Source organism: Brachycentrus maculatus, unplaced genomic scaffold, assembly GCF_059751285.1.
Source record: "Brachycentrus maculatus isolate JH-2025_06_01 unplaced genomic scaffold, ASM5975128v1 h1tg000272l, whole genome shotgun sequence".
Lineage (NCBI taxonomy): Eukaryota > Metazoa > Arthropoda > Insecta > Trichoptera > Brachycentridae > Brachycentrus > Brachycentrus maculatus.
This window is the reverse complement of record NW_028281023.1, coordinates 2501-116927: the sequence shown is the minus strand read 5'-3', so window position 1 is coordinate 116927 and position 114427 is coordinate 2501. Positions and strand designations below refer to the sequence as shown.

General features: G+C 33.1%; 5 protein-coding genes, 2 long non-coding RNA genes and 1 pseudogene across 12 annotated transcripts; 4 read left to right on the top strand and 4 right to left on the bottom strand.

The window, feature by feature from the left end:
• The first annotated feature begins 10098 nt into the window (after window positions 1–10098).
• On the top strand, window positions 10099–27062 carry LOC148305479 (uncharacterized). Of its 3 annotated transcripts, none has more exons than XM_088266629.1 (9): window positions 10099–10646; window positions 20619–20649; window positions 21073–21311; window positions 21736–21839; window positions 23570–23699; window positions 24403–24548; window positions 24817–25025; window positions 25314–25594; window positions 25852–27062. In XM_088266629.1, exons 1-9 carry the CDS (start codon window positions 10605–10607, stop codon window positions 26002–26004), a joined length of 1335 nt encoding a protein of 444 aa, XP_088122755.1. In that variant the 5' UTR covers window positions 10099–10604; the 3' UTR covers window positions 26005–27062. The 3 variants fall into 3 exon arrangements, with proteins under 3 accessions (XP_088122755.1, XP_088122754.1, XP_088122753.1); XM_088266628.1 differs by having other exon boundaries at window positions 21703–21839; window positions 25326–25594; window positions 25852–27061; XM_088266627.1 differs by having other exon boundaries at window positions 21703–21839; window positions 25852–27060.
• Window positions 27063–28354: 1292 nt separating this feature from the next.
• On the bottom strand, window positions 28355–51011 carry Pect (phosphoethanolamine cytidylyltransferase). Its single transcript, XM_088266603.1, has 7 exons — window positions 50597–51011; window positions 49025–49275; window positions 47288–47354; window positions 43245–43322; window positions 39149–39308; window positions 34660–34848; window positions 28355–33998 (listed from the first exon to the last, which is right to left on the bottom strand). The coding sequence occupies exons 1-7, from the start codon at window positions 50647–50649 to the stop codon at window positions 33663–33665; spliced, it is 1134 nt and encodes a 377-aa protein (XP_088122729.1). The 5' UTR covers window positions 50650–51011; the 3' UTR covers window positions 28355–33662.
• On the top strand, window positions 43263–43986 carry LOC148305478 (uncharacterized). Its single transcript, XR_015838148.1, has 2 exons — window positions 43263–43347; window positions 43686–43986. It is a non-coding gene; the product is annotated as an uncharacterized LOC148305478 (long non-coding RNA).
• A 98-nt stretch (window positions 51012–51109) lies between the features above and the next one.
• On the top strand, window positions 51110–66154 carry mars (guanylate kinase-associated family member mars). Its single transcript, XM_088266602.1, has 10 exons — window positions 51110–51265; window positions 54999–56017; window positions 56836–56978; window positions 58984–59148; window positions 59692–59854; window positions 61569–61798; window positions 62776–62856; window positions 62936–63440; window positions 63655–63780; window positions 65386–66154. Exons 2-10 carry the CDS (start codon window positions 55021–55023, stop codon window positions 65451–65453), a joined length of 2478 nt encoding a protein of 825 aa, XP_088122728.1. The 5' UTR covers window positions 51110–51265; window positions 54999–55020; the 3' UTR covers window positions 65454–66154.
• On the bottom strand, window positions 51272–55023 carry LOC148305476 (meiotic recombination protein DMC1 homolog). Its single transcript, XM_088266604.1, has 5 exons — window positions 54308–55023; window positions 54069–54236; window positions 53828–53930; window positions 52561–52728; window positions 51272–51633 (listed from the first exon to the last, which is right to left on the bottom strand). The coding sequence occupies exons 1-5, from the start codon at window positions 54628–54630 to the stop codon at window positions 51376–51378; spliced, it is 1020 nt and encodes a 339-aa protein (XP_088122730.1). The 5' UTR covers window positions 54631–55023; the 3' UTR covers window positions 51272–51375.
• A 699-nt stretch (window positions 66155–66853) lies between the features above and the next one.
• On the bottom strand, window positions 66854–85183 carry Rev1 (Rev1 DNA directed polymerase). 4 transcript variants are annotated; one of them, XM_088266622.1, is made up of 14 exons: window positions 85048–85141; window positions 84778–84884; window positions 83664–83903; window positions 80479–80770; window positions 79343–79596; window positions 79049–79258; window positions 78681–78949; window positions 78418–78589; window positions 78000–78102; window positions 77755–77924; window positions 75661–76446; window positions 73453–73596; window positions 72956–73332; window positions 66854–67064 (listed from the first exon to the last, which is right to left on the bottom strand). In XM_088266622.1, the coding sequence occupies exons 2-14, from the start codon at window positions 84826–84828 to the stop codon at window positions 66929–66931; spliced, it is 3204 nt and encodes a 1067-aa protein (XP_088122748.1). In that variant the 5' UTR covers window positions 84829–84884; window positions 85048–85141; the 3' UTR covers window positions 66854–66928. The 4 variants fall into 4 exon arrangements, 2 of the variants coding, with proteins under 2 accessions (XP_088122748.1, XP_088122750.1); XR_015838150.1 differs by lacking the exon at window positions 78681–78949; XM_088266624.1 differs by lacking the exon at window positions 84778–84884 and having other exon boundaries at window positions 85048–85183.
• On the bottom strand, window positions 67477–68361 carry LOC148305474 (protein GVQW3-like; annotated as a pseudogene).
• Window positions 85184–86448: 1265 nt separating the features above from the next.
• On the top strand, window positions 86449–88947 carry LOC148305472 (uncharacterized). Its single transcript, XR_015838149.1, has 3 exons — window positions 86449–86474; window positions 88714–88791; window positions 88902–88947. It is a non-coding gene; the product is annotated as an uncharacterized LOC148305472 (long non-coding RNA).
• The last annotated feature ends 25480 nt before the right edge of the window (window positions 88948–114427 follow it).

Below are 114427 nucleotides of genomic sequence, written 5' to 3'. Positions count from 1 at the left end.
CATAATGCGTAAAGCATTTTCACTTGCTAGTAAACGAACAAGTTAATTTGAATAATTTCATCTCTGTTTAATATTTTTTAGACTTGTTGCATGCAACAGAATATTAACTGTTTAACCATTATATTCATATAATTGGATGATCGGTTCGTTGGCATAAGCGAAGTAAGGTCTGTTTGAAGGTAAAAAGATACAATATTTGAATGAATTTAATACAATATATGGTAATAACAATATAATCGGTAATTCCGGCAATACTGTTACAGATAATCTTTAATATCGGTTATAATAATAGTTAATGAGTGGCAGAGTACAAATTGAAATACTAGTAAGCATATGAATAAAATTATGTGTATATTAATGTGTGTCTTTTAAAAAATATATATCTGCTTGAAAATTGTATTATAATTTATATTATTAAAATGTTACCATAATTGTGAAGCTCTAAACCGGGACAAGTAGAGAAAAAAGACAAATACAGTGGAACTTCTTATAACGAGCATAATTCCTTCCAGCATCTTATTTGGTTAAGCGAAATACTCGTTGAGTGATACATTTTTTCCCATTGAAATCAATGTAAAATACGATAATGCGTTCCATGCCGAAAGAGGACTAATATTTTATCTATTTTTTACTGACGTTTATTTATATAAAATTACTTAAAAATTGTTAAGGAGTGTAACAACTTCGAATAATATTTAATGTAAAAAAAAAACTGAATAAACAATTAATTTGTGACATCTTATAGTAAATTTGTATTTTGCCGACGCTTCAAAATTTGGCGTAAATGTGTCACAACATAATCATTGAATAAATTTGTAGCCCGAATAGCCACCCATAATTCTATGTAAGAAATGCACCATCTGAATAGATAAATAGACAGTGCTCGCGCAAACCGAGACAATATCTAAGCCGGCCGGGACACCGGGACCCGTGTCTGAAACCGGGACAATCCCAGTCAAACCGGGACGTATGGTAAGCCTAACCATAGGCATTTTTTTCAGCATTTTAAAAAATAAATTACGACAAAAAATAGGACTTACAGCGTAGGTACGGATTTAAAAGCCACGCATATACGAATTGATACATTATGTCGACAGCTTATTAAAATACCGTCATTCCGTAATCGAAATTTACTAATGAAATTTATAAATAAAATTACTGATATTATATCTTAGTTGGCAGTTGAATAATTAGTAAAGGTAGTTTAAAAAACACTTATATCAGACAAAGCATTAGTATTATGCAGATTAAAGATCACTTATTTTTTATGTAACATTTTAATTATATAACACATATAATTAAAATGACCGGAAGACGAATATGCCTTATTAAATCAATTTCATGTGAAGTGATTTCTGAAAGTTCCTGTTTTTTTCTTCTTTAATTTAAGGAATGTGTAAATATTACCAGTTCTAACCTTACACAAGCTTACACGAGTACGGGTTGTAACCCCGACTGCAGTAGTCATTTCTAGTATTCTCATTTTCCTTAATATTAATTTCTCGTTTCCTCTTTCGTACAACTCTAATGTTTAGTCATGAATCTGGAGAACCTGATTTCATATAATTACTAACGATCAAGTTAATACAGTGTCTCTCCGGTGCAGTGCTCTATGTACCAATAAGCGCGGATAGTGGTAGTACAGATTTTTTGCTTGGACTTGATTCGTCAATTGATCAGTTCATTTTATCGTCGATCCGAAATGAGGAGAAACCCGTTGCGTTTGGATGGACAGTAATTTAGAACGATCGTAAATTTAGCTTTTTACATCCTGAAATGCGTGCTCTCTATTTACAGTAAACTTGTAAAATTTGCTTAATTAACTTTATAAACTTGATAAACCGTTCTTGAAATTAACTGTTTTCTAATATATTGACATTTTATAACTCACAAATTTTATTTTATGGCATTTTCGTGTTCTTATTTCAGCTAATATTATATACAAGTTCATCAGAAGTATGCGTGGATCGGAGCCAGAATCGTCTAACCTCAAAAATTTAAGAATATCTTTTATCATCCCAAATGGTACAAGTACGCAGAGTATTCTATAACTATCAATCGAAAAAACATCATGAAATTAATCACCGGTGACACTTTATTAAATTACATAGAATCTTTATATTAAACTTATAAATTACATATTAATTTATGTGACAAAAAATACAAATTTTAAAATAAATTTATAAATATCTACCATAATTGCCTAACTCGCATCTCACCTTCGAGGTTTAGTTTTTCGTTGTTATTTTTTTTCGAGGCATACATGTATAACTTTTTTCTAAGATATCAATTTTATTGTAAGCACATAAATATTTAAATATTCTTATAATGTATGGTATTCTAATTTGTAAATAAGTAAATCATAGCAAAATAATGCGTAACATGGAAAATTTCGTGATATACTTGTAGAATTATTTTAGTATTAATAATAATTATACTAAATATCTGATTATATATTTATTTATTTTACTAAATTTATTTATTTAACTTAAACTTCTTGTTCAGAATACACGTACATTGAGCGGGCTTATTGCTAAGAATCAATATCTTACAACCAACAAATATCTTGAGAAAACATCCAAAGATATTCATTGTGTCGACTGCGCGCTCAAGTTTAATCTGTTTTTTTTCTGAAAAAAAGCTGCTTGTAAGTTTTCTGATAAATAAAACGGTTATTTATTATTTGGCCCGAGAGTGACATCATCGGGTCGGGCTACCACAGTCAAAATACAATATCATATACATATTTTATAACTTTTGAAATAAGTACTTAATAATAATATTAATAATATACATTTATATGTACATCATATAATATTTTAATTCATGATGCAGTAGACGCACATATTTCTTAAATATGGGAGATTGATATCCAATTACAAAAATGCATTATAAAGATCCAAAACACTGTTATAATGACTATGTATTTGTTAAACGGCTTTTACATTTTATTGAAAATAAATTTACATGATATAACACTTTAAAAATTTACGTCTTTACTCCAACGAAAAGACGGGTGAGTAACTAAATTATATTGATCTGTGAAAAAGTTACTTTATCATTATCTTTACAGTTTTATAGCTTGAACATCGATAGGTATTAAAACTCAAAATGGTTCTACATTCAAATAAAAACTATTTCAAACAAATACTGATCGCGTGGAACCAATTATTTATTATTTTGCGGTTTATATCCCATTAATTCTCGTCAAAAAAATTGTTGGTTGTACCTAAATTTTAGAGTAACGGATTTAAATATTTGTAAGAAAAGGAGAAAGGTACCCGACTACTTTGCAACACTTAATACTTATTTAGTCCACTTACCGCGCCCTCGTATTGTATGTATATAGGGCACTGCATCGGATCGACGCGGTGTCCTGCGCTTCAAAAGTTTCAATGAATAATTAAAATTAAAATTTTCAGTGTTACCTTAATAACACAAATATACTATATATATATATATATATATATATATATATATATATATATATATATATATAGGGTCCGCCAAATAACATTTTTTTTTTGAAAATGGGGCGCAAAACATCGAGTGTAGCTTCGGCTGTGTGGCACATAGCGCCGTCCTGTTGAAATCAAATGTTGCCAATATCTTCTTCTTCAATTTTTGTGAACAAAAATCCGTTCAACATGGCCCGATAACGATCGCCATTGACTAACGGCCACTCCTTGCTCATTTTCAAAGAAAAATGGCCCAATTATGCCTCTGGACCAAAATCCGCACCAAACAGTGACTCGTTTTGGGTGTACCGGCTTTTCAATGTATGCGTGCGGGTTTTCTGTGCCCCAAATACGACAATTTTGCTTGTTTACATACCCGCCAAGATCAAAATGAGCTTCATCCGAAAAGATGATTTTTTTGGCAAAATCGGCATCTTCTGTAAGTCGAATGTCGCAATATTTCCCAGCGTTGTTCAAGCGTATACACAACCATATTCGCTCAGCGGAAGGATAAAACTAATTATTTGTCAAATCAGACATGAGCTAAGTGTTACCATTCACGAAATAAGCACTAGTTAAAAAAAAAAACTTTAGATGGCGGACCCTATATATATGTGTGTGTGTGTGTGTGTGTATGAGGGGTGTGCATGTATAATTAACATAAAAAAAATATCTAACTAACTAACCATCACGCCTACCCCAACGGGGAAGAAAAGTATATTATTATTTATAAAATGATTCTAAAACATCGCTGGTTTTAGTTAAATAAACATTAATTATGGATGGCAAATACCTCTTTAACCGCTAACCGATTATATACGTATTTTGTTCCAGTGTTTTACCAGTTGAGTTTAACTGCCGGAACGTGAGAGAAGAAACATCTGCTTCGGCAACTTCCTTACGACGGAATATAACTTGAACCCACTTGACACTACACGGGAGGTCGGAAAACTATTACACGAAGAAAATATCAAATAGATACTATTCCTTGCTGTTCTGAAACGGTCATTTTATTATTTCTATAATTGAGATAATCAAACATTGATTTTAAAAATACGTTAATATTTTGATAATATTACTGGTTATGGTACTTTTCATGACCTTATTGCGGGAGTGTTTAATACTGCAGGTCTCACTATATTGCAGGTGGCTGACATAAACATTCAGTGTTGATCACTTTCAATTTAATTCAGGAATTTTACTTATGACGAATGACTTATCCTATTTTTTAACCGTTTGTCAATTCATATGGCGGGAAGTTTTTTAAAACATCCTTTTGTTAATTCATGTGTTTTTTTTGTTGTTGGGCCTAATATTGGTAATAATATATTTTTTTTAAATTGAATCGCTAAATGGAGATAGATTTATAAATACTTACCCAATTACATGCTCCCATTTTTATGTATATATATATATATATATATATATATATATATATATATATATATATATATATATATATATATATATATATATATATATATATATATATATATATATATATATATATATATATATATTTATATTATGTATAGATGAAACAATATACCAGCCAGGTCGATTGAAACTTCAACGCGTGGTTACTAGGGAAAACCGATATTTATAACCAGTAAATAATAATACTTATATACACATATATATATATATATATATATATATATATATATATATATATATATATATATATATATATATATATATATATATATATATGTATTTATATATATATATATATATATATATATATATATATATATATATATATGTATATATATATATATATATATATATATATATATATATATATATATATATATATATATATATATATATATATATACATGTATGAGTAAAGAAAGAACGGTTAAACAAATTTATGGAGCGAATGTAGTTGGAAAAAGAAGCAGAGTACGACCGAGGAAAACTTGGCACAATCAGGTATGTCAAATTCTTGAAAGCGGCCGGGTCAGGAGTCGTAATAATCGTCGGGTATGTATGAGGAGATGCATGAATGTAGAAGAGGCAAAGAATGTTTGCAAAGACAGAGTGGTATGGCGTTCGATTCTCTCTGCCTACCCCTGCGGGGAAGCGGCGTGATGGTTAGTTAGTTAGTTAGTTAGTTTAAATATATATATATATATATATATATATATATATATATATATATATATATATATATATATATATATATATATATATATATATATTATTTACTGTTTATAAAGATCGTCGTATAACCAGAAGTTATAATAAAAGCTCCTCTTCCTACTCACTTCTCAAGTCGTAACCGCTTTTCCAGTTCAAAAAACAGTTGCTAAACCATTATCCGCTGAACACGTTAATCCACAAGATAATAATATAGGTATTCATCTTAAGAAAAGCTGTATCTTAACTAAAGCATGTTAAGAGAGCACGGAGCCTGATCAGCCCACTACTTCCTGACTTCCTCCACCTGATCATGTTCCGTTCGCACCTACTATCACTCTGCATCTTCCGATCATTGTTGAACAGAAAAGAAGACAACCATTTTATGTTCATTTGGCACCAATTATTTCATTACTATAATAAATTTATCGGAATCGTATTAGGAAATATTTAACATGTTTGTATCTTGCATTGATTCATTCGTGCGGAATATTAGAAAATACGATTTTTTTAAACTGAATTAGTGGATATACTCGTTAATATGTATTTGATTTCCTTTTGTATCTTTTAGATATGTACACTCTAAATCTGCCATTTAAACTCAATGATAATAGCGGCTAATGAATATTTGGGAGACACCGAAAGAGCTCTACAAATTAGAACTTAGAGGTTGATAAAATATTTTTTTAGGTTTCGAAAGATTGTTTAGAGTGCACACTGTTGGTTGAATTCAAATCCCAACAGACAATTTCAATAGCATCTCTATGTATTCGTCTGTATCGTCTACCTGTTAGTGGCTTTAGTGGTTGTCAGACTGTATAAGATTATAATATTAACAAGATTCTTCAAAATGTGGACAAAATATAGACATATGTACATGCATAAATTTGTAAGTCAATTGGTTGATTATTCAAATATTGATTAATATTAAATTTAAAACAGCATTTACTGCATATTATTTTTAAACAAGAGCCGTATGTTAATACGTCAAAACGATTCAATAAAATATTTATTTGTTGGTTATGTATTTCCACAAATTTTTAAAAAAACAATATTCAAGAAATTGGAAGAAACTGTTCAGAGGTAATTTTAAACTTTAAATATTTTCATTTTAAAGTGTTTTGAACATACTTCGCGAGAAGTGATAATTAATAAAATAGTAGGTAAGTAATTAGCTTCGTATCGATTAAAATAATGATTAACATTGGTGCGTTTCGCCGCCAGTTCTTCGGTACTACCGATAACGTACTCTAAATATAACTGCACTTGTCGCAATACGGGCGGGACGCTATGTGTAGTATGTAGTATGCAACATAAGTAAGCTTTTACCTGTCAGAGGTACAGTGTTAACATTTGTTGGTAACAGATACACGCTTCAATAAAATTGAGAATATGTACTTGAATGGACATGCGGTGTATCTTGACTTCGGACAGCACGCCACTCCAGACGTGCAGAGCAGAATATGTACATCAAACCGGTTTCATTAAAATACTCGGCATATAATTTCCTTTTAGAATGATAAAAGTTTTTACCTCATGAATGTAAAAATTAAGAACAAATATTATTATTTCTATTCATACTACATGGATGGTATTGAAGCTGTCAAATGACAAACAGCGATCAATGGTTGAATGGTCAATAATCGATGGTTCGGTTTCAGTGCATTAGTGCGACTCTAAAGAACTTATAAAGCGCCATTTTCGTACATGAATACCTTAAGTGCACTTAAACCTTAAACTCTGGCGCTCTAGCGCTCCATATAAAATAATTGGATTTGAAAATCTAACTTTATAAAACACACAAAGTTTTAACTATTTCAATGACGTTACGACGAAATTACTTTTTATTGTATTTGAATTTATGTCATGTTTGTATATTAGAAAAGAATTTAAAATAAGGAAAGAAGAAAAAAGTTACAATATACTCACGATATGACAATATAAAAGCACCATCTTCGTTCATGAGGAATTCGCCTTCTTCTTCTTACCTCTACTCTCACTCATTTGTGCATAGGATGGCGAATCTAATCAGCGCGGTGATAATACGATCGTTAGTTAAATATATGAAGAAAAAGTGATTAGTATACTTCGAGAACTCAGGGTGAAGGATATTACGAGTATTTCTATATGGGAAATGAAAAATAAGAAAATGAAAATTTGCTAGTTCTCTCGGGTTGCATACTCGTACTCGTACAAGTTACTGCTAATGTGTGCGAGTCACTTGAGATAGAATCACGAGTACGATTCGAACAAAAAGACAGCACGTACCAAATTACGCTCTGTAACGGAGTATCGCAAACTCTTCGCTATTATATAAGGCTTACATGTTTAAACTAATAAAACGTTAATATTCTAAACTGAATATCATCATAACTCCAGCATCTTTTGGGCAAGCATACTCGTAGCATATATGGTATGAGACGTTTGTTTCCGTTATAATATTAACTCAAGGGGCGTCGCAACATGACGTTTTCAAAACAAAAAAATACCTTAAGCTCTTCATTCAACAAAGGAATATATTTATAAAATCAGTTTAAAAAAAAACAACAAGAAATAAATTGATGTCACTTATATTTCATCAACGTGCTATTATTAAAACCCCACCATTTCACATTTTCAAAGTTTGTTATACTGTAACTTTTTAGTAATAGTGCCGGTTAATGAAATTTAATTCGTGGTATTTTTTTTTAATTTCGATATTTGATATAAATGTTCTGTGTGTATGTTAAGAGCTTATGGTTACGAAAATACGTATGAAAATACTCCGTTGCTATGGCCTGACAACAAACATAATAATAACAGGCGAATTAAAATGATAATGTTTCTTGTATATCTACGTAGAAGGTTCGGTGTAAAAGTGCTAACTGTACAGTTTCTAGAAGGGAAAATCCTAATCCATTGTAAGAACATCTTACATTTATTTAACATAATATTACATAGTACTTTATAAGTGTAATTGTTATGTTGCTACAAAAAGTAACATCCAATTATTTAAGACGCTAAAAGTTTATGACTCCTATCCGCATTTCGTTAGAAATTTTTACAATGAACCGTAATATTATAATTATTTATAATTTTCTTGTACCTAAACAACTATTATTATCATAAAAAATATATGCACACTCAAATATATAAAAATCCACGATCGCAAGGTTAGTATTTTTTATAAAGAAACAAAAAAAGACTTTCGACTATTGAATTAGCGTTTACTATTCATTTACCATATAACACTATTTATAATTCAACTGACTTTTTTTTAAACTTTGACGAAGCCTAGGTGAAATAGCTGTTACAAAAATCATTAAAAAAACATTTATTCGCCGTGTTTTGATGTATATTAACAATAATACATAATGCAAAAGAGGATATAGACACCAGTGTATATCTATTGCTAAAAGTGCACATATCGTATGCATCTCTTTTTAGGGAAGTACTCGTAACGCCACTGAAGAAATTACAAAAATAATTACATATATGTTTTCAATATTTCTTATGGATTTATAACCATATCTCTGTTGTATAAAATGTAACCGTTATTATGTAAAACAACGTACAATTTCATGGTTTTTATTTTTTTAATTGTGTTTAGATTATACGCATTAATCCCTAATATTGAGAGAGTATGGTTTGACGAAATAAATACATAGTTCATAGTCATCGATATTGCTTTTTTCAAGCCTATTTAATGTTGCCTCAATCATTAAATCAATTGCCGACAAGAGAGAATCAATGTGATATAACTGTCTCGCAGTAGTCACTTCGTGAACCAAATCAAAGCGTTTCTCAAACCGCAAAGCTTCTTTTATTTTAATATAAACTCAGCGATAAAATGCGCAAAGAAATGAATATGCAACTTGAAATGACACTTGTTTTTCTAAAGCTTCATGTATTTTTTCAACGGTTTTACAACTATGTATATATCAGTAAATAAGTATTTTCATGACATTATCTTTAAACATGAACGCTTTAATTGGGAATTCGCAAAAATACCTCCATCCTGTGGGAACTCCGTATTACAGAAAGATTTTCATTTGTCGTAATCTTTAAAATCCTACTTTAAAATGAACATGTAATTGGAGTAAAAGAATCCAGAGCATATTAACATATTCTGAATAACATATTCAGGGCAGAGTTGCTGGCTCCAGGTCACGTGGTCGCTCCCCCATTTGCCGCACGGGCCAGATAAAAGACTGACAGGTTCTGCTCCGAATGAATGGGCTAGACAGTTTCGCAACATGACAGATATTTCACGTGAAGCCAAAACAAATGACCACAACTACACTGTCAAATAGGAACGATTTTTAATCAATGAAATTGGTAATGTGTTAGGTACATGTTTAGGATATTTACTTCACTATAGTACAACATTGAAAAAAACATTCTAAAGAATGTTTTTATCGCGAACCACAGGTTTACAATAGGAAGGTAGTTGACAGAAAGAAGGCACCATTTCTCGCTATCTCCCGCCATGCGCCAGTCAATGTGAGCGCGCGAACACAACGGTCGCTGGTCGCTGGTCGCTGGTCGCTAATACGCAACTCAGTCAAACAAAATAAAGGAAATTCTAATTTCTTTTATAAATCACTAAAGAGTTGTGTGTATTACCACCGAATGAAAAAATAACAATAAAAAACTTACTTGAAATTAAAAAATCGCGTGTGAAACAATAAAATAAAATAAAACATCGACGACATAACCACATTTTGTGATCTAAAATATCCATTTGTTTTGTTTGATTTGTTATAATTTTCCTGAAGTAAGATACAACGTTAATCAGTTTCTCACGTGTGTGATTATTCTTTGTATCCTTTTCAATGAGTCTGGAAATGTGCAGCGTACCGCAATCTTTACCGTAACCGCAACTGATGCGTGCACAGACCATTCATTCAAACCCCTGGATATAAAGAAAAATATAATAGGACAAATTAAAAGGAAAAACATCAAAGGCAATATTCACAGTACGAATATTCCAAATTGTTAATGTTTTAAAAGATATTTAAGATGGCGCTTAGGGGTCTTGTGATTATATTTTCGACACTGTTGGTAAGTAACAAATAAATAATTTGTATTTAAATTAAATAAAATATATATATTATTAATTCCACAAGCTTCATAAATATCAACATCGTTTTTATGGTATATGTAAATCAGCCTAATCCTCTATTCCTAAGATAAATAAATTACAAAATTCGGTAAATACGTCATTTATCGTCTAAATGTTGGTCGCGTGAAAAATGGTGATGTTAAACATGGTGATGTTTTATAATATAAAATTAACGAGAATATAATATTTCACCTTCAAATCTAAACGATTTACAATAATAATATAATTCTGTATTGCCACAGATTTGTAGATTTTGTGGAACCATGTTATGAAAAACTCCCGATATCTCTTTTTTTAATTGTAATACTCTAAAAATAGGGTGCAATATAAAATTGTATATTCTATTATAAGCATATAAACTTATAAGCGTATCAAATGTACGCTTTAATATTGTGTGAAAATGGTAAAATTAAACGTGAGAAATTATTTTTATTTTAAAGTCTGTCTTCACTCTTAATCTCCACAAAACTAATGCGAATTTCTTTAAATTTGACCGAAAAAAGTCGTGCTAACCAGTCCGTGACTATGGATGGAAAAAACATTTGCACAATTAGCAACAATAGCGTGCCAAATTATAGCTAATAATTAGAGGTAGGTTCCTACTCCTACCTACAATCAAATGTTCATACTTGCTGCGCTTCTCACACTCGGCATAAAAAGATTAACTATTTCATGAAGCTGCTTATTTTTAAACAAATGTATCTTTTTTCATATTGTAATCTTTATTTATTTTATACTTACCCGTATTTCCATTTGAAGAAATAAATATTTACTATGTTAAATTCAGAGGAAACCATTACAATTATGAATATTAATACATACACCAAGAATATAATCTCCTTACATCTGAACTAGAATCTAGGTCCTTCTGCTATATAGGTACTCTGATCTATCCACTGGGCGACTGGACGAAACCGTCTTTTATTTACATATTATGTATTTACAAATGTACATACATACATACATACATTAATGCATCCACATTTAAATCGGGCTGCGGTCCCGTGTTTGTGTTTGAGTCCACTCTACCACAACTTGATTTATATTTTTAATAAAGGTCTACTTAGGCCTACAAAAATAGTATGAAATTGAAATATTTGTGTACATATATAATTACGAGTAAGAACACAAATATTAATTTTATGACCAACAAATAAATGCTCTATAGAAATTTTAATTATTTTTTTAAAGACATGCCATTAAATTCATTGCGGGTGGATTTGAGAAACATAAAAAGATTTCGATTACAATTATGTGCACTGATTTCACTTTTATTATTAGCCCTTAATTTCAAATATTACATGGCATTTTGTAAATTTCTCAATATAAATATTTTATCCTATTTTTTTTACTTTTCACCGCTAATAAATGTGATTTAAATCTACTTTTAGGTAATTTATGCATATGTTTACTAAGTATGTATATGTATGCACTATATTTATGTATATTACAATACATATATGCAAAAAATATTAGTATGTAGGTAAGTACAGTACATTGAATGAATATTCCATAATAAATTTCTTCGTGACCGAGGAAAATATACATCTAAGTTGGTGTCCATACGTTTATTTTGTAATTAATGCAATACGACTAGTTCATAGCTATTTTATTTATTTACAAATTATGTCTCTTTTTTAATAAAAATCTGCAGCAAATAACATAACAGATCAGGGATGTACTAATAATCAAATTAATATATCAGTAGGATAATATATGATGTGCCACTTTTTAATAATTCCGTGACATTATTTACTTACCAACGACGTGTTTTTTTAAAGAAAGATAGATATATAATCTAGCGATTTTTTAGAAAAAAAAATATAAAAATTAAAAAGTTTATTAGAAAAAATCTAAATCTCCCTAAGAGGCAAATAAATATCAGTTAAGCAAATAAATATCAACTTATTATATTTTCATAATTTTTTTTAGGATTCAATTTTAGTAAAAAGCGCACATTTGTTTACCTTTAATGGCGACAGATATTTTTATTGGCAATATTAAGACTATAAATTGATTGAAAGGTATTATTTTTTATTTCAATGGGATAAAAGCCAGTATAGTGCCTATTTAAATATTGTTTTACCGTAATTCAAGAAATGTATTTATGGATAAATGGCTTTTATACCCAATTATTATTATTCAATTCAGTGAACTAGAATTTTTTGCTGTCATTAATTGAATACCGGTATGGCAAAAAACAGTTGATATTTTTATAATTCCTAGAAAATACTCAAACGTTGAATTTAATATGTTTCAAAATGAATCAAGATTAAGGAAAGCATTCCTCTCTGAGGTCAACATGTCATTTGTTTGTCTTTATATAAATACACAATAAAAATCTTTTTTTATATTTTGACATCTCATATATAAAAAATAATCCATATTCTTTTACTATAAGTCTGTGTATTTACAGAGCTTATGACATATCTTTAGACTAGTTATGTGGTCACTTTACACACATGTAACATTCACCATTCAACTCATTGACAACTACATGTGGTTGGCCACACGTAATTTTGGCAAATGAATAGAGATTTTATTATTTAAATTAATGAGGCTTTAATTGATTTATAAAACCTTAACTGTCAGGGAGCATATTGCCCTTAGGAAAGAAACATTTACCCCAATGAGATATGTATATTCATGCAGAAGTATTCTAGACTCTAGACACTAGACACTAGACACGCGTGAGCAGTTATGTTTTTATCTCATTATTATTAAGTGTCTCGAGTTGACTTATCGTAGTATCAAATTACTATGATTATCTTCCGTTTACTTAAACTTTTCAGTAAATTGCCCCGACAACTGTAATACTAACTTACCTTACAATAAAACTAACCAAATGTAACGGAAATGATGCTCGATCGAATTGTTGGGTATGCCGCATGTCGTAAACTGGGTTATTTGTAAGTGCATTTCTGCAAATGTACTCGTAATATGTATGTAAACTGGTGTTCCCCGGCCCCCGGCGCTCCAAATCCTATTGGGACACATTTCAGTGTTTATTCTACTCTTCAGAGTCATCAAGTTGTAGTACCAGCATCTCGGTCCAATGCCAGATGAAACAGATCTGGAACTCTAAACTAATGTTTATTTTTCGCCTTGGATACTGTCTTGATAGTCGCTTCCTTCTAACTCCCTTTTGTCATGAATGTTTCTTATCGGCATTTTTTCGAATCTAGAATATCTAATGTCTTTTAGATATAAAGTATAATATACATATACATATGTGTGTGTGTATATATATATATATATATATATATATATATATATATATATATATATATATATATATATATATATATATATATATATATATATATATATATATATATATATATATATGTGTGTGTGTTTATTCATACAACTTGACTTAGTTTATGATTACGATATGAAAAATTGTCCCATGTAATACAGTTGCTAAATAATTAGAACAGAGGAATTTCAGAAGACATTACGTGGTTTCTTAAACCGTTAGTTCGAGCGCACAATAGCGCATCAAGTAGGCAGAAAGAAAGCAATGAAAATAAAAGGACGGATATCCGTCAGTGTATTTTTCTATTCTTTATTAAAAGATGAAAAATTTATTGAGATGGTGATATATAGTAGAAGGCTTAGTATTTACTAGACCTAAGACCTTTTATCGTCTGGTTAAATCGGGGTAGTCAAATAAAACTTTTGTAAGGACTCCTACATAATAAAATTTACCATTTGTGAATACACACTTATGTGTTTTCCTTTCTTATGAAGGGAATTTAAGACTGTGCTAAGTTTACTGGAGTAAAATATAATCAAATAATAATATAATTAAAATGTAATAAAATAAAATATCATTTCTTTATTATAAAAACTTTTCTTAGATGGTTTGGGCAAGTAGAGCGAATGGATAATATAATAATTACCAAGCACATATACATGTTGGAATGTTGTCAATGGAAGAGAGTGAGAATGTCCAAGAAAGGACCGAATCGATCAATATCTGAAATCTCCAAAGGTAAGTTTCCAATGCCAACTGCTGGCCAAGTGTTACACTTCTGCGGTTATACCGCGACACAGTAATAAAGAAGTTTAAACTTTTTAATTCATTTTTTACTATGGAAATTCAGATCCATATGACAATAATGAATCTATAAATCGTTTTTTGTATCACATAATTGTCAATGGGTTTACCAAACTTTCGTTCTATGTGGAAATCACTGTTTTGTCTCTGAGATCAGAACATCTGGAGTGTAACTTTCTGCTTACTGATTTACTTCTGGTCAGTTATAATAATCAGAACACGAGGATTTATCTGATTTTGTTACGCATAACTTTAAATAATAAGAATCTCATTCACTGGGCTAATGAAATTATATTATATTACAGTAAGCTAGCGCCTAAAGACCTACATACTTTGGAACAGTGAATAGTAAAAATAAAATTAGAGCATTCAAACAACAAATTTTGCACTGTTTAAAAAATAGAACAATAATTAGTTTATCGGAAAAAATTCAATAGCAGGAAGTTTCCTTAATTAAATTTGTGGGTCACTATGGCATGAAACTGCAAACAAAATTGTAGCCTATCTTTTTACTTGGGTACCTACTACCTACTACCTACTACCTATTACCTACAATCCATAAAACTAACATGTTGTGATGAATACATTAATATAGGCCCAAAAAATTATATTGTTTTATAATAAAAAAAGTACATACACATATCCAATCAAAGTTACCCAAATGAGTAATCACAAAGTATTGCAAATGTGTGCCTATAAATATATATATATATATATATATATATATATATATATATATATATATATATATATATATATATATATATATATATATATATATATATATATATATATATATATATATATATATATATATATATATATATATATATATATATATATATTTTTTTTTTTTCTCTATCCTCACTAGGTATTTGGAGATACCTGTTCTGAGGTAGGCAGGGTATTCTTATTCCTTTTATAATATAATACAGCTTTATATATATTTTTAAAATCTAAAGGAGTAACATTACAGAATTAGAAAATAGGATTAGAAAATAGGACTATACAATTATAAAACACTGACACTGACACATAGATCAATCACACACAAACTCTCATTTGCTGCTCCAACTGTGATCTTCCAATTTTTAGGAGCCATTCCTTTGTGTGCATCTTGAATCCATTTCCAACTGAGCACAATACTTCTTGTGGGAGCATATTATAAATTTTAGGGCCTATAAAATTTGAATGTCTTTGGGCAAACGAAGATCGCACACGAGGAACACTTATTTTGCCTTCAGTTCTTGATCTTGTGTCTTTAGAGTGGTTAATGACGTATGGCTCTCTGTTTTTGTGCAAGTCCTCTAAAGTTGACTTAATGAAAATCTGTCTTACATTCAAAATATTTGCCCTACGAAACAAGGGTTCAGACTCACAACGGAAAGGCTTCCTGAACATAACTCTAACTATAGCTTTTTGCACTTATTACTATTTAATAACGTAATTTTGCATAGTTCTAGCTAACTAAGTTAACTATGTTAATCTAATATAAATATATATATATATATATATATATATATATATATATATATATATATATATATATATATATATATATATATATATATAATATATATATATATAAATATATATAAATATATATATTTAATGCAAAAATGTTATTAAATGCTTTCACAAAAAGCACTTAATCAAAAATAAATTCCAAACACAGGTATGATCGTAGGTAGGAATATCACAGGGAATCAGAAGCAGTATAACAGTTACCCCCATAACTTAAAAGAGATAACAGTGTCAGCATAATTTGCATTTGCGATTTTGAATATGAATGTGGCACAAACTCTTACAGCCATCGTGTTCAAAAGATTTTTGATAGCGGTATTACTAAGTCGTTCAACAGAGCTGAATCAGTATTTTTTGCAGAATTTACACACGTGTTCTACAATACGTAAAATAATGTAATTATGTTCATATACTTAAAAGAAGTATATATATGTATATTAATGGTCCAGTACAATAATGCAGAATTTCTTGATTATTTTTAAGTATTTTTTGTCTTTAAGCCTAAATATTATTTATATAAAATATTTTATATAAATAATATTTATAAGAATTATCATTATTTTCGTGATATTTATTGTGATGTTATAAAGTGTGCAGGCCTTTAAAGTTCATTTGGCGCGTCCAATATAAGAATAAGTCCTGGAGAAAATGGAAAATAATATGTCAAAGTAATTTTTTGTTTACTTAATCAGCGGTCACAAAAATGAAATAGAGCGGAATCATAAATAGTATTTTGATATATGTACATTCATATTAATAGATTGTGCACAGAATTCCAATTCCATAAATTTAATTAATTACATATGTGGTGGTCCTATATTGCCTAAAACTATTTTATAATAATAATAATAATCATTTGGATAATTTTTAAAGCGCCATTTTCGTAAAATACTACCTCAAGGGCGCTTATAAAGACATGGATAATAATAATAATGCAATTTTGTCCTGTTTACTGTATTCTATCAAAATCTTAATTTAAATTGCGATAAAACGTTGCCAATTCTATGTTAAACCAATATGAAATCATTAAATCGCACCAAAACGTAACAATTTTACAAGAATTCCTGATTACTTAAAATTATTTATAATGGAGACGTTTTGGTGAGGACCTCCACATATAATCATCAATCACAAAAGTCATGTTGTACACTTGCGAAGTTCACTAACTTCACCTTCAAATCAAAAATTCTAAAATGATAATTATTTATTTTTATAAACTCGGGGAGCCCTGATTCGTCCCTGGTGCAAGTGGGTTACCAAATCCTGAGCGAGTGGCCTTACTCATTTTATTGTCTATTGCCCCTTTCTTGCATTGTTACCATTGACTATTGCCATTAAGCTTCATTGCTCTTCCCGCCGAGCGAGTTGAACTCGAATGGCAGTGCTTCTTCCTTCTACCTGAAGTCGGTAATAGCGCAACTTAGCATCGTAATGTACATAATACAGGAACCCAGTTCGGTCCACTGGCACTGACCACTGACCGAATATTCACGGGTCGACTGCCACGCGCGCGCGCGCACGTGTGCCTCGTTTTTCTATTCGACCATTTTCTTATTTTATTAACTCGTATTGTCTAACAGTTAGACAATAGGAAGTTGATGAAATAAGAAGTTAGACTCTAACCGAATGTACCGGGTGGTACATTCAGTTAGCACACTTCTTAAAACTCAAACCCCCTAAATTATTGTTGTTAACAACTTGTAAATCAGCGTTAAATAATTTTGCCAAATAATATTTATGGCATTTATAAAATGAGAAAAAATTAGAACTTTTAGAATGTCTCAAAAGAGACGAAGTAAAAAAGAAATGGCAATCTGGAAATCCAGTCATTTACAAAGCTTATGACCTTATATATATATATATATATATATATATATATATATATATATATATATATATATATATATATATATACATATATATATATTTCACATTTTAAAAACATATTAAAATCGCACTATATTAATTACTAGCCAATAGAAAAAAGTGCTACGGTATGTCCTTAATTATTATAGTGATTGCTACTGTATAATATTAATACTGTAGTGACTTTTTTGTTATCATCATTTATCAGAAACGGAGTTTCGTCGTGCTGATTTCGTTAGAACAAACTGTTTATTTTTATTAAAAAATAGTATTTTATTTTAATGTGATAAAATGCAGTTTTCCAAGAAATTCTAGCAGAAAATCTTAATATTTTATTTTAAGTATCTAGTAATATATTTTGACGATAGGTTACGAAACAAAAATGAAAACATAAATTTAAATTTAATCTTATTTTGAAAACCTATTTTAAGAAACGGGAAATCGGAGTGAGGTTTTATATTCTTAAATAAGTTGTTTTCATTGTTCTCACTTGTTGATGGGTAACGCGAGGTCACGACCATGACAACGTTGACCTCCGAATGGGGTAAATTAATGTACCAAGAAATTAAATATGGCATTGTTCTCAGTACTAATTTACACACAGAAATACAAACATTCATCTTTATGGAAATTCACTTGCATAGGAAATGTTAGCTTAGTGCAAAATGGAGAGGGTCTACAAAATGTACGAGTACATATGTTACGACTAATTTTAATTCGTTTTGTAGTATTTTTAGGTGCCATCAGATCATCCCTGTGATGGAAATTTGTTGTTTGTTATAAAATATAATCAATTCAATGGTTTTTACATATAAAAATACAACTTTCATTTCTCGGTTACCTGTATTTAAGAGTTAAATTTTAGATTTTAAAATACAATAATTGCATTATTGTTTACTTGTGTACATTGTCAAAACGTATTTAATAAATATTAGAGTGAAAAATCTTTTACGAAACTCTCCCTTAATCATACTATTGAGGATTTTTCAGTATGCCATATATTTACATTTTAGTATGTTAAATGATTTTTTTTAATACGTCTGTCAGTTTAAAAAAAACAATAGTTAATTTTAAACAATAAGAAGGTGTTTCCAAATATAATTGTTTGTGTGATAAAATTTAAAAATAAAATACTATATTTTTTTTCAAATGATTTTCAAAAAAAAAACTTAGAGAAAGAAATTCTTTTTTTCTACATGCTTTAATAAAAACAAAAAGTATTGTACTTATTGTATCATAAAAACCATTATCTAAATAGGAATTTCAATGAACTCATAGAGAGGAATTTTTTTCTATCAATAAACTGACAGGCTTGTATTTCAACCGCAATACCACAAATCAGCGTCTATAAATTTATTACAGTACCTATAATTTCCTTTGAACGGTTATTCAATTAAGTACATATCATTTCCGACAAAGCTGCCTCACTTTAACAGTTATTTACACACGGCTGATTGAATTTTCGCTTTAAAGAAAGGTAAGCAGTACTTACCTTTTTGTGTCAATTTTCTGAAAATAAAGGTCTACCTTTACACGGTTCAGAAATATTAGCCACATTTACGCAACATGAATTTGTTGTTGAAATAAAATTTAATTTATAAAAATAAGTAGAATCACGTTCCGTAAACTATCCACAGTATAGTCGTGAGCTTTGGTAGGTAGGTACATAAGTGCTACCGGTAGTGTCGACAGGGATGTGGGTTATTTCAGTACAAATGTATTTTAGTATCAATCTTATTTTGGTAGAGGAGTATATTTTTTTTAATGATGTTACAAATAATTTAATGAATTAATATAAATCAATACACATTAATAAAAAAAACAATGCAAGCGAGTTAATAAACTGCATAAAAAAATTACCATACATGTTTTTTGAAACGAATATTGGTGTTCTTGTAAAACACCCAACTATTTTTTATTTAATAAATTATATATTTAAACTTAAAAACAGGCCGGATGTGTTTGAAAATAGGAATCAAATTGTGGCAGAGTGGTGACGAATCTTGTAACTCTTACTCCAGTCCACAACTCATATGGAACCACAATCCAACTGATTAACATTATTTACTACTACATATTCTCGTAATTTATTGAAATAAATACCTTGTTACTAAAATATAATAAGAAATGAAATTAGATTTTTTGTACCTCTTCTTTATGTGCCATGATAGGCCCCCCCGACGTCGACTTACACTTGAGAGTAATCCTGTCTCGGGCAGCTCCAAACAACACCTCAACGGTTCTGATCTCCGTCCAATCTCGTCTCGTATATTCTTGGACATATACCATATATTTCCTCTATGAGGAAAAAATTATCTCTTAAAATTTTATCTAAATATTAGGACTAAAAACCGTATAAATATTTTACTAAAATTGTAAATTGATGACAATTGACCTATTTCTTGATAGATTCGAATGAGATTATACCATATTTATGTATTTAAATTTAATTTTTCAGGTTCATTCTACATTTTCGCAAGACTATGATGGTAAATATTATCTTTTGTTAAACATAATTTTGTCAAAATATCACATGATATATTTTTTTTTACCTTTACTGAATGGTGTGCCGGGTACTGCATCACTCCTACGCTCTACATGGTATTTAATAAATATTAAAATAGAAAAATCTTTTATATTTATTAAGATCCCCTGGGATTCAAATTCGTAACATTCTGTATGCACAGAATGTTACGAATTTGAATCCCAAAAAGAAAAATTAAAAAAACTATTTCTAATCTGGTTCTCAATTCTGACCCTTGTGTGAACTTAATCATTGCACATTGAACAGCTCAGCGCACCATTTTCATTATAATGAGATACCTACCAATGACTTAAGTGAAGAATACTAAATTGTACTTAGGATAGTTTCAGATTATGTCATTGTTTTAAGTAAAATCTGTTTATTTCAGTGACAGACATTCAGTGCACATTCAGTAGTCCCGGGGCCGGCGGATCCCGAGACTCCATAGCAGCCCTCCTCCGCAAGCCCGAGGGGTTTAGGGGAGCCCCGCTGTTCGCGGACGACCGCTCGGTGGACGCGAGAACCGACCCCTCGTGTCAGATCAGACCGGAACCGAGTGACTCGCAGGGCCTGCTCTATAGACTGAAAATAACAGACTTCTCCAGGTGTGGAGTGCTCAAGAGAAATGTGGGTGCACAAACTTTATTATTTCAACATAAACCTACTGAAAATCAGCAACCTTTAATAAATGAGATACCTAGTGCATTGAAAGGACTTTGTGGATAGTGTATTTAAAGTGCCGTTGTGGTAGTATGTATGTGTAAAATGGCGCTATATAAATTTTCCACGATTATTATTAAGTATAATAATAAACATATATCTCGCTTATTAATTAGAACTTTCACCCCTTTTTAATATATTTTAGAAAGAAAAAAATCTGAAATGATAAGTAATTTATTAAATTTAAAGTACATTCTCAGTTTATATTTATTGTTTTGCACGTTCCATTTACTGAGTATTCAATGTTTTATAATAATCTTACTTTTTCACTAGATAAATACATTTTTTTTTAATTTAGGGGTTTGTCCATGTACGCGTCTGGTTTCCCCAGTTCCCAGGCGTTGTGATGCAGTCCGATCAAGAGCTGATCATCATGTGCAAACCTCCAGAACCAACAGTAATAGAAAACAAGGCAGCCGGATTTGCAGGCAGTTTGTAAGCAATGGAAAAATTACTGATAATTTTTTTAGACTTATGTCTCTACGATTTTTTTTTAGATGCTTAATATAATCAACATTGAAATCTTTGAACCAGTTCTTCGGTAATGTTAGAGTACAGCTATCCTTAGAGAAGAGTGATGTGAGAATGTCGTTGAAGATGAGATAGCAATATACAGTTACAGCCATTGAAGTCCTTGAACTAGTTCATCTGTAATGTTAGAGTACAGCTATCCTTAGTGAAGAGCGATGTGAGAACGTCGTTGAAGATGAGGTAGCAATATATAGTTACAGCTATTGAAGTCCTTGAACTAGTTCTTCTGTAATGTTAGAGTACAGCTATCCTTAGAGAAGAGCGATGTGAGAACGTCGTTGAAGATGAGGTAGCAATATATAGTTACAGCTATTGAAGTCCTTGAACTAGTTCTTCTGTAATGTTAGAGTACAGCTATCCTTAGAGAAGAGCGATGTGAGAACGTCGTTGAAGATGAGGTAGCAATATATAGTTACGGCTATTGAAGTCCTTGAACTAGTTCATCTGTAATGTTAGAGTACAGCTATCCTTAGTGAAGAGCGATGTGAGAACGTCGTTGAAGATGAGGTAGCAATATATATAGTTACAGCCATTATTTTAGTTTTAGCCATTATAAGATCGAAAAAATGTGATTATTTTCAAAGAAATTGTGATATGTACCTACTTATTTTAAATTTAATTCAATTTCATTTTGTAATTGGAGGATAGGTAGATATTAGTCTTATTTTACTGACTTATATACTAATTCTCTAAACAGCATTACTAATGACCCTTATCCGCACCCAGTGATGCATAGGGTACTGTATAAAATTGATGTAATATAAATACAACACTGACTAGTCTAGAATAGTATAAAATAAATATGAAGATGAAATATCACTTTTATTTATTTTGACCCACCTGGAAATCAAACCCGGGACCCCAGCATGGTATGCTAACCGCTACGCTATATGGAGGTGGATGCAAAAGACTGATTTCGAACATAACTTACTTCTACTTTACCAAGTAGAACAGCGCTTCTCTGCAGAGAGGATGGAATGCCAAAATTATTCGTCAGGTTTTGGCACTTGGATGTCGAGTGCCACTGATTAACAAGAGAATATAATGATTATTAACTGGTTCAGAGCGGCGGTGGGCTGCAGGGGCTCGGAGGGGCTCGGAGGGGCTCGCCCGAGCCCCTTGTTATATTAAGAGAAAAAAATCAGTACAAAAATGCAATTTCAGTGGTTGGTTTGAATGTATTATGAAACAAAACTTCATTGCCTTTTGAAATTTCTCGAGAAATATATTTAACAGGGGTGCGCAATAAAAGAGACTTATCCGTTTTTTTCATTGTTGAATAAAATTATTTTACATCATAAAAAAATAAGTCATTTCTATATTTTTTTGTTTGATGTGCATGTAATTATTTTTAATTATTATGTATTTTGGATAATTAAAACAAAATTAAACACCTCCCACCACCCCCTTCCCCCTCCACCCTTCCCCCTTCCCCCTTCCCCCTTCCCCCTTCCCCCTCCACCGCTCCTTGTTAAAAATTTGGCAGCCCACCCCTGATTGAGAGTAGGATACAGGGATTAGGCACCAGACTTGTGTCCTCTTCTTTCCTTTCTTGCATTTGAGCATTTCTTTCAATTCAAAAGGTTTTGCAAATACCCCGTGACAATGTTTCAAAAATTTTTTTTGTTACTCAGTCCTCATGGCGCACGGGTATCAGGAGTAGTTGAAGAGACACCGGGACGGCTGGAGTATGAAGTCGCACTGTATAAGGAAGCTCCAGCTGCAAGATTGTCTAATTCTTCCAATGAACTTCCAGTTGACCAGGTAAAACGAATTCATCTTCAATTCCATTGTTGGAGATGTAAATTTATGTATCACAAATCTTTTATTTTTTTTTACCCATAGAACGCTTTTTATTCCTAACCAGTGATGTCATCAATCAATTCCATAACAGCCAATATTATAGAATTGATTATAAAGGCTCTTGTTGCTGTTGCTGGAGTGTGTTTTCAGCACTAATTTTCTTTTCTATCATAGCTGTAAAGCTGTTTTTATATTCATAATATATCAGAGCATTACTTCTCAAAAAATATCAGTAAAGTTTCAAATATTTTAACAAATATTTTAATAACAAGGTTAAAAAAATAACTAACCATCACGCCGCTTCCCCGCAGGGATAGGCAGAGAGAATAGAACGCCACACCACTCTGTCTTTGCAAACATTCTTCGCCTCTTCCACGTTCATGCATTTCCTCATACATACCCGCCGATTGTTACGACTCCTAACCTGACCACTTTCAAGTATGTATTTGGCATACCTGATCGTGCCATGTTTTAACAAGGTTGCTATACATATATTATACTGTACCCTTAAAGGGATTTTTCACAAAAATGAAAACGGGAAAAAAATATCCTATTAATGAATAAATAAATTTTGTAATTGATTCTTCACTCTAATATTTATCAACTTTGCCTTCACATAATACGAAGAATAAAAAAATTAATATTAAAATCATTTATTTTGCAGGCCGTTCCTATCGGCACCAAGTTGCAGCTTCGAGCTAGGATCAACCCAGATTCGGCATGGAAGTATGTGAAGCTGATGGAAGTCACCGTATCTCCTGACCCCGATGATCCCCATACTCCTGGAAGTGTGACTCTTATTAAAGACGGGTATGATTTCTCACTAACTACTGATAATAAAAAAAAACTATTTTCGATATTCCCTGAAAGTTTTATTGTGATATCATTTTCTCCTATTCTTGGGTACCATTCCAAGAGGGGTTTAGGTTTAATCCCTACTCTGCCATAACTTGATTCCTATTTTGAAATACAAGCCAAGCAGTTTAACCTGAAAATATGGTTGGATTGAAATATTTGTATTTATCATACAATACATCTACGTGTTTGGTGTAATAGTTATTTGAATGAATGTTTTCAGTTGTCGGAACCGTGATTTCTCATCCATCATACCCCACCAGCCAGCGCGGTACCGAGACAAGCACAATGAAGTATTTCTGGACTTTGAAGCCTTCTTACTGAGTACTATGAAGGAACGCAGTACTCTGTGGATACACTCACAAATAAAAGCCTGCATGGACACTGCAGACTGCCAACCTGATTTCTGCTTAGATCTGTATGAACCATCAGGTAAGTTTTACACATTTAAAAACATACATATGTATATTCAGTATACATACATATATAGAGTAGGTCCACCAGTTATCAAAATCAAATCACCATGTTGTTAAGTAAATTATTGATTACATAGTAGGGTGTATGAGAAAAGAATAATAGAAAGATAAAAGGAGAATAGCAACAATGACTCGGGTGGTCAGGGTTGAATATCCGTAATCGATCTACGTTATGGCAACTAAAAAAATATTAATTTATTCAATTCTTGTATACTTGTAAAATTGTATACTTACTCTGAATTAGTGTCTCAACCAGGTCATGGCAGAAGAAAACGACAAATGAAGTTCATACTATATGAGAACTCCACAAACCCTCAGAAGTCTTCACACGGAATGCATGCCGAAGCTCTTACACAGAAGTATAATGACACTACGCAGTTTACTAAGTTCAAAGAGAATATTGAATACACTGTTGTGATGCCGGGGGAACTATTTCACAAGACCAATGCCATGGAGGCATCTTGCAACTCCTCTCTCGTCATAGCCGGTGCTCTGGGATGTCTTCTCTTCATATCAGCAATAATTGTAAGCAACTTTAGCTTTACTATTTTATTAATATACATATACATACTATGTTCTCTACAAATGAACCTTCAACAAACTAATGTTGATGTCTGATTAACCAAAACATTAGGAGTATGTATGTATAACATTAGAATATAAGTTCTTATTTCTTCCAATGAATGACTAATACAATCTGTTGTAACATTGTTATTTTCCTTTTTTATGATTGGCGTTTTAACCAGTGTTTTTTTTCCTTTCTGATTTAAAAAAAATTTCAGATGTGTTACCTAGCCAGCAGACTTCGCGCTACAGTTTTAAGAAACAATATGTCGCATCTCTCAAGTAAGTCAATTGATCAAATAGTTAGAGAAGTCCATGCTTCATCATATGGAGACTCTATTGGCTATACTGGGCGCCCTACACTGCAGTAATGCATATGATATACAACAGGAAAAAATAACTACCCTGCTCTTGGATTCGAGGCTGGATCTTTGATTGCTGGTCAGATGTGTTATACAACTAAACTAAGCAGGCACATCTCAACTGTGAAATTCACCCTTATTCACCCACATTGTTGACCATACGAATTGGTGCTTCTTTATAAAGAAATACTTTTATTGCACAACAGCTAAATTACAGTGATTAGATATTTGTCTTTATTCATGTCTGCTTCAAATATGGAGCCTGTTATATGAACATTAAAATCTTGATGTATAATTTGTATTAAAAAATAGTATGGCAATTTATATTCACTGTAAAATAATCAGAATTTGTCACATAATACCAAAATAATTTTTATCTTTAAATATTTATTATTATTTTTAAGGTAGGTAATGTTTAAAAAAATGTTATTTAATTTTATTCAAAGAAGATTATATACAGATGTCTGTTATAATATTAAATATTATTGTTTAACTTGTGACTGAGAAATAATACTGATGTAAAAGTGCTCTCGCTTTAATGTACCTATTTTTCAATCATGACGAATAACATTAACAGGTAAAATTTAAAGTTGTTTGATATTTATACTATGTGCTACCATAATTACCTGAAAATGGGAATATATTGACCATTTTAAGCTTAAAATGGAGTGCGACTGAATATTCACATTTGTATCGAGTTATAACTATATTATTCAATAACAAAAAATTAATCTTTATAAAAATAAAATATTAAAAACAATAATTTAATTTATTTATACAACTAAATTTTTACTTTACTTTTTTGTTACTTTGTATAACAAATAAAAAAAATAGTTATCCAAACCATTGGTTTTCTTATTTTCATCATCACATACACGTTTACCTTTTTTTACTTGGAGCACATGTACCGTACCGTAGAGTAAGTGTAACAACTGCTATCGACCCTTTTCTTACTTGCAAAAGTATGTTTGAAAGCGCTGGCATCTAGGATTTGCGTAGTCTCTGTGAAGATTATCATATCAAAAGTGTAAAAGCAGAACCATTCCTGAATAATATTTGCGAAGTGGTGATTTTCGGGAAAAACTTAAATAATGCACAGAAACGGATATACAAAATGAAGTATTTTTTTTAAATTTAAAAAAAACACTGGAATTTGATATATTAAAAAAAATGTTTTTGCTTTTATAATGTTGACTTCAGTAAAGTGTTTGGTACTTTTTTATACCTCAAATCTGGTGTTTTTCAAATGGTTTTTCCTTTGTGGTGGTGTGTTATGGGATGAAGCATGTAATTGAAGGTATTTATTCTGATTAATTCCAGCATAAAAATAGCTGTCTGTCTCACCTGTATAAATAGTAAGTGTACATAAAATATTACACATTACTTTTCTATGTACAAAATAATATTTGAATTTGTCGGCAGATAAATGCGGCAAATCCAAGTCATTGAAAATTATAATTGATTATAATTCTACTGATAAACTTATGCTCTTAGGGTGAAGACTGACCGGAGCATTTCGTCGTAACGTAACGTCGTAACATCGCTCGCGGCGAGTATGTTACGTTATGACGTTACGGCATTGCTGACTGACCGCGATCAGTGCTCGTTTGTGGCCTTGTGCTCAATGTTGCCATATGACACATCAAAAAATCTGAATTACAGTCTAGAAATCTGTATTAAATTTGTATAGGATCAATAACCCAAAATCTGTATGAATCTTTGCAATTTTGCACTCGTAGTTAAAATGTCAGATGACGAAGACGTGATTAACTAAGGACCAAGGTCCTGTGATTTTAATAAATTACAGCTTACTCCAGACGAAGAAAAAAAAGATTCCCTGCAGTTTGGGGAATTTCCCACAGATTGGCAATCCTGGTACTGACCTAAAATTGCATCCGACTTGGGATGGAGCATTCGGAAGGAGCGGCGAGCAGCTCGGCTCGGTGTACTGACTGCCTGAATGCTCGCATCATAACATGTTACGTTATGACGAAATGCTCCAGTCAGTCTTCACCCTTATAGGTTATCTTGATGGTTGATTATATACAAATGTAATAAATTCTCTTTGATTCAGCTTCGGGTAACTATCATCCTTACAAATAATATAGTAAGCCACAAATCATCAATGATTAGTTTTTAATGTTTTTCATTATATTTGAAATAAATACATAAGAATTTATTATGCTATTTTCTAGTACATATATAAAACTCTGGCAACCAAGTATGTACCAGACAAAATATGTTTGAATTATTTTCCTGTAAAACCGCATGGCTGCATGGCTTACGATAGTACATGTAAAGGGGGTCGACTTGAATTCCTTCAAATAGACTGGATATCAGGTTTTAAAAAAAAAACAAGTAAGCCGTAAAGCCATTTATAATTGGAAAAAAAACAAGTATTTCAAGTACAGAAAATGATTTCATAATTACAATTGCACATTTTTTTATGTTGCACAATTGCATATTGGGAAATATAATTAAAATGTGAAAAAATAATATTTATTTAAAATTTTCACAAATGAAAATATAAATTTTGTGCTGTTAAATTATTGCATATATGTATAAGAATGTGTATACAGCTTACAAATAAATGAGTAATTAACTGCCCTATTTTTTATGTTAAAAAAATATATAATCCCTTTTAGTTTTTCATTAAAATTAAAGGAATTCTGAAAATAATTTTAAAAATTCATAGTTTTATTTGATTTTTTACTAAACTAATGTGATTGACTAGTGTAAAATTGATTGTAAATATTAGTTATCTCACCGTTCCCAGCCAAAAGGGTTCGGTTACAAATCATTACATTTCTAGAGATGCATTTGAAGCGCTATGATCATGTTGTAACAATAAGAAAGAATTAAGTGTTGGCAATATGTAAATGTACATGATATGACAGTTCACTTCAAATATCTCTTTTTAAAAAAAGCGGCAATTTATAAATCACGAGTTTTCAGCTGGCAACAGTCAATATTTTGGTTTATGTAGCATATAAAATGGACACACTAATTTAATAAACTTACATTGCTTTTGTATTAAACGTATATTGGTAATGTAAAAATTTTAAGCAATGACAAAGTATACACGCCACTATATATATTTTTTTAAAGTACTTAATAAAAAACAATTTTGGTATAGGGATGAACATTATTTTTCTCCAGTAAATATTTTGTAAGTCAATATAAAACTAAAATTCTCCTACAATTCTCTCCCGGTATGCATTTCTTTCTTTTAGAAATTTTGAAAAATCAATATCCTTTTTCTTAATCACCTTTCACTAAATCGCATTTCTAAACTTAAATTTTTACCTATAAAGCTAAGAAGTACTAGATATTTATTCGGTCAATAAGTATTTTACGTTTATAATAGTAAAAATTCTTTTTAAAAGCCATTTTGTAAATTTAACTAAGTGGTTTATTAGACAAACAAGTGCAATGGGTATAAAAAAAACAAAGGAACAAATATATGTGAAATTTTGAAAGTTACAAATTAAAATATAAATTAAGTATGATAATTAATAAAATAAAAAGAGAACCATTTTATATAATTCATTTACCAATTCGCATCATACTATATAATTATTAAACCCTAATATTGCATCAATCCCAAAATAGTTTTATTTTATTGTAGTTATAACTATAGGATTCAAAATTGAGTAATTTCCAGCAAAACATTATTTATTTATTTATTTATTTTTAAACTTCATGTACAGAAAATAAAAAGTACATTGGCGGGCTTATTGCTAAAAAGCAATATCTTCCAACCGACCAAAGACGGACTAGTGATATTGATCAAAACGTTTGATACCATATATAGCCATTTGCAATCAGTGGGCAGATAGTACTTGAACAATTAAAAAAAACATAAATTACAAATTGACATTTAAAAAGAAACATAAATTAACAAAAGACGATAATAAGGAGGGCAAAGGAAGAAGGAATTTAGGGAAGGAGGTAGAGGGAGGAGGTTTGATCGACAGTTAGGATTCTAATGACAGATAGTAATGTCTCAGACGTTTTTAAAAGTTAATACATATTATTGTCTGATGTAATAGATTTTATCAAAAAACTAAAAAACAATTAATTAACAATTAGACAAAAAAGTATTCTAGGATTCTAATGATAAATAGGTAGAATTCGGTAGCAAGTTTAAGAAAGAGAGGAGGGGTCAGGGGAGGAGGAGATGGACAGTTAGGGTTCTAAGGTAAGATAATGATGTTTCAGGCGTTTTTTGAAGGTTAAGATAGAAGGTGCATTTTTTACATGTAGAGGTAGTTCATTCCAGAGTCTAGCCGCTTGGACAGTAAAGGAATTACTGAGGAATGCTGTGTTGTGGCAAGGAATGGAGAGTGTTCTCTCTTGGGAAGAGCGAAGCGATAGACCATGATCAGAAAGGTAAACGAAGTTTTCTACAAGATAAATTGGTGCACTGGGGTCGTGAAGAATGTTGTATAATAGGGCAAGAGATTGTGAATTTATGCGTTGTTTAAAATGAAGCCATTTTAATTCAGTGCGACAGGGTGAAACATGGTCATATTTCCTTAAGTTAAAAATAAAGCGAATACTATGATTCTGAAGACGCTCCAGACGATTGATAAGTTCCGTGCTAGCGTTAAGGTAACATATATTAGCATAACACAGAGAAGATAGGAGGACAGATTGTGACAGATTTATTTTAGCAGTGGGCGGAAGAAAATTTTGTAACCTTTTTAATGAGTGGAGAGTGCGGTAAAATTTTTTACTAACTTCAGTTATCTGTTCATTCCAGCTTAAGTGTTGGTCCATTAAGATACCAAGGTTTTTTACAGTTTTCGTAAAAGGAATTGGAGATTTGTTAATTACTAAAGGTGATAAAGTAGTTAAGTTTAGAAGGGAAATTTGTCTACGACTACCTATAACAATGGCTTGAGATTTTTTTGGGTTGATCAGTAAACCATTATCTTTGGACCAACAAGAGATTGAATAGAGATTAGAGTTTAACGTTTTTATAGCATTGTCAACATTTTTGGCATCAGTGTGAAGATAAAATGTGTGAAGATAAAAGATATTATGTATTTTCTATAGCGTAAAATCATTCTCAAGTCTTATATCCAAGGTGAGAAAAAAGTTCAGTGTCAGAAAAGTTAACTTTCAGTCATATCCGGTGAAATGTTGTAAATGCCAATTCAAATGTAAAATTAAAAGGTAAAAATCCTTTTGTTTTCGTAAATCTATCCAAAATAAATATAAAGAATTATATAAATATAAAGAATATTATCTTCTCCTAACTGGGGTTAACAATATTTTACCGAGAAAAGGTCGTCATATTGACAATAGTGTAGAAAATTTAATGATATTACAGCAAGATTGCTGAAATATTTCTTTTGTTGATATAATTTATGTACTTGGAAATTTCTCACAGTGCTTATTTATGTAGATCAACTCGTTTATATTACATTTAGTTATGTTTTACTTTTTAAAATTCTAAATGAATGTCTCGTAACATATGTACGTCAGCATAAGGCATTAATGCCGCGGTAGCGATGTTATTAACTTGTACCCGCTAATCCAGGTATCTGAACATAAATCCATACAAATATTAAGGAATTTTAATGCGACATTTTTATGTAAAAGAGAGGCTTTTAAATGTGCATTGATCTAGAAATGATCAACTGGCAAATTCAAAAAAATAAATTATCAATATGGTGTTCGAGTCTTACCGAGTTTTTACCGAGAATATATACACAAAGTTACAGGGTTATACAGCAGAGTTAAAAAATAAGAAAATGTATCTTATACGGCTATAATCACTTAAAAACCATAGCTGTACATTGATTTTTATGTTTATATTACAATGTCTTGCTGGAAGTGACTCTAAATATTATAATTAAAGGAATAGTTGCTTATTTATTTACAATTTTGGTTTCTACTCTAATATTTCATCACGATAACTACAATTTTAGTATCCATTAGCCATATAAGCATCCAGTGATCTCTATCCAGCTTGAACCGTGAGAAATATAAATCCAAAAAGCAGCTCATTACTAATAAAGAAATATACCTAAATACATAAAAATAAAATAACACAAAGGCATAGAGGTAACTCTTTCACTAGAGATATGTGGTTAACATTCTTCCCTCCCTAAAAAATTTCATAAAAAATTAATGTTTCACAATACATCAATAATATGAAGTAAATAATTATTATGAAAGAGATTATATTGTTATGTAAAAAAAATAACAAGACAAATCATATATTTCTGAATTAATTTAAAACATACAAATGTTTACATTGTATGCAAGTCTATAAAGTCAAACAAAATATGGATAAAAAAATATGAATAAAAAATAATAATACACATACACACAAGTTTAAAAGATTAAATATAAAATAAATGAATTCTAAACTACTCAGACATGCAATGTGAAAGGCATTTGGGCAAAGCATTGGCACCTATGCTAAACTATTGTTTTCTTGAAAAAAATGCAACATTTCAAATAAAAAAACGGATCATTCCAAAAAGACAGATATTATTAACCTCTCAAAGAGATGGACAAACTTCATTGTCCAGAACTTACGACTTCAATATTTGGTCAAACTTTTTACAATTCTTTTCATAGTAAACTATAAATCAAACATAAATTTTATCTACAATCCTAGTGTTTTTTATTTAACCGTATATAATAATAATAATAATAACATAGGTATAGCTACATATAATTTTGAGAATTGGCACAAAATCCTTACATTCGCATACACTTCCATTATTTTGTTACTTTAACATATTCCAAAAAAGTAATAATTTTCTATAAACAATATGTATTATTTTATAAAACACCTTTGTATATTATGGATAGATGTAGCAATACATACATTTGTATGTATTTATTTAAATAATATCAATATTTGAATAATAAATGTATTTTTCACTATAAGATTAAATAAATGCTTTGTGACAGTTTGAATAAACAATATGACTTGTAAAGAAATTCTATTATATTAATGTCCAATTTGTACTCTTCCACTGTAATAATCAATTTTACACATAATATTTTCCTAGTGGTTTTAACATTTTACTACAATACGTATGATATTACATTATAAATACTTAGTGACAAATACAAGAGATTCCAACACCCTAATCCAAACAAAGTTATAATTTACGAAAAACAAGTTATGACATTTTATTTTTAGATCTCTCGTTATTTCTATGCAGGGGTCACTCGAGCGTTACAGCAAAAAATATGTACACCTTGGAAAATAAAAAGCATTTTCTAAGTATCCCAGATGTACAATATATTGCAATAGCATTTGTCATTTGACATACAATGCTACAAAAATGCAACAACAAAAAAGGGGAATAGTAAATAAATGAATAAAGAAATTACCATTTTCTTCCTTTACAATGCATCTGAATTTTATAAAATTGGATTCTGCTGTTTGTGGGTTTGGGCGATAAATAACAATATATATATATATATATATATTCATATTAGAAAAGACACGGTAAAAAAATACTATTCAGCTTGGATTAGGTTTTTTTTCATGTAGAGAGTGATGTGTATATTTAAAAGCCTATAGAGATTTGTGAAATTTTTGTGCACAGAGAAATAAAAATATTGTAAGACATTGAATAATTAAAATACATAAATAAATGACTTATCACATCTGGAGACTACATCGAGAGTGATTAATGATGGACAGATTGTTTGCACTCTCCATTGTGGATCCTGCCATTGGCGAGTGCTTTCATCAGCTCTATTTCGCTCTTTTCCTTTTTTTGATTTCTCATTTCGAATTCGAGGCGGTGCTTGATGATCCTCTGTACGATGTGTTCCGTTGTCATGGTGTTGCGGGAATCTACGACCGAGAAGATGCCCCTCCTCTTGGGGGCGAGGTAAGGGTCGGAGCCGTCGTGGTCGGGAGCGATGTCCGTCACCCCGTGGCAAACCACGCTCACTCGGAAATGGTTCATCAGATCATCCGTTACACTATACGGCGCGCCGATAACTACTTCGTGCACATACTAAAACAAAAACTTACAAGTTTCAAAATTTTACCGTAATAATGCAAAATATACTTACACACCAGGTAGGAAATAGTTTAGTAATAATTAAAGGTAGGCAGAGAAGATGGAATCCCACATTCGTCTATCCTGACATTGCCTTCTAGCTTTCTCTACATCTATACATCTAGTCATACCTGCCGTCAAATAACATACATTTTTTAACACGACTGAATTTCAAGTTCTAATTAATTTGGTCATGCTAAGCCCTTTTTAGTCATCCTCGCTCTGTTCTCCAATTCACATTTGACAAATATACTATGTAGTAAAGTGTTCGTTCCACGTAACCAAACCACTTGGAAGAACCTTTCTTAATATTTTTACTATCCCTAGCTTAGCTTTGCATTCATTTGTAATATCTTCATTTTAAATTATGTCATAAATCAATGTCCCGTACATTCATCTTGGGATCACAATTCAACATGTTCACTCTGCTTTTATCCTTCTTTAACTAAAAATCACGTTTCGCACTTCCATGTTCCGTACATCAATGTTGGCACTAGTATTCTGTCATGTATGCCAGTTTATTATTCATGGATATATAGGTTCAGGTGTTGGTACCTGTTTGAGGATGCGGTATTTCTTTCAACTCGGCGGCATGAATGTAAAAAGTGTCACTCACCTTGCACGCCAGCACACTGAGTACGCGCTCGTGCAGATTCATGATGGGGCAGTTGGAGCCCTTGTAGCGGTTGACTTCGGGATCCGTGTGGAGCCCCACAATGAGGAAGTCCCCCATCGCTCGGGCCCCCTGCAGGAAGTCCAGGTGTCCTACGTGAAACAGGTCAAACGCCCCGGCCACATACACTACCTGCCAGATAGGAAATTCTCATTAATTGAGAAAAATTATGAAAAGTAGAAAAAAGAATACATAAATGGAGAATTAAGCCAAACTAACAAACAAATAGAGAAGTCTTAGTAAGAAAAGTAATTGAGATTTTTGATTAATTCATTAGCGCAGATCATCACAAAAATCTATAGTGACATGTGTTTCAATGCATTCCGCGTCATTTTCAAACAGCGTATTGATGCGGAATGCATCGAAACGCGTGTCACAATAGATTTTAGGAAATAGTGGTATTTACTAAGTTAAGCTAAATTAAAAATGGATAGATTTTACAACAAAGGGAGTGCCAAATCAATAAATGAAATGAGACAAGTTTGTTCTAAGCATTCTTACACACTAAACCTTTATTTAAACTTTAGTACTTATGAATTGTAAAGAATGTAGGTATTATGTATTACAAATATGTGTGTACTCATGCCCTCTATATGTAAAACGGTTGAAAAAAACTGGATTTGACGGTGATCATGCGTCAGATAATTATTAATTTGTGATATTTATTCATTCGCTTGTGGACCCATGGTCTGAGACATTTACAGACATTTACAGCTAGGCTAAGAAACTTATCTAAGAGGTAATGTTATAATATGATGCACTATTATTTAATAAAATAACAACTATGTGGCTTTTTCCTTATTTTGTTCGAGTGACCGAGTTTCGTCATCACCTATAACATCAGACTGGTGATGCCCCATCTGATGATGTCGGTAATGATGAAATCTGGTCACTATGCAAATAAATTAAAAGTGGAAAAAGCGATACAGTTTTAGTTTTATCATAAAAAAGCAGTTCCATTAAGAAATGTAAGAAAAAACACTATTCATAATATTTTTGGGTGTGTCTAAATCCTTGTTTGCATATCTGGGTTCCTCCACTTACATAGATGCAGATGAATATGGAAGTCTGGGCTTATGTCCTGTCACAGGCTGGTTAAGTGATCACTTTACACTCGTGTAACATACACCATTCTACCCATGATTGACAACTACATTACTCAATTTTTTCGGAACTCGTATATTTATCAAAAATCTCCTGACACTGACGCTTAAGGCTTTAAAAAAAAACAAAAATTAGAATTTAAAAAAAAAAATCAATACGTTATGCACATTTGTGCCAAAAATTATTCAATAATTTACATTTCTTTAAATAATTATTCAAAATTTATTATTTATGAAAGAGATAAATGTAGATTTGGGTGTGAAATATAAATCAACAGGTCGATGATTTTGTATATTCAGGAAGTGTGTTTTTTAGAGATGGAATAATTGATTATAATATAGAAAGGAGAGTGAATGTTGGGAACAGAGTGAATTATGGAAGTTAAGCATGGAGTTGGCTTAAAAAAGGATGAAAGTAAGTCGAAATGCTATGCCTCAGGCGAGAGCAAAATGATGTATGATGTTCAAGCGGTGATATAAAGAAGGAATGCAACGCCGAGATAAGCATTATTGATCAAATTAACCCTTTCGTGGGCGGTGGGAAGATGTATTCTCACCTAAGTAAATGGCAAAAAAAAAAGTCATTGGGAAGCGGTGTTTTCACTTGGATTATACTAATGTCAACTGCTGACATATTCTGGAATCTCTTCCAGTCAAATATTTTACAACTAACGGTCAGTTTTCGACAGTACATCGTTGGAGTGGACATGGTCGAGATTTTTTGTGTCAGATTGACGAAAATTCCGAGTTTTTTCCCAAAAAATCATTTTATTCACTGTTAAGTGCTTTCTAAGCTATAACTAACTAACCATCACGCCGCTTCCCCGCAGGGGTAGGCAGAGAGAAAAGAGCGCCACACCACTCTGTCCTTGCAAACATTCTTCGCCTCTTCCAAGTTCATGCATCTCCTCATACATACCCGCCGATTGTTACGACTCCTAACCTGACCACTTTCAAGTATTTGGCATACCTGATCGTGCCATGTTTTTCTCGGTCTTCCTCTGCTGCTTTCCCGCTAACATTCGCCTCATAAATTTATTTTACCGTTCTTTCCTCACTCATTCGTTCTACATGTCCAAACCATCTCAACACACCTTTCTTAATTTTATCAATAATGCTTATCTCAGCTTTGCATTTCTTCCTTATTTCACTATTCGTACATCTATCATACATCGTTTTGTCGCACATTCTTCTGAGAGATCGCATTTCGACTGCATTCAGTCTACTTTTATCCTTCTTTTGCCAACTCCATGTTTCACTTCCATACATTAGAGTTGGAACCAGGACTCCGTTGTGCACTGCCAGTTTAGCTTCCGCTGATAGGTTTTTATTTGCTATAACTGATTTCAGTGCACCATTAACTTTGTTCCCGGCATTCACTCTCCTTTCTATGTCTTTATCAATCTTTCCATCCCTAGAAAACATACTACCCAAATACACGAAATCATCTACCTGTTCCAAAATCTCTCCGTTTACCAATATTTCACATTCAGATCTGCATTTTTCTCTTTCAAAAACCTAAAAATTCATTCCTAAAAAACCTGCATTCTTCTCTTTCAAAAATCAAAAACCTTTCTAAGCTTAGAATATATATATATATATATATATATATATATATATATATATATAGCTAAATACTATAATATTTCTATCACGGAATGTATTCATGTTTACATTGATTAATAAATACCTGAAAACACGCACGTCGTTCATTTATAATCAAGTGTCAAATTGGTGGGAAATTTATATCCCACGGAACTAAATGTGACCAAAATTATTAGTATATATAGTTTTTGAAATTATGTTTTATTTGTACTGTTTACTTTCATTATTATATTTACATGGCTAAAAAATGGTATGGAAAAATGTGGCACTTATAGACGGTGCAGGGCTGCAGTACCAAAGCAATCAAAAATACTCGTATATTTGCAGCGGATGCGAGGTGCCGCTTTGCGTGGACCCATGTTTCAAAAATTTCCATGGACAAAATATTAAAATATTCTTTCCTTTTTGTTTATTTAATGTTTACCTACTACTATAATTGTTTATTTTCTATATTTTTTACGCATAATTAATATTTAAAAAAATATGATGATTTTTCCGTGGGATATATCGCTCACTCCTTTCAAGAACGTCATAAATCAAAAATCGTCAATTTTCAGTTGTGCATGTTTTCGGAATGCCCAGAAAATGTACTATATCCCAGCAAAATCGGTACATTTTTAACTAAATATTTACCCGCTACAGGGCAAAAAGTGTTGTTTTTGAATTTTGAAGGAAAGGTATGGTTTAATTTATTTTTTTTAATGAACTAAATATTTTTCAAATGGAGAAAAAACCTTCAGGTTTTATCTAAAAAGATCTGTTGCACAGTAAAAAGTTCAATAAGTGGCTTGATATTTATTTTTAATACATTGTAATATATTTTTAAACTTTAAAAACGTTCTCCTGAAAAATCAAGTTTTTTGATTTATGACGTTCTTGAAAGGAGTGAGCGATATGCTTCCCACCACGATTATCTTTTTACCACGAGTATTTTTTTACATTTATATTATAAAATGGCTTGTTAATAATTACACGTAAGTTATTTGAAGTAATTATGAGGAATAAAATTTGCCCACCAAAGGGTTAAGAAAGGTGTGTTGAGATGGTTTGGACATGTGGAACGAATGAGTGGGGAAAGAACGGTAAAATAAATTTATGAAGCAAATTTAGTTGAAAATAAGGAAAACTTGGCACGATCGGGTATGTCGAATACTTGAAAGCGGTCAGGTCAGGAGTCAAAATACTCGGTGGGTATGTATGAGGAGGTACATGAATGTGAAAGGAGGCGAAGAATGTTTCCGAAGACAGAGTGGTGTGATGTTCCATTTCTCTCTGCCTACCCCTGCGGTAAAGCGGTGTGAGGGTTACTAGTTATTAAAATAATTTAAATAAATGATAATATTACAACATACTTAATATGCCATAAAAATCTATAGCTGAAATGCTGCCATTAGTCATCAAACATACTAAAAATATACTTATAAGTGATTGTAAAGGTAACAAAATTAAAAAGATTTCATAAAAAACAATATGGCAAAAAGCTTTATCTTTATAGAAAGCCAAATATGAATAAGATTGTTTCATAAATGAACAAAAGTCACGTGTAAGTTTTGTAGAGATGTGTGTGTGTGTGTGTGTGTGTGTGTGTGTGTGTGTGTGTATCTATGTGAGTATTTTTGAAGTCAAAACAATAGCTAAAAGTCGTTAAATCATGCTAAAAATAAAAGATTTCTAAAATTGAAAAAAAATTAATTGCTTCTTTTGTCAGATGCGGGTGGACATACTCTGTCTGAGGGTTTGGGAGAGACTCCATTACTGAACTGGATAATCTTCTGAGTTGTTGGCAGGAACTGAGAACATCCGGTGTAAGGACTTCTTGCCGCCGAGTCTTGGCCCATATTAGATGAAGAGTCTAGAGCTACCGCGTACTCTAAATCTCCCCGTCTGCAATGCAGAGACCACTATTTAATATATCAATTCAATAATACTTAACATTTATAACAAACAATTTCAAGTATTTCAATAGACTAGATTATAAATAACGAATGCATTTAGTAAAGTAGAGTATAAATAATGCTAAGTGCAATGCACATTTTAGCAATTAAACACAATCTAAATAAAACTGTCGGACACGAATAATAAATATATACTAGTATTTTCCAATATGCCACTAGAAAGTAAATATTACGAGTTATTTATGAATTTCCGGGTGAGGGGGACTAAAACATCCCTTTATGACCCCTTTCCACACACAACGGTACACGCGGCCTGCATCGGTTTACAGCTATTTCCTGAGTCAGTTATTACGCGAGCGCAAGGTGATCTGTGCTGCGCTCCAGTTTAAGATACATTTTACGGTATACAGATTACATGATGAAGGAAAGACGTTAGTGCTATATGGATAAGAAAATGGAAGAGTGATAATATGTAGGAAAAGAAGAATAGCAGGGAACTCAGGATTGCACACCCATCCTCATAGAAGCTAGTGTAAGCTGGGTAAAGTGTCCATTGAGATTAAATTGATTATATTAACAATACTGATTAGCTGTTCCATCTTTCAGCTTACAGAAACAATGAATTCACAATTGATGAGATGAGCAAAATAAAGTGAGACTTGAAAAAAAAAAAAACCTTTAATTCTCTCAAATAATTATATAGCCTAAATATGGCAAAACTACTACATTCATACTGTTGACGACATCATTATATTGGAAATAATTATGAATGCTGTAGCGGGCCTGCCAATGAGTCCATTCGCCAGGACCTACACTCGGATGGCTCGACTCTGGCCAATGTTTGGCAACGGGGATAGCCTGGAACGACTAGTTGTGATCGGTGGCCTGGAGGGGAAGAGAGGGAGAGGAAGATCCCCCACACAATGGACTGATCAAATTAAGGCAGCAGCAGGCACCTCGATGGTTGGAGCGCTACGTGCAGTGCAGTCAAGGGATAACTGGAGAAGAGTCATTGCCTCCACGAGGGTAACAACCCTCAGTAATTAGGAATAAGACGGAGCAGAAGAAGTGGGACCTGAAGTGAGATTTGAGAAGTGAGATTTAAAATGGAAAACGGAAAAAAGGGATGCTGGAGGCAGGGGTCAAGTAGGCCTTAGGATTGAATTGAAACTCTATGACAACTTTAACAATTTAGTTTTATTTGAACTTAACCTCCCCGGTTTAAAACCGGGGAGCTCACGAGGCAACACGTCCAGCCGCAAGGGGCTAAGGACGCCGACTTTTTTGCAATCAGGCCCGAGGATCGTCTCCGGGCTGAGGGCCATAAAAACGTCTAGAGGAAGGGGAAGATAGAGTTGCTAGGTCGACCCCAGGCATGGAAATTTCCATACGTCTGGCTCGACCCCGTGGGTCCTTCCAGACAATGGCCCGATACCTGAGCTGACCGTGACTTCAAGCTTCAGGTATATTTGTTGCATTTTGTTTAACAATATTTATTTTTAACAAAATAATTTACTTTTATCTTTATCGCAACTGAATTTTCGGCCAGACTAAAAATGCCACATATCAAGTTTTTACATTTTTTTTCAATAAAAAATAAAATTTAAAACTTTTTTTTTAATACCCCCCGTTTACATTTTCCCTCCATTTAAGTTTTTTTTTCGGTCCCTTGAAAAATGTAAAATAGGGGTTTCACTGTACATTCAATAAAAAATATATTTCTAATAATATAAATTAGAATATTATTATAAAAATTATCCAGCAACATCTTATTCTGAGAAACTCTGACTTGCAAAGGATATAGAAAGTGTCATAAATAAGTCTATTGTTTAAAAAATTTATCTGGTACATTGTTGATAAGTATTGTTATTGAGAAATCTTGGCAGGACATTTTTACCTACTTTTTTAATAACAAAGGTAGGGCAGTTAAACTTATTTGACATAATGAACATGCGAATGTAGTTATATTATTCGCTTCCACAATGTTACACTAATATATGTACTTTAAATGACTGATTACACCATAAAAATTAGGTTTGTATCATAAAACCTACATTAAAAATTATTGATGTAAATGTGACCTACTTTAAACTGTTGACACAGATGTGCTCCAAAAATCAATATTTATGTATCAGCAGTTACGAAACATTGTGGATCAATATATACTGCAGGTGAATACATTCATGTTTAATACCATAAGGTATATCGAGACAACCTTCGAAATTCCTTAGTTTCTTTATTTCTTATTTTATTTTCACGTTTATTTTTACAAAAGATTTTTGGTTTACAAATAACTTAAGATTTACAGGTTTTACTGTACTAAAATATTATAAAAATGTTACAAATTGTTGTCACGACGAGGTAAATGGGCAACTGAAGGTAGGTCAGGTCGCTCCAGTGGCTTGGGGATGAAAGAGAATCTACTTTTAACGACGTGGTGACGTCATGTTGTTGCACGGCCGTCTATGGTTTGACCGACCGAGGCACCATATGATCAATTCTTAATAACAAGCTCAAAAAAATATTAAACACACTGTCATTTCTAAACTAAGCAGGTGCATTTGTTTTATTAGAAATGAAATGAAGTACGCACACAGTATTAAAACTGTTAGTGAAACATTAACCAATCATAAGCGCAGAACTAAGGCCAATTGTCTCAAAAATGAAGGTAATGACAAATAAGGTTTGGCATTACAATGCGGTAGACATTTTGCTATCTTTGTTCTATAACTATTATTAAAATAAAAGATAAGTAAAGTACTTTCATGTTCATTCAAAAGCGATCTTTTGGTCCAGACACTTACACAGTATTTTCTGCTTATTTACATTTTATAAATGCAAGACCGCATTCTATCCTGCTTATTTTCTCATAAATGCATAAATGAGAGACTATCGCTGCGTAAAGTCATTCAGTCTGTATTTGATAGTGCGGCCAGACACTCTCGACAGCACATTGCATTCAAATACTGAGAAAAACCTGGCAACAGCACATGAATACTGAGAAATCACAGAATGAATCATACTGTGTGAAACCAGGTTAGCTGATAAGCCATCACCCGACTGCAGGGCCCTTCAGAAAGAGTGATTGATGGTGTATTAGATAAGTAAAACATTATTTTGTATCTCATTATTTTTATAAATATACAGTCTGGTATGATAGCACTATATAGGCTATTGAAAAAATATATCAAACACAAATTGTAGTTGAAAAATTATTATATTTAAATACTTAAACAGTAAGACAAAGTAATGAAATATAGTGATAATTTATTTTTAAAGCAAGGAGAGCAAAGGAGAGATTTCCGCTACTTGTGAAGTATTAAAAATAATTTTATATAACGGTTTTTATTTTATTATTCCACCGAAAACATATTTCTTCTACTTCAAACCCGCATCCCAATGGTGCATAGGCACTGCATCATATAATGAGTGAAAAAATCACTTATATTTATTTGACTCCCCCTGGGAATCGAACCCGGGACCTCCAGAACGGACCATTACACTACGGAGGCTCCTCACTAGGTTTTCTGTGCTGAGGACCCATAATATCAAGCCATTTTCATAAAATACTTCCTAAAGAGTGTTTCCAAGAAACAAAAACATTAATCTTGAAATGGAAAGAATTCTAGACTCTACTTCATACATCATGGGTAAAATGATATATTTTTTAAATACAAAGTACCAACTGGAAGGAGGTATATAACAATATATATTTTTTAGTGAATTTATTTAATTTATGGCTAACTTGACATTACACTAAAAGAATAGGTATTTTTTATGCTATTGCACTATTTATCTTGAAATAGATTTTTTTTATCCATAACTTGTTTTGGTATCACAATCGCATAGTAAAAAGTAATAAAACAATTTGCAATAAACAATGCTAGCAAATAAGATAAAATAATCAGAAAAAATGAACACTCACCTAAAATGTTGTCTAGTCATCAGAAGCATCCTGCCCACAAGATCAGTTGTAGACACTCCAGCCGTTCTCTGCACTTCCCTGAAAATATACAATTGAATGACCAGTAAATAACTTTTATATATAAGTATACAGTTTTTTATATATAAGTATATATGGATACAGTGCTTGTGATAATTATGACAAAGCTACCCGTAGCCTCGGTATACAATAAAACCGCTTTAAAGCAAATCCAGTTAGCGCACTGAAGCTTTTTGTGTGTACCGCCTGTACCCCGACATTGGGATCACAAAATATGCGGCCAGCTAAAATCTACCATATTTATGAATTATGCTAATCGACCTTGTTCCTGCATTCCTCGCGAGTAGACATATTGTACGGAGCAGCAGTAATAATATTAGATAGACTTTGATTAAATCACATAAATCATCTTGTGGATTTTAGACTTGGGCGCATCATCCGATATCCCTGCTCCGATATGCGGATTACGCCTAACGCCCGCCCAACCACCCGATACAGGGCCACATCGCACCCTCACACACGGCCCCTCACAGAGAGCTCCAGTCTCAGAGCCCCTATCCGCGGGCCTGCCTCCAGAGCACCTAGGCCGCGTCATCCTGCCAACGCTGCCCAAACTGTGCGTCGAACTTTAGTTCGAAGTTGTATAGCGGTAAATTAAAGTTTTATGTAAGTTGGTTATAATTATATATTCAGGGTGTTTTTTGTTTTGTTTAATAAATGAAGTTATACGAATATGATAGTTTCAATCCAAACCCGCCCTTTCGACCTACTGCCGCCCTTCCTGACCCTTGCTCTGCAGAGGGAGGGGGGGAGTGTCAATGTGTTAATAGTTTTGTAGGACTAACAATTACGTATTGCTACGCTGTCGTTTAACCCGTGGAGCGGTACCAACGTACTAGCACATTGAGACATAATCTCTTATGGTGGGGACTGACCGGAGCGTTTCGTCGTAACGTAACACTCACGGCGAGCATCCCAACATCGGATGAAATACTCGGAACAAGCTCGGCTCGCTGTACTGACTATACGAATGCTCGCATCGTAACATGTTACGTTACGACAAAATGACTCCGAAAAATATATATGTGCATGTAAGTATTAATCCAAATCAGCGTGTAATGCGCTTGCAGTATTGCATTTTAATTCAAAATTGCTACAACAAATTATTTTTAAAGTACATACTGTTCGGGTGGCTAGTGACTACTTTATTTTTAAATTTAAATATTATTTTCATTCAATTATATTTTAGATAGATAAGATGTGCCCAAAAATAATAAATGTTATTAATTTAACTAAGTGAGCTTCCTTGAGTGGCCAGTAAATGCACTGTTTACCCTAAATGACAAAATAATAACAGAAAACTTGCAGTTGTTTGAACATCGTTATTCCAATAGTTTGCAAAGAACTAGTTTACCATGTGCGTAATCATATATTTATTCAGTAATACAATGCCAATAAGATGACTTTTTATCATTCAATATGTTACATTGAATGTAGTGAATTTGATGTTTAACTCTATCACAGTGCATCAATTATAAATAAGTATACCATTAACAAACTATGCGATTATTTATATTATTAATTTACCATGAGATATCAAATTTGAAATATGAATATACCTCTTAAGTACAATGGGCTTAAAATTAAATTAGTTTTAAAGATATAATTTAATTCACATTTTCAATGATTGAAAAGCACTGGAAAATTAAAAATAAAAATGGCGTAATGTACGTGGTGTTTCTTTCACAATAATATTACACTGCAAAACTTTATCTAATCTATTCAATTGAATGAAATCATTCCAATGGCAATATTAAGAAGTCAATTACATATAGATAATAACTGTTAATTTTATGAAATAACTTCAATATTTCTATGTTATTTCGATGATATATTTTTTATTCCATAAATAATCATTTCTGAAAAAAAAAATACATAAAAAAAAAACTATGGCTTGCTGAACTGTAAATGCAATTGAACTTTGTATATACGGTCTACAATTATAATACATATATCTATGGACTGTGGTATTTTGTAAGTTTTAAAGTACATAAGTCAGGTACTAAGTGTAATAAAAAGCATATTATTTTTATTCATACATTAATTTCATCATTAAAATATCCATTTACTATCCTAATTTTATCAAATTGGATTACATGACATTTAGCTCATCAAGGTGTTGGTTTCGGCTAACTTTTATGCAAAAATAGAAAATATATAATGGTCCGAACATGACAGTTAATGGGGGAAAGTACTTTTCACTCAATAGACCTTCCTTCAAGACACAAAACATCAAAATTGTCATTTGATTTAAGTCTGATTTTTTTGTGCTACAATTAGTGTTATTCGTGTCTATTCTTAAACATATATTTTTCAAGAGTCACTCCAGTCCAAATGATAATCAACAGTATGATTTAAATATAAACTAAACCTACTGCAGTTTATTAATGCGTTGCACTTTACTTTACTGTATGCAGTAATGTTTGATAAGAGTATAATGAATGATATTGTTATTAGTCTATATGCAATTATTTGTTATATGTACTATTATTTTAGATAAATAAGTGGAAAGCAAATAGGTAGCATTAGTAATGTGTATTTATTAGGAAAATTAACAAATTATCATTATCTTTTGGGAAACCAAGTTCAGTTACAAGTTAAATGAACCTTAACAATGTGGTGTGATTGCATTACATAAACATTAAATATTTCCACAAATAAATATATCCATTAAATAAAAACGTAATACACAGAATAATACGCAAATCATTATATTTTAAATATTGTAAAAACGTTGTAATCTTATCAAAAACTGGTAATGACCTATATCTCAAATGTGTAATTTCATTTCATATTTGTCACCAGCATTGAAAATCCGGACCACTTAACTCATAATTTAGAATGTTGAAAATCTCATAGTAGCATTTTGAACTGGTCCGATGTAAACCATTTTTTTAATAATAAACAGTGACTTAGAGTTACTCATGTATCTGTGTGACTGTACATATATGTATGTATATGGCAGTATATTAGCTTTATTACTTATTTTAAATATATTTTTAGATATTAATTTGATGTAAAATGTATAATGTAAATGAAAACATACAAAGAAATAAATAATTAATAAATTATAAACATGATTCCACAAGATACACTAGAAACTTTTCATGGGAGAATACACAAAACGCAGTCAATACACATATGATTGTACTGTATGACATTAGCTGCTGGGCTAGTGCAAATGTATCAAATTTAAATTACCAGATCCTCCAAACTTCAGTAGTATAAATGTAGCATTCAATTTCGTCAGGCTACATTAAACACCTTCATACATTATTTGAACACCATAAACATAGCGTACCTTTACAGCACTACAATTGTATGGTTTTACCATAGTATGTATTTCTTATTGCTGATGATAAAGGACTTAACTAAAAAGTTTTATTTTATTTTTTACGCAATTCCATGCTAAATATATATGTATTTAGATATCAAAAGCATTCATAAGCTTCCAATTTGTCAAATTCTAGAACCATCTATATAATGCCATTCTAAACAAAAAATTATTATTCATGTTGAATATTGATTGATAAATTTACAAAGGAAAAAATATTTTATTAAAAACAAAACATTTTGTATTTAATTTTATTATAAATTTTTAGTTTTAATACATTTAAGTCAATAATAGATTTAAACCTCTAGAAATTGCCTAAAAATACTACAGCATTCAATTTAAATAAAATAGAATTGAAAACTGCAAAGTCAGTATTATGAAAATAAAAATTTGCTGGATAATAATTACGCATAAAGTTTGAATTCAAGTTTAATAAAGAAAAATTGCTGCAAATAAAATTGAATAACTTTTGAAGATATCAGTTATGTGATACATCAATTGAATGACTAGGCAAATAAAAGATAATTGTGATAGTTGATGAATATTTTAACATTTTTACCACAGATGAGTTCAATATCAAAAAGTTTAAAATTGTTATTTTATAATATTTAATTTAATTTAAAATTATTACCTGTATCTTCCTGCTGCCTTCACTAAATGGTATGTATCAATCCCATCAGCTGTAGTAGTAATATCATCTAAAATTATTAAAATAAAAACAAATAGGTTTTTATTTATAGTGACAATTTAAAAATACATAATATCATACTTTATAAAATGACTTCATCTGGGCTCACTTTACAGGAGAGGAAATATTATATTATTTAACCACTAAGTGGAATTTACATTTTGAAAATTACACTTTGTTGTGTACTATCTGTAACGTGTCAACCAGGGCTTAGTCTACAGAGGATCGTAAAAACATAAAAAATTTAACCGTCACGTGGAATTTATCCATCTATTGTGTTCCATATAATATGTATACATAATATATGCAGCCACAAAAAAATTAAATACTTATAATAAAAAGCTAAAAAATACACATTGTTTTTTTCCATATATTATGCAATTACCAATGTTTTATTGATAATAAAAGGCTTATAGGTATTTAATTACACATTTATATTAGGAACATGATTTTTTTTAAATCTGGTAATCTAAATTTCGTATATCTTGAAATTCTTTTTAACTTGGCGGATGGATAATGCACCCGAAGAGGATTGTTATTATGGTCCCCATAAGATCTGGCACAAGAGTGTTGTCATTGGATAAGAGATATGTACCATTATTATTCTCATTTAGTTTATAATTTTTAAAATCTCAAAAATGTTTTCTAAAAAGAGTGGAGGGGGGGGGTTTTTTGTGATTTTTTTTTGTCATACCAGTATAGTGTTGCAGCCTGTGTAACTTTACAAATATAAGTATGTGGCCTAAAGAAAAAAAAGGTTGAGTATCGCTGAGCTAAACCATCAATATAATGAAACCAATTTGAGATAGTGTATTTTTTGGTATTTTAATAAAAACTAACAAAAATTTAAATAAAAATATGATTAAATTAAAAGCATTAAATTTTTTAAAGTCTAAAAAATAAGTACATATATGCATTAATTTATTGTTTTTTAAATTAATTACATAAAAGTCCCTACTAGGCAAAAGTTAATAACAAACATTATAATAACATTTCTTAACTCAAAATAATAATAAAAATAGCAAAACAAAAGACAAAATATGTATGGTTTTCCACTGCCAAATCAAAGCTATATTTATAATAGGTTCATACTGTGAACAATAATGCTTGGTGCTGTATGTGTTTTATTTGTTTAAAAGACCATCATAACTATCAGAAAGTTTTGCCTAAACGAGGGCAGTGTTGTGTTGCAGAAATAAACAATGGAACGAATACTTTCAATATTTCTTTATAATTATTATTATGTATACAACGTGAATATTTTTTATGAAAATAAATATTTAATATGCTATAAATATTTAATGTGCTATCCACTCGATTAAATTAAATTTTTAGATTCCTACACCAAAACTGTAAGTAAGATTGTCTAAACTTATAATCTACATGATTAAACAAGCATATACGAGAGAGAATGTAAGTCCCGAGGGTATTAAAACGTATTTTGCTTACATTCAAATACTCAAATTAATATTTGTTCAAATTGGCCTTGCTTGTTAGGTATTTATTGCTACCTGACCTAATTTCAAATGATTTAAGGTTAATTTTTTTTTTAAATGAATTTCCACGCATAGTGAAAACTTTATGTAATAAAATATTCTCATAATTATTTGTGATAATAAGGAAATAATTATAAAATTTCAAATTGTTTGACATACAAAAATAAATATGTATGATACTGACCTCCGTGTACGCATAAATCACATTGGTACTGGTCAAGGGTCTCCAGAGTAGTAACGTAAGGAGCCCCCTCCACGACTTGATCCACCCACTTGATAGCCCTCACCATCTTGTACCTCTCTTCCTGCGTGAATACAGGGGGCCCCTTGTGCTTTGTAATCTCTTCGTCTGTGTGGACACCTACTACTAGTACATCACCGAGAGCCTTGGCCTGCCGCAAAGAATTGGCATGACCAAAATGTACCATGTCGTAACTAAAAAAAGAAACATACAGATTCAAATTTAGATTTAAACAAAATACATCCAGCCAGTTCTCATAGCATTTCTTTAGATTACTATGCCATGTGTGATTAACACTCGCAATTATAATAACATGTTTCAAAAATCGTGACTGAAAATGGAAATGGCATGGCTTACATCCAATAGCAGTCGTTAAATAAAAATTTCAAGACCATTCTATCAATTTATATCAGTATTTCAAATGTGTCTTTTTACTGGCATGGGTACATAAAAATATAAAGCCATCGAAAAACATATGAGACCAATAAACATTTATTTTCTCTTATTTCTTACTGTAAACATTTAAGTGTGGAAATTGTTCACTCCTCGTAGTGTAGTGGTTAGCGTGTTTGCTACCGTACAAGAGATCCTGGATTTAATTCCCAAGGGGCTTAAAATAAATATAAGTGATTATTTATTGTAATATTTATTTAATTTCACCATGGACTAGTGATATTTAATAAATATTTTAATTAAAATCCAGAGTTCTACGGTGGAGACCATAGGACATGAAAAGATAAATAAAAGATGTGCCGACAACATTGTCCCCGTCGCATGTAGTGAGTGGATTGAAAAAGCCCAAATAAGAGAAGTCTGGAAAAAATTAGAAGAGGCCTGCACCCAGAGACGGCTGACAAAGAAGAAGATGAGCTGGTACGTCCAGCTCAGGACTGATGACCTTGATTGATAATCAAGTTATAACACTGCACAAATATTATGTACCATTGGAGGTGGATCAGGGTTATTTTTCATGTTTATTTTCGAAAATAGTATTTTTGCAACTAAATATGAAAAATATACATTTTATTTTTTTGACATAGTTTTTTTTCATATTTTTCATTATCTTAAACGGAAATCCCTTCACAATATATTATAAAATAACGTTGTAATACGACATTATATATCAAGTATAATTGTTGATTGCATCCGGGATGTAAGTAGTGAGTTATCCATGAATCCAAGCGTCAGCCGCGATAAAATAAAATACTTTAACTAAAAACTTTGATTTAAAAACTGCGTAAAATGATCTCGCGACATCTACGTTTATTTTTTTTTATCGTTCAAACTAACAGACCTAAAAAATGGTTTTAAAATAATGACCACCGGATAATTGCATTTTAAAACATATAAATATTTATAGCAATTTTATACATTAATAAAAATTTCACTTAGAATATTAATAATTATGTGAAAGATTCATTTCCGCGATGTAAATCGGATTGACATTGAAATTCGGCGTCGAACACAATATAACAGAAAAGCTTACAAATATAGGCTATAATTCTCACTACTTACCAGCCATCGCACCAAACACGTACTTCTTTCTTTTTTCCGTTTTGTTCTGTCATATTTGCTTAGTAAAAAACGGAATAATTTTCCTCGCACAAGTCAAAATTTCACTACGAAGTATTTTTCCACATAATTGACTGATTCACGTATGCGTGCGACTGTCAAGTCACTCGAGCGCTGATTGGTCAACCCGATCACGCGATAGCACTCTGAGCTTGTATACAAAAATAATGCCAAATAGAATTACATCTTTACGATAATACAGACTCTAATGTAAACAATAAAAAAAACAAAATTAATTCTTAAAAAAAAAAAGACTAGACAAAGACAATATGGTTCCAAAACCATCAAAAGGAAAATGTTATTAAAAAACGCAGAGCAGTTTAAAAATAGCGCACTACCTTTGAACAAGGTTGCCAATAGAAAAATGTTTTCAAATCAGTTTAAACCACATATATAATTTGTTTCTAACTTCATTGAGATTTTCATTTTTCTGAATATTGTGTACATAAATTAGTTAGTTTATATAAATTAGTTAGTCAGTGATATTGTGCTGGCTGAGAGAAAAAAAAAACATGTTTTTTGTTTATATTTTATTTTAGTAACATACATTTCCAGACATAAATTCACAGTACTTTTATTACGGCTGTTATTTGCCTCACGCAATATAAAATTGTATAATTTTTATCATACGTTTATAAATTAACATAGATTAACATTTTTTAACGCATTCAACATTATGGACTATGAAACAAGTGTTAGAATAGGAATATTAAACATATAAATTAATCCTTTGCATCAGCTATTCCACCGTTTGTGATAGCAAAAGTAGCTTCATTTTCCGGCAAGTCTGGTGAATCGTATATTTTAGCAATACGTGTTTCACCCCGTCCTTTCTTCAGCGAGACTCGCGTTGTAGAGGCATGTGCGAGTATATGCCCACCGATTGGTTTCTTAGGATCTGCTTGGAAGGACATTGTTGCGCCTGGATCCGATGTCATTTGATTAGTAATAAATACGCTAATATTGTATTCTTCAGAAATCTGTAAAATATACGTATAACATATTAAGTACTTATAAAATTTGAAAACGAAGTATTATGCGTATATTTTATTTTCAAATCATTATTATTGTAGGTACTTTAAAATACAGATTTCACAATCTCAACTTTTGGCCTGTGATTAAGTAAAAATAAGTGTAAATCTAAACTTCACTTTCCAATATTCTAAGTCTAGATTCCACCTCGAAAATATATAAAATTAAAAAGCAATTTTCCAATATTGTGTTCTAAGTTAAGAAAAAATATTTAGTAACTAATTTTCTAATCCATCGCAATTCTATAAAGTGGGGTTAAAAATAAATAAAAAATTATATACTTGCGAGGTGTTTTTATTAAATTCAGTACTATCTGGCATAAGTAAAATTATATGTACATACCATACTTGTTACGAATGTACTTGGTAAGCATTTTTTAAATATTTTCTTTAAATTTGATCAGTGTTAACATATTTTTTTACCCAATGGCAAATACGACTTGGCAATGCATCGATCACATCGGATATCTAGTTCCACGACAAATGATCGGGACATTAAAAGGTTTGCGACAGTTGATCTACACATTGACACAATGGTCAACACATGTACATAAACCAACACACCGATGTGATATTTTAACAAAATGTTATATTTGAAGTCTACGATGTTTAAGATGATTTTATTCAGCATCACCTCGGGTTGGTGCTTCTTAGAATCACCCTACCTTAATGTAACTGTTGCTTAAGTAAAGTACGTTAATATTCTATGGTAAAGAAAATGGAGGAGGAACAGGAATTATTATAGTTATTAATGAAGAAGGAAAAAGGGAATCACAATAATGGCTAGACCACTCAGGATGGCATATTCCTTGGGGTAATTTGTAATTAAATATTAAATAAAAAAAACCTCTTGGAATTAGAAATAAAGGACTACACCTTTTGTAGTCGTGATAAGACTTGAGCCAGCTTTTGTTGCCGATCAGCAAGTTCCCCTCTTCCGGAAAAGTCCACTCGAAAGAGCGCCATAATAGAATCTACTATCAGCAACTTAAATAAACCTGCTTCCTCGTGAAACTTTGCAGCAACAAAATCCAGTAACTCTGCCTGAAAATATCAAATATTTCTAAAAATGGCTAACCAGATATTATACTGAGCTTTATCACAGTAAGATTTCTGGAACTTTTTATAGGGCAATAAAAATATTTAAAAAATTTAAAATAAGTAGCTCTCAAAGTACATAATAAGAACACCCATAACATCCTCAATGAAGCAGTTTAACAACAAAAGTTAAAATTATTGTACTAGCATTTAACTTGTTTTCTAAGATAAACTTTGGGCACCGAGTAATGTCCATCGCAATCCTCCAACTCTGAAAATTCCTAGAAATGCATAAGGTCATAACTAAACAATGTGCAATTCAAGCGTTCGTGAAATCCGTACATTCAACAGGTTTAATTGAGATAAAGGTTGAGAGAAAAAAAATAACTTTAATAATATAGAATCAAATAACAACTATAGACTCAGACTGGTCTGATGTTGTCGGTTACGACGAAACCCTGTTGCTGGTCAAATAAAATTCATGCGGAAAAAACTACATAGGTACTTGTTATTTTATTCTATAAAATGTAGATCCACCAAAAAATGTCAGTACAAAACATGAATTGAATAATATACAAATGCATTACTTTTATGGTGAGTAAGTATTATCGAACCGAAGAGGGAAGGTGGTACATGCCAGGAATGGTGTGCCAAGACAACCTGATCACTACAACAATAGAGGACAAAACTGAAGGGAATATCTAATAAATGGGTTGCCAAAAACAATCTCTTTCTAATTTACCCAATCTCAGTGTCCAAAGATGGCATTTTTCAATATTTCATACTTGCGTTTACTGTGTGGACAACTTGCATTTTGCAATATTTCATAGCGTTCCATATATAATATATGATATTGGCCTCTGTAAGATAAGTCACTAACTAATTATTATGAACATATTTGCCTTCTGTGATTTACATATTGTTCCCTGCGTTGAAATGTTTTGTGTTACGAAGTAAGCATTTGTAAGTCACCTATAGACTAAACAACCGAGAGGGAACAATGTGGACCAATCGCCATTCTCATTGGTAAAATTGTTTATTCACTATTTTCAATCTTGAAAACATCCACCGAGCAACATAGATTTTTGCATAAAATCTGCCATACCTGGTGCTCAGAAGTATAGGCCCTGGCGTAGAGAACATTATCCAACACAGCATTTTGATCTAGGTTAAATCTGTCTGCTATTGGCCGTAGTCTATCTGGACGACTGTATATTGCGTTAAGAAAGTATATATTTTTTTTTAATAAATAAGAACAAAAAACGAGAGCGGATCATTTTTTAACAGGTTTTTTGGTATGAGATAAAGTTGAAGAAGTAAAAATATTTTCCGATGTCAAAGGATACAATGTGTGTTCAGTGTCTAAAAATATGACTTTTCCTCCTGTGTATCCATTGGCCCGAGGAAGTTGACTTGTCACACAAAGTGTATGGGAAAGTTGTGTCTTTCCTGTACGAAATTCACCGAAAACTTCAGTGATAGCCATTGACTCCACTCCGCCTCCCATCAATTTGCTGTAAATTATACAATATTATATTTCGTAGTACAAAAAATGTTAGAAAAATAAAGAAAAAAATTAACCTACTCTAATTCTTCACTTCCTGTGCTGATACGAAATACGCTTTTACGTCGATCACTAACTTCGAGCGCGGTTGAAAAACCATTCGATGATACCTTTTGACAAGCTTCTTTAATTTTTTCAACTTTTGCATCTGAAAAACCTTTTATGTTGCAAAGTTTTTTTTTCGTTGACATCTGTATGCCTTTAACGGTGCATATCCCAGCACCTTTCAGTTTTTTAATGTCTGCTACATTTATACCGTGCTGCTGTAATATATCTACATCTTGAAAAAAGCTTTCTTCTTCATCGACTTCATTTAAAAGGTCTTCGCCCAATTGGTTATCCATTTTCTTGATTTTTATTTTTCGTGATCTTCCCTAAAGTAAATTTAAGATTAATGTTTTTGCCGCCGTTTGGCCAAAGACATTAAAAAAGTAATTTCTAAAAACGCCCCATGTAGAATCGGGGTATATTGTATCTTATTTTCATTAAAAAAAAAATTGTACGTAGGCACCTCAATATAAACTGAAACTATTGTCTATGTTAAAATTGAGGTAAAGTATTTTTTTTTCAATATGGCAGCACGTCATTCGACGGTTTAGAATTAGGAACAGTTTGAATTAATAATAGCGGAGGGTTGTTATTGACTTGTGCATCGTTGTTTTGTAAAAAGTTTTGTTATATATTTTAATTTTTCTGCACTTTTGTCACACAGTGCCGTCTTTTGTCGAACGACCATGGCATTTGTAGATTTTGTTAAGAGTGTGTACCAAGATCAACACAAAGCCAAACCGAAGGCTTTCACCTCTGTGGAAGAAGGCAAAAATGTAAGAATTCAAAAGCAAGCAAAGGAACGCCGGAGCAGAAGAATTGATACATTCATTTCAAACAGAGATATTGTAGAAGACGATGTGCCATTGACCCCGCAATTGGCGGAGCTAAGACCCAAGAAAGATGTTACGGATCCTAGGAAAAAACAAATGCTGTTATGGAAGCAAGAGCGAATGAGAAGAAAAAAACTTGAACCTAGGAAAGCGCCGCCGTTCAAAGTCGGTGTGGTCAGACACGCTATCGCACCATTCCAAGAGGAAGTTTTCAAAAACTCTGTCAAACCTAATTTAGTTGCGCCAGCAGTTTCGAACCAAAGAGTTACGAGATCTACTACTCGCGCAAATTCAAAAGCATTACCACCTTTACCTCCTCAGCCTCCGAAAATTCAAGTCCAGAAATCATTTGCCCCTCCCGACGCGAAGTTCCACGCTCCGAAAGTAAATGTTGTTGAAAGAAAAAATATGAAACTTAAGTATACTCCTAAGAAACCGAGACGCGAACCAAATATTCGCCTGTTTGCCAATCTGTTTCCAAACCCCGAGCCTGAACCTGTTCATGTATCACCCAGTGTGAAGACAAAAGTTACAAGAAATGCAAAAAGTAAAAAAACTAACTTTGTTAAGAACAGTAAATCTCCTAAGCTAGCAAAGAATTCAGAAATAGAGGATTCTTCAATAGTCAAATGTTTAAATGCAAAAAGTCTTTCCCATACTCCTACGAATAGTCCGCAGAGTTCAGCAACACCTGAAAATGTCTCTAAAATAAGTGGAAATGCCAGCGAACTACTCGCAAGTCCCGAACCATCTAGTTCTAGTTCCGACCTTGTCATTTCCAGTCCCTTTGTTACTGTGGGTCGGGGAAAAATCACCAGACAGCAAGAAGCTGCCTGTAAAATAAAATTCGGTAAGTTTTCCATTCAAATTATTGACTAATAAAGGAATAAAAATATCATAGAATAAACAAACTGGTGCTATGGCACACAAATATGAATGGTATTTTTTTTTTACAGATTTCTCTGTTAGAAACACTAATAGACGGTGATGTGCAAGTAGCTCTTATCTGACAATGTTTCTGTTTTACGGGAAAAATTAAAAAAAAAAACAGTTTGATATTTTTATTACAAAAATATCTCCAATTGTAATAAATTGATAATTTTTTTAAATTTTGCTAGGCTATGTGAAATTGAAATTTATGTCAATTTGCAAATGTAACTCAATTTTGCTGTAAATCTCAAATGGGAGGATTTTTTAAAATCGCCATTGATGTGTATTTTTTATGTTCAATAGTTACAACTTATACAAGTATGATTGAAGAATAAACACAATTACAAAATATTTTTGCTATCATCATATTACGCTTTTAAAATCTCATAGAAAAGTTTATTGGCATTAATATGTTTGGAGGCATTGAAATACTTTTATTTTCAAAGTTGCGAAAGTTTTATATATCTGGATATTTGAGTGCAAAGGTTAATTAGACAATGTTTAATTATTTTATTAAAATTAAACACTCGAATATACCGCTTCAATGAGTTTTATTTATACATACGACTACTTTCGAAAACGACGGATGTTTTCATCTTCTGGTACAAATTAAAACTGTTTATATTTATATTCAACTCTATTTATATGCGAGTGTTTAATTTTAATAAAATAATGGTGTCATTCCACAAAGTTAATGCCGAATCAATAAATAATATAATGTTTAATTATATATTCCAGGGTACTCTGTAATGTCTCCTGAAAAGACAGCTCAGTACTTCAGGTTACAGTTAGAGAATGAAATAGCGAGACTTCAGGAGTTATGCCGAACTTGGAGAAGTTATCAGGAAGAGAATGTGCTCACACTGGCGGAGGATTGCGTAGTAAGTGCAAATATTCATCAATTAGTCGCATAAAAGTATTCCACAAATTTCTTATTTTATAGCGGATTAAAATACGCATTATATTATTCAATTTGAAGTTAGGCCAAGGGGTACCAATCTACCCATATATTTCATCCTAGCGAGTTTGCGGTAATTTCAATAAAAGTTTGTCTAAAGGTACTGCCTCAAAAATCAGCATGGTATCAACATCACGCGCTATTTTTAAATATTTATACTAATATATATTTTTTAAATTACTACTGAGCAGATTAAAATTAATAATACCGCTTTTTAATTTTAATTTCTGCACCTTGCAATATTATCTACAAGCCTTAATGTACTTTCTATTACAATTGAGATGATGAGAAGAACTTTTTAACAACATTCAGCTACTCAAAAGCGCAAAAACTGAGATTTATGTATAACCAATAAATCAATTAGACATTTTTAACACAAATAACCCTTTAGTTTGTTTTGTTGAATATAAGCTTAGTAAAGGTAAAGAAATTTCGTATATACTTTGAAAATTGTTATTAAGTCTATTAACACGTTTAATTCACCAAACATGTAAATATAATAATCATCAAAAAATAATAGATTTTTTTATAAATGCCAAAAAAGGTGAAATTTTATGCTCTGTTTTCTTGAGTAACAAGTAATGTATATTTATATGTAAACATGTACAGCGGAACCTCGGTATACGCCCTTATTCCGTTCCAGATCATGAGACTTATACCAAATAGGACGTATACCAAACACATTTTTCCCATAAGAAATAAAAGGAAAATGATTAATCCGCTCACGATGACAAACATATTTTTGGATTATTATACATTGATGTAGTTGTATAAAATAATTTAAACACTGCTTAGTACTAAAATAGATAAATGTGGAATTTGGATTAAAAAAATGATGAATTCTAATGTCCCTGATCTTTGTTTTGTAATCGATTTCACCCCCTTCGCTACATTAGCCGATTCAATAAGTTTGTTTTTCACAATCGTAGAAATGGTCATTCTCGGCATATGGTATGCAGCAGCCAAGTCCCGGATACGTATGTCACTTTCATACTTATCAACAATCCCTTTTTTCACCTCTTTAGTGATCCTAACCATTTTCTTCATCGCTTGGCTCCTATTATTAATTTTCTTAGAACTCGCGGTTAATGAACTTATTTATTGATTTGGCATTTAATTTGTAGAACTCCATTTCATTTTATGTATTAAATCTTTTAAGTCTACTTACTTGTATTTTATTGTCAAAAAACACAAAAATCAATATTGTAACAATTGTTTCGCCTAGTTATGGCATTTTCAAACTAATGTTTTTTAACAATAAAATACAACTTGAAAGACTCAAAAAAAATCTGTGTTTGATTTAAAATTTAGTACATAAAGTTATGGAACTTTAAAAAAATTTCAAATTATGTAAATTCCCAGTTTTCGTGTGTGAGTCATTCACTGTAGGGTAGCAATTGCGATACTGACACATGAAAAGTGACACCGAGTATTGCGCGGTGTTGTGACTCATTTTAACTAACAAGTTCTTGCACTAACGCAAGTCGTATTTCCAAACCAAGGTCATATACCAAGCAAAATATTTCACATCCAATAGCAGAGGTATACCGAGCTTCCACTGTATATATAAATATATATATTAGGTTGATGCATAAGTAATGTCGTATTTTTACAAGAAAACAAAAATTATTTTTTTTCGCATATACTTCACTAATTTAGTTAAATACATAATTCAAATTATTTTAAATAACTTCTTTCCATCTTTCTGTCAACTTTTTGATTCCATTTGAATAGAAACTTTCTGGTTTCAATGCAAAGAACGTGTCTAGTGCTGTTTTCACCTCCTCCATTGTTTGAAATATTTTTCCATTTAAATCATTTGGTGAAGATTAAAAAAGAGAAAATCAGATGTGTGTGTGTGTCTGTTAGCACACTAAGTGCTTGCAGTTGTTTATGAAATGGGTGTGTTTATTTATTTATTATTACAGGATCTTATTAATCTTGCCATCGGCCAAACCCAACTGCTGATTAACAAGAAGTTTGAGCAGTTCAGAGGACTTATACTTCGGTGTGCCAATAAGGAGGAGAGAGAAGGGGAAGGAGCGGTCACCGTGCAGGATCTGCAAGGGTTCTGGGACATGGTATATATGCAGGTAACACACTTTACTCTTATTATTTAGCTAAAAGATCGCAAATGGAACACCTTATTGTCATGTCACGCCACTAATGACCGAGTCACAAATATTTTCAAGTCAATTTCAATGTCAATTCCATCCCAAAATAAAGACTTTGAAATATAAGTTTGTAATGGCATATTTTCTTTTCAATATTGTTCGTCTCGTATTGTTTTGTTACCGAGTTTAGCGAAGGGTCATAGATTCGATTATCGGAGGCTTCGTAATAAATATAAGCGATTAATTTCTTTAAGTATACCTCGTACCGGTAGCTAAAGAACAAAATTAATCGGCTTCAAATAATTTATAATCAGTTAACGCCGAATCTATGCTCTTTGTAATATTTGGCACAGCCAAATGTGAGAAGTTGGCAAATGATACCTTTGTTGACAAGCTAGTATGATAAAATACTTAGAACCACCCTCGATAATGATTTTCATTTATTTTTATATTTCTGTTTTTGTATTTTCAAAATGAATATAAAGCTTTATTATATTTTTGGATCGCATTCTTTGTTCGCAGGTTGAAAATATAGATGTTCGTTTTAATAGGCTGGAGGAATTGAAGAGTAAGGATTGGAAAGAAGAAGTAATTGTACCTGTTGTAACCAAAGTAAAGAAAAAAACAGTCACGAAGGCCAAAGCCGCAACCAAACCTTCTAGCTCACTCAAAGAAATGATCCTAGGTAATACTGCTCATAATATCTCCGAGAATGTAAAAATTCAATCATATTTTAAAGATGTAGAACAATCCAAAATCATATGGATTATGGTGTCGTGGCTATGCGGATGATATGCAAATTTATTTTTATAAACCGCGAAAGGAAGATAAACGTTTTGCTTCTTTTAAAAAAGACATTGAGAGAATAGGAGAATGGATGCGTGACATCAGATGTCATTAAACCTGTCCAAAATAAAAACAACCGCATAGCCACATCCGAATGACAGAATCTAATCAATTACACACTACATTATAACTATCCAACCCGAGGAGTACCACTTCACTGGCTGTCAAATTGCTGGGCGTGTTCTTAGATTCTGATTTCTCCTATGACTCACCTCTCTCTCCATGAAATCACCAAAACAAGAATGACTTTATCAGCCGAGACAAGTTAAGAACGTTTGTAAAACAATGATGCTGCTTGTCAACTAAATGCATTTATAATATCTGGGGTTGATTATTGTAAAAGTATAAATATTTTTGGGTTTATTAAACAATGAACTCAATCGAGTGCAATCAGCTGCAGAGAGACTGATCGCTCTACAATTTTATCATTCATAATTTAAATAGTTTTCTTTTCCACATACTTTTATTTCACAATTTTATCGAAGCACCCTCGAGGTAGTATTTTATGAAAATTCTGGCGGTGTCAAAAGTCTGCGTAATCGGAGGGCATGTATGACTAGATGTATGGATGTGAAGGAGGCGAGGAGTGTATGTCAGGACAGAAGAGTGTGGCGTTCCATCCTCTCTGCCTACCCCTGCGGGGAAACGGCGTGATGGTAGTAGTATTATTTTAATTAACAGACATTTATAACACTATTGAATCTTTAGTAAAATTAATCAAATAAGGGCCTAAATGTTTTTTCGTGAGTAGTTATTAAATATATTTTTACAATGGATTTGGGTTATGAGAGAAAAAAAAATATATTAATTATTTTTTATTTAGATAAACTACTCTCGGGTTCTTTTCTGAGTTGATTCTGTAGAAAAAAAAAATCTTTTTTTCTACAGAATTATGAAAACAATGTTTGTTGTATTTATACCTGAATCTTTTTTTGTTACAATAGGTGCTTTTAGGACGGAACTGATGTAGTTTTTCGTTAGCGTGTGCCTCTTTCTGTCTTGCATTAAATATTTTTGGCACAGGGTTAGCGCAATGGGGCGGAAAAAAGAGGCGTTTCACGTACTTTCGTATGTGTAGGGCAGTTAATTACTGATTTCTGCTCGTGTTTTTGGAATTTCAAATTATCAAAAGTTTAATAAAAAAAGTGTTGACATTGATCCGATGTTTACATAAATAAAAATGTAAATTTTAGTTTGTTCAAGATCTTATATCCTCGAAAGGTCTTCACCAATCCTTTAGACACAACATTGTATTCGTATGTATCGGTATGTTTTTAATATGTATAATATGTTTTTAATAACACTTTTTTACCATAATCTTAGCGCCATCTGTTAAATGTAACAGCGATACTAAACATTGTTTGTGGTGGATAGTATGTTATTGCCGTATAAATGTGCGCTATATCTTTCCTTTTTGACCAGATTGAACCACAGGGCCAGGGTATAGCTTGTTTGAAATATAATTTTTTAATCATGGCAAATTTAAATTGTAGGTGTTTAAGTTAACGAGCTTTTACTATGGTAAAATAAAAAGTACTTTCAATTTATTTCAGCCGCTCGCAATAAATCAAAAGCAGGGGTCATCCCTGATGCTGGAGCGATGAAAAATAATTTGACTCCTAAAGATGCCAATACCAAGGAGTTTAATGCGGGATTCTTCTCTGTTATATCTCCAGTAAAAAACAAACAGGAAGAAAGTGAAAAAGTGAGAACACCAAACAAGAGAGTCTCCATGCTCAAGTCGGTCATTGCTTCGGAAGCTAAAAAGAGACTTTCAACTAAGGTATTCATTATTCTTAGCTTTCGATGTACATACTGATCCTTATCCGCACCCAATGGCGCATGGGGCGCTGCATCGAGTTTACGCAACGCTCATTGGATCGTTTATCATGTGAAGGCGAGGTCCAGGGTAATATTTACCCTTCGACTGATATGTTTTAACCCTTTATGTGCCAGGAGATATTAGTGAGACTGTTCCTGGTAGGCCGTGACATGAGAAAAATAAAACCTAACTAAATTATGAAAACTTGCCAAATACGAACACTGTGTGGTGCTAAACATGTATATATATGTGCCACTTTTCGCATTATTAAAAATAGTGCTCGACATAGGGAGAAACAAGCACAAATATGAGCTTATTTTGTAAGGCCGGCTTAACTAGCGCGGCACTGGAGAGCGCGTAAACACGCTTAAGGCAGAGGACTGCTTATTGAACATTTTATTTGGAAAAGGGCTAGTTTTTTATTTCTGGTAATAAGGTAATGCATTTTTATAGATATTGAATTTTTTTATGATTTTATTGTGAATGTTTAAACTTAGAGAATTTTTAAAACCGATCTTAGATACACAGAGGTTTTCCATTTTGTACTTCGTTTTCAATACCAAATATTTTATTTTTACCGCTTTCATGGGCCATAAAAAATTATTTGTTCATATGTTTGAATAGCTAATATACCGAAATAATACCAACATCGGTCGGCAGAGTCCACTACAGTCCATATACATAGAGCCACCCGGCGAGAATACATTCAACTCCTCATAAAATAATATGGTAAAATCAGTTTGAGCTATTTCTGCATCGGGGTGGCCGTACCAGGTTCGTGCAATATCTGCGGATACGGTATCTTTGAAGTCTCATTTTTTTTACTGCAAGTGGTACGGGCAAATCGAGCAATAGGTTCAATAAATATTTTTAAAAAAATTATGTTAATACTAGTGTAATAAATATCTGATCAACTTCCGTCTTTTTTTCTTTTACAGACACCTCCCAGTACAAGTGCAATATTGAAAGCATCGTGTTTATCAAAAAATGTGATCGAGGATGAAGACATAGATTATGAGGTGTGTTTTGTTACGTCGCTTTCACTAAGGTATGTGTAAATATATTGTTTTTATTTTTATAAAATGCATTTATTTTTAGATGGAGTACAGACTGGCTCCCGTCGATTTAAATAAAACTCCCGGTAAAAGCATTCTCAAAACACCTGGAACTAATAAAAAAACAAACACCGACATCTTTAGGAAAAGTGTTAAGGTATTATTTATTAATGAAGGCAGTGATGAAGAAACAAGTCAGTCAAGTTCAGTCAAGCGCTCAATGAGATCTTCATTTCCGGGAAGTAATCCCGCAGACGCTGATAAAAACATTACTCATTTTAACCATGAAATGAAGAATGACAGTATTGAAGTAAAGAAACCCACAAAGAGAGGAAGACTGGCCAAACAGAAGGCAATCGAGAAGGATGAAAACGACCCGCCAATGGTAGATATTGACCTGAAATCGCCAACACCGAACAAAACTAGCAGAAGAAAGGGGACACCTGCAAAAAACAAAAGTGTTCAAAATAAAGAGGAATTGATCTCCAATCATGGAGAAAAATCATCAAAACCAAGAAGTTCTCGTTTAACTCGAGATTTTTCTGCAGGTAATTTAAGAAACCTTCAGCATTTAAGATTTCAATAAGTAATCAAATTGTTAGTATATTATATTTTTCCAGATCTGCGCAGTTCTAATGAACCCATTGTTGACTAAATGATATTTGAAATGAAGTATATTTGGACAATGTCATATCTTTTTCACTGGCACTTCGGCATTTAATAAGTAATAAAATTGTTAGTACATATATTATATTTTTCCAGATCTGCACATTTCTAATAAAGCTATTGTTGACAAAGTGATGACCGAAATGCCCGGAGTATATTTGGACGATGCCAAATTAGATGATCGTCGGTCATTCAATCTCATATCTTTTTCACCTGCACCGAGTAAGTCAATTTTCTGGATGGTAATTGTGGAACTCCATAGAAACAGGAAAAGCTAGTTCATTTTAATAAAACATATTTAGAATTACCAAAACTATGTACATTGTCATTTAACTAATGTCATTTGCGGTTCTATAACAATTAATCTTCAGTATTGTGTATATACCTTCCAAATCATTTAGCGTAAAGTGAAAGCTAGTTAATTTGACAATGCAAAATTGGCAGAACGGCAAAGTCTTCCTCAAAGTTACACAAGCAAAAAAAGAAACATTTTTACTGTATACAGTTGAACTCGGTTATTACAAGCGCGGTTATAGCGAGATGTCGGATATAACGAGGAAACATTCGTTGATATTTTGTTCCTTTAAATGTTGTAAATATTTTAATGTTTTAAAACATTTTCGATCTTAAGCAATAAAATCCGACCAGGTAATTAGACCAATTAGACTGTTGCCACCAGGATCAGATTACGTTTATGACTAAGTACTAAATTGGTGTTGTCACTGATAACAAAAAAAAAGGTTTCACGCATATGGGTTTAAATTGCATGTAAATTGCGAGCATTGTCATATCTGTAAGGACTTACTAAAAACTATAAAATAAGTTATTCATTACAATAAATAACTTATTTTATAGTTTTTTGAACATCATGCTTGTTTTGGAGATTTTTACGATAAGTTTCCATATTTTGTATGTTCTATGCTTACTATGGACATTGTATAATAAACATAACGAGGTGGAGAAAGTTAGATCAATTATCAACAAATATACTAATAACAAAAAGTGAAAAGGCGGAAATTATTCGTGAAATAGAACATGGCGGGAAAAATGTTAAGTGAATAAGAAGCAAAAGTGTATAAAAAGTTTTCATCATTCTCAGTGTCAATATTTTATTTTTATCTGCATTTAAAAAGAACATCACGGACTCGAAAAAAAATAGAATCTGCGATCGTACGAATTTTGATGAAACTGTAACAATGGTTTTGTATTCAAGCAGCACAGGATTTTCCAATTTTTATAGGAAAACTGGATCGACAGAAAAATATGACATGTGTGTAATGGGTGAATTGTATGAATTTTGTTTCAATTGCGACATATTGTGTTATGTGACCATTCCAGATAACATACTTCATGTGATAGGTACGTTTAAAAAGAATAACCTTTTCTCGGATATAACGAGCAAATTCAGTCGGTTCCTCGTTATAACCGAGTTTGACTGTATTTTAAAACTAAAACTATAAGTTATTTGTTAATTACACGCACCCTTACTCTATTTCTTTCAACACCGGATGTCGTCAATTAGGTCTATAACATGTATACTAATTAGTTGTCAATTATGTTTATTTTAAAAATACATATATAAATTTGTCAATGTACGGGTACGGGTACCCAAGCAAAATTACCAGCTTTTTGGTTTTGTGTCCAAAAAAATATCTATATTTTTCATATTTGTGTTGGATTACCAAGCTACTACATAGCATTAAATAATCAAAAAGTAATTATATAAAAAAAAAACAAAACAAAACAAAAAAAAGGACTATCTTCCTGATGTATATCGAGGTAGGCAAAGTGTGAGACCTCATTTTAATTTGTCTTTTTTTTTTACAGTTCACATCACCAGATCTGCTCTAAGAAGAATGTCAACTAACACAGTGACGTCCCAACTTGGGTCATAAATAAAATATGCAATAGTACGCACTTTTATGAACCCCCTGTCCCCTAAGTCTGCGGACCGTTTTTGACAATTGCAACATGTTTAACATACCCGGACCAGAATGTGGAATTTTAAATCCCCCCTCATACAATTATTCGCTTGGTAATATTTTGTAATCATTACAATAATATTTGCGAAAACTTGTTTTTCAAATATTCAAAATGTATGCTATTCAATTTATTATTACACAATCTACAGTCAAAGCTGCGCCACCAACACGGTCCGTGTTACCGCTAGATAAATACATCGAAACATTTGCTTTCTTTTTACCTGTCAAATAAATATTTAAAAATGTTAGTTCTTTCATCAAATATTACAGTGAAAAAGTTTGACTTTAAGGTTTGCACCATCTTGGGGTTTATAGATGATAAAATTATTGATGTTTTGTACTGTGTACTATGTACTTATTGGTGAAGTTATATATTGTTATTCCATAAAGATGTATGTAAGACCATTTATAAACAAGGTGAGAAAAATTATTTACGTACATGACTGCTACAAAAGTGAAATATAAAAATAATATTATTATATTTTAATCATGGTTTTACTATTTCTTATATGTTTGGTATGACTGGTTAATTTTATTTGTTTACATACAAGATTAACAATTCTTGTTTTTTTAGTAATATTTATTATAATTGAATAAATGTAATATGAAATTTACTTCAGTTTTATTTTCAACATTTTGGTACATATATTAAAAATAAGGGGATTATTATTAACACACTAAGGACGGGAAAGATATTTCTATCCGTTCGGTTGATTGTTACTTGAGGACGAGAAGGGTATTCTTACCTTTTGCGCCGGCCTCATTTCAAAGTTAGAAAACAAGGAATTATTTAATGTTTTTTTTTTCATCAACATTATGTACCAATCTCATTGTTAAAACCTTAACTATATGTACTCAATTATCAAATCCTGTCGCCAGCGAACCGCAGGCGTAAAAAACACCCGTCCGAAATGTGTTTAGAATACTTCTTGCTTCTCAAAAATCACTTTACTTCTTCATCTTTCTTTGGATATTTAGTCGTATTTTATTGGGAAAAAGTCTATTTATTGACTATATCATAGAAAAGAAAAAAAAACGCCTGTCTCTGTAGTGTGATGGTCAGCACCCTCGGCTACCGTGCTGGAGGTCCCGGCTTCGATTCCCAGGGGGGGTTCAAATAAAGTGAATTTTTCACTAAAATATTTACTTAACATTGCCATCGACTGGTACCTGAAGCGGTGGGCTGATCACCCTTCCTTCGTATGTTAATGATTGATCATCTTGAGATAACTGCATTTATGTTATGCAGTACCCTATGCACCATCGGGTGTGGATGGGGGTTTGAAGAAGGAATGAAGATATAAAATAGAAGGTTATTAAAATATATATTATTTTTTATTGTTAAATATTGTTTTCGTATTCATATGTATTTTTTTTAGCATAACAAACTACGAATTGCAGCAAGGGAAGATGTTTGATGTTTTTAATTTCTTTTTGTAAACCAATAGCATCGCTTCTTGAACACTACCTTCTATTTGTAAATATACTTTATGCCAATTACAACATAAATTTTCATTCACCGATCTGAAAATAAATGATAAAAGCATTTAGTGTAATAGATACATACGAGGGGAGGTCAAAAAGTTCGCGGAATGAGAGGGAAGGATAATGAAATGAAACATTAAACTATTCTTCCTTTTCAATGTATTCTCCCTTAACCCTAACACATTTATTATATCTGTCAAATAACTTATTAATATTGTCAAAAAAAAAATTGTCTTGGGCGTCAAAATAGGCCAAAATTGCCGACTTTACTTCATCGTCGTCGCCAATTTTTTGTCCACGCAGTTCTTTCTTCATTTTTGGAAACAAATGATAGTCGCTTGGGGCCAGGTCTGGGCTGTAGGGTGGGTGGCGCAGTTTTTCAAAACCGCACCGGTGAATGGCAGCCGTTGCAACATGGCTTGTGTGCACGGGTGTATTGTCGTACAAAAGGAGCACGCCTTTTGTAAGCTTTCCTCACCTTTTTTCTTTAATAGCTTCTTTTAATTGATCTAGTAAAGAAGCGTAGTATTCTCCCGTTATGGAAACACCACGTTCCTTATAATGAATCAAAAGGATACCTTCTGTATCCCAAAAGATCGTCCCCATGATCTTTCCGGCCGATTGAGACAGCTTATACTTCTTAGGAGGGGGTGTGCCTTTTTTATGCCACTGCATCGACTCTTGCTTTGACTCAGGTTCATAATGGTGAACCCAAGTTTCATCGCCGGTTACAATTTGGGCCATAACTTCCTCTCTTTGCTCTCCAAAGCGGTCCAAAGACTCGCAACAACTTTCGACGCGCTCGCGTTTTTGATGGGCAGAAAGCATTCTCGGAACCCATCTTGCACAGACTTTAGTCATGCCAAGGTGTTGGATGTAGGATGTTTAAAATGGTTGTTTCTGATACTCCAACTAATGTTACAAGCTGTTTTTTCTTTAGCCGGGCATCTTCCAATACAAGTTTTTCAACTTTTTCGATTATTTCTGGTGTGGTAGCCTCAATCAGCCGTCCAGGTTGGGGGTCGTCTTCAATGGATCCCCTCCCTTGTTTGAAAAGGACGTGCCATTTATAAATCATGGTTTTCCCAGGAACGGAGTCCCCATTAACAGCTAACATCTCTTGAAAAATGGTTTGAGGTGTCTTTCCTTGTTTGGTGAGAAACTTAATGACGGCGCGATATTCAATTTTCTCCATAGTGGCTAGTTTCTTCCCGATCGACTTGTTTACTTGTTGATAACTCAAAAGCTAATGGCCCGATTAGGCTGAAACTTGGTATATATACTAACAATGAGTCACTCAATTAGCGCCTACCTGGATGAGTAAACTCACCCTCACCAAACCCGCCATTCCGCGAACTTTTTGACCCCCCCTCGTACAACACCTTAAAAGTACAGTCGAGCTCAGTTATTACGAGCACGGACATAACGTTCGTTGATATATTGGTTTATGATTTTCTCCATACATTTATTCACGGTTATAATGGGCTACTTCTCGGCTATACCAAGCAAAAATATTGTCAAAAAAATTCTTAACGTATAGAACTCCGATAGCCAATATTATGGCTTTTGAACATTTGGTTGCTAGCTCCGATAGCCAATATAGTGGCTTTCCCGAGCGGTAACTTTGAACCTTGGTTTTCCCCATTTACCGATAACATTCTGTGTCTTTTATTTTACAATGGTGTACATAAAGGTTAAATATTCCCTAAAATATTTCAATATTTAAAATACATTAAAGGATTAGCTTATATATTGTTTCTTAGAATTTGGTCGTTTTTGGGCTGCTTCGTATATTTCTGTGTGCCGTTTTATTTGGTCCATTACCATTATTCTGTGAACTTTTCAAAACTAAAACTATTGATTTTTTAAAAATATATTTTAATCACCATGGATTGATTTAAAGAGTGTTTGGAAGAAAGTAAGGAAAACGACGTGTTTAGTAATATTAGCGAACATAGTGAAATTGTAAATCAAAGTGTAAATAATATTGAATCTTCCTTGAATAATGCTTGTGAAAATATTGAAGACTTCCAACCTGACTGTGACTGTGATGATGACCTTTTGATATTTGATAATGTTGACTCTATTGTAAATAATTCTATGTTAAATGATAGCGACTCAGATAGTGGAAGTGATATCCAAGTGCGACCAAGTAAAAGAAGGCGAGCTGTTTTTTCAGAAAGTGATACAAACAGTGCTAACTGGGAAATTTTAAGTAATATTTTTCAACCAAAAGTGTATAATTTTTCCATTGGTAGCAGACGCGTTGGTCCTAATATTCCATCAAATTGTAATGAGCCTCTAGATTATTTCAAATTGTTCTTTACTGATGAACTAATGAAATCCATAGTCAGTAATACTAATAATTATGCAAATAATATTATTTCAAAAACCCCAAATTTAAGTAAAAATTCTCTTTGGCATTCTTGGAGAGATTTGGATGAAGGAGAATTTAGAGCTTTCTTGGGGATCATATTAAATATGGGAGTGAGACCACATCCTAATCTCCAAGATTTCTTCTCGACTGCTTTTGTCGCTTACTCGTCATTTTTCAGGAGTGTTTTTAAAAGAGATCGTTTTTTACAAATATTTTGGATGCTACATCTCAATTCCAATGAAACAGATAATAACGAAACACTTGAAAAAAGAGTTGAAAAAATAAATGGATTTATGCAACATTTAGATAATAAATGTAGAGAATATATGATACCCCGTAAAGAAATAGTGGTAGACGAATCTGTAGTCAATTTTAAAGGCAGGATTTGTTTTAAAACTTATAATCCAAACAAACCAAATAAATGGGGAATCACGATATACATTTTGGCGGATTCGGGATCTGGTTATATTTATTCATTTATTCCATATTATGGTGCCGTAACCACAAATAGCTTAATTAGACCTGATCTCCCATTTACTTCGCCAATTGTTTTACACCTTTACAACAATTTGCTAATCTCCATTCCTGAAGCTGAAGGGTATCATATGTTTACTGACAGGCTTTATACAAGCCCGCAATTAGGAGAAGAATTGATAAAATTAAACACACATTTAACAGGCACAGTAATGACAACTAGAAGGCATATGCCATTGCCAATAAAAAATGCAAAATTGAAGTCTGGTGAATCTATAACTTGTGTAAAAAATAACGAACTGCTTCTTGCTTGGAAGGACAAGAGAACAGTAACATTATATACAAATCACTATTCAAATGATTATAAAACAGTGAGAAGAATAATGAGAGGTGGCCAGGAAGAAACGATAGTAAAACCGATTATGGTTATAAATTACACCAAACATATGGGAGGTGTGGATACTGCAGACCAGTATATTTCCACCTACCCATTTTTGAGAAAAACTTAAAAATGGTGGCGAAAATTATTTTTTTGGGGTCTTGAAGTTTCCGTTGTTAACTCATACATTTTATATAAGGAAAAACAAAATCAAACAAACTTAAAAGTTATGACACATCTTGAATTTGTTGACAAACTAATCAATCAATTAGTCGAAAATCATAGAGGAGGATTAAACTGTACAAAAGGCAGACACTGTCTCGATCCAGAACAAGGATTGGATGGAAAATTACACGTAATAATACCTCAAAATGAAAAAAAATGTCGTGAGTGTATAGTGTGTTCGGATAAAAAACAACGAAAAAGGACCATATACTTTTGTAAAACTTGTGAGAGCAAACCTGCTATGTGCGTTGGAGAGTGTTTTGAAAAATATCATACCTTAAAATTTTACAAGTGATTAAATTAAGTAAAGTGTTAAGTTATATACATTTATAGTGTTAAGTTATATTAATAAAAGTTATAAAAATATTTTTTTTAATTTGCTAAAAAGTGTTTATACTTGTCTTTTCAAAAACACCGTGTACCTGGAAAGATTCTTTCACATGCCTGCTCCGCCTATTGATACGACCCATCTGTTGTTTTCGGTGCCATATTCAAGTAAGTAACATGTAATAACCCAAAACTAGAGCCAATGAGTTGTTTGGAGGATAGATATTCCCGGAATACAAAGAGCTAATAAACAATTGATTTACAACCTCGGACCCAAACGGCCGGACTCGCAATAGAGTGGTCACAAAAACATCGTTGCAAATATATTTCGAATGTTTCTAACAAAAAATACCCTTCTTTTACAAAATAAGTACCTTTAAATTTTGAAAAAATATATTCCTCGTCATATTTAAATGGTTTAGTAATTATATTGATTTTAAATAATTGTGTTTAGTGACTTTCTTCGAATAACGTCGTTCTAATATGTTATCGCGTTACAATGGTTACCCCACACTAGAAATAGGTTGTCTCAAAAGAATGAGTGAAATAATATTTTTTTTTATCTTTTAAGGAAATTATGTTTACTTTTTTCAACCCCAGAGTAGACTACTGGTCGTAAGTAAATCCAACAGGAGTGCAAAGTGTTAAAACTGTTAATTTGTCGATATTTTAAAAAACACCATTTTCGACCCTAAGCAATAAAATCCGACCGGGCAGTTAACTAGACGGATGCCGCCGGATTAGATTACGTTTATGATAATAGTTAAGATATTAAGTACCTTATTGGTGTTTTTGCCGACAAAAAAGTATCCACGCATATGGTTGAAATTGCATGTGAAACATCCGAGCTTTGTTAAGTCACAAGGCATCAACCAGCGACGGCGGATCAGTACTTTATTACAATAAACAACTTTTTTAGTTTATGAATGTGATGCTTGTTTCGGGGATTTCTACGATAGTTTTCATATTTTGTATGTTCAATGCGTACTATGGACAATGCATAATAAACATTACGAGGTGGGGAATATCAGATCAATTCTAGAGCAGGTCAATTAAAAATAAACTCATAAATTATTAACATGTCAACTAATAATAAAAAGTATCAATTCATGAAAAGGCGGAAATTATTCGTGAATAATTAATATGCCCCGGAAAATGTTGAAGTGTATAAAATGTTTTCATCATACTCAGTGTCAACATTGTATTTTTATCTGCATTTAAAAAGAACATCACGGACTCAAAAAAAAAAATAGGAACTGTGATTGTACGAATTTTGATGAAACTTTGACAGAAAAATATGACATGTGTGCAATGGCTGAATTGTAAGAATTTTGTTTCAATTGCGAAATATTGTGTTATGAGACCATTCCAGATAACATACTTTATGTGATGCAGTCTGTATACAATTTTATGAACTCTATTAGAGTGTCGGACATTTATTTAGAAAAACAGTAGGTATAATATTTTTAATGTATCGAATTTAGTAACAAAATCATTGTTTTTGCAAATGTGTGAAATTCTGTCATGTATTATTGCCATCTCTAATTAAAATGAAAATTGATAAAACTCAAAATCTTTTCAATTACATTGGGTGTTTTTTAGAGTTTTAGTTTTTAAACTGGCAACATTGTTTCTACAGACTGTCAATTTGACAGTTGATTTATAATCAGTATGTTTTGCCATTTCACCATGAATACACTAAATGACCATTATACGCATCGTAGGTTTGGTGAATGGACTGAAAACAATATTCAGCTTGATTCTCTTTTTCAATGCAAAATTTTGTTCACAGATGAGGTACATTTTTGGTTAAATGTCAAATGCCAAATTTGGAGTGGAGAAAACCCAGAAACCTTTGTCAAGTCGCCCTTACATCCATTAAAAGTCATTGTTTGGTGTGCTTTATGGGCAGGTGGAATCATTGGCCCATATTTTTTTTAAGACGATGTCAGCCAGAATTTTACGGTCAATGGAGAGTGCTACAGAACCATGATTACTGAATTTTTCGTACCTCAGTTGAATGGCATTGATGTGGTTTCAACATATGGCGCAACATGCCACATTGCGGGTGCCACCATCAATTTATTGCGGGAAATTTGAATTTGTTTACGTCTAAACAAAAACAACCTTTATTAAACAAAGTATTACCTGTAACAGAACTTCAGCAGACAGTCAACATCTTGGATTTTTTTCTTCATTACCAAATTATTGACATACATGGCGATTACATCTGCATCGCACTGCAGTGGCATTATTGTAGATTTGAACCAATTCCTTAACATTTCACGGGCATCCTTCCAATGCATACTTTGAATGTCTGGATGGGAATTTTGCTCAACTTCTGCATTATTATTACCGGCATCTTTTGCAGTTTTTATTTCATCTAATTTTAACGAGGAACATTCAAACTCATAATTTTTTACATTCAATTTATTTTCAAGAAACGGTTTAGTAAAGTGAGTGATGTTCGTTTCAATCTCTTTTCTTATTTCTTCAGGTAAAGCAGCTAAGTAATCCGGATCAATCTAGAAATAATTTGCGAGAACAATGTCAACTCTGAATTTGTATTCAAAATCACTCGCAAACGAGTGGAGGCTTAAAAAATAAAAATAAACTAAGTTTATACTTAGATAAAAAACACTAACATTATTATGTCCTGATTGCACAGATCTGGATCCCTCTGCAAGATTATTTTTACTCTCTGATTCTCTCATTTTACAATTTGCTAGAATTTCATATTTCAAATCCTCAGGCAATGCGTTCAAACAATCTTGATCTAGTTCTTCAAACTGAAAGAAAGAAAAAATAAATAAAAAAGAGAATAGAAGGCCACACCACTCTGTCTTGCAAACATTCGTCGCCTCTTCCATGTTCATGCGTCTCCTCATACGCACCCGCCGATTGTTTCGAATCCTAACCTGACCGTTTTCAAGTATTTGGCATACCTGATCGTACCAAGTTTTTCTCTGCTCCTTTTTCCAATTACATTCGCCTCATAAATTTGTTTTACCGTTCTTTCCTCGCTCATTCGTTCTACATGTACAAACCATCTCAACACGCCTTTCTTAATTTTATCGATAATGCTTGTCTCAGCCTTATTTCACTATTTGAACATCTATCATACATCATTTTGTCGCACATTCTTCTGAGAGATCGCATTTCGACTGCATTCAGTCTACTTTTATCCTTCTTTTGCCAACTCCATGTTTCACTTCCATACATTAGGGTCGGAACCAGGACTCCGTTGTGTACAGCCAGTTTAGCTTTCGCTGATAGGTTTTCATTTGCTATAACTGATTTCAGTGCACCATTCACTTTGTTCCCAGCATTCACTCTCCTTTCTATGACTTTATCAATCTTTCCATCCCTAGAAAACATACTACCCAAATATACGAAATCATTTACCTGTTCCAAAATCTCTCCATTTACCAATATTTTACACTCAGACCTACATTCATCTCTTTCAAAAACCATAATTTTGGATTTGCTAACATTCATCAATAAATCACTTTCCTTGCACACATTATACCCTTTTGTCACCAACGTTTGCAGGTCTTCTCTGCTATCGGTAAGAAGAACAGCATTGTCAGCATACAAAAGGCAACAGACAGTCAAATGATTCATTCTAGCTCCAACATTTAAATCTTTCAGTTCTTTCATGCAATTATCCATGTATAGGTTAAACAGCCAAGGTGACATTACACATCCCTGTTTAACACCTTTAGAGATGGTAAACCAGGATGAAAAAGAACCACTTACCCTAATGCATGCAGTGCTATCCTCGTACAAGGATGCAATGCCTTGGATAAGTTTACTGCTTACCCCATACTCAGATAACACCTTCCATAGGTTTGTTCTATCCACCCGGTCATACGCTTTCTGCAAATCCACAAAAGCACAAAAAAGCTTTTGGTTTTTGCCCAAAAACTTTTCCATAATGTTGCGCAAGGAAAAAATTTGATTCGTACATCCTCTCCCATTCATAAATCCACTCTGGACATCCCACACTTTGTCCTTTGTTATGGTTCTCACTCTTTCAATAAGGATTCGACCATACATCTTACCAACAGCACCCAAAATAGACTGATTGCTTTATAGTTCCCACATTCCACCGCAGAACACTTCCCTCTGTAGAGAGACATTATAACTGCCCTTCTCCAATCCACGGGAGTATAACTCTCCTCAAGAGAACGGTTAAAGAGCCTATGCAACCATGCGAGAACTATTTCGCCAACATTCTTGATGTTTTCTGCTGCATAATCGTCGAATCTTAGAGCCTTTCCATTTTTCAAGGACTTGTAAGTGGCATTCTTAATTTCTTCCATACTTATCTCTCTTGAAACATCACTCACATATTTGAGGAAATTATACTTATAAAAATACTTATGTCACTTACGTTATTAACCGTACGCGTTTCATACACCTCCCTGAAATATTCTTTCCATCTCTCTTTTAAATCTTTTTCATTCGTCACCATTTTTCCGTCTTTTGCTGCAATTAATTTCATACATCCATTCATGCTTTGACTTTGGTAGTTTTTTACTTCTTTCCAGAATTTTTTTATATTTTCTTGGATTTTTTTTGTCATTTTTACTCCTTCCTTTCTCAAAATACGTTTTCGTTCACTCACCCCTTCCTTAACTTTTATTTTACATTCCTTGTACGTAGCGGAGTTTTTATTCTTCACTGCCCAACACTTTAACCACGCATTCTTCTTCTCTTTCACTAACTCTTTGACATCATCATCCCACCACGAATCGCCTTTTTTTCTTCCTTGTACCTCTGTACCACACACCACCTTTGCGGATTCACACATAAAAAATAAATATTTTAAATAACTGTTCATTTCTTACGTTATACTTTTTCATTTGTAATGTTGTGGTCATAAAATTACTATTAGAAGTGAGAAATGAATTGATTGTTTTGTTTTTCTCTTTGACATGAGTGCTAATATTTAGTGATGCATTTTTGGGAGGTCTACCACGTCTTCTACCAGTTAAACCAAGTGATTTAGTTTTTTTTTCTGGCACCGACTTATTTACGTTTAAATCTTTTATAGTATTATTTGATTTAGGAAGTTCTTCAACATGTAAGGAGCTTGCGTATGGAGTATTTTCACACTTCGAATCATGAATATAATTTTTTTTAGAATCATTCACTGTTAAAATTTCTCGGTTGGCTAGTTTATTTTTTTTTAAACTCGGATCAGTTGATTCTGGCAACTTTTTTTTTGGACATAGAAAATTCACGATTCCCCCTTTTTTGTGTTCATGTTTGTTTTTTCTCTCCAATTTTGAAATTTGTATGCCAATTCCTCTCATATCCTCCGGTTGGACATTCAGTTTTTTACATATGTTTATGACTTCTTCGGTGATAACATCCAAATCATCTGTTGCTAGCGGGAAATTTGTAGTTTTGGTTATGTTATCACAAAATCCATGTCCCATAAATTTGGCCGTCTCCACTGGTGCATCGGCTGCCCGCACCATAAGTTTAAAAGTCAAAGTTTTACCAATAACTTTATTCCGAGACATTCTTGAACACACTTCTCGGGAGAGTTGTTTTAGAAAACTTTCACACTGTCCAAAATTTTCAAACCTTATTCCATAATTGACACCAGCTGATACAGATTTTCTCAACTAAAATAATAAAAAAAACATCAATAATTGATTACCTTATAATCACTTCCTCAGAACAGAACACTACTTAAGTATTACGATTTCAAACATGTAGGTGTGTTAAAAAAGAATAAGGAATTTTAATTTAAAAAACATATATTTATTTATTCATCTACATTAATGTTATCGCCTTCAAAGTAATCCCCATTAGATATTATGCACTTGTGCCAGCGTTTTTTCCCATCCTCGAAACACTTCTCAAACTTCATCTTTGGGATACCCTTTAGTTCATTCGGCGATGCGCTTTTAATATCTTCTATGCTGTAAAACGATGGCCCTTTAAGGTTCTCTTTATTTTTGAAAATAGAAAAAAGTCAGACGGAGCCATGTCTGGCGAATATGGAGGCTGGGGCATCATTACAGTCTTGTTTTTGGCCAAAAAATCACTAACAAGCAATAAGGTGAGCAGGTTCCAAATTTAACAATTTTGGAACAAATTTTACTGCCACGCCTTTTATACCTAAAATTAGGGCTTTTTTCAAACAAAAAAGGTCCCGGAATTCACTTTATGTCAAGCTTTTTACTAAAAAAATATATTCAAATGATATTACGATGTTTTGTAATTTATATTTTTTATAATTTTATAATATTTTTTAATTGTAATAAGTACAAGAATTGGTTTGTCCATTTGATTTTGAAAGAAAATAATAAAAATATCTGTGAAAATAGGTACCGGAACGCTGTTCCACCGTGTTTACATGGAAAAAAAACCCTGCCTAAAACATTTAAAAAAATCTCATGGCGTGAGCCAATCAATATGTCAACATCATCAGCAACTTCTCTGATTATGATTCGGCGATCGTTCATAACCATTTCTTTTACTTTTTCCATGTTTTCATTGGTTATAATAATAAATTTGGATAATTTATATAGCGCCATTTTTTGTAAAATACTACCTCAAGGGCGCTCGGTTCGTCATCTTCAACGCCTTCATGGCCATCTTGGAAACGCTTTACTCGTAGCAGATTTACCTTAACCTTTGTTAACATTCCACACACTTTGTTACAATTATTTTTATTTTTTTACTCAAAATTTTAAACAAATTCTTTAATACATTTAAAAAAAAAACAAAAGCCACCAAAATCATTAAAACATTTCTAACCTTAGTGGCAAACTCTCCCAACCAGCGAAATTTTGAAATTCCCATTACTTTTTTAACACACCTTGTATAGAATTTTAATTTATGTGATGTAAACAATTAATTTATGTTTTAAATAGAATAAATTAAAATAATTTTGTCGCGCTATATAAATAACTATAAAAATATACTTTAGAAAAATTAAGAGGCTTGTCATCTTGGCCACGGCAATAATTATACAGAAGTTGCCCAGTTTTATTTCCAAAATGTTTTTGAAGTACGGAAAGACTGGTCGATCGTAAGGATGCACAGTTTGTATAACCGAGAGAAGTCAACTTATATTCCATTTGACGTCCAACTCCTGAAACCAAAATGAATTAGTAAAAAATTCACGTTTTAATACTGAATTTCCAGTTTCGATGAAAAGATGTAAAACCTAGTAAGTCCCCGAGAGAAACACTGTCAAAATAAGATTGTACGTCTTCTTCATTCAAGTGAAATTGGCCATCCGGTTTTGCTTTTTTAGTAGCGAGACGAGCCTAAAAAATTACATTGCAAAATTTAAGAAAGTAGATAGTTTAAGTAGATTTTTTTTAAACTTTTTAAAAATAAAATACAATCAAATAATTCCTAATTAAGTTTGCTAAGCAGTAATTTTGTTAAAAATTACAGAATCAGTGAATGATTCAACAACTTTGTACACAAATAAAAAATATTTTTAGTTTATAGTCTTTTCAGTCTATTTATTATTATTATTACTACTTCGGGAGGAATGTTCTAACTGTAGATAAGTTATTACATATACTTTTTGGATCATAATACAGATAATCGCAAAATGAAAAAGCCATAATTACCTGCAATCGATTGCTCCCAAATCCAGTTGAACAAGGACACCCAGTTTTCTTGCTGATTTCACTGCGGATAATTTTGGCAAACTGGATTGGCTGAAGATTAACATCATTTAACAAATCTGTACAATCGACGTACATTTCATCACATGACACTGCTTCTATGTCTAAAGTATATCTTTAAAAAAAAACATAGAAATAATGCGGGTTGAAATGATCTGTACCAATTTATAACACGATCTTTGTGAAAAAATGGAATATGTACATACTGAGCAACAGTATTGTAAAGAATATAGGCGACATCTTGGTATGCCTCAAAATCATACGGAATTGTTTGCAAATCAGGACACAATCTCATAGCAGGTCCCATGAACATTCCGTTGTGAACACCGAGCGCTCTCGCTTCATACGAACATGATGCTATTTCACTCATCGAACCATATTTCTCATCTTCATTTGTAAGTCCATCAATACGAGTTGTGAATTCTTTTTCCAAGTCCTCAATATAGTCATCGCCCATATTTTTCTTTATATTATTCTATAAAGTGTAACAATTTAGGATGGAAGGTACAATGAAATGAGTAAATAGTAATACATACGGTTCATTTAATTTAGAAAAAATCTAATATTTACCCACCAACTTCTTGGCTTTGTATAAATTGAATTCTGCTTGTCTATCGACACCTTCTCTCTTCTGTTGTTTGGCTCCTACACTCTTGGCGTGTGTTACAGCAACAGGTTTTCCACGTAAGTGAGGATATTTTCGAAGACCAACAGACACAAAAAAACAATCCATGTCAATATGCATAACAATCTTTCCTTTATTTAAATATACCGAAAAGTTTTCCTGAAATAAAAATAAATCCATACTTTTAAAGCTCATCATGACGTGTCGGCTAGACAACACAGACTAAAAGATTTGTAATCTTACATTATAGTTTGAAGCAGATTTCAAAAAATTTCTTGCCGGAAAATTGAAGTCACTAGCATCCCTCAATTCATTGACATATTGTTTAAAGCCAGCCCCTAGTTGTGAAATGTGATGCAAACGAGAATTGCTATAGAACTCTGACAAAAATTTAGGATCAACAGCTGTACGAGTTGAACAACTTCTATCTGATGATAAAGTAACTATACCTGATGATATATCATTAGATTTTTTATCCAAATTCATAGGATCTGATTCTGAAAAATTTTATAATCATTAAAAAAAATTAAAACACAAACAAAGGCTCGAGCATTATTCATAATGTCCTTTTGAATGGGGTGAATTTTCAAATGATTCATCACCACAATACTCGTAATATACTTTTTTAAACCACTACCTGCAATACATGTACTTTTTCAACACATTTACTTATATAACTTTATTCCTTAGTATGGCTCTCTAGCTTTTTTAGTCTAAATTTATAAAACTAACACGCTTGAATTGCACAAAGTTTAAATTTTTAAATTTGAAAGGTTTAAAGTCACCCTACAAAGTCATGCTATATTATTTATTGATTCGGGATTTGGTTTTGATACACTATGATTAAAGCATGAAAAATAAAAGTATTTAGTGTTATGTACACTTATATATAAATATCTCTAATAAAAAATTATGGTTAAAACAATATTAACACATTGTTGTCGGAACACGTATAAAAACGTTTTTTCTTAATTGCACGTAGGAAGCGGGTCACATATAAATAAGTTCAGTTTTTCAGAATCGCGTTTGCGGGGCACATTTATATATTTATATATATATCCCATCTCTTTGGTGGTCTGCCCGGGAGTCGTCTGCCATGGGGTTGGCGGTGCAGTGCGATGTGGGGGAGTCTGGATGGTTCCATTCTCCTCACATGCGCATACCATTGTCTCCTTCGTTGCCTTCCCCACCTAATGACACCTTCGATCTCGCATATTTCCCTGATCCTGGCATTTCTTATTCTATCTCGAAGACTCTTGCCTGATATGCTTTAGAGCTTCGTTCCGTTGTCGCGCTTTGGTCATGTCCAAGAGAGGTCCTTTGTCCGAGGCTAAGTTCTCTTTGCTGTGAGCGTTGAATGAAATTAAAATTTCACTTACTGTTTTTAGGTGGAGTAAATTCATAATTTTTATAACTCAAACTTTTTGTATTCTTATTATTACTCTTTATGTCAGTTATATTTACTGTCGAGTCATTCCCGTGTTCAATAATTTCCAAGTTAGTAGAAACTGGTTTAACAGAACTTTCGATACATTGGAATTTTAGTCGAGGTTGGGTTTTAGAATGATTTGTATATAAAAGAAAATCATTATAATCTAGTAGAGATCCAGCTTTAACACTTTCAGATATCCATTCTGCCTTGACGATTTTAGTTGTCGGTAGATTTTTTATCTGAAATGAAAACAAAAAGTATCTTAACCCTTTCATGGGTGGTGGGAAGATGTATTCCCAGATAAGGAAATGGCACAAAAAAGTCATTGGGAAGTGGTGTTTTCACATAAATTATACTAATGTCAACTGCTGACATATTCTGGAATCTTTTCCAATCAAATATATTACAACTAACGGTCAGTTTTCGACAGTGGACATAGTCGAGATTTTTTGTGTCAGATTGTTGAAAATTCGGAGTTTTTTCCCAAAAAATCGTTTTATTCAGCGTTCAGTGCTTTCTAAGCTATAAACTATTATATTTCTATCACGATATGTATTCATTTTTATATTTATTAATATATACCTGAAAACACGCACGTCGTTCAGTTATAATCAAATGGGAAATATATATCCCACGAAACTAAATGTGACCAAATTTTTTTATTTAAATTATGATTTTTTTTGAAGTTATGTTACTGTTTACTTTCATTATTATTTTTAGATGACTAAAAAATGGAATGCGCTCGAAGATATGGAAGAAATGTTGGAATATTTCCATTCTTTCCTTCCGACGAAGAATATTCGGATGCTGAATGCGACAAAAACGCTCGCGAAGAATTGGATGAAATGGACAATACCAATACTGATATTCGTCCCGTTTCTCAAATGGAAAACCATGCAAATGAATCAGAAGATTCAATTGAGATATTGTCACCGGATATAGCAGAATTTGTCACACCACCAGTTCAATGGACATCGAACGATGAAGATTTTCAAAAACCTGACAACGGAAGAAAATAGTTTGGAAATTCTAAAATCGATTTCAGTTACCCCAAAGAAATGGATATTTTCGAGAAATCTTTGAAAATATATTTAAGATTATAGTGGAAAAACAAACAGATATGCCAAACAAGAGTTAAAAAGAATTGGATGGACGTCAATATTGATGAAATTCGGGCCTTTTTGGGAGTTATGTATAATAATTTTGGGGATTCATCAGCTACCCCATTTGAAAAACTATTGGAGCTCTGACCCTATTCTTGGAGTACTAGCGGTAAATAAAGTAATCACTGTTGGTGATTAAAAAAAATAGCGGAGACCATTCATATGAATGACAATAAAAAACAAAGTAAAGGTGGACCCAAATTATGATAAACTGCAGAAAGTACGTCGAGTGATGAACCAACTTAATGCATATTTCCAAGCAGGGGTTGGGCAGCATCTCCCAACACTTGGTGGCACTTATAGACGGTGCAGGTGCTGCAGTACCAAGGCAATCGAAAAATGTACCAAACATATTTGCAGCGGGTGCGAGGTGCCGCTTTACGTGGACTCATGTTTAAAAAAATTTCATGAAAAAATATTTAAATATTCTCTCCTTTTTGTTTATTTAATGTTTACCTACTATAATTGTGTATTTTCTATATATTGGTTCCGACTAAAATTAATTGTCTGAAATGGTTCCGTGGGATATATGCTTCCCACCACGATTATCTTTTTGCCTAGAGTATTTTTTTAAAATTTTTAGTTCATATTATAAAATGGCTTCTTTATAATTTTACCTGAGTAATTTGAAATAATTAAAAGGAATAAAATTTGCCCAAAGGGTTAACATGGTTAAATGGTTTGACTACTGTGCATGGGGTCTCAGATTTGATTCCAAGAGGGGTTAATTAATTTGTATAAGTATTTTTTTTCTAATAAGGTGTCAGAATAAGAAGCATAATGAGTGAAGGAAGTAAATGACATGTAAAACAGTAAATGGAATGCATGTCTTGCACCCCATTGAGAGATATAGGAAGGCAGTACATCTGATGAAATACAATTGACACTAGTGAAGGATTTTACCGCTGATGGGCAAGAAAATGGAGGGAAATTGGTAGGTAGAAAATAAATATCAGCAATGGCTAGTACATTCCGGGTTGCATACTCGCAGTTGTACTAGTTTGCATAATTTAGACAATGTTACTCTTATGAGACCCTTGAGGGAAAAATTTATTAGTTGCAATAAAAACCTTGCTAGAAAAATATTCACTCAGAGAATTAGTCAATAGTAGAATCATTGGTTAAGTAAATATATTACCGTAATTAAAAAGTAAATGATATAAGACAGTATGAATTGACTAACTGTAAATTTTATTCGCCTACTAAATTTAATTATTATCAGAGGGTGGTTTGTAACTCTGTATTATTTGGTATTAAAACATTTTTTTAAATGTTAATAATTAAGTTCTTGTTACCAATAGCAGAGAAGACCAGATGCAGGCGTAGGTGGAAAGTGATTAGCTGATGAATATTGGCAAATCCAAAGTTATGGTTTTTGAAAGAGATGAATCTAGATCTGCGAGTGAAATATTGGTAAATAGGGAAATTAAAGAACAGGTAGACAATTTCATCTATTTTAGAAGTATGTTTTCTAGGAATGGAAAGAATGATAAAGATATAGAAAGGAGAGTGAATGCTGGAAGAGCGTAACATTGTCTAAATTAATTCAGAGTGAATGGTGCACTGGCAATACACAATGGAGTCCTGGTACCAACCCTAAAGGACGTAAGTGAAGCATGGAGTTGGCAAATGAAGGATGAAAGTAGACTTATGCAGTCAAAAGCGAACTCTCTGATAAATGTGCGGCAAAACAATGTATGATAGATGTTTGAATGGAGAAAATGCAAGGCTGAGATAAGCATTATTTATTAAATTAAGAATGGTATGTTGAGAGGGTTTGGACACGTGGAACGAATAAGTAAGGAAAGAACAGTAAAACAAATTTAAAAGGCGAATGTCGTTGGAAATAGGAGTAGAGGAAGACGGAAAAAAACACAGCATGATGTATAAAATACTTGGACATCATCAGGTCAGGAGTCGGAAGGAGCCAATAGTTGGTTATAGTAAAAAACATTAATTAAATACATACTTTGGTGTCTGGCAAATTAGAAGCAATGATAAACTTTGTTCTATCTGATTTAAAATAATGATGGTAAATTCCTCCGTGTTCCGCCATTAGAATTTTCAACTCATCTGAAGAAGGTTTTGTATACCCATTTACGAAGATAGATATTCCAGAGAATATGTCACTTTTTCTGGATTGTTCTTTTTCCACTTGATCCAAAAATTGATCTTCCAGTTTGGCTATTTTTGCATTCATGTATCCTCCCTAGAAGTAAATACATAATAATAAGTAGTGCCGTCACTACGAGTAGTAAACGAGTATATAACAATAACTCCGTTCAAATACCCAGTATACTCGTTTAACTAATATCATATTTTGGGAAATATAATGAAAACAGCAGGATTAAAAAGTTGCGTTTATTAAACTCTATTCAAACAATGAATGTTTAAAATTTAGCAAAGGCAAAGGTTGCCAAAATAATTTGTGTTCGGAGGGGTGGTTGATAAAATACATTTGTTTTACTATCCCACTTCTGATAATGAATTTTTATGCAATCACAAGAATTACTTAATTTGATATGAATAAAGTAAAAACTTGCAGCCATTTCGTGTACTATTTGGTTTGAATATATCTATCTATAATGAATATAGGAAGTGAGTGACACGCGCGGGAAATATGTTCATTATGACTTTGATTCATGTTTTTCGGTAGTTGTAGATTAATATTCGGTATATACCGATATTAATGGAATATTGTGCCGAATATCAAACATAAAACTATGCCGAATTTGAATAATTAATGTTCCGCCGAGGTGCGCAATTGCTAAAATTTTAGCAGCGAATCACTGCATATTATCCTTATGAAAAACTAAATAAACAAAATTGACAGTCATTACGGATAGAAATGTTTATGTGAGACATTTTGACAAAATATAAATTTGGTGTACAGGAATCCGATGCTATATTTTAGAAGAAATAGTTTACAGTATTGGGTTATTCGATAATGAAATAGTAGAAAAATCGTTTAAGAAAGTAATTCATAAAATACTGTCAAAATTTCGATGAGAAATTATATATTTATTAACTAAATTGTAATTATTATAAGCAACTACTCCAATTAAGTTTATCCTTCCACTCACCCAAGCTTCAAATCCATCATCGCCAAATCTATCTCTTTTAGACTTTCTCATTTTGGAAATTCGAAACTAAACAACAGCGCGGAAACAAAACAATTTCCGAAATACGCCTGCAAGACATATATTAAAATTATTTTACGCATAAAAACAGAAAATTAATAATTTTCGTAAAAACTATGACTATTATATCCCAGTAGCCAGCTTTGATATTAAAACGAATGAACATAAGTAATTAATATTACAATTTCTATCTTTCATTACTACTCGACTCACATATCACGCTATAAATAAGTCACGAACTACACAATTACTAACGACAGCTTTTATTACAGGTTGTTTACATTTTTCAGACCACTGACCGGTGACCACAGACTAACTACTGCCCAAAGACTATAAACTGACGTTTCTACAATTGCTGTCACCCCGAAGTTCTTTTTCACGGCTTACCCCAAAATCGGTGAGACATCTATCGACTTAAAAAGTTTCGAATATCTCCCAGGAATTTCTTTATGTATTTATTTGGACAAATTTACTTTACACAATCATCATCTTCCTTTCACGTGCAATAAATTTTTCATGTGGTATACTATGTTCATAATACTTGTATTTAAAATATTTGTGTATTGTATTTTCGTAATACATAGTAATATTTTTTATTACTTAGTTTTTTTTTCATTTGTCCTCTATTATATTCAAATTTGACTTTAATATAGACAATTTAAAGAATTGATTAGAAATAATTATTCTTGAGATACCCGTGTGTGTCTATTATTGTGTAATTAAAATAATTTCATTTATTAAAAAAATGTACATCGTATATTCCTATATTATAATTATTGTGTTTGGTGTTGATCTAAACATTTATTTAAACGATGTTCCATGCGGATACTAGCAACTAGCGACAGATGCAACGAAGTCGGTGCTAGTTACTAGCACTGATTTCGTTACGAACAACGCCGAAGCGTTTGATCCAATCTGTATGTGGTATTGGCTCGTTCATCTAAAACTAAATAAAATGGTGCTTCCTATAAAACTTTACATTAAGCGCTACTCTTACGTTTATCCGCAGATTTTAAATTTGTTACGTGACATACTTCAAGGGTGACATGTAATTAATTATTGTAGTTACTTGTAACTCCAGTACTCTCGAGAAAAGAATCCTCATTATTGCTACATGAGCTCGTTGTGTGCTCGTGATAATTTAAATCACCCACGTTCGATGATTAAATATTATGTAGGAGTTAATTCATTAGTACAACAAAATCAGTCATATTGATGGATATTGAATTTTATTTTCTCATAGTTCAAATCATATTGACGTTAATACGTTGTAATAATAATTATAAATATTCAATTGATTTTGACAGTTTCTCGTATGTCCCACTTTTTTTTAATTTTCGTGGTCACCGGCTAAATTTAGTAAAAACGATTTCATTTTGCCAGTAGTAAGTTATGCGACAAACCGAGCTAGGTATCTAGAAGAAGAAGAATAAGATGGTGGTACTCACCAAACTAACACAAAAGTGAAGTAAAAAATCTATAAACAAATAAATATCTTCGTTGCAATCCAAAAAAAACTCTGGATGCGATGCTTGTCTGTGCTTATTCCGACTCGGAACAAGAAAAGACATGCATCGCGTCGCCGCGCGCCGCATTGGCCGTCCGACGTCCTCCCGCCAACCGACGAGTCTCCGATCACGGTTGGATGTTTGCGTTCTTATTTTGTTTATCCGAGTTTAGCCGAGCCGTAGCCGAGGCGAAATCATTCAAATGTCAACATTACGTCGGACTCGATGTTGCGACGATTTTTGAAGCAGCGAACTAAACCGTATAGATAAGCTCAACAGCAACTTACCGTCGACGGTGACTTGTATGTCACCGCTTTGTTTAACAGCGACTTGGGTCGCTGCTTCGCTTCATCCATCTCCGCGTCTGTTTTTGGTAGAAATCACATTCTTTATAGATTTAATAGATTTATATTATCCACTGACACTTCGTGATGGAATTGCATTTTTAATTTATTATTAGATTAAAACCAATATTTTTAGCTTTTCCACTTTTTTATTTGACCAGCGACCGGGTTTCGTCGTTACCGACATCATCAGACCAGTCTGATGATGTCGGTAACGACGAAACCCGGTCGCTGGTCAAATAAAAAAGTGGAAAAGCTAAAAATATTGGTTTTAATCTAATAATAAACTTTATAGATTTATCTTTCTCTCTCTATATCAAAAATATTTTATAAAAAAAAACATATTTCACAATAGTACTTATAATGTCGAAACACGTATTGAGGGCCGAGCTCATTTATTGTCCGCGATGATATAACAGTATCTCACTTGTATGTGATGTTTGTGGCGTAAAATGTTTGTGAATTACTTTGATAACCCGTTTTTTATATTTTTTTAGTCATAATATTTATGATAAAAATTCTCCAGCCTTATCGGTGCTATTTATTCCACGAAAGATTTATTGTTTCGGTATTAGAGTACGGATTTACTGATGCGGATCATCTTAATGATGGGATCTTACCCAATATAATCCATACGATACTTTGTGGTATCAACCTCAAAAAATATATTTTCATGTGCAAAAGTTTTATAAGGTTAGTCGTCTCTAGTCGAGACACGCTGCCAACACGTGCGTCTTACTAAGCAAGTAGGTATACACAATCGCAGTTTTAAAATATTATTTGTCTACATTTTCTTCATGTTTTTGGATTAACTGGGAAATCAATTATACGGGATTTTTACAATATACATCCCGGAAAATCGGGAGTGTACTGTATAAGAAAACTTATAATATGTAAACACTTTTTTTTTAGATGGGAGTTGCATAAAGTGACCATACGTCCCGTTTTAAAGTTTCGGGACGTCGAAATGTCCCGTTTTCAAAAAAGAGCAACACACGGTAACAATAAAAAAGTGCAAAAAATCGACGGTAGTTGGAAGTACATACATATGGCCGTTTCATATAACTTTGCTGAACAAATCCTAGCTTGATGTCGGTGCATATGGCTACAGTAGGTGGCTGGTGAGTCACGTGCAAAGACTAGCTAATTTATAAAAGCAAACCCACTTAATGAAATTTATAAAATACTCAAGAAAATTTTTTCATCACAAAAATATAAAACAACATAATTTTTTCATATTCTTATTATTTATTTCTCTTATTTTCTTTATCAACATTCCTTTTCTTTTTATTAGTACATAAAAACTATGAAAAAATATGTATTTTCTTGAATTTATATACTATTACGTAAAAATTGGTAGATGTCCCGTTTTGAGGACAAAAATAAATGGTCAGTTTAGAGTTGCATCTATTTTTTACCTTGCTTATTATACTTATTAAGATGTACAAGGTTTATAAATGATCCAAAGATCATTAAGTGAGATCAGAAACTTGTCAGAATTTGCTCATTGCTGGGAGAAAACCACGCAAAAGTCCTCAGAAGCCGGACTGTTAACATTCGTCAGCAGACCTTCCGTTCCACTAGAAGAGGGTTGTCCTAGTTTGGTTTATGGTACCAATGTCTTATGCTAATTATATCATGTATGATACCACCTCTCGTGACAGTTCCTTATGAACTATAACGGATCCGATGTCGGATAGGTCCTCACCTAGGCTCCTGCAACGTGCCTCTAGGCGTTGTTGTCTTTGAAGTTCACGTTCGTTTAGTCGAGCTGTAATCATTCAAATATCAATATAACAGGACCAGCGTCGTCACTTTGCGGAGAATCGGGTTGCCGGTAAAAGTGGTGACCATCAAAGTCATCGGTAAAAATCACCGATTTAAAAATATCGTTCATCTGAGTATTCAAAAGTTTTGTTGTTGTTAAATTGGAGAAATTGCTATAAGCAACTATAAACCAGACGTTTAAATTTTTTAGCTGTTCTGGTTTTGATCCTAATTTCTTCATTTCTTATTTTTTAATATAGGTTTAGAGTGTGAAATCACTAATATTTATTTTCACAAGGGAATCGAACCCAGGACCTCCTACACGGTAGCTAAATACGGTAACCATTACACCCATTTTAATATATTTGTTTTTTTTTTTATATTATTAACTTAAAATACAATTTTTTTTTTCTTCTCCAATAATAATTATTTTATTATTAATTTACAGTGAAGCCTCGCATAACGAACGCTGCGCACAACGATATTTATGCTCGTTCATTACGCCACTCGCGGACTGCATTCCGATGCACGGAGAAGCAGCTGAGGACACTCGACTGCAAGAACACTAAGAAGAGCTGACAACTGTAGTGCCAAGTACTAGTAGTCCAGCAACATGATGAAACTCAAAGAGAAGCTGACAACGAGGAGGAGCAATCAAACCAACCAATCTCAACGGCCGCCATCGAGAACATCCTGGTCAATTGGGTTTCTTCAAGGTATCAGAATTTAACATAACCTAACAAATGTTAACTAAACCAAATTAAACCTAACCTAATCTAGCTTTACAAATTATTACTGGAATCTTACCTAACCCCACAAATTTTCATAACTAAACCAAACTTAATAAGACTTACTAGAAACTACCTAGAAACAGGGCTTTTTTTTAAATAAAAGAAGTATATATATATATATATATATATATAAATATATATATATATATATATATATATATATATAAATATATGTATATGTATATATATATATATATATATATATATATATATATATATATATATATATATATATATATATATATATATTTAAATATATATATATATATATATATATATATATATATATATATATATATATATATATATATATATATATATATATATATATATATATATATATATATATATATATATATATATATATTACATCGTGTATTCCAATGTACAATTTACATAAGCTTACAATAATAAGTCTCAATCCCGTGGATTGGTCTGCAGCAAAAAATGACACCTCCTTCGCCACTCTGGTCTATTTTGCGAAACCCTCTTCAGCTCCTCGTGCGTTGAACAGCCCATGTCCTTGTGGCACGGTGATCATTGTAATAACATCAACTGGAAACTAAAAAACAATTCATGGTCTTGAAAAAAATCAAAATGTACACAACTGACATAAAAACACATTACGCTTTATATGTATAATAGAAACAGTATTTATAAAAAATATATTTGCCGTTGCATAGATTTGGCAACGTTGTAAAGGGTAAAATCAATCTGTATCGTCGAAGGCAGCGCGGTGCTATTTTGCGTATCTGTGTTTTAACACACTAAGGACGGGTGTTTTGTACGTCCTTATTTTAAAAATTGATTCTACTTATTTTGTAATACAATATTTTGTTCAGTAAAAAAACTTCGCTCTTAATTATTTTATTCATCAATATTTGTATTTCATTATGTGTATTTTGTAATACTTTGTCAACAAAAATACACTTCCTCTTAATTATTCATAAATTTTCGTAAATTAAATTTTTTTATAAAAAAATCTCTACTGATATCAATATAACTACAACACGTGACCGATCCCTTTGGCGCGTCTCTTCGAGTTAGTCGCGAGTAGGTGCCTTCTTTCTCCGATTATTCGTAGTATAATACCTCGTGGTTCGAGATGTGGTCTCTCCAGGATATCCCAACCATTATTCTATATGCGTTAAAGCACTGGTGACAAGGAGCACCCTTGCCTTACACCATGTCTAATTCTTGCTTCTTTGTTCATTGCCACGTCGAACTATAGCAGCTTCATCTCCATACAGTGTGTGTATTATACGTCTGTCCCTGTATTTTATGTCTATACCGTCCATCACCTCAAAGAGCTTTTCCATTGTACCTTATCAAATGCCTTTTCTATGTCTATGCGTAAGGCAGTACAGTACTGATTGTTTACTAGGCATACTACTTTAAGAGATAATCCACTCACTAGAGTAGACGATTCTTCATCATAAATTTAAAAGTAATTTCCATACTACGAACGAAAAAGGAATATTAATAGAAAAATGAATCATAAAAATAAAAATGTAAAAATAAAATACATATATTTTATCACGAATTGAGCTTAAACTGAGGTTATCAAAACTCGTGCTAGGCCAAGACGATGGGACTCGATTGTTCACAGAATGATTTGATCGGCTCTGATAGGAAATTCACAGCGAATGCATAGTATTTGCTTTGTTGTGAGTAGAGTTAAATATTAGTATACTCGTATTATAAAGAAATATTTGTCGCAAACGATCTTCCTTCGGAAGTTTTGGCGTTTTTATAATCTTGAATGTCTTTGTTGATTGGAAATAATGGCAACGAATATCGAGACACGGATCAACAACTTAATCGGGTTTTCCTTTTGTTGAAAATGACAATTAAAAATGTTGTGAAGCTTTAGGAAGTCGATACGAAAATAATAACGCGTCTGAAGAAACTGTCAATGATAAAAAACGGAAATTGAGGCACTTTGCAAATCGATCCCGAGCAATACAAGTTTTGTAATGAAAACATAGTAAATTTTGCATGCCCTTATCATAAAATGAGAGCGAAATTAAGTATACAGTGGAACCTCTTATAACGAGCATAATTCGTTCTAGCATCGTACTCGTTAAATGAAACATGTTTTCCCATAGAAATCGATGTAAAATACGATAATGCATTCCATGCCGTAAGTATGGTCTTTTAAAAAAAAAATTATCAACGTTTATTCAAAGAAGATAACTTATAAATTGTTAAGGAGTGTGACAACTTGGAAACAATTCAGATTTGAAAAAACCTAAATAAAAATATGAGTTTAAGACAAATAATTAATTCCTTTAAACTAGAAAACCGTCTAAAGACGTTTGTTTTTACAGACGCTTAAAATTTTGGCGAAAACCTGTCACATCATTATCATTGAATAAATTTGTAGCACGAGTAGCCACCTTAGAATGATGCTTCTTAATATACGATGCAACAGTTTCCTGCATTTCTCTTATTGTGCTAGAAGATTGTTGATCTACTACTTCCTCCTCCTCCGTTAACAAGCTTTCCTCCATAATTTCTTGCTGTGAAACATGATGCAACTCCATAAGCTCTTCGGTGGTCAGCTCTTGGCTATGCTCTTTCACGGGCCCTTTGAATATCGTTGTTATCCACCAAGAGTCCCATGATATTGACTAGTGACACAATCTCGTTGACTGTAGACTTCACAGGTACTGTTCCAAAATTACATTCGACAACACTCTCTGGCCAAAGTTTTTTCCAAGCATAAGTGAGGGTCTCCTTGGTAACTCCTTCCCAAGCTACGAAAGTCCCGGCTCACAAGTGAATGTTGTGAAAAGGGGACTTGCTCTTTCTCTGCTTGTTATGCGAAATGTCGCTCGTTCAGAGAGCAACCTTTTCACATTTCTTTGTTCGTTATGCGAATTACTCGTTATGTATACGTTCCACTGTAGTTACTATGTGAAATAACTGATTCGTGCATTGCTTTTGCCCTGTTGCACGTTCATCGTGTGTATTATAATATTAGTAGAAACGTGTTTCATTTCAAATAATGGCATTGTTATTAGTGCTTGCTTTTTAGTTGTAATAACTATTTTAGATAATTAATTAATTCATTGCTTGTGTTGTTTTCAGCAATCACAAACTACATAGATGTTACAAGAACAAAAAAAAACATAAGTATTTACATTTTTACGATGTGGTGCACATGGAAGTGAACAATCTCGCAGTGGTTACTATTTACATACATACATGGATCTTCGGTGTTTGAGCGTACGTACTCAATGTTTTTAAATAAATATATTATCTCTTAATGTGTATTTTATTTTTATAAATCAAATAATGATTGTTAAATCGATAATATTCTCGACCATATACAAACAATACGTGTGTAGGTATGCAGTTTCCTCCATCTACCACAACTTTATTCAATTTTTAATAACGGACTGCTTACGCCTCACCATCCATAATTTTCTCGTAGTTTTAGGTAAAGCAAGTAGCAAATTCTCCAAATAATATCTGTGCATGATATTCCTACTTTTATACTACAACAACGTAAAACGCTGTCGAGATATAATATAACGAGAATATTTCCACACTGAATCTAAGAATATGCAATGTGAAAATATTTAAGTATACATTTCAGATATCGTAATTGTAGTAATATTTTTAGACAAAAAAATAAATTCAATTAATGTCACTCAAATAATCAGTTATTTTCTAACATAATACATATTCCTATAAATATTCAATACATACTCGTACATACTGAGAAAAGATTGGTCACCTACAGTTCTACTACAGGTAGATAAGTCCCGTCAGTGCAGTAATGATATTAATACATATACATATAACATATTTTGCAACAACAACAAAAACGGGGCCATTTCATTCCTGTCGTCAAATCATAAGTGCAGAACAACTCTGAATTCTTTTCGACAGACTTGATTTTAAAAGATTAATAGTAAAATAATAAAAATAGATGGCGAAAAGAAATGGCGCCGACAAAATATTTGTAGATGATTTATTATTCCCTTACCTTCAAGCAAAACGTTCACACGGCATATTTACATCAAATTTATATACTACATATAAACATTAAATACAAATAACCCTTAATGAAACCGCATGGTAAAATATGTCAATAAGTATAAAAGATCAATGCTGCGCCTTGTATTTTTGATTTTGATCAAGGCAATGTTTTATTTTTTTCTGTGGTCTCCCCTAGCTTAATTTATTTTTTTTCCAAATGTTGGAGATGTTATTTACGGTTTTAGCAAAGTCCTAAATATGTGTCATACGAAATTCAACCTAATAACCTCAAAAATGTTTGCCTATGTGATTTATATTCGCACGCATTTTTTAGTGCTTGTTTTTCTGCACTTTGGTCATTATTACCCTTCAGAAGTGTACACGGATCATGCACGGATGCCGGATGTCGTGTTTTGTAAACAATATTTATTTTTGACAAATTTATACTACACAATCATCAGCTTTCTTATTCAATCGTGAAAGGAACTTTCACGTCAAATTATTTTTTCATCTGACATATTATATTCGTAAAACTTGTATTAAAAAAGAATGTGCATTGTATTTTTACTATAGTAATATTATTTGTTTTTTAAATATTTAATGTGGATATTAAAATAATGAATTACTTAGTGATTTTTTTTCATTTGTTATTTATTATATTCAAATTGATTACAAATAATTATTTTTAAGATCCCATGTGTGTCTATTATTGTGTACTTATAATAATTTAATTTATAAAAAAAAATTGTATTGTTTATTCCTATTATTATTATTGTGTTTTGTGTTGATCTAAACATTGATTTAAACATATGATTTTTTTGTAAAATTGTCGGTGTGAAACAAAGATTTTCCATGTGTTAATTTTAGTCGCATGTCGCATGCGGCATGCGGCATGCGTAACGTGACCATTTATTTTTTGACTCAAAACGGGACATTGGTCTATTTAAGTCAAATATCCATAGGTAGTCATTGAAAAAAAAAACTTTTCAAAGTTATATTGATGTATTTAGAAAAATTAAGATAACATTAAAGTTACTAATTGAAATCCAAAATGTTTAGTTATATTTATATTTTTCAGAGGAACAAATTTGTTTTAAAACATTTGGTGATGATTTTAAGTAGGAATGAAACTCTTGGCTCGTTTTTTTTATATTGACCTTGGTAATCAACATCGCCTTTAAAACTGGAATTTGTAACTGAGTTTTCTCAGATGTCCATAATTTGTTCATCATAGAAAATACTCTTTCTACTGGAGCATTTGTAGCAGGCAAACATAAAATATATTAAATTAAAACAGAAAAATTTTCATGCTGCAGATTGTTGGCGTGAAAATGTTTGAATACTTCCACCCAACGAGTTTCCGTGGAAACATTTTGATTATTCCATTCTGTTACCTTTTGCGATGTAATGTATGTAGTTAGAAATTAATGAAAATTCGTCAAAAACTTCTGTATCTTTATTACTATCAATATATTCCTTTTCAATTAGGACATCCAGAGCTTTTTGAATGTCTTCCCATGCGGGGACGTTTTTTAAATCTGCCCAAAAAAAATCTCCATTTCTTTGGTTAGAAAGCAAGTCCACTGCTCCAGATATTCACGGTTTGTTTTATAAAATTCTGTAGCCGTCCTTTTCACAAACTCTTCATCGATACCAGTACCATTATCTTTCAATTTCACCATAAATTGACGGACTGAAAATGGGAGAAACTGATTGGTCTGTTTCTGAGTGAAATTATCTTTTAGTTGATTGATTTCTTTTGCAGCTTCAATTGCTGATACAGTCTGACCTTCGAGTTTCAATACAGCTTGATGAAAACTTGCTGACTGAGCGTGTAAAAAATAAAGCCACAATTCTGATGTGGGATCTTCAAAAAAGTTTTTTAGTAAAATGGGACATTTTTCAATACTCAAAAAGTAGTTTTTTAATGGCTGATACATTTTTAAAACCCTTTCTAATGCAGGCATAAGAGCAAGCCATCTGGTTTTGCTATAGCCGAGCATTTGTTGATATTCCGTTTCAGTTTCGGCGCAAAATTCCTTTAGAGCTTCAACTCGAATCGTGTAAATATTAAAAAATTAATATATCTTCACAATTATACATTCATAATCTAAGGGTAGCCCATCTGCAGCAGATTTTACAGCATTATGAATTATATGGGCTCCACATCCAATACCTATTAATGGCTTTTTCATAAATGTTTGTAATTTTGTCAAGACATTGTTAGTTCCTCGCCTAGCTGCGCCCCCGAAATTGACGTTGGCATTGTCCCCACAAAATGCCACGACTTTTTCTGTTAAATTGTAATCTGTCAACACTTGGTTTAAATAATTGACAATAATATCTGAAGTCTCACCTGGCTGTTCTTGTAGGTCTAAAATTTTCACTTGTACACCTACGTAGGGTAGAAAAAAGCGCACTACAATAGGGTATATTTTCTTACTACCATGGTTTGAAGCGTCAGTCAAAATTGTAATACAATTCGCCGTATCAAGATCATCTTTTAATTCTTTCATCGCTGTACGCGCCAAAACATTTACTGCAATATCTTCTGATTTCGTACGCGCGCATGTAAATTTCAAATCAAAACATGATTGAATTATTTTCGAAGCACAATCATTGGAGCGAAAACTGAATTAAAATTTTTAATTTGCGATTGTGGATACCGTATACACAATCGCAAATTAAAAATTTTATTTGTCTACATCAATAAGGAAATCAATTATACGGGATTTTTACATCCCAATATACATACATCCCGGAAAATCGGGAATAAGAAAACTTTTAATATGTAAACACTTTTTTTTAGATGGGAGTTGCATAAAGTGACCATACGTCCCGTTTTAAAGTTTTGGAACGTCAAAATGTCCCGTTTTCAAAAAAGAGCAGCACACGGTAACAATTTTAAAAAAGAGCAAAAAAATAGACGGTAGTTTGTAGTACATAAAGCCGTTTCATATAACTTTGCTGAACAAACCCTAGCTTGATTTCGGTGCATATGGCTACAGCAGGTGGCTGGTGAGTCATGTGCAAAGACAAACTAATTTATAAAAGCAAACCCACTTAATAAAATTTCTAAAAAGTATTTGAGTACAAGAAAATTTGTTCATCACAAAAATATAAAACAACATTTTTTTTTCATATTCGTATCATTTATTTCTCTTATTTTCTTTATCAACATTCATTTTCTTTTTATTAATATATAAAAACTATGAAAAATATGTGTTTTATTGAATATTTATACTATTACGTAAAAATTGGTAGATGTCCCGTTTTGAGGACAAAAATAAATGGTCAGTTTAGAGTTGCATCTATTTTTTACCTTGCTTATTATGATGTACAAGGTTTATAAATTATCTAAAGATCATTAAGTGATATTTTTTTTGTTCTAACTTAAAAAAAGATGTTATATTTTAATCTGTGTTGGGAACAGGAGGTTGGGATCTAGTGTAGGCCAATCAGAAACTTGTCAGAATTTGCTCATTGCTGGGAGAAAACCACGCAAAAGTCCTCAGAAGCCGGACTGTTGACATTCGTCAGCAGACCTTCCGTTCCACTAGAAGAGGGTTGTCCTAGCTTGGTTTATGGTACCGATGTCCTTTGCTAGTTATATCATGTATAGTACCACCTCTCGTGACAGTTCCTTATGAACTATAACGGATCCGATGTCGGATAGGTCCTCACCCAGGCTCCTGCAACGCGCCTCCAGGCGTTGTTGTCTTTGAAGTTCACGTTCGTTTAGTCGAGCTGTAATCATTCAAATACCAATATAACTAGGACCAGGGTCGTCACTTTGCGGAGAATCGGGTTGCCGGTAAAAGTGGTGACCATCAAAGTCATCGGTAAAAATCACCGATTTAAAAATATCGTTCATCTGAGTATTCAAAAGTTTTGTTGTTAAATTGGAGAAATTGCTATAAGCAACTATAAACCAGACGTTTAAATTTTTTACCTGTTCTGGTTTTGATCCTAATTTCTTCATTTCTTATTTTTTAATATAAGTTTAGAGTGTGAAATCACTAATATTTATTTTCACAAGGGAATCGAACCCAGGACCTCCTACACGGTAGCTAAATACGGTAACCATTACACCCATTTTAATATAATTGTTTATTTATATTATTAACTTAAAATACTTTTTTTTTCTCCAATAATAATTATTTTATTATTAATTTACAGTGATGCCTCGCATAACGAACGCTGCGCACAACGATATTTGTGTTCGTCCATTACGCCCCTCACGGACTGCATTCCGATGCAGGGAGAAGCAGCTGAGGACACTCGAGTGGTTCAGCGCACGAGCTAGTTGAAGAACATTAAGAAGAGCTGAAAACTGTAGTGCCAAGTACTAGTAGTCCAGCAACATGATGAAACTCAAAGAGAAGCTGACAACGAGGAGGAGCAATCAAACCAACCAATCTCAACGGCCGCCATCGAGAATATCCTGGTCAAATGGGTTTCTTCAAGGTACATAACCTAACAAATGTTAAGTAAACCAAATTAAACCTAACCTAATCTAGCTTTACAAAAATTACTGGAATCTTACCTAACCCAACAAGTTTTCATAACTAAACCAAACTTATGATAATGACCAAATGCCGAGAAGTCAATGATTAGCTCAAACTAGATTATCCCTCCTGTAAAGCACACATTTAAATAAAACAAGATTCTTCCTAGAAACAGGGCATTTTTTAACAAAAAAGTATGTATATATATATATATATATATATATATATATATATATATATATATATATATATATATATATATATATATATATATATATATATATATATATATATATATTACATCGTGTATTCTAATATACATTTTACATAAGCTTACAATAATAAGCCAGCCACCTTCTGTGGTCTCAATCCCGTGGATTGGTCTGCAGCAACAAATGGCACCTCCTTCGCCACTCTGGTCTATTTTGCGAAACCCTCTTCAGCTCCTCATGCGTTGAACAGCCCATGTCCTCGTGGCACGGTGATCATCGTAAGAACATCAACAGGAAACTAGAAAAAAATTCATGGTCATGAAAAAAATCAAAATGTACACAACTGACATAAAAACACATTACGCTTTATATAATAGACAGTATTTATAAAAAATATATTTGCTGTTGCATAGATTTGGCAACGTTGTAAAGGGTAAAATAAATCTGTATCGTCGAAGGCAGCGCGGTGTAATTTTGCGTATCTGTGTTTTAATATACTAAGGACGGGTGTTTTGTACGTCGTTTTTTTAAATATTGATTCTACTTATTTTTTGTAATACAATATTTGTTCAGTAAAAATACACTTTGCTCTTAATTATTTTACTCATCAATATTTGTCTTTCATTAGGTGTTTTTGTAATACTTTGTCAACAAAAGTACACTTCCCTCTTAATTTTTCATATATTTTCGTAAATCAAAAGTACGGATAAAAAATCACTTATTATATCAATAAAACTACAACACGGGACCGATCCTTTTGGCGCGTCTCTTCGCGATAGTCGCGAGTAGGTGCCTTCTTTCTTCGATTATTCGTAGTACAATACCTCGTGGTTCGAGATGTGGTCTCTCCAGGATATCCCAACCATTATTGGGTAGAATTGGTGAATGTTACACGTGTAAAGTGATCACTTAAACCAGCCTATGACGGTCGTCAGCCCCGTAAATGCCCAGACTTCCATATTCTTCTTCATCTTTGATGAGATGTGAAAAAAAAAATTTATTTACATTTACATTTTTTTTTCGACAGCTTCTTCTTCAACTTCGGATATATCTGCAGGCGCTGGATGTATTTCTTCATTATCACACATCAAATCACATCTCCCCAGGTAATGTAAATCTAGGTACGGTACACATAATTTATAACAACGCAATTCGAGTCATTGATTTTTTTTAAATAATAAGCTTAGAATAAATTTGAGTTAACTGTCCGATTTGTGTTAGTACATTACTTTTGACAAAGTGTTTTTTTTCATAAACCATAAACTTATTTTGTGGGCGGTGTATGACATTCTTTATATTCTCATATCAGCTTACGTGCCAAACAATCAAATAACAATAACAAAGCACTAACGAATGCCGATTTATTTTTAAATTTTAAATAAGGACAAAACTTGCTTATTTTATTTATTATTTAGTTGACTTTTTATCGCAAAGTGATAGTTTGCAACAACTACAAATATTTATAATGATTTGTTAGTACAGAAAATAAACAGTCCGTCTCAAAGTTATCTCATTCATATCCTCAATCTTTAAATCTCACTTATTCAAATTTCTCAGTAGTTAACTTATCAGCCACGTAGAAACGAAATGGTTTATTTTTCATAATTCACATTAATATTTCATTTAAAAGCACATACAAAAAAACATTTTCTAACATATCGTAATTCATTCATTTTTCATTCACCTATTACTAAACAAATTGATAAGCTTAAACATTGTAGCTAGGACATAGCTCCCCAAATTATAGTAAAGCACCAACACACTCAAAGCGACCATAGTGAACAAGTTTGATAGCGCGGCACTGGCCGTAATGGGTAAAGTGACCATACGTCCCGTTTTGAACGGCACCGTCCCGTTTTATATAGCCTATCTCCCGTTGTCCCCGAGTAAAATTTTTTGGACGTCGAAATGTCCCGTTTTCGAAAGAAGGGCAACACACGGTTACAATTTAAAAAAAGGTGCAAAAAAATTGACGGTAGTTTGTAGTATAGCCGTTTCATTTTATGCTTGCCCGGAACAAATGCGCCCGTAGAAAGAGTCTTTTCACAGATGAATAAGTTGTGGACGACAGAAAAAACACAATTACATCGGAGTACTTAAAGCGATGTTGTTAGTTAAGATATATTTTTTTTAAATCCTGCCAATAATTCCATTCTTATTAAAAGCAAACCCACTTATACTTAAGGAATTTGTTCATCAGAAAAATATAAAACAACACAATTTTTTTCATATTATTTATTCCTCTTATTTACTTTATCAACATTCCTTTTCTTTTTAATAATCCAAAAAAACTATGAAAAAATACGCGTTTTCTTGAATATAATACTATAAATTGGTAGATGTCCCGTTTTGAGGATAAAAATAATTCCCTTTCAAAAAAGTGCTCGCTTTTTAGTTGTAATAACTATTTTAGCTAATTAATTAATTCATTGCTTGTGTTGTTTTCAGCAATCACAAACTACATAGACGTTACAATAACAAAAAAACATTATAAAGGGTCCGCCAAATAACTTTTTTTTTTTGAAAATGCTATAAAAAAAAAACTAAAAAACTTCGGCTGTGTGGCACGTAGCGCCGTCCTGTTGAAACCAAATGTTGCCAATATCCTCTCAATTTTTGTGAACAAAAATCCGTTCAACATGGCCCGATAACGATCGCCATTGACTGTAACGGCCACTCCTTGCTCATTTTCAAAGAAAAATGGCCCAATTATGCCTCTGGACCAAAATCCGCACCAAACAGTGACTCGTTTTGGGTGTACCGGCTTTTCAATGTATGCGTGCGGGTTTTCTGTGCCCCAAATACGACAATTTTGCTTGTTTACATACCCGCCAAGATCAAAATGAGCTTCATCCGAAAAGATGATTTTTTTGGCAAAATCGGCATCTTCTGTAAGTCGATCGCAGGCCCACTCAGCGAAGCGAAAACGCATTGGATGGTCAGTTGGCTTCAACTCCTGAACCAATTGGACTTTGTATGGCGTCATACCAAGGTCTTTATGCAAAATTCGTCTCAATGATGTCTCCGAAATGTTCAATTGTTGAGAACGACGGTGAATTGATGTTGATGGCGCTTCACGCACACTTTCTGCCACAACATCGATATTCTCGGGTGTACGCACTGTTTTTGGCTTTTCACGCTTTGGTTTATCGATGAGGATGCCAGTTTCTTTCACTTTTTTCACAAGATAACGAACATACGGAGCTGACGGTGCTTCTCTTCTTCCAAAAACCGTACGCAATTTTCGCACACATTCTGCAACATTACCATGATTTTCAAAGTAATGTCGCAATATTTCCCAGCGTTGTTCAAGCGTATACACAACCATATTCGCTCAGCGGAAGGATAAAACTAATTATCTGTCAAATCAGACATGAGCTAAGTGTTACCATTCACGAAATAAGCACTAGTTGAAAAAAAAAACTTTAGATGGCGGACCCTATATTTACATTTTTACGATGTGGTGCACATGAAAGTGAACAATTTCGCAGTGGTTACTATTTACATACATAGATCTTCGGTGTTTGAACGTACGTACATAATGTTTTTAAAGAAATATATTGATTCTCTTAATACTTATGTGTATTTTTTTATAAATCAAATAATTATTGTTAAATCAATAATATTCTCGACCATATACAAAAAATACATGTGTAGGTATACAGTTTCCCCCATCTACCACAACTTGATTCAATTTTTAATAACGGACTGCTTACGCCTCACCATCCATAATTTTCTCGTGGTTTTAGGTAAAGTAAATAGCAAATTCTCCAAATAATATCTGTGCATGATATTCCTCCTTTTATGTATACTACAACAACGTAAAACGCTGTTGAGATATAATGTAACGAGAGTATTTCCACACTGAATCTAAGTATACATTTCAGATAACGCATTTGTAGTTCAAATATTTTTAGATAAAAAAAGAATTCAATTGATGTCACTCAAATAATCAGTTACTTTCTAACATAATACATACTTCTATAAATATTCAATACATACTCGTACATACTAAGAAAATATTGATCACCTACTACAGACTACATGTAGATAAGTCCGATCAGTCCGGTAATGATATTAATACATATATATATATGACATATTTCGTAACAACAACAAAAACGGGGCCATTTCCTTCCTGTCGCCAAATTATAAGTGTAGAACAACTCTGAATTCTTTTCGACAGACTTGATTTTAAAAGATTAATAGTAAAATAATAATAAAATAAATGCCGAAAAGAAATGGCGCCGACAACCTATTTGTAGATGATTTATTACTCCCTTACCTTCAAGCAAAACGTCCATACGGCATACTTACATCAAATTTATGTATGTACTACATATAAACATTAAATACAAATAACCCTTAATGAAACCGGATGGTAAAATATGTCAATAAGTATAAAAGATCAATGCTGTGCCTTGTATTTTCGATTTTGATCGAGGCAATGTTTTAGCTTTTTCTGTGGTCTCCCCTAGCTTAATTTTTTTTTTTCCCAAATGTTGGAGATGTTATTTACGGTTTTAGCAGTCCTAAATATGTGTCATACGAAATTCAACCTAATAACCTCAAAAATGTTTGCCTATGTGATCTATATTCGCACGCATTTTTAATATGCTTTAGTGCTTGTTTTTCTGCACTTTGGTCATTATTACCCTTCAGAAGTGTACACAGATCATGCACGGATGCCGGATGTCGTGTTTTGTAAACAATATTTATTTTGACAAATTTATATAACACAATCATCAGCTTCCTTATTCAATCGTGAAAGGAACTTTCACGTCAAATTATTTTTCATCTGATATATTATATTCGTAAAACTTATATTAAAAAAACAATGTGCATTGTATTTTATTATAATAATATTATTTGTTTTAACTAACTAACTAACCATCACGCCGCTTCCCCGCAGGGGTAGGCAGAGAGAATAGAACGCCATACAACTTTGTTTTTGCAAACATTCTTCGCCTCTTCCACGTTCATGCATCTCCTCATACATACCCGCCGATTGTTTCGACTACTAACCTGACCACTTTCAAGTATTTGGGATACCTGATCGTGCCATGTTTTTCTCGGTCTTCCTCTGCTTCTTTTTCCACTAACATTCGCCTCATAAATTTGTGTTACCGTTCTTTCCTCACTCATTCGTTCTACATGTCCAAACCATCTCAACACACCATTCTTAATTTTATCGATAATGCTTATCTCAGCTTTGCATTCCTTCCTTATTTCACTATACGAACATCTATCATACTTCGTTTTGTCGCACATTCTTCTGAGAGATTCTTCTTCATCTACGTCATAATCATCCTCTTCATCTTTATCGTCTTCTTCATCTTCATCTCTATTTCCATCTCCGTCTTCATCTCCATCTTCATCTCCTTCTCCGTCTTCATCTCCGTCTCCATCTCCGTGTTCATCTCCATCTTCATCTCTGTCTTCATCTCCGTGTTCATCTCCGTGTTCATCTTCGTGTTCATCTCCGTGTTAATCTCCGTGTTCATCTCCGTGATCATCTCAGTCTTCCTCTCCGTGCTCATCTCCTTGTTCATCTCTGTCTTCATATCCCTCTTCATCCCGATGTTCATCTCCGTGTTCATCTCCGCGTTCATCTCCGTTTTCATCTCCATCTTCCGCGTTCATCTCCACGTTCATCTCCGCGTTCATCTCCACGTTCATCTCCGCGTTCATCTCCATTTTCATCTTCATCTCCGTCTTCATCTCCGTGTTCATCTCCGTGTTCATCTCCGTGTTCATCTCCGTGTTCATCTCCGTGTTCATCTCAGTGTTTATCTTTGTGTTCATCTCAGTGTTCATCTAAGTGTTCATCTCCGTGTTCATCTCCGTGTTCATCTCCGTGCTCATCTACGTGTTCATCTTCATCTCCGTGTTCATCTCCGTGTTCATCTTTGTCTTCATCTCCGTCTTTATCTCCGTCTTCATCCCCTTTTTCATCTCCTTGTTCATCTCCGTCTTCATCTCCGCGTTCATCTCTGTCTTCATCTGCGTGTTCATCTCCGTGATCATCTCCATCTTCATCTCTGTCTTCATCTCCGTGTTCATCTCGGTGTTCATCTCCGTGTTCATCTCCGTGTTCAACTCCGTGTTCATCTCCGTGTTCATCTTCGTCTTCATCTCCGTGTTCATCTGCTTGTTCATCTCTGTCTTCATCTCCGTGTTCATCTCTGTCTCCATTTTCATCTCCATCTTCATATCCGTGTTCATCTTCGTGTTCATCTTCATCTCCGTCTTCATCTCCGTGTTCATCTCCTTGTTCATCTCTGTCTTCATCTCCGTGTTCATCTCCGTGATCATCTCCGTCTTCATCTTCATCTTCATCTCTGTCTTCATCTCCGTGTTCATCTCCGTCTTCATCTCCGCGTTCATCTCCGTCTTCATCTCCGTCTTCATCTCCGTGTTTCTCTCCGTGTTCATCTGCTTGTTCATCTCCATCTTCATCTCCGTGTTCATCTTCGTGTTCATCTTCATCTCCGTCTTCATCTCCGTCTTCATCTCCGTGTTCATCTCCTTGTTCATCTCTGTCTTCATCTCCGTGATCAAATCCATCTTCATCTTCATCTCTGTCTTCATCTCCGTGTTCATCTCAGTGTTCATCTCCGTGTTCATCTCCGCGTTCATCTCCGTTTTCATCTCCGCGTTCATCTCTGTCTTCATCTCCGTGCTCATCTACGTGTTCATCTTCATCTCCGTCTTCATCTCCGTCTTCATCTCCGTCTTCATCTCCATCTTCATCTCCGTCTCCATTTTCATCCCCGTCTTCACCTTCATCTTCATCTCCGTCTCCATTTTCATCTCCGTTTTCATCTTCGTCTTCATCTCCTTGTTCATCTCTGTCTTCATCTGCGTGTTCATCTCCGTGATCATCTCCGTCTTCATCTCCATCTTCATCTCTGTCTTCATCTCCGTGTAAATCTCCGTGTTCATCTTAGTGTTCATCTCCGTGTTCATCTCAGTGTTCATCTCCGTGTTCATCTCCGTGCTCATCTACGTGTTTATCTTCATCTCCGTCTTCATCTCCGTCTTCATCTCCGTCTTCATCTCTGTGTTTCTCTCCGTGTTCATCTCCTTGTTCATCTCCGTCTTCATCTCCGCGTTCATCTCCGCGTTCATCTCCGTTTTCATCTCCATCTTCATCTCTGTCTTCATCTCCGTGTTCATCTCAGTGTTCATCTCCGTGTTCATCTCAGTGTTCATCTCCGTGCTCATCTACGTGTTCATCTTCATCTCCGTCTTCATCTCCTTGTTCATCTCTGTGTTCATCTTAGTGTTCATCTCCGTGTTCATCTCCTTGTTCATCTCCATTTTCATCTCCGTCTTCATCTTCGTCTTCATCTCCGTCTCCATTTTCATCTCCGTTTTCATCTTCGTCTTCATCTCCTTGTTCATCTCTGTCTTCATCTGTGTGTTCATCTCCGTGATCATCTCCGTCTTCATCTCCATCTTCATCTCTGTCTTCATTTCCGTGTTCATCTCCGTGATCATCTCCGTCTTCATCTCCATCTTCATCTCTGTCTTCATCTCCGTGTTCATCTCCGTGTTCATCTCTGTCTTCATCTCCGTGTTCATCTCCGTGTTCATCTCAGTGTTCATCTCCGTGTTCATCTCCGTCTTCATCTCCGTGTTCATCTCCATGTTCATCTCCGTGTTCATCTCCGTGCTCATCTACGTGTTCATCTTCATCTCCGTCTTCATCTCCGTGTTCGTCTCCTTGTTCATCTCCGTGTTCATCTCCGTGTTCATCTCCTTGTTCATCTCCATTTTCATCTCCGTCTTCACCTTCGTCTTCATCTCCGTCTCCATTTTCATCTCTGTTTTCATCTTCGTCTTCATCTCCTTGTTCATCTCTGTCTTCATCTCCGTGTTCATCTCCGTGCTCATCTACATCTTCATCTTCGTGTTCATCTCCGTGGTCATCTCCGTGTTCATCTCCGCGTTCATCTCCGTTTTCATCTCCATCTTCCGCGTTCATCCCCGCGTTCATCTCCGCGTTCATCCGTCTTCATCTCCGTGTTCATCTCCATCTTCATCTCCGTCTTCATCTTTATCTTCATCTCCGTCTTCATCTCCGTCTTCATCTTCATCTACATCTTCATCTCCGTGTTCATCTCCGTGATCATCTCCGTCTTCATCTCCATCTTCATCTTCGTGTTCATCTCCATGTTCAACTCCGCGTTCATCTCCGTTTTCATCTCTATCTTCCGCGTTCATCTCCGCGTTCATCTCCGCGTTCATCTCTGCGTTCATCTCCGCGTTCATCTCCGCGTTCATCTCCGCGTTCATCTCCGCGTTCATCTCCGCGTTCATCTCCGCGTTCATCTCCGTTTTCATCTCCGCGTTCATCTCCGTTTTCATCTCCATCTTCATCTCCTTGTTCATCTCTGTCTTCATCTCCGTCTTCATCTACATCTTCATCTCCGTGTTCATCTCCGTGTTCATCTCCGCGTTCATCTCCGTTTTCATCTCCATCTTCCGCGTTCATCTCCGCGTTCATCTCCGTTTTCATCTCCATCTTCATCTCTGTCTTCATCTCCATGTTCATCTCCGTGTTCATCTCCGTGTTCATCTCAGTGTTCATCTCTGTGTTCATCTCCGTCGTCATCTCCGTGTTCATCTCGGTGTTCATCTCCGTGTTCATCTCCGTGTTCATCTCCGTCTTCATTTCCGTATTCATCTCCTTATTCATCTCTGTCTTCATCTCCGTGTTCATCTCCGTGATCATCTCCGTCTTCATCTCCGTGTTCATCTCCGTGCTCATCTACATCTTCATCTTCGTGTTCATCTCCGTGTTCATCTCCGTATTCATCTCCGCGTTCATCTCCGTTTTCATCTCCATCTTCTGCGTTCATCCCCGCGTTCATCTCCGCGTTCATCCGTCTTCATCTCCGTGTTCATCTCCATCTTCATCTCCGTCTTCATCTCCATCTTCATCTCCGTCTTCATCTCCGTCTTCATCTTCATCTACATCTTCATCTCCGTGTTCATCTCCGTGATCATCTCCGTCTTCATCTCCATCTTCATCTCCGTCTTCATCTCCGTGTTCATCTCCGTGTTCATCTCAGTGTTCATCTCCGTGTTCATCTCAGTGTTCATCTCCGTGTTCATCTCAGTGTTCATCTCAGTGTTCATCTCCGTGTTCATCTCCGTGTTCATCTCCGTGCTCATCTACGTGTTCATCTTCATCTCCGTCTTCATCTACATCTTCATCTCCGTGTTCATCTCCGCGTTCATCTTCGTGTTCATCTCGGTGTTCATCTCCGTGTTAATCTCCATCTTCATCTCCGTGTTTATCTCCGTGTTCATCTTCGTCTTCATCTCCGTCTTCATCTCCGTGTTCATCTCCTTGTTCATCTCTGTCTTCATCTCCGTGTTCATCTCCGTGATCATATCCGTCTTCATCTCCGAGTTCATCTCCGTCTTCATTTCCGCGTTCATCTCCGTGTTCATCTCGGTGTTCATCTCTGTGTTCATCTCCATCTTCATCTCCGTCTTTATCTCCGTGTTCATCTCCGTGTTCATCTACGTGTTCATCTTCATCTCCGTCTTCATCTCCGTCTTTATCCCCGTCTTCATTTCCGTGTTCATCTCCTTGTTCATCTCTGTCTTCATCTTTGTGTTCATCTCCGTGATCATCTCCGTCTTCATCTCCGTGTTCATCTCCGTCTTCATCTCCGTCTTCATTTCCGTCTTCATCTACATCTTCATCTCCGTGTTCATCTCCGTGTTCATCTCCGCCTTCATCTTCGTCTTCATCTCCGTGTTCATCTCCATCTTCATCTCCGTGTTCATATCCATCTTCGTTTTCATCTCCGTCATCATCTCCGTCTCCGTCTTCGTCTTCATTTCATCTTATTCATCATATCATCTTCCATCTCTCTATCTTCATCTCCATCTCCGTCTTCATCTTCATTTCTTATTATTCTTTATATCAAAGGTCAAAGGTGAGTGTTCAAAGGTCAAAGTTAATAATGTCGTACTTCAAAGATCAAAGGTCAAAGGTCAAAGTCAAAATGTCTAAAGTCAAATGTCAAGGTTCAATGTTCAAAGTTAAAAGGTCAAAGTTCAAATGTCTAAGTTCAAATATCAAAATTCAAATATCTTAGTTCAAAGGTCAAAGTTCAAAAGTCAGAGCGCAAATGTCAAAGTTCAAAGGTCAAAGGTCAAAGTTCAAATGTCTAAGTTCAAAGTTCAAATGACTCAGTTCAAAGTTCAAATCTCTTAGTTCAAAGGTCAAAGTTGAAATGTCTAATTTTTTGAAAATTTACTTTGTCCTTTGGGACAAAGTAAAAATGGTTTAATTTTAAGGGCAAAGGATTTACACGTGCGATTATACGTGCAATTACACGTGCGATTACACGTGCAATTACACGTGCAAGTACACGTGCAATTAATACTGCGATTACACGTGCAATTACACGTGAATTAACACGTGCAGTTACACGTGCATGTACGTGCAAATCCACGAAATTGAAAATGAACACACACTTGCACATGTAGACGTGGACATGTCACGTTATGGTTATCCCAGCAGAACTCATGTTGGGTTTATAAACGATGGGGATCGGTGGATTGTTCAGAGAGATTTGACGAATAGAAAAATCTCGAAGCATGACTGCAATAAATCTGGAAATGACTCCAAAAGGAAACGTAAGAGAATACACAGTTTTCACGGGCACAACGGAACATTGTTGCGAGGATAATATAATCGAGAAAGGTATTCTTCTGTGGTAACAATCTTTCTTTGGGAGTTTTGAGGTTATCGTTTTCTGAAACGTCCACGTTGATTGTAAATAATGACAACGAATATCGAGACGACGGGTCAATAATTTACATTCTAACATTACTGTTAGAAACCGATTATTCCTATTTCATACAATATATTATTAATTAACAAAACTTTTAATCTTATTTAGAAACCGATACACTGAGAAAACAACGCGTCAAAAGGATCTGCCAAGTCATCGATGAACGCAAATGAAGTTAGCAGCAGAACGATCCTGAGCAAAACAAGTATTGTTAAAAATGGCAAGTAAATTTTGCATGTGTTTGTAAATTTTGCATGTTGCTTTGACCTTTTTGCTCGTTCGTCGTCCATTACATATTATATAGTATGAGTTCATTTTGATTTATGTACCTAACATAAGGGGATAAAACGTATATCCGATGGCGTATAAGTTTACGGATATGTATATGCATCCATCATCGGGTGCTTGATAAAATTATTCGCCAACGACGAATGCAATCGTTATAATATCATCAAGCCGACACGTTAAATATATTAGTTCAATAAAATAGCATTTTTTATACAAACCATTTTAAGGTCGATGATATTTTTCATCATCTTATCATATCAACCAATATACGTACAAACCAATTGAATAAAAATAACAGCAATCAAGCAATGATGAATAGGGTTTTTTTTTTTTTTTTTTTTTTTTTTTTTTTTTTTTTTTTTAAGTCCCTGACGTTTCCCCTTACTGGACAAGTCTTCTACTTTCCTTCACCCTCGCCTCTTCCAGTTCTCCAATCACACACGCAGATTCCTCCATAGACAATAAAATCATATGTTTTTCGATCAACGACAATAGTGAAAAATAATGAATTCTTCTCACTTGTTCATTTCAGCCACACTACCGCCACCTGTCTACCAGTAGAAAGCAGAAAGCAGATTTCTTCTACCATACATCGATACGGAGTTTCCGACTATTCGTCTACAGGTGACAAAATATCTTCATAAAATGGTGTGTTTAATTCATTTAATTATTTTTTTGTTCTTCGTTCATTTTTCGCTACTTAATTTAGTTTATTTTATTCTACTTTGCGTACACAAGATAAGAGTTTAGTTAAGTGGTTTTTATTTGTTTCTTCTTGCTGGTTTATTTATTTATATTTTCTGCTTGATTTTTGACAAATTTCGTGTTTACTGACGTTCTTCGTATGTAAATAATTTAATTGAACCTTTTTTTGGCATTCGCAAAGGCGACACTTAGACATTTTAACTTAAAAATCTGAACATTGTCCTTTTGATCTTTGCACTTTGACTTTTGCACTTTGACCTTTGACATTTTTCTTTGACCCTTGACATTTTTCTTTGACCTTCGACATTTTTCTTTGACCTTTGACATTTTTCTTTGACCGTTAACATTTTCCTTTGACCCATGACATTTTTTCTTTGACCCTTGACATTCTTCTTTGACCTTCGACATTTTTCTTTGACCTTCGACATTTTCCTTTGACCCATGACATTTTTCTTTGACCGTTGACATTTTCCTTTGACCCTTGACATTTTTCTTTGACCTTCGACATTTTTCTTTGACCTTTGACAATTTCCTTTGACCTTTGACATTTTTCTTTGACCGTTGACATTTTCCTTTGACCCATGACATTTTTCTTTGACCCTTGACATTTTTCTTTGACCCTTGACATTTTTTATTTGACCCTTGACATTTTTCTTTGACCTTTGACATTTTTCTTCGACCTTTGACATTTTTTATTTGACCCTTGACATTTTTCTTTGACCTTTGACATTTTTCTTCGACCCTTGACATTTTTTATTTGACCCTTGACATTTTTCTTTGACCTTTGACATTTTTCTTTGACCCTTGACATTTTTCTTTGACCTTCGACATTTTTCTTTGACCTTTGACAATTTCCTTTGACCTTTGACATTTTTCTTTGACCGTTGACATTTTCCTTTGACCCATGACATTTTTCTTTGACCCTTGACATTTTCCTTTGACCCATGACATTTTCCTTTGACCCTTGACATTTTTCTTTGACCTTCGACATTTTTCTTTGACCTTTGACATTTTTCTTTGACCGTTAACATTTTCCTTTGACCCATGACATTTTTTCTTTGACCCTTGACATTCTTCTTTGACCTTCGACATTTTTCTTTGACCTTCGACATTTTCCTTTGACCCATGACATTTTTCTTTGACCGTTGACATTTTCCTTTGACCCTTGACATTTTTCTTTGACCTTCGACATTTTTCTTTGACCTTTGACAATTTCCTTTGACCTTTGACATTTTTCTTTGACCGTTGACATTTTCCTTTGACCCATGACATTTTTCTTTGACCCTTGACATTTTTCTTTGACCCTTGACATTTTTTATTTGACCCTTGACATTTTTCTTTGACCTTTGACATTTTTCTTCGACCTTTGACATTTTTTATTTGACCCTTGACATTTTTCTTTGACCTTTGACATTTTTCTTCGACCCTTGACATTTTTTATTTGACCCTTGACATTTTTCTTTGACCTTTGACATTTTTCTTTGACCCTTGACATTTTTCTTTGACCTTCGACATTTTTCTTTGACCTTTGACAATTTCCTTTGACCTTTGACATTTTTCTTTGACCGTTGACATTTTCCTTTGACCCATGACATTTTTCTTTGACCCTTGACATTTTCCTTTGACCCATGACATTTTCCTTTGACCCTTGACATTTTTCTTTGACCTTCGACATTTTCCTTTGACCCATGACATTTTTCTTTGACCGTTGACATTTTCCTTTGACCTTCGACATTTTTCTTTGACCTTTGACAATTTCCTTTGACCTTTGACATTTTTCTTTGACCGTTGACATTTTCCTTTGACCCATGACATTTTTCTTTGACCCTTGACATTTTCCTTTGACCCATGACATTTTCCTTTGACCTTCGACATTTTCCTTTGACCCATGACATTTTTCTTTGACCGTTGACATTTTCCTTTGACCCTTGACATTTTTCTTTGACCTTCGACATTTTTCTTTGACCTTTGACAATTTCCTTTGACCTTTGACATTTTTCTTTGACCGTTGACATTTTCCTTTGACCCATGACATTTTTCTTTGACCCTTGACATTTTTCTTTGACCCTTGACATTTTTTATTTGACCCTTGACATTTTTCTTTGACCTTTGACATTTTTCTTCGACCTTTGACATTTTTTATTTGACCCTTGACATTTTTCTTTGACCTTTGACATTTTTCTTCGACCCTTGACATTTTTTATTTGACCCTTGACATTTTTCTTTGACCTTTGACATTTTTCTTTGACCCTTGACATTTTTCTTTGACCTTCGACATTTTTCTTTGACCTTTGACAATTTCCTTTGACCTTTGACATTTTTCTTTGACCGTTGACATTTTCCTTTGACCCATGACATTTTTCTTTGACCCTTGACATTTTCCTTTGACCCATGACATTTTCCTTTGACCCTTGACATTTTTCTTTGACCTTCGACATTTTCCTTTGACCCATGACATTTTTCTTTGACCGTTGACATTTTCCTTTGACCTTCGACATTTTTCTTTGACCTTTGACAATTTCCTTTGACCTTTGACATTTTTCTTTGACCGTTGACATTTTCCTTTGACCCATGACATTTTCCTTTGACCCTTGACATTTTTCTTTGACCTTCGACATTTTCCTTTGACCCATGACATTTTTCTTTGACCGTTGACATTTTCCTTTGACCCTTGACATTTTTCTTTGACCTTCGACATTTTTCTTTGACCTTTGACAATTTCCTTTGACCTTTGACATTTTTCTTTGACCCTTGACGTTTTTCTTTGACCCGTTTTTGTTTAGGTTAGGTTAGGTTAGGTTAGGTTAGGTTAGGTTAGGTTAGGTTAGGTTAGGTTAGGTTAGGTTAGGTTAGGTTAGGTTAGGTTAGGTTAGGTTAGGTTAGGTTAGGTTAGGTTAGGTTAGGTTAGGTTAGGTTAGGTTAGGTTAGGTTAGGTTAGGTTAGGTTAGGTTAGGTTAGGTTAGGTTAGGTTAGGTTAGGTTAGGTTAGGTTAGGTTAGGTTAGGTTAGGTTAGGTTAGGTTAGGTTAGGTTAGGTTAGGTTAGGTTAGGTTAGGTTAGGTTAGGTTAGGTTAGGTTAGGTTAGGTTAGGTTAGGTTAGGTTAGGTTAGGTTAGGTTAGGTTAGGTTAGGTTAGGTTAGGTTAGGTTAGGTTAGGTTAGGTTAGGTTAGGTTAGGTTAGGTTAGGTTAGGTTAGGTTAGGTTAGGTTAGGTTAGGTTAGGTTAGGTTAGGTTAGGTTAGGTTAGGTTAGGTTAGGTTAGGTTAGGTTAGGTTAGGTTAGGTTAGGTTAGGTTAGGTTAGGTTAGGTTAGGTTAGGTTAGGTTAGGTTAGGTTAGGTTAGGTTAGGTTAGGTTAGGTTAGGTTAGGTTAGGTTAGGTTAGGTTAGGTTAGGTTAGGTTAGGTTAGGTTAGGTTAGGTTAGGTTAGGTTAGGTTAGGTTAGGTTAGGTTAGGTTAGGTTAGGTTAGGTTAGGTTAGGTTAGGTTAGGTTAGGTTAGGTTAGGTTAGGTTAGGTTAGGTTAGGTTAGGTTAGGTTAGGTTAGGTTAGGTTAGGTTAGGTTAGGTTAGGTTAGGTTAGGTTAGGTTAGGTTAGGTTAGGTTAGGTTAGGTTAGGTTAGGTTAGGTTAGGTTAGGTTAGGTTAGGTTAGGTTAGGTTAGGTTAGGTTAGGTTAGGTTAGGTTAGGTTAGGTTAGGTTAGGTTAGGTTAGGTTAGGTTAGGTTAGGTTAGGTTAGGTTAGGTTAGGTTAGGTTAGGTTAGGTTAGGTTAGGTTAGGTTAGGTTAGGTTAGGTTAGGTTAGGTTAGGTTAGGTTAGGTTAGGTTAGGTTAGGTTAGGTTAGGTTAGGTTAGGTTAGGTTAGGTTAGGTTAGGTTAGGTTAGGTTAGGTTAGGTTAGGTTAGGTTAGGTTAGGTTAGGTTAGGTTAGGTTAGGTTAGGTTAGGTTAGGTTAGGTTAGGTTAGGTTAGGTTAGGTTAGGTTAGGTTAGGTTAGGTTAGGTTAGGTTAGGTTAGGTTAGGTTAGGTTAGGTTAGGTTAGGTTAGGTTAGGTTAGGTTAGGTTAGGTTAGGTTAGGTTAGGTTAGGTTAGGTTAGGTTAGGTTAGGTTAGGTTAGGTTAGGTTAGGTTAGGTTAGGTTAGGTTAGGTTAGGTTAGGTTAGGTTAGGTTAGGTTAGGTTAGGTTAGGTTAGGTTAGGTTAGGTTAGGTTAGGTTAGGTTAGGTTAGGTTAGGTTAGGTTAGGTTAGGTTAGGTTAGGTTAGGTTAGGTTAGGTTAGGTTAGGTTAGGTTAGGTTAGGTTAGGTTAGGTTAGGTTAGGTTAGGTTAGGTTAGGTTAGGTTAGGTTAGGTTAGGTTAGGTTAGGTTAGGTTAGGTTAGGTTAGGTTAGGTTAGGTTAGGTTAGGTTAGGTTAGGTTAGGTTAGGTTAGGTTAGGTTAGGTTAGGTTAGGTTAGGTTAGGTTAGGTTAGGTTAGGTTAGGTTAGGTTAGGTTAGGTTAGGTTAGGTTAGGTTAGGTTAGGTTAGGTTAGGTTAGGTTAGGTTAGGTTAGGTTAGGTTAGGTTAGGTTAGGTTAGGTTAGGTTAGGTTAGGTTAGGTTAGGTTAGGTTAGGTTAGGTTAGGTTAGGTTAGGTTAGGTTAGGTTAGGTTAGGTTAGGTTAGGTTAGGTTAGGTTA

What these genes read in the sequence shown, in the direction of transcription:
- LOC148305479 (XM_088266627.1), top strand. Translation starts at nt 10,605, where the DNA reads ATGGCGCTTAGGGGTCTTGTGATTATATTTTCGACACTGTTG. An exon ending in GTGGAGTGCTCAAGAGAAAT is followed by an intron (nt 21,312 to 21,702) that starts GTGGGTGCACAA and finishes TTTTTAATTTAG; the next exon opens with GGGTTTGTCCATGTACGCGT. An exon ending in TCTTCATATCAGCAATAATT is followed by an intron (nt 25,595 to 25,851) that starts GTAAGCAACTTT and finishes AAAAAATTTCAG; the next exon opens with ATGTGTTACCTAGCCAGCAG.
- Pect (XM_088266603.1), bottom strand. Translation starts at nt 50,649, where the DNA reads ATGACAGAACAAAACGGAAAAAAGAAAGAAGTACGTGTTTGGTGCGAT. An exon ending in CGTGTTTGGTGCGATGGCTG is followed by an intron (nt 49,276 to 50,596) that starts GTAAGTAGTGAG and finishes TTCTTTTTTTAG; the next exon opens with TTACGACATGGTACATTTTG. An exon ending in ATGACTAGACAACATTTTAG is followed by an intron (nt 39,309 to 43,244) that starts GTGAGTGTTCAT and finishes TCTGCATTGCAG; the next exon opens with ACGGGGAGATTTAGAGTACG.
- LOC148305476 (XM_088266604.1), bottom strand. Translation starts at nt 54,630, where the DNA reads ATGGATAACCAATTGGGCGAAGACCTTTTAAATGAAGTCGATGAAGAA. An exon ending in ACAGGAAGTGAAGAATTAGA is followed by an intron (nt 54,237 to 54,307) that starts GTAGGTTAATTT and finishes TATAATTTACAG; the next exon opens with CAAATTGATGGGAGGCGGAG. An exon ending in CCTATACTTCTGAGCACCAG is followed by an intron (nt 52,729 to 53,827) that starts GTATGGCAGATT and finishes TGATATTTTCAG; the next exon opens with GCAGAGTTACTGGATTTTGT.
- mars (XM_088266602.1), top strand. Translation starts at nt 55,021, where the DNA reads ATGGCATTTGTAGATTTTGTTAAGAGTGTGTACCAAGATCAACACAAA. An exon ending in TGCCTGTAAAATAAAATTCG is followed by an intron (nt 56,018 to 56,835) that starts GTAAGTTTTCCA and finishes TATATATTCCAG; the next exon opens with GGTACTCTGTAATGTCTCCT. An exon ending in ACTCAAAGAAATGATCCTAG is followed by an intron (nt 59,855 to 61,568) that starts GTAATACTGCTC and finishes AATTTATTTCAG; the next exon opens with CCGCTCGCAATAAATCAAAA.
- Rev1 (XM_088266622.1), bottom strand. Translation starts at nt 84,828, where the DNA reads ATGAGAAAGTCTAAAAGAGATAGATTTGGCGATGATGGATTTGAAGCT. An exon ending in CTAATTTGCCAGACACCAAA is followed by an intron (nt 80,771 to 83,663) that starts GTATGTATTTAA and finishes TTTTCATTTCAG; the next exon opens with ATAAAAAATCTACCGACAAC. An exon ending in ATTTACTCCACCTAAAAACA is followed by an intron (nt 79,597 to 80,478) that starts GTAAGTGAAATT and finishes AAAATTTTTCAG; the next exon opens with AATCAGATCCTATGAATTTG.